The sequence below is a fragment of the Neoarius graeffei genome, chromosome 11 (assembly GCF_027579695.1).
Source record: "Neoarius graeffei isolate fNeoGra1 chromosome 11, fNeoGra1.pri, whole genome shotgun sequence".
Classification (NCBI taxonomy): Eukaryota; Metazoa; Chordata; class Actinopteri; order Siluriformes; family Ariidae; genus Neoarius; species Neoarius graeffei.
In genome coordinates this window covers 46532402-46676580 of record NC_083579.1, presented here as the reverse complement: position 1 = coordinate 46676580, position 144179 = coordinate 46532402, and the positions used below count along the sequence as shown (strand labels likewise).

At 41.8% G+C, this 144179-nt stretch overlaps 1 protein-coding gene across 1 annotated transcript; it reads left to right on the top strand.

The window, feature by feature from the left end:
* The first annotated feature begins 66357 nt into the window (after positions 1 to 66357).
* insyn2ab (inhibitory synaptic factor 2Ab) lies at positions 66358 to 135856 on the top strand. The gene is made up of 3 exons (XM_060933019.1): positions 66358 to 67469; positions 107715 to 107789; positions 135673 to 135856. The coding sequence occupies exons 1-3, from the start codon at positions 66358 to 66360 to the stop codon at positions 135854 to 135856; spliced, it is 1371 nt and encodes a 456-aa protein (XP_060789002.1).
* The last annotated feature ends 8323 nt before the right edge of the window (positions 135857 to 144179 follow it).

Here is a 144179-nt window from a genome sequence, read left to right as displayed (position 1 = left end):
CCCTTCTTTTTATATGTTTCTCCTACAGGCCAGATTATTCGTAACCATGGCATTAACTTTTATTGTTATGCTGATGACATTCAAATCTACATCACTATCACCCCTTCCATTGCCTCTGTCCAGCTTCTAAGGACTTGCATCACTGACCTTAAGCAATGGCTGCATAAGAACTGCCTTAAACTTAATGCTAGCAAAACGGAGGTTCTATTAGTAGGTACCAAAAGACAGGTTCTGAACTTCTCCAATTTCACTATTGATGTTGATGGTGTGTCTATTAGTCCTTCCCAAGTTATAAAAACCTTGGCGTTCTCTTTGACTCCACCCTTACGTTTGAACCCCATTTTAAACTCATTACTAAGAATTCTTTCTTTCACCTCCGCAATATTGCATGTCTCCGCCCTCTTCTCTTGGAAACTGATGCCAAAATGTTGGTCAATGCATTTATCTTTTCTCGTCTTGACTATTGAAATTCTCACTTTTATGGTCTCCCTGCCACATTGCTCAATCGGCTGCAGTACGTCCAAAACTGAGCAGCTAGAGTCCTCACACTCACCAAGCGCACTGCTCACATCACTCCTATTTTACAGCAACTGCACTGGTTGACAGTTATCGCTGGGATTAAATACAAAATCTTGCTTTTAACCTACAAAGCTCTTCATGGTTTTGCCCCTTCCTATCTCTGTGAGCTAATTTATTTGTACTGTCCCTCCCGCTCCCCCAGATCTTCTGTCTGTGGACTTTTGACTGTCCCACGTTTTAAACTGGCATCTATGGGTGGCAGATCATTCAGTGTTGCTGCTCCTAAATTTTGGAACTCGTTACCACAATCGCTTTGTGACTGTTCCACTCTCTCTTCCTTCCTAGCTAACTTGAAAACTTTCCTCTTTACCTCACACTACTCTTCCTAGTGTGGCCTTTTTTTTTTTTTGTAACTCCTGTCTAAAGCATCCTTGGGTTTGTGAAAGGCACTATATAAATTGAACTTATTATTATTATTAGGGCCTGAGCCCTATGGGCGAAGGCCCTATTGTTCTTGTAAGAGTTCACTATTATTATTCTTCCGTCTTCTTCTTCTTCTTCTTCCGTCTTCTTCTTCTTTATTTTTCTCCGCTGTTGGGCCATTTTCGGGGCGCTTGCCATGGGCGAAAACGCACGAAATTTGGCACCAGTTCCGAGAATTGCCACCGCTACTCAGAACCAGAAGCCCAAACTTGGCCGGGGCTCAGGGCCTCTATAGCGCCCCCTAAGTCGTTGTGATTTTGGCCTCCCGCATTACGGTGCCTGGGTGCCATGTAGTTTGTAGTAGTGGCATGCCATTTGGTACACATATGTATCTCACTAAGCCGGACAAAAATGTAATGCCAATGCATTAGCCACGCCCAACAGGAAGTGAGGTAATTTCACTTTTGTGCGAAATGCATGGCCACGAAGACGGCGCCACTCCTCCTAGACCGTTCATAGGAATGTCACCAAAATTGATACACATCATCTACAGACATGGCTGACAAAAGTTACTAAATAGGTTTCACGTAGCATAAACCGTTCAGAAGTTATACGTCAATCAATTTTCAATGCAACATTTTACATGCTTAAAAATTCATAACAAATCTTCTACTTGCTCAAAACTGCTCATACTTCACACGCAGATCACTCATTGGGCTTCTGACATGTTACCCACTTTCTGTGATATTTCGCCACTGGGGGCGCTATTTTTGGGCAAAAATTCCAATCTTTCCTCAAATTTGGTCACACTTCCCGGCCACCCTCTTACTACCTCCCATGTCATGTATACCGCCTTTTGGGAATTTTCGTCCATGGGGGGCGCTGTTTTTGGCCGACGCAATTGCTCCAAAACGGGCTTTTGGTAGATAATTCCATAATGCTTTTCCTTCACACCACTACCTTGTGCTAGTGCGTTGCTGTTGTAGACACTTATTTCTCCAACTCATACTCGCTCATGTATGGCATAGCGCCACCTACTGACATGGGAAAAACCAAAAATTTTATTCTTCAAAAATCTATATCTCATCTTCTATTTACTCAATTGTCATCAAACTTCATACGCAAACTCTTCATAGCTCACCTGACATGTACGCCAAATTTTGTGCACATTCGCCCCTGGGGGTGCTGGTTATGGCAGAAATGATATTGCAGCTTCTGATTTGTCAAACTTGGCAAGCAAACTCTTTACAAGACCCTTATTGGGGCGCTATTATTATTAGGGCCCGAGCACCGTTCAGTGCGAGACCCTATCGTTGCCATGTGTCCAATTCTGTGCTTTGTCGCCATTGCGGGAGTAATGTCTCTTGCCGAAGAAGCTGTGGAAGGTATTTCGCGGGGACGCATGCCCCCGCCCCCCTTGGCCGCTGGCGCGAGGGCCCGTCGAGGCCGCTTGCGGCTTTAATTATTATTATTATTATTTATTAATTTTATTATTATTATCCTATTTGTTTAGTTCAATTGTAATCACAATTTCTCGATTTTTTGAGGAAATAAGTTATTACATTTTGTTACAAGTAGATCATTGATTTGCCCCATCTGGACACCGCACTCAAATGTCAGTGCTTCTCTTGGGAAGAATTGGGGTCAGTGTTGCCATAAGTAGAACAGGAAACAATTAAAGTTTTGCTATTTGTGCAGCCACCATCTGTGTCTAATGATATCTAAACCCCTGTTATAACAGAGATCATTTTGTTTGTGTTTTGTGTACATCCAAGTATGAAAAGATGTGAGAAATTGTAGAATATGGGGACAGTAAAGCTTTGGTTGTCATGCTCCGCCCCGGACATCCACTCCGGAGATTATGGATCTCTCACGCCAGCGCCAATACAGATCCGGGACAGGAATTCCTTCTCTCCTGAACTCATTTCCTGGTTTTCACTGCTGCTTATTTAAAGGCCATTCTCAGACTCTATTTTTGCCAGAACATCTCGTTTGCTTCTCTAGCCATTTCTGTGCCTCTCTTGCTCCTCATGGTTTTTCTCTCTAGCAATTTTCTCTTGTCCATGGTTTTTGCACTAGCATTTTTCTGGTTCTTCGTTTTTTTGCACTAAAGGTTATTTCTGGTTCATGGTTTTTGCACTAAGGGTTATTCTGGTTCATGGTCTCTTGCACTAAGGGTCTTTTCTTGTTTATGGTTTTTTTGTGCTAGCGTTTTTGTCTTTGCCTGTCTTATGTTTTTGTCAAGTTGTTTGTTCTCATTTTGCCCGGACTATTTTTGCTATTTGTTTTTCGTCCTGTTTGTTTATCTTTTGCCACGCCCTTTCTTCCCTGTATTAAATCATCTTATTTATTGGATTACTGTCTGTGTTCTGTTTTTGGATCCTAACTTCACCATACTTCCACCAGCCCTAACATTGGTAGCATTAAATGTACAGATGTTACTTGCTTCTCCTTTGCTCTCTTAATGCACACACCAGGAGTACTGCTCACACTGTAAAGAGTGAGTTAAGGTTTAAACAATCAGCAGTGATGCAGCCTATTTACTTTACATAGCCTGTACACTGCACTTTAGTTCCTCAGGCCCCATAATGTTTGCCTAAACCAAATTAATAAAAGGCACAACTAGTAGCTACTCACCTAGTAGTAACCCCAGAATTACAGTAAAATACCTGGGGGCACCCAAAGAGCTGAGCAGCCTAAAAATATTCTGCCAGGAAATTAGCATTCTAAATTATTTTTTTGCAAACAATAAGCTGATGATGTTTAATTGAATTTTAAATTATAATTGCTGATCTGATATCTGGCATATCATTTTCCAAATTGGCTGGCAGTATATTGCTGTAATTTAAGTCACTTGTTTGGCCCATGGGCAGAATGGTAACACTTTATTATAAAGATACAAATCAGATACTTAAGTAATACTTAATTTATGCATGACTCAATGATTTAATACATTAATTAATGAAAGATTCTAGCACTCTAATAGCTCAGGGAATGAGGAACTGGGAGATGGCTCCTCGGCCTGAGTCAGGCAGTGGGGCTATGTCGCAGCGGGGGTATGATCGATTGTTGGCTGTGGGCAGCAAGGAGTCAGGTAAAACTGATGAGTTTCACCTGTGTCTCATTACTGCCAGTTTATTTACCAGACTCCTCACTGATTGATGGTAAATTTCGCTGGTACTTGTGACTAGTGATAATAAAGGGTTCATTCATTCATTCATTCATTCATTCACTGCCCACAGCCTTGTGGAGAATGGAGGGGCAGAGCTTGAAAGCTTTATACCCAGCCAATTGGTTCCCAAAGCAAGTGGATGGGTGAGGCAAGGACTAACTGCCACCTCCATACTATGCTTTTTTCCCCTAAATTGAATAGTGACGGGAACCAGTAGGTATTTGTGAACATCCCCATGCACATACCTCACCTTCACCAATTGTGCATTTCCCAATGCCCTGCATTGAATCAGGCTTTGTTGAACTGTGGTCTGATTACACCCCAAGTCCATCAAGGCCTGATGTGTACCCCTTTTGAATACTCACTGCCACTGTGTATGCTCCTGCTTGATCTGGGGAGGCCCAAGGTGCATCAGGAATGTGGACCAGAATCCCCGCCTCCTTAAGGGGATGCCAATCCTGGAAATGCCCAGCTTTCCCATTGTACCTGCAGACTTGCATGGGCTTTCCTAGTGAGTACAGATGTGTCCACCTGTGGAGAGAGGGAATCTGTGGCAGCATTGGCATGGAGGCACAAAGGGGTGAGGGAAAATGGGGAGGGACATGGGTTCAGGGAGTAGATTTTAGGGAAATTCATCCCCCATTTCTGCAGTCTGGGAATAGGGAAGGGGCAAGAAGAGGCAGGAGAAGGAAGACAGAGATGGGTTGGGGTTGCCTGCTCCCAGAAATACTGCCAGATGGTCCTCTGCCAGCTTCATTGCATCCTCCAGCGATGCTGTGTGGAGTTTCTTCCGGCAGCCAAACTGCTTCAGTACCACTTAGATGATGATGTCATCAGCATCACACTCTTCTGTCAGCAGCTACCATCAGTGACAAAAATGACAAGAAGTTTAATTTATATAGCCCCTTTCACCAAGCCAAGGACACTTTACAGAGTAATGGCACTACCACAAAAACTAAACAGAACCACAAACAAATCAAACCTCAGGCATGGGAGTTGGGCATGCTAGCAAGGAGGACAAAAACCTATGAGTGCTATCGTCTGTTGCTAGCATGTATCTAAGGTGTTGGGGAGTGAGGTTTATTCATTGTACACCACTGAACTCCCTGGCTACTGTTACATGGAATCCTCTTATTTGGTGGCATATCAATTAATGTATGACATAACTGTGAACTGTAGTTGCTAAAGAAGGCAACTGGACTTGCTTGAAATTCTTGAAGACATTTCACCTCTCATCCAAAAAGCTTCTTCAGTTCTATCTGACTAGTGGGGAGTTTCAGGTATTTATCCTCTAGTGGAGCAAAAGCAAACAAAAGGAGAGTCGTTGAGGTCACATGGGTCGTTGACAGTCTCAGTCATCTTGTAGGTGTTAAGGCCAATTTATGCTGACAACGCAGTCCTCACAGATAGCGTCTGCGTAGCCCCCCCCCACCTTCGCAGACGCTCTGTACGCACCTCCCAAAAATTGTGACCACCGCAGAAGCCTCGCAGACAGTGTCGCAGACAAGAGGGCTCTGATTGGTCCACTCTACATCCGCTGTACACGCACTTCTGCTTCCCTACTTTCCCGGTTTGGTTTGTTTTCACGACCGCCATTTTTAAAAACACGCGCGAAGATGGAGCAGCACGAAGAGCGGTTGATCGAGGAAGTGAGGAAGTACATACATCTATACGACTCCAGTTCTAGTCATTATAAGTAACCGGAGGATAAACACTCCACTAACCACACCCACCAACTACTCCTAGCAATTTCGTGACTTCGCACCCCCTTGCGTTGTGGCGGTGAATAACATTGCGCACGCCTATTAACTGCCTGCTCAACGATAAATTACAACTGTCTGCGAAAAGCTATCTGCGAAAGCCTTGTCGCAAGAGCATGCAGAGGCCCTTAGAGTCACTGAAGGCCAGGTGTGAATGGTATTAGCAGCCGAGAGGGTTGCTAGGGTGATCTGTGGGTCGTCGGCTCTCTCTGCCATCATGTGAGTCATTGAAGTCAGCTGAGTCTTGATGTAGATGTGTGTTCAGTTTTCTGGGAAGTGTGCCAAGTACTGCATTGTAGGTGGCTGATAAGCGTCTTATGCTTAGTTTACACGTACCTGGGTATGTATAGAAACGGATAACCCCGCCTCTCTGTTTTCAAAAATATCCACGATTACACCAGGCTGTTCTCCAGAATATCTGCATTTACACGGATCCGCATAGATACGCGGCTAAGCGCTATTATGAGCATGCCAAACATATAGGTGGCAGTATAAGGAGAAGTATAAAGCCATATTAGCCTATCAGAATCGTGAAAATACAAATAACATGACGGTGGCGGCGATGTTGGTAAGCAGCAAGCCTTTATCTTGGTGGGAGGAAAAGTGCCTGAAAAACTGCGACCCTCCTCGCAGTCCTTCTCCTCTGCTCCTCATAAAGCAATTGTAGTCCTATTTGCAAATGCAAACAAACCAAAAGTGTTTGCAAATATGTAAAAAGGACGACCACCCTTGTTGCATCCATGAGACCATCAAACCAAAATATTGAGCGCCTGACGCAAATATGTGACGAGTCATGGAATCCACAGACACATGTCGGCCGAAACGAATCCGAGAAAATCGCAAAAGACGCATAAATAAATAAATAAATAAATGCTTCTTTTGCGATTTTCTCGGATTCGTTTCGGCCGACATGTGTCTGTGGATTCCATGACTCGTCACATATTGTTCTGTGACACATATCGTGACGTCGGGAAAACCTAAAACTCCGTCTTCCTCTATTTACACGCAGGCATGAAAACGGAGTTTTCAGAAATCTCCACTTTGCCCGGAGTTTTCAAAGATATCCGTTTTCAGTGACTGAAACCTCCGTTTACATGTAAATGAGAGGTTAGACCACCTCCTCTGTTCAGTGATGGTCATTCCAGGTTGACAAAGATGGCTTCTTTTACTCCTCTTTCAAGCCACCAGTCTTCTCTGGGTAGAATGTGTACATTGCAGTCCTGAAATGAGTGTCCTTTGTTATTGAGATGAAGATAGACTGCAGAGTCTTGGCATGAGGAACTGGCTCTCCTGTGTTGAGCCATGCGCTTGTGAAGTGGTTGTTTTGTTTCCCCAATGTACAGGTCTGTGCATTCCTTGCTGCATTGAATTGCGTACACTACATTGTCCTGTTTGTGTCTGGGTATTCTGTCAGGGTGTTACTGGGTCTGAAGTGTACAGGGATGTTGTGTTTGTAGAAGATCCTCCTGAGTTTCTTAGATAATCCAGAAATGTAGGGAATGACAATGTTCTTGAGTTTGTTGCTGTTTTCTTCCCTGTCCATTATGTTTCTTTTTCTGGTCTTGACAAAAGCCTAGTTGGGATACCCACACTTCTGAAGTGCTTCCTTGATGTGTTTTTGCTCCTTCTCTTTTCCTTCTACTGTTGTAGGAATATTCTGAGCCCTGTGATGTAAGGTCCTAATGACCCCCAATTTGTGTTTCAGTGGGTGGCAAGAGTCAAACAGTAGGTACTGGTCTGTGTGTGTGGATTTCTGATAGACCTCAATGATGAGGCTTCTGTCTTGTTTGATGTAACCCAGTAACACCCTGAGGCAGAAATTGGTCCACCCTAAGGACAGAATACCCAGACACAAACAGGACAACATAGTGTATGCAATTAATTGCAGCGAGGAATGCACAGAATTGTACACTGGGGAAACAAAACAACCGCTTCACAAGCTCATGGCTCAACACAAGAGAGCCAGTTCCTCAGGCCAGGACTCTGCAGTCTATCTTCATCTCAATAACAAAAGACATTCATTTCAGGAATGCAATATATGCATCCTAACCAGAGAAGACCGGTGGTTTGAAAGAGGAGTAAAAGAAGCCATCTTCGTCAACTTGGAATGACCATCACTGAACAGAGGAGGTGGTCTAAGACACCACTTATCAGCCACCTACAATGCAGTACTTGGCACACTTCCCAGAAAACTGAACACACATCTACATCAAGACTCAGCTGACTTCAATGACTCACATGATGGCAGAGATTGCCAATGACCTACAGATTACCCTAACAACCCTCTAGGCTGCTAATACCATTCACACCTGGCCTCCAGTGACTCTAACACCTACAGGATGACTGAGAGTGTCAATGACCCATGTGACCTCAATGACTACGTTTACATGCACATCCAAATCAAGCTGCTGTCGGTAATCGAGCTGAAGGTCCCAGCAGGGTGCCAGAGAAATCCAATTGTACATGCACACAATGAAATCGAGCTATTGTGTGAGGTGCATTGTGCACCCGAGCCACAGGTGGCGCTACACGCCCCATCGTGTTGGTACACTTCCGGTTGTCGTCATGAAGAAGAGCTATTTAAGAGTGTAAACAAAGTTATCAGTGCCGTGTTCTCCATTGCGCGTTTTTCTCCCGTCCATGAATTTTAATATATTCAACTCCTTAAGCTGAATGAGCATGAACTCTGTCTCCTCATTGCTCCAGAAGTGCACGTTTCTGCTTGCCATTTTCTCTTCTTCGTTTGTTCCTCCTGACCTCTTCTGCTGCTCGCTACTACTGTTGTCATGCCGACTGAGGCTGTTGTGTTTCCCACTTGTGGTCTCGTCACTCGTCACTTCCGGAAGGGGCAGTAAGTAGCTCGACTACTAGCTCGATAGGGTATACATGCACTAAGTAGCTCAGCAGAAATCGCATAATCTAGGTTGTGTAGCTCGATTCTGAGAAATCAAGTTCGGTTCAATTTCAGCCGAATTAAGGTGTATACATGGCATTTTGAACTTCAATTTCAGTCGAGCAACGGCAGAAATTCGATTCTCTCTATGTGCATGTAAACGCACTGATAGACTATCCTTAGGTTTGCTTTTGGTTCACTAGAGGATAAATACCTGAAACTCCCCACTAGTCAGACAGAACTGAAGAAGCCTTTCGGATGAGAGGTGAAACATCTTCAAGAATTTCAAGCAAGCCCAGTCGCCTTCTTTAGCACCTATGGTTTACGATGACCTGGATGACTCAGAACCTTCACAGGCATAACTGTGAATTAACATTCCTTAATTGAGGATCTAGTAAGTGGACAGTAATCACATAAAGCCACAGTGACTTCATCATTAGTTCATGGTCAGCAAAATGAATTCATGATAATTTCATTAAGTCATACATTAAATCATCAGTCATGCAGTACTTACGCATTACTTAAAGTATATTTATACTTTTATTATAAAGCATTACTGTCAAAACAGTGGTGCAGTGGTTAGCATTGCTGCCTCATTGCTCCAGGGTTCCTGTCAGATTCTTGTCTGGTTTCTGGCAGGGTCAGGTTACTGTCTGTCCATGTTTTCTTCTGTTCTCATAGATTTCCTCTGAGTTTTTTGGTTTCCTCCCACTTCCCAAAAACATGCTGGTAGGTGGACTGGCTTCCCTAAATTGCCCCTAAGTGTAAATGTGGTTCCCTAGGTGTGGATTGGCTTCTCTAAATCGTAACTAGGTGTGAATTCACAAACACAGATTCAAACCTTGGGGCAATTTAGAGTGTCCAATCCAGTTGTCAGCATGTTTTAGAGATGGGAGGAAACCCAGATGAAACCCATGTGGCCACAGGGAGAACATCTAGCTCAGGGAACCCTGGAGCTGAGAAGCAACAATGCTATCAATGCTACCTCCCCTACCATTGTGCTTTACATATTGTATAGAGGGGTGGCATGTTGGTGTAGTGGTTAGCATTGTCGCCTCACAGCAAGAAGGTCCTAGGTTTGAGCCCAGTGGCTGACAGGGGCCTTTCTGTGTGGAGTGTGTATGTTCTCCGCATGTCTGCGTGGGTTTCCTCCAGGTGCTCCGGTTTCCCCCACAGTCCAAAGACATGAGGGTTAGGCTAATTGGTGACTCTAAATTGACTGTAGGTGTGAATGTGAGTATGAATTGTTGTTTGACTCTGTGTCAGCCCTGTGATGATCTGGCAGCTTGTCTAGGATGTACCCCGCCTCTCACCCATTGTCAGCTGTGATAGACTCCAGCTTGCTTGCGACCCTGCACAGGATAAGCAGTTACAGATAATGGATGGATGGACATTGTATAGAGAGAAAATAAACAAATTACATAGACCATAATGGAATTGTGATAAACCACACTCCTAAATAGCAAAAGAAAATATTATGACCTTCAAGAGCAGAGCTGAGGCATGAATCAAATATCCTGTTCATCTGTAGAGAGGGAAGAAAGCACGAGCATCTAAGTAGATACTTTAGAGTAAAAGAGAGCAGATGGAGTAAATAATTTTCATTCTCATTTTCACACTATTTTTAACATACAGTGGGGCAAAAAAGTATTTAGTCAGCCACCAATTGTGCAAGTTCTCCCACTTAAAAAGATGAGAGAGGCCTGTAATTTTCATTATAGGTACACTTCAACTATGAGAAACAGAATGGGGGGAAGAATCCAGAAAATCACATTGTAGGATTTTTAATGAATTAATTGGTAAATTCCTTGGTAAAATAAGTATTTGGTCACCTACAAACAAGCAAGATTTCTGGCTCTCACAGACCTGTAACTTCTTCTTTAAGAGGCTCCTCTGTCCTCCACTTGTTACCTGTATTAATGGCACCTGTTTGAACTCATTATCAGTATAAAAGACACCTGTCCACAACCTCAAACAGTCACACTCCAAACTCCACTATGGCCAAGACCAAAGAGCTGTCAAAGGATACCAGAAACAAAATTGTAGACCTGCACCAGGCTGGGAAGACTGAATCTGCAATAGGTAAGCAGCTTGGTGTGAAGAAATCAACTGTGGGAGCAATTATTAGAAAATGGAAGATATACAAGACCACTGATAATCTCCCTTGATCTGGGGCTCCACGCAAGATCTCACCCCGTGGGGTCAAAATAATCACAAGAACGGTGAGCAAAAATCCCAGAACCACACGGGGGGACCTAGTGAATGACCTGCAGAGAGCTGGGACCAAAGTAACAAAGGCTACCATCAGTAACACACTACACCGCCAGGGACTCAAATCTTGCAGTGCCAGACGTGTCCCCCTGCTTAAGCCAGTACATGTCCAGGCCCGTCTGAAGTTTGCTAGAGAGCATTTGGATGATCCAGAAGAGGATTGGGAGAATGTCATATGGTCAGATGAAACCAAAATAGAACTTTTTGGTAAAAACTCAACTTGTGTTTGGAGGAGAAAGAATGCTGAGTTGCATCCAAAGAACACCATACCTACTGTGAAGCATGGGGGTGGAAACATCATGCTTTGGGGCTGTTTTTCTGCAAAGGGACCAGGACGACTGATCCGTGTAAAGGAAAGAATGAATGGGGCCATGTATCCTGAGATTTTGAGTGAAAACCTCCTTCCATCAGCAAGGGACTGAAGATGAAACGTGGCTGGGTCTTTCAGCATGACAATGATCCCAAACACACCGCCCGGGCAACGAAGGAGTGGCTTCGTAAGAAGCATTTCAAGGTCCTGGAGTGGCCTAGCCAGTCTCCAGATCTCAACCCCATAGAAAAGCTTTGGAGGGAGTTGAAAGTCCATGTTGCCCAGCGACAGCCCCAAAACATCACTGCTCTAGAGGAGATTTGCATGGAGGAATGGGCCAAAATACCAGCAACAGTGTGTGAAAACCTTGTGAAGACTTACAGAAAACGTTTGACCTCGGTCATTGCCAACAAAGGGTATATAACAAAGTATTGAGATGAACTTTTGTTATTGACCAAATACTTATTTTCCACCATAATTTGCAAATAAATTCTTTAAAAATCAGACAATGTGATTTTCTGGATTTTTTTTCTCATTTTGTCTCTCATAGTTGAGGTATACCTATGATGAAAATTCCAGGCCTCTCTCATCTTTTTAAGTGGGACAACTTGCACAATTGGTGACTGACTAAATACTTTTTTGCCCCACTGTAGGAGTGGGGCTAAATACCAATGTAATGCACTGTAAATAACGCAGAAGGCTTTCTTTCTTTGATACTTACACAGATCAGCCACAATGTTCTTGGCATCTTCCAATCATTGTGAGCTATTTTTACTTATTTATTTAACTATTTTTGTTCATTTTGCATACTTTTGTTCTTGTAAATTTGGCCATCATATGTAGCTTTAAAAATCATAAATGTGATTTATTTACTGAACAGAACCCCTGCAAACAAGATACATTTTAAGAGATCATCTGAATATTGTGGTGTGGAGTGCCGCAGTGAAGCAGAACACAAAAATACTGATATACATGGAGTAGGTGAAAGAAAATGTTTTTCATGTTCTATTGAGGGTAAAGGGGTGGGTGTTAATGTGAGCAGGGGTGAGGCAATAAGGATGCTCTGTGGTCTTTGGCAAGGAACTGGAACTGGCCATTCCAGCAGACTCGTGGCAGAAGAATGGTGGCAATGTAGCATCTTGGGGAAGTGAAGAATCCCATGGATCAATGGCATGGCCTTGGGAATGGCTTGACCGGGCTCAAATCTGCAATGGTTAGCGAAAATCCATGTTAGTTTTCAAGCAGGTTCTCTTCCACTCTCTCTGAGAACACTGTTTTTTCTCTTCCCTGGCATACCCCAGTGAGAGAGGGAACAGCTGCACCAATCATCCAGCACAAGCTCTTGCTGTCTACTCCCCTGCCATGTGTGCTTTGGTGGTGTTGAGCTGGCACCATCCAGTCAGCACCACTGTGTCTGTCTGTGGAGGTGCAATCTGCTGCTTGTGATAGGGCTGGAATGGGCCATTGTCACAGTACTCCCCCCCTCCTTTTAACGTCGAGCCAAATGCTGAGTCTGATTGTGCCCAGAGTCTGTAGTATCAGGGCAGCGTGTCAGTGTTGCCATGCTGGACCCCTGCATTGTAGTGCACTTGAAACCAGAAGTCTTGTAGTGAGAGAAACCATACAGGAATTGATGTCTTTTGCTTTAACCATACATTGAAGTGGAGCAGTGATCAGAGTGAAGTGTCTGCCAGTGAGGTAATACTTAAAGTGCATATTCTGGACCAATTTCATGTTTTTTTTATATGAAAGTATGTCTCTTTACACACTCATCCAGAAGGGTAATTTTGCACAAGGCCATCTGTCTACAGCAGAAAAAAATAAAATAACAAAACGCGTCTGGAAAAATCCCAAGGGAGTCTGGAGCCAGATTCATGATGCTATCTGCGGAAGCGCGAGCAGGCTGCGCGAGCTTTGCATGGTTTCAGTGCACAGCCTGTGTAGACCAAGCGCTCCCATTTCTTTCTCATTGTCCGGTTTTTTGGAAAATGATGAGTACTAATCCCATCAAGATTGGTGTTGCTACACCCTCTTATCTGTTAACCATTTTAATAATTACGCGATAATGTTGAAGAAATTTGCAGAAAACCACCAGGTTGTTTTCTCATAAACAAACCAGCGCTGACGTAGAATTCAGAGGGAGGCGGCCCACAGATGACGTCACGAAAATCAATGTTTGTCGGGAAATTCAAATGCCAAGTTTTTTCAGAGGCGGACCAATTCGCCTCAAATGGCTTGATTTCAACTGAATTTTTCTGGTATTGCGCAAGGTAAAAAAAATTGCAGAGAATGCAAAATGTTACAGATATTCGACCAAAGTTTAATATAAAATAGGAGAATTACATTGATCTTGCTCCTGAATTTACCCGTGATATGCACTTTAAGTCCCTTTATGGACCATTTGATAGCACAAGCTTGCCGTTCCCCTGTCACATAATGCCTTTCAGTGGGGGTCACCTGTCTGCTTATGGACAACAGGTGTTCTTCCTCAAACTCCTTGGACAGACCAGCATCCAGGCCAGTTTTTGAGGTGTTGGTATGCACTGTGAAGGCAGGCTGAAGTTGGGATTTCCCAAAAGGAGAGATCTGGTGAAGGATGCTTTCAGGACCTGGAATGCACACTTAGCTTCGTCCATCCAGTGCACTTTGTCAGGCTGCTCCTTCTTTGTGAGGTCTGAAAGACAGGAAGCTAGAGAAAAGCTAGGTACAAACCTCCAGTAGTACCCCACTAGCCCCCAAAAGGCTTATACCTGGCATTTGGACATGGACCAGGGATACTCATTCACAGCTTGAATTTTCTTTTCTTGGCATTTTAGTAACCCTTGCTCAAGACAGAATCCCAGATACTGCCCTGATGGCACAGTGTTTCTGTGAGCAGAACAGAAGTAGTGAGGCAGCTCTGGAATTCTTGGGGTGAAAGTGGACCTCAGCATCACAGTGGCTTTGTGGCAGAAGTATGGCAGATGTGGCATCTCTGGTAATCCCATGGTTCAACATGGGAATGTTGATGGGAATGGTTCATACAGGCTCAAATCCACCATAGTTAGTAGAAAAGAAAATCACATTCATTTTTGAGCAGTTTCTACTCCCCTCTCTCTGAGAATGTTGTCTTTTATCTCCCCTGGCAGGATTCGGAGAGAGGTAGCAGCTGCAGCAATCATCTATAGCTAGCCGTGTTTTCTTACTGCTCTCCCCTCCCTGCCACATGTACCTTATCTTTCCATTACAGTGGTGCTGAGTGGCGCTGTCCATCCAGCACCACTGTGTCTGTATGGGGAGGTGCAATCTACCACTTGTGATTGGGGATCAGCCTGTCACCACAGTGTGTATTGTAACAAGGACTCTGGACAATTCCCCTCCCTAGCAGCAGAGGCTGCACTCACCAAAGTATTAGCGTGACCTCTAAAAGTCACTTCTAACAGGATCACTTCCTGTACCATTCATGCACATTTACTCATTGTGAAGTCTTTTTTTTCTGTGCAATTTCATAAATTATGAGCTTTGTTTGTTCTGATCGCTATATTGTGTTTGGCCACTTGCTTTGATTTGTATTTTGTCACTGGATTCCTTGAATAGTAATTAACAATTATTTACCGAAGGCAAAGTGAATATTGGTGAATAATAACCGAGACAAATTCGAGGTTATTATTCACCAATATTCACTGAGCCGGATAATTGTTTCAGTATAAATACACAGGTGATTTATTTAAAAAAAGACACAAACATTTATTTCAAACTTCAAAAACGGCATGCAAATGTAATAAAGCCATGCGCAGACTTGTGTCACTTATCTATGCCGACTCACATAACATACTTTGTTTTGAAATTGATAAAACAAACCACAATTCCACCTTACCTTTGAATAGTTTTAGACCAAACTTTGTAGCATCTTTAGTGCTTTTAGGTACAGCATTTTCTTTTATAATTTGTAATTCTTCCTCACTTACAGCGACGAAATGATTGTCCGCCATTTTGCTGAGTTGCTTTAGGTGATTATTGAGAAATAGTCCAAGAGAGCAAAGAAACAAAAAACAGACCACCCACTGGGTCCCAAGAGACAGATGAGGTAGCACAGGCCTAAGCAAAATCTTAATTTGTTAAGAAGGAATGAAAGTTTATTTAAAGTGATTTCATTTGCAGATAACTAAGCAGCCTTTTGTTAGCTATGCATTAATTACCAACAACCTATGCTCTTTTAGACTCTACCTTATTAGGTATTCCTTTATCACACACAAAATAGACAATGCAACATTCCTTCATACAAATATATTGTAAACATGCTACAAATAAAAACAGTGATTGAAATTATGAGGAATTATTCTCTAGATACTTCAGTTTGTGAAGAGATGACTGCACTAGATCTCTAGACAGTTCTACTCTAGGGGATTTTGCTGAAGAGCTGCTTCACAGCTATAATTTAATGTCCTGAGAGAAAACAATACAGTAAACATCTTGCTTCCTTTTCTTGGAATCACTTCTGGATGTCTTCACCATGGAGTTCTCCATTTCCCATAGCTGAGCAGATGAGACTGTGTTCACACCAGCAAACAGACAGTGAGAAGTAGCAGAACTTTGTCCTCTGCCTCTAGCACAAACTAATAGGGCTCTCAGAGACGTTTGACAGACAGCATTGCTAAAACTCTCCCACAAGTACCATTCAGATTTTTGTCTTTGTGAAGGAATAATAATAATAATAATAATAATAATAATAATAATTTTTGAATATCATGTACATACTATGATTTATTAGGTCTTTACATTAGCTATTATTAAGTGTACCAAATTAAATACAGTGGCATGCAAAAGTTTGGGCACCCTTACTGAAAATGTCTGTTACTGTGAATAGTTAAGTGAGCAGAAGATGAACTGATCACCAAAAGGCATAAAGGTAAAGATGACACATTTCTTTTCAGCGCTTTCTGCAAGATTTGTGTATTATTTTTGTTTTGTACAATTGGAGAGTGAAAAAAGAAAAGGAACACCATGTGAAAGTTTGGGCACCCCAATACATTTGAGTTCTCAGGTAACTTTTACCAAGGTTCCAGACCTTAATTAGCTTATTGAGTTGTGGCTTGTTCAAATACTTCATTAGGAAAGGTCAGATGATGCAGATTTAAAAGCTGTATAAATTCTCTGACTCCTCAAACTTGTCCCTAAAATCAACAGCCATGGGCTCCTCTAAGCAACTCCCTCGCATTCTGAATAATAAAATAATTAATGCTCACAAAGCAGGAGAAGGCTACAAGAACATAGCAAAGTGTTTTCAGGTAGCTGTTTCCTCAGATCATAATGTTATTAAGAAATGGCAGTTAACAGAAACAGTGGAGATCAAGGTGAGGTCTGCACAGCAAAATCCCCAGTGTTGAATTAACACCCAGAGTGTTGATTTAACACCCTACTGTGTTTATATAGGTCCAATTGGACACAAATTAACTCTGAAAGTGTTAATTCAACACTGAGGAATTTGCTGTGTGGAAGATGAAGAAAGCTTTCTGAAAGAACTGCTTGTTGGATTGCTAGAAAGGCAAATAAAAAACTCTGTTTGACTGCAAAATACCTTCAGAAAGATTTACCGTAGCAGACCCTGGAGTGGTGGTACACTGTTCTACTATACAGCGACACCTGAACAAATATGACCTTCATGGGAGAGTCATCAGAAGAAAACCTTTCCTGCATCCTAGCCACAAAATTCAGCATCTGAAGTTTGCAAATGAACATCTAAATAAGCCTGATGCATTTTGGAAACAAGTCCTGTGGACTGGTGAAATCAAAATAGAACTTTTTGGCCACAATGTGCAAAGGTATGTTTGAAAAAAAAAGGGTGCCAAATTCCAGGAAAAGAACACCTCTCCAACTCTGAAGCATGGGTGTGGATCGATCATGCTTTGGGGTTGTGTTGCAGCCAGTGGCACAGGGCACATTTCAATGGTTGAGGGAAACATGGATTCGAATAAATACCAGCAAATTCTGGAAGCAAACATCACACCATCTGCAAAAAAGTTGAAGTTAAAAAGAGGATGGGTCCTACAATAAGACGATGATCCAAAACACACCTCAAAATCTACAATGGAATACCTCAAGTGGCACAAGCTGAAGGTTTTGCCATGGCCCTCACAGTCCCCTGACCTAAACATCATTGAAAATCTGTGGATAGATCTCAAAAGAGCAGTGCATGCAAGACAGCCCAAGAAACTTGTAGAAGCCTTTTGCGAGGACAAATGTGTGAAAATCCCCCAGGTAAGAACTGAAAGATTATTAGCTGGCTACAAATAGTGTTTACAAGCTGTGATACTTGCCAAAGGGGGTGTTACAAGGTACTAACCATGCAGGGTGCCCAAACTTTTGCTTTGGGCCCTTTTCCTTTTTTGTCATTTTGAAAATGTTAAAGATGAAAATAAAAAATTGTTTTTGCTTAAAATATAAAGGGAATGAGTCATCTTTAACTTTATGCCTTTTGGAGATCATTTCATTTTCAACTTGCTTAACTGTTCACAGTAACAACAATTTTGACCAGGGGTGCCCAAACTTTTGCATACCACTGTGTTTCTGGGATAGCCCTTGTGTGAATATAGTACATTCTGAGAAAAACAAAACAAAACAGTTCCTCAGGGGTTCTTTCAAAAGTTATGTATTTTTTTTATACCTTCCTACAAGAAATCTACAGTGGTGCTTGAAAGTTTGTGAACCCTTTAGAATTTTCTATATTTCTGCATAAATATGACCTAAAACATCATAAGATTTTCACACAAGTCCTAAAAGTAGATAAAGAGAACTCAGTTAAACAAATGAGACAAAATTGGTCATTTTTGACCAATATGAGACACACTTGGTCATTTATTTATTAAGGAAAATGATCCAATATTACATATCTGTGAGTGGCAAAAGTATGTGAACCTTTGCTTTCAGTATCTGGTGTGACCCCCTTGTGCAGCAATAACTGCAACTAAACGTTTCCAGTAACTGTTGATCAGTCCTGCACACTGGCTTGGAGGAATTTTAGCCCATTCCTCCATACAGAACAGCTTCAACTCTGGGATGATGGTGGGTTTCCTCACATGAACTGCTAGCTCCAGGTCCTTCCACAACATTTCGATTGGACTAAGGTCAGGACTTTGATTTGGCCATTCCAAAACATTATCTTTATTCTTCTTTAACCATTCTTTGGTAGAACGACTTGTGTGCTTAGGGTCGTTGTCTTGCTGCATGACCCACCTTCTCTTGAGATTCAGTTCATGGACAGATGTCCTGACATTTTCCTTTAAAATTCGCTGGTATAATTCAGAATTCATTGTTCCGTCAATGATGGCACACCTTCCTGGCCCAGATGCAGCAAAACAGGCCCAAACCATGTTTCACAGATGGGATAAGGTTCTTATGCTGGAATGTAGTGTTTTCCTTTCTCCAACCATAACACTTTTCATTTAAACCAAAAAGTTCTACTTTGGTCTCATCCGTCCACAAAACATTTTTCCAATAGCCTTCTGGCTTGTCCACGTGATCTTTAGCAAACTGCAGATGAGCAGCAATGTTCTTTTTGGAGAGCAGTGGCTTTCTCCTTGCAACCCTGCCATGCACACCATTGTTGTTCAGTGTTCTCCTGATGGTGGACTCATGAATATTAACATTAGCCAATGTGAGAGAGGCCTTCAGTTGCTTAGAAGTTACCCTGGGGTCCTTTGTGACCTCGCCAACTATTACACGCCTTGCTCTTGGAGTGATCTTTGTTGGTTGACCATTCCTGGGGAGGGTAACAATGGTCTTGAATTTCCTCCATTTGTCCTCCAATCTGTCTGACTGTGGATTGGTGGAGTCCAAACTCTTTAGAGATGGTTTTGTAACCTTTTCCAGCCTGATGAGCATCAACAATGCTTTTTCTGAGGTCCTCAGAAATCTCCTTTGTTCATGCCATGATACATTTCCACAAACGTGTTGTGAAGATCAGACTTCGATAGATCCCTGTTCTTTAAATAAAACAGGGTGCACACTCACACCTGATTGTCATCCCATTGATTGAAAACACCTGACTCTAATTTCACCTTCAAATTAACTGCTAATCCTAGAGGTTCACATACTTTTGCCACTCACAGATATGTAATATTGGATCATTTTCCTCAATAAATAAATGACCAAGTATAATATTTTTGTCTCATTTGTTTAACTGGGTTCTCTTTATCTACTTTTAGGACTTGTGTGAAAATCTGATGATGTTTTAGATCATATTTATGCAGAAATATAGAAAACTCTAAAGGGTTCACAAACTTTCAAGCACCACTGTACTTGGAATCCTCTTAGATAAGGATGCAATCAGTTGTAGAACCTTTATGCCTTTAAAGTCTCAGCTTATTATAAAGTCATTTATCTGAAAGCACATTACTCAGTAACTACAATGAATTATCCAGCGACTACAGTGAAACAAATAGCAAAATATGTATTTACAAAACAGATGCTGATAGGTCCTGGGAATTGAAGGGCTTAAGGGTTTCCCTAGAAAACACAAAATGATTCTGTAGGGTTCTAGATTTCACTTTTTTCTCCCATAAGACTGCTTAGTCAGTTGTTTTAGCAGAAATTAGTAAAAACTAGCTGTAAGTAAACCTTCAACAAACAAATACAGAACCTCCCTTCAGTGTTATGCCATGTTCCATAGAAAGCCATGCATGAAAACACATGCATACCTCCTAAAAAAAGGTTCCATGCAGCACCCTCAAGAGTTACATTTTATCACATAGGTATTGTTGAATGTCTATACACATTAGCTTAAAGTGCAGGTGCCAGCCCCTGACTCTAGTTAGCTAGTAGTAGTTAGCTAGTTAACTTTTGGTGTTTGACAGCTACTGTAGGTAACTATTTAACATATAGCTTTGTGTAAGTTTAGTTTGTTTTCCCCCCCTTTAGTACTGTCCAACTGTGTTTTCTCTCTGAGTAAAGATTAGCTCCTCAAATATTGTCCTGCTTGCTTGTTCTGTTTTTCCACAATCAGAGTATTTTTTCAATGATTACATGTCTTAGCGTTGTATCAGGTGGACTACTGCAACTTGGTCCTCACATGTTTGCCCTGATGTGTAATCCAACCTCTGCAACTAATCCAGAATGGAGCTACACAACTTGCAGGTTTTCAACCTTCCCAAGTTCTCCCACACTACCCAGTTGCTACTAGTGTTGCCACCTGTCCCGGTTTTTCCTGATTGTCCCGGATTTTCATGGTCTGTCCCGGAAAAAAAAAAAAAAAATCCGGGACACTGAATGTCCCGGTTTTTTGTACATAATGGGCAAAATGTGTATTTCAACTTGCGAGCCAGCTGAGAACCAGTTTGCTTTTCCGAGCTCGCCGTGCTAGGCGGAGCCACGTCATTACGTCGCTGAATACGTCACTTACGTCGCTGTATACGTCAGTTACGGCGCTACGTTTGCATAAACCTTGGCGCGAATATCAAAGCAAAAACACGGAAGAAGCAGCAGCAACAACAACAGTAAATAATGATGATGATGGCTGACTTCGCGTTTGTACAGCTGCTGCTTCTCGTCGCTTAAAAATGGCGATCTTTCGCGGTCTTGTTATTGTTGTTGGTCTTAACAACTCCGCCCCCCGCTGACGTAAGTGGTTCTTTCCTCTGGCCCAGCAGAGAGTTGGTGCTAGCCTGGAACCGGTTTTTCTGGCCCCAGAGCCAGTTCTTTGTCAGTGGAAACAGAAAACCCGGTTCCAAACTAAGCACTGGCCCCGAACCAGCCCTGGAACTGATTTGGTGGAAAAGGGGCAATGGAGGATGCTTGGACTGATAAAAGAAACAGACTCTCTGTTGCAATGGTGAAGGCTGAGCTTCAAGTCAGGCTAAACTTTCAAGACTTTCAAGTTCAAGACATTCATTGAAAATCAGCCAGGACTCATAGCAGCAGCAAAGAAAAACACCAAATATAAATGGAAGATTAGGTAAGGTTTTGGTGAATTAAATGAAATCCAAATAGTCTTATCTGCCTACTCCTGTATGTACTGTATGTGCCCAGTTATATGTCCTCCTATGTATTTGTTTAGCCAAGAGCAGCAGAGGCACAGGCAAGCACAAGCAAAGCACATACCACACTCTAAGCAATCAGGTAAGCTGTTTGACACTACACCTTACATTCAGGTATTCTCAGATACAATGAAAAATTAGATTATTTTTATTCCACATAAGCAAACAAACAATTTAATTATGTATTCCCCTTTTACCTGTGCCCACTACTGCCCCCCAGGTGTCCACAACCAAAAAGTGTTGGAAATAAACCAAAATAATGAAGACCTGCTATATTATGTAAAGCAATTAACTAAACAAATAACTAGCAAAAGCGTCATTTTTACTAATTAGAGCAATACAATTTCAGCGTAGAAGGGCGATTTTTGTCTTGGGTTAGATGTGTGAAGGGCGCCGTTGCTTACAAGCAAAAAGGTCGATTGGATGGTCGAAATGTCCAGGATTTTTGTCAGACACAGGTGGCAACCCTAGTTGCTACACTCTGTCCACTAACATCCTGTAGTTGCTCGCACCAGATTTAAAATGCTGATGCTTGCTAACATAACCAAAAACAGACCAGTGTCGACCGACCTTAAAGCGCACCTCACTCTGTATCATGCTCCCTCAGAGCCTCTAGCACAGTTTGATTTGACCTACCATCTTTCAAACTACAAGGAAGACATTCAAGGCTTTTCTCTGTCTTGGCACACAGGTAGTGTAAAGAACTTACCCTGACTGTCTGATTGTCTTCAAATGAAGACTAAAATCCAACCTAAAAAAAACCTAATTAGCAGTTGTTGCGGAAAAAAGTCTTTTTTTTTTCTTTCTGTACAAACCTTCCCAAAAGGATTTTTAGACTGATGGTACAGTACTCCTATTTCAAAGCACTTCCCTATGTCTCCCTGGATAAGGCTGACTGCTGAAAACTATAAATATAAATGTATTTAAGCTATTATAAACTCTCAAGCCGTACTTCCAAACTCTTGCAAGTTTTTTTTTTTAATACCCACCAGCTTACCCACCATCCTTTCAACCTTTCAATCTAATTATTGTTCCTATTCTTTCTTCCACCCTGGTTGTAGCCCTTTAGTAGGAGACAAAGGCAGCAGAGGGTTTCCTTTTCATAGAGGGATCCAAGGAGTTAATTGACAGGCAAGTAGAGGAGGCTCCTTGTCTTGATTAGCTACATGTTGGTGGTCTATATAAATTTTTTTTGTGTGTGTTTACAGAGCCTGGGGTGCTGCAGAGATGGGAAATTTTCCATGGAGCAGATATCTTATTAACAGTTCCTGAAATATGATGGGAACACTGCAGAATATAAAAGAGGTTCTGACTTAGAAATTTAAAACAAGTATCCTATAGATAGGATGTAACCGAATGAGAATACAGGATGAACAAATATGTTCTACACACACACACACACACACACACACACATTTAGAAAGCTTGATGGAAAGGCAAGACTTGAGGCGTGCAATTGAACTCGGATGCCATAAGCCAGAACAAAAAATTACGTGAGAGGGAAGTTTTTACTTTCATGTGGATTTAAATAAATACAGATATGAATATTTGGAGCACTAAATATATACAAATATAGATATTGGCATTGCATTACACCCATAACGTATAGGATTTTTTTTCTTTCCTGTTGTTGTGATAATTAATTTTAGTCTCAAAGCTCTTAGGAGAGTCATGCTGCATAGAAGTCATTATGTCAATGATCTTATAAAAAAACTAGGCTTTTTTGAAGAAAAAATGAAATCCTACTGAGAGGTAATCTGCTATCAAAATGGTGTTGCAGATGGCGAACAGTGACATGCATGACGTGTGTGTGTGCCTGTCAGAAGCAATGGTTAAGAACCATGTTGATCCAGTCCCAGAGGAATGCTGTTAATTACTAGTCACATAGTATAAACACATTAATTAACAATCCAATTACTGCTATGTCCACCTTTCTCCTTTCTGTTGTCCTCTCTTTTTTCTCTCACTCTTCCTCTGTCATCTTCTAATAAGCTAAAATCAATCAGACAATACAGAAGACAAAGAAGCAGACACACGCGCACACATTTCTCTCCTCCCTGTTCAGTGATTATATAACCGCTCACTGATCAGCGCATGCTGACTAGTATGAGTCCGGACTTCCCCAGAGCGCTCTCTCTCTCTCCCTCTCTCTCCCTCTCTCTCTGTCTCTCACACACACACGCACACAATCTTCTCCTCCTCTTCTTTCTCACACTTCCCCCTCTCTATCTCTCCATCCCCTAACCCTTTCCAACTCAATCTCCTGTTCTGCCTCCCTGTCCACCCCCTTCCTTTTTTACCTCTCCTCCTTACATACACATTCACAAGACTGCAGCAGTAGGAGACAGAGAGCCTCCGTGAATCTGTGCGTGAGTGTGTGTGTGTGTGTGTCTGTGTGTGTGTGGCGTGTGCCAAGAGCGTGTGGATGTGTGAGACACCCTCAGTGATGTGAAAACCTCAGAAAGATATCCTGGACTTTTCTGGAATTTGAATCCTTCTCCCAAGCTTCTTCAAGCAGATCCTCACTCTAACACATTCATCTGCTGTGGATGTGCAACACCATCCGTGTCTTTGCCCTCACGCACACACAATTTCTGTGGCGTGTGTGTTTGTGTGTATAAGGCACAGTTTTGGCATCACCTCGGGCAACACTGTGAGTGTCTCGGCTCCTTGAGTCTCCCCAGAGTGATGTGCTAAGTGAACGGAGATGTCCCAGCGCAACGGGAGACTGCAGCTCTCATTCTGCTCTCATGCTCCTCTCAGGGTGAGTGTGCCTGCGTTTCTCTTTTCCACTTACAATCACATATGAGTACCGTGCAGCTGATGCGGACAAGCCGATGTCCGGGCAATCAGTGAGTAAGTGCTTGATGGAGATCTGCTCGACTGATGGTTATGTACCTTTTCTGGGGCTCAGTGAGTTAGTGATTCTGCTAAATCATGCTTATTCTGTTGATATAGTTTTGTTTTCCATATCTGAAATAACAGTTTTAATTCTATTACACATCAAAATATATACAGTATTAACAATGAGTGTTATTAGCAGAAACACTGATGTTTTACATGAGAGGTTTCACAAGCCATGGATTAGCTGTTCAATGATTTATTATTATCACAGACATTTAATTTAAAAGCATTTATTTATTTAGTCACTAATACAAAAACATGCTCAGGCCCATTTTGGTTATGTATTTTAGTCTGTAGTCCAGTAGACTGCATTCTAAAAGACCAAGTGTTGTAATGATTTTCGTTCCACAGTTTAAACCAAAAAAGAAGTGGTTGGATTTAGCAATATCATGAAGCACATAAAGGTTACTGTGGCCAACTCTTAGCGATGGCAGCTTTACTGGAACATTTACCAATACAGAATGGCTGTGTGTGTGCGCGCACGCATACAAGAGAGTGTGTGACTGAGCGAGAAAAATTTCCTTCTTGTCACTGCTTGAGCATGTGATGATATCTTTTTCTCCATGAGAGAATGATATAGTTCTTCAGTATGCGACAGCGGCTTTTGGTCTTTCCTCAGAAAATAACTTTCTCACTCGCATGCTTGCTCGCCGCTGGAAGAAATGACATATTACTTTTCAACCTCTTCTCCAGGAGGACATGAAACTCACCTCTGTTTCTCCTTAACTATTCTCTCTCTCCCTCTCTCTATCTCTCTCCGTCCCTTACACTGGTGGTTTCCCGCTCATTCTCCTGCCCTCAAAAAGACTGTGTCTGGAGGTGCTTTTTTTTCTTCTTCTTTCCTGTCACACCTTTCAAATGCCCATTCCTGGCAGGATAACAAGGTTTTGTTAAACTAGCTATGTTTCTCTGTCAAAACTCATCTGAGAAGGCAAATTAAATACCATAAATAATTACTGATATAATGATTTATTTATATATAAATAGGTACAGCCTTGTTCACGCTCACATTATGTTCTTTCATCCTCATTCATTCATTCCATTACTCTCTCTGTTATGTGTTCATATATGTCTATTCATCAGGAATTACTGGGATTCCATCCCTCTCCTCTGTTTCCATTCATTCGCTTTTTTAGCAGGATTAGCTGGAGTTTCTGATTCACAACCTTCCCCGCCGAGCAGTTGTAATAACAGCCATTCGATCCTACTGTGCTCCTCCTCACTTTGAAACCGCAGTCTGCCAATAAGGTGGCTAATCCAGTGTCATGAAGAGTATGTTCATGTTGGCAGCAAGAAGAAAATACAAAGTCAGCTGATTCCTATACAGCAGGAATAGTCAGAGAATACTCATTCATCTGTTAGGCACCAGTATCTGCACAAAAACGTCTGCTAAACTAGACAGTGGGCTATAAACCTGCCACTACTGAAAGCACAGCTAGGTCTGAGGAGCTACCAGCTGCCAAAACACAGGCATAACTGGTAGACCATCATTACCAGTTGGCAATTTGTATTTACATTTCTTTATTACTTGAAAAATTGATCAACAATGTTTGATATTTTCTAATTGCCTTACTGTTGCACTTTTTTCTTCCTTAAAATGACATATACAATGTAGCATTACTAGTAGTAAGTCGGAAACAGGTTCCTGTCTACCAGCACTACTGTTTTGACCAGCTCAGCCTGTGTTTTGGTAGCTGGTAGTTGGACAGACTAAGGATCGGGCAAGTCTCCTTTATCCTATCCTATCCTATCCTATCCTATCCTATCCTATCCTATCCTATCCTATCCTATCCTATCCTATCCTATCTCAACCCAGCAGTACTTGAAGTGTGCTGTAGTCATCAGTACACAGTACCCGCATGTCTATTTTTTGCTTTTCTGAATACATTTTTTTTGTATACCAACACTCATATACTGTAGCGCTAACATTAATAATAATAATAGCAACAGTATGTCTGGCTACTCATCCAAATTAAGCAGAGGTTCACAGCATATGGGAAGTGCGATTGTGTTATTTCAGTCGATTCATATTTAGTTCACTCTTCACTTATGTGCGAGTGAAAAAATAGAACCAGCAACAAATGCAGTGTGGCACAAGGACTTGCATTTTAACTGTCTCTAAGGCAGCTGATATGCAGTGAATCCTTTAAAATGGAATAGTAACTGCTGCTTGTGTCACTCATCAGAAATACATCCAGTTTGAATTGTCCTGAATGGAGCCAGAGAATGACATAACATCATCTCGGAATGAGAGTAACCCTGAATTCACATCAGCTGCATCACATAAGGGCTAGTTCTTATGCATACACAAAATGGCAGCTATGTGTATCTTGCATTCATTCTGTGCATCAATTGTGCTCATTCAAAAACAAGCCAAACAAAACAAAAATACCCTAACACGTGTGCTGTGCAGTACTAATATAAATAGTGGAGGCAGTATGGAGTGATAAAATGTGCCCACAAGAGACGAAACAAACTAGAGCTGTCCTTCAACTTGCATACTTATGCACTCTTCTAGACCATTTTTGTGGCTACTGCCTCATAGAGGCTGTAGCCATTATGTCATCGTGTTGTAAGAATGAGTGTAACAACTGTAGCATTCCTATTAAAATGACCGGTGAGTGTATACAATTCGGTTCACCATTTGAAATAAATGGACTAGACTAAAGAAATCACTTTCAGACATGTTTATGCTTATTACTGAGGGAAAGTGCGTTCCTATTTTAAAATATACTCCAGGTTGTCCCCCTTTCCTCGCCTTCTTCGGCCAGTGGTCCCATGTGTGATGTAGATGTGACGCACTTCCGAGTTGTTACAGGAAGTTGTCGAAAAGAGTATTGAGACCACTGAGCTCTAGCACCGGGCCCTTTCCGGTAAATAAGAGTTTGGGTCATGGCGACAGTGTGTGTATGTCAGCCTTGATTTGGAGGTTTCAGTTTTGAAAACTGTAAGAGGTAAGAGTAGAATAATATAAAGTACAGACACTTTGTATATTTTACTTCTGCAATTTTTAAATTGTTCATTTTTGGATTACGCTTCATTTTTGTGGCTCCTGCCTCATAGAGTAAATATATATGCTATATTTACAGTATGGACATGGTATCAGAAAACAATTTTATTTATAAGCAGTAGCCACATGTACCCATAGGGTACCTATTTTATTAAATACTCCCTATCATGATTAGTGTATATATGTAGCCTTCAAACTAACCAAAATTCTGCATAGATCTTCTATACTAGTAAATAATTTTGAGTGCATGGTTATGGTGTTGGGCGGCACGGTGGTGTAGTGGTTAGCGCTGTCGCCTCACAGCAAGAAGGTCCTGGGTTCGAGCCCCGGGGCCGGCGAGGGCCTTTCTGTGTGGAGTTTGCATGTTCTCCCCGTGTCCGCGTGGGTTTCCTCCGGGTGCTCCGGTTTCCCCCACAGTCCAAAGACATGCAGGTTAGGTTAACTGGTGACTCTAAATTGACCGTAGGTGTGAATGTGAGTGTGAATGGTTGTCTGTGTCTATGTGTCAGCCCTGTGATGACCTGGCGACTTGTCCAGGGTGTACCCCGCCTTTCGCCCGTAGTCAGCTGGGATAGGCTCCAGCTTGCCTGCGACCCTGTAGAAGGATAAAGCGGCTAGAGATAATGAGATGAGATGAGGTTATGGTGTTCATTTTGAGAAGCAGCTCATGACAACAACCATGACAATGGCCTAAAGGTTTAAAAGAGAAGCTACTATAGTTCATGTGTGTGTTTAAATATGGGTTGAAATCAATAAAGATCTTACATGCTTTGAAGGTTTGCAGCTGTTTGGTGAGTGCTGCATGTAATTTCTATCAGTCCAGTCCACATTTTTGCGTGTCTTGCTGGCACATGCTAGTTATCAAGAAAACTAATAGTGAAGTTGAAGTTGGTCCAGCTCTAAATCCAGCTCAATAAAAACATGGCATGAGCAGTGGTGTTGTGAGGGACTATAGCCCTTCACTTGGGGCTATAGCCCTAGGTATTTTGAGCCTCGCCCTGGGTATTTTTGCCCTCAAAAAAAGTAAGAGATTAATAGAAAGCAACTGAATGAAACAGATCGGAACTTGAATTGCAGGGTTTGAAGATGCTGCAAGTCAAGCGCTGCACAGTGCACATTCAAAATTTTGGTAACCTCCAACAAAAGAAGAACATTAAGAACTGCTTGGAATATGATTTCAAACAAAACAATCCACTATTGTTAGGTTTTTCAAGAAGAAAACAGATGGTAAGTCATTGACCGTGGGTGTATATATACAGAATGTATCAACAATGTAACCTATCGAATTATGTTGATGCACAAAAGCAGTTCCATGTAGCCTGGTTATGTTGAATTTACAGTGTAAGGTCTGTATGATTAGTGTGCCAGGCTCGCTCAAAAGTTTGAGTGGTTTAATGAAAAGCTACAGTGGTGGTCTATTTGCCCCAACTATACATCCATCCATCCATCCATCCATTATCCATAACCGCTTATCCTGTGCAGGGTCACAGGCAAGCTGGAGCCTATCCCAGCTGATTTTGGGTGAAAGGCAGGGTACACCCTAGACAAATCACCAGGTCATCACAGGGCTAACACAGACACAAACAATGATTTACACACACATTCACACCTACAGTCAATTTAGAGCCACCAATTAACCTAACCTGCATGTCTTTGGACTGTGGGGGAAACCGGAGCACCCAGAGGAAACCCACACAGACACGGGGAGAACATGCAAACTCCACACAGAAAGGCCCCCATCAGTCACTGAGCTCGAACCCAAAACCTTCTTGCTGTGAGGTAATAGTGCTAACCACTACACCATCGTGCCACCTTTATTTGCCCTGACTAAGTTTATTTAGCAGGTCAATAACAATCTGTGTTCATGTAAACACCAATAGTTGCCCTGACATAATTTGATTATCTGTTTTAATGCTACATGTAGCCTACACAGATCCAGCCAGCCGACCATCCCATAGTCGGCCTTTGACATATTAGTCACATATAGGGATAAAAGAGGGTTTTTTTTTGTTGTTGTTGTTTTGCCACACAATATTAATGTCAACATAAATTTGTGTTGTCCAGACCCCACAAATGAACTGCTGCAGCCAACTGAGCCTGGATGCATTGGAGAAAAGGGTATTTGTGTGCATGTGTGTGTGCGCCCACACGCGCGTGCGTGTGAGAGAAACTTGGAAGACATATTTATATGATCGTCTTGTGAGATGAGATGTCATCTGGGATTTTGAATGTTGTAATATAACAATGTAGCGTAGAATTTGTGTCTTTGTGGTCCTAAAGGAGAGGCATGTGAGTGAGAAATGATATATTTTTATTAAACTGATGATAAATTTTACTAGTGATATTTAATAGTCAATTAACACATGCCTCAGTTTCCTGCAACATTATGGATATTGATAATAACTTAATAATAAAGAGACAGAAACTGAAGTGAACTACATAAATTTAAAAAGAGCAGTGCAAAAATCAGTAATAAAGATGTCATAACCTTTGAATGTGTGTGGGGGATAATATTTCTTGTAAAGTTAGATATAACCTTGTCAACCTATCTCTACTAAAAAATACAAGCCCCAGGAAAACTTGACTCAGCCCCTGGTCTTTTCAATAGCTAGAAACACCCTTGGACATGAGATAATGAGGCATAAGGAGTCTATTCATCTAGTCCAGGGGTGTCAAACCTGATCCATAAAGGGCCGTGTGGCTGCAGGTTTTCATTCCAGCCATGCAGCAGCACACCTGACTTGGCTCATTCAATCAACTGAACTGTCTTCACACAGTCAAATACTTGCAGCCACACCCACCCTTGATTAAAGGGTGGGTGTGTCAGTTGATTGAATAAGCCAAATCAGGGTGCTGCTGCATGGCTGGAATGAAAACCTGCAGCCACACGGCCCTTTATGGATCAGGTTTGACACCCCTGAACTAGTCATTTTTCTGGTTATATAAGATTAGCATTAAAGTGCAAACACTTTTCAATGAAACTACAAGTTGCACAATCATGGAATCTTTGTAGATTGCTATTTTAACTAAAGTTATTTATTTATACTATTTTAAATAAAGCATATATGAAATTTGATTGTGTGATTTCAATGAATTTTGATTGAGTGTGCAAGTGAAAAAAATTAAAAAAGAGATAAAATGTACCTGGGATGTGCATGCTTGAGTTTGACCTACCTCTAAAATCTAGTTTATACTTGATTTGTCACATGGGTTGCATTGGCCATCAGAGTGAAAATTATGTTATGACAACAGACATGATCATGCACTGAGCCTCATGTGGCTGTCCATCACCATGGAAAGCACAACAAAAATGGAGAAATTTGGAGAGACTGGTAGCAGAAATACAAAACCTATGACTCACTCATGGGATCTTAACTTTTAGACTGAATTATTTAATGTAAGTATCCAGATCCAGGCAAAGGTTTCAGAGTTCTCACTGAGATAACTTTTCAGCTAATTTCACTTTGTACGTAATGACAGTGCACTTGAGATTTTAGATTGGTTGACCATGTGGAATAAGCTTAACGCTACACTAACTTCAGAAATCATTATACTTTTGGCTAGGCTAAGGTTTAGGGCTACTGCATCTTCAACACAGAATCCAGTGGAGGGGTAGAGATCAGCCCGAGCCACTCACACACCACCTGCAACCTAGGATTATGAAGAGAAAGATAAATCAGGAAGAGGATTAGATACATTATGTCTAATGGAGAGAGAGAGAGAGAGAGAGAATTGGAATTTTCAAAACTCCTTTAATATTAAACTTGGAAAAACATTAGAAAAACAAATCTGTCACAATCTACCAAATGTTTAAAAACACAATAAAATAAAAAAGGGCAAAACCATTTACTCAAAGGATCCAGCATTCTTTAAAACATGTGCAAACTGCAAATTATCATCTACAATGACATACAACACATTATTACCTACAACACCATATTCGTTCAAATGATTCAAGATTTTTCATTGCCTTATATAAACAAAAATCAATTAAAATATGAGACCTCACAAGAATTGAGAATACCATTACGACATTGTCACTAGCCAATTGTTCAATCTTATTTTTACAACTAACATAGATTGCCATTTTTGCTTGTCCAAGCAAAAAAATGTATTAACTGACACTTGAAACGATGTTTCTGCACATATTTAAAACCAAAAATGAAAGTCTCCAATGAGAATGTTGCATTAAAATTGAAAATAAACGCACCTGTAAGATACCAACTAAAGGCATCTCATGATACATAAAAGTGTGAAACACAGTTTCCCTTGAAGAACAAAAAGGGCACTTTTGGCCCACATTACGATTCAACACAAACAAAGGCATTAACTGCAATTGCATCACACCGAATATTCCATTGTAAATCACCAACTTTTTTGGATAAAGGTGACCACTGTTCTGTCCTTTTTCTTCAACTGTAACACTGTATGCCAGAGTGTATCTATCCTCTTTTCCAGAGCCTTTTTGTTTAAAAACTTTACACAGAGTTTATATAATGCTTTGCCAGTTGCTTGTTCTGGACCCAAGAAAATCAAATTAGCAGAATGCAAGTAAACTCCTGAACACCTTTCTAGATTTGAAGACAGGGTAAAGTTGTGGAAAGGATCTTTGCAGTCTGTCCTGCACAACCCCCAGGAGTAGTCTCCCAACATTATCAAATCTTCTGCTGTTAAAAAGGTGTGCCATTTCTCAAGTAGCTGGACTACTACATGAATTAATCTGATCCCCAAGTGACTAGCTACTGTCTCACTATGACCAGGGTCAGGACCTGCTAACATGAGTAAACTCTCTAGGGTTATAACCCCCGACCTGAGAAGAATACATGTAAATGCAGGGAAAGACTTTTCATGAGTTATGTCCAGAGCTGAACCATACATCAAGGGCTTCTTTAATAACCAGAACAAAGCACCAATGCTTCTTGTTTGTTGCACTGTTAAAAAAAAAAGGAAAAGATTATGATAAGAAACAGGAAATCTACTGAGGTTCATCATTTTTGGATCCATCCAAAATAGTGGTCTGTCCAGGCCCAATCCATCTAAAGTCTGTAAAATGGCACAAGCCATGGATTTCCAACTTGATTCCACTGGACCTGTGAGAAGACGTTCTACAAACTGTACACGAATTGCAGCAACTCTGCTTTGTAAATGTACAAGTCCATGCCCACCTTCCTCTTTAGGTAGATATAAAACAGTCTGTGGTACCCAGTGTAGTTTCTTCCACATTCCCAGAAGAAACTTACTCGGATTGACTGGATTTTTGACAGCAGGTGCGTCAGACAATCCATGCAGGTTAACCGATGCCAGAGGGAGGATGCCACCAAGTTGCTGATGAGGATGCGCTCCTTGTAGGACATTTTATTGAATAAAAATGTCCATTTATCAAGGTGACCTTTTATTTTCTCAACAATCCCTTTTGAATGAACACTTCATTCCCCAGAAAAAAACCCCTCCAAAATATCTAAAACCACTCCTAGTCCAATTTAATCCATTTGGAAGACTTGGCTGTCCCTCTGACCATCTCCCAATCAACATAACTAGGCTTTTTGCCCAGTTTACTTTTGCACACGACACAATTTAAAAATAATTAAGAAAAATTTAAAAGTATATTTATGTCCCTCTGACCACAAACCAGTACAGCAATATCAGTAGCATATGCTGACAACTTAAAAACATTCTCATACTTTGGAATTTTTACCTCAAGTAATTCTTTCCTTAACATTGCCAAAAGAGGCCCTATGGACAAAATGTACAACATGCCAGACAGAGCACATCCATGTCTGACCCCTCTATGGACTTTAAAAGGAGTGCACAGGTCACCGTTAACCTTGAGTATACTTTCTATGTCACAATACAGAACTCTAATCTTGTTAATAAAATCAGGACTGAACCCAAAAGCTGCCAGAGCATTCCATAAATAGTTTTGCTCAACTCTATTGAAAGCTTTTCCTTGATCAATAGACACAAGACCAAAATCCAGATTAAAAAGCTTACCTATATTAAGGACATCTCTGATAAAAAAAAAAGAGTTGTTCTGAATTAGCCTACCTGGCAGTAGGTTTGGTCAGGGTGGATCACCTGCTTCAAAACTTCACTCAATCTGGTAGCTAGTGTTTTAGAGAGCAATTTATATTCAGTGCACAGGATCGACACAGGTCTCCATGAGCTTATATCATTCAGGTCACCTTTCTTCGTTAGCAGAGTGAATGCTGCTCTCCTACAGCTCAGTGGCAGTCGCCCCTTGTGAGACTGTCCCAAGAACAGACAATACATCTGCACCTAATTCTGGCCAAAAAAGATTTATTATAAAAGTTCACAGGTGAGCCGTCTAACCCTGATGCCTTTCCACATTCCATACTCTGGAGGGCTCGCTGCAGCTCCTTTAAGGTCGAAGCCCTTCCAAGGTCTGCATTTGCCTCTTCAGAAACCTGGGGCAGGTTGTCAAGAAAGACCTTGTCATCATGTGTTAATTCATTCTTGTCCAGCTCCTTATAGAAGACTGCTCTCTTGTGAATTTCAGCATAGTCAGACAAGAATACTCCATCCTTTGAATGTAGGGCATGAATAAACCTTTTTTGCCCATTCTTTTTTTCTAAGTTTAAAAAAAAAAAAATTAGATGGTGCATCCATCAGCTCCACACTTTGAAAGCGGGACCTGACCAGAGCTCCCTCTGTTGTTATACCTAGCAGGTCAGCCAATGATTTATTTTTAGTTTTAAGATTTTCGGTGTAGGTGCCAGTTTGTTCTGCTAAAATTTGGAGTTCAGGAACTTCTTCCTCTAATTTTTTCATTAAATGAGTTATGTATCTTTGGACATTGACCATATACTCTTGACACAGTTGTTTTATTTGTGCTTTAGCACAATCCTACCACTGTTGCAGTGACTTGAAGTGACCTCTCTGAAATGAACATTAGCTAACAAGTTAGTATTAAAATGCTAATAAACACTTTTTGGCATGACAGAGCTCAGAAATAAAAACAAAAAAATTAAAATCAAACTGTGGTCTGAAAACTCAACTGGAATAATAGAACAGTTTCTAATCAGACTATCTGGTGTTTAAAATACATAAAATCTGTCAAGTCTTGCCAAGGATAAAATGTCATTATATGAAGTATATTGTATACTTCGAGTATACAAGTATATTGTTTTTTTTTCTCTATGAAAATTTCTCCAAATTTCAGCAAGGTCATCCATCCATCCATCCATCCATCCATCCATCCTGTAGCCGCTTTATCCTGTACAGGGTCACAGGCAAGCTGGAGCCTATCCCAGCTGACTACAGGTGAGAGGTGGGGTACACCCTGGACAAGTCACCAGGTCATCGCAGGGCTGACACACAGAAACAAACAACCATTCACACTCACATTCACACCTATGGTCAATTTAGAGCCACCAATTAACCTGCATGTCTTTGGACTGTGGGGGAAACCGAAGCACCCGGAGGAAACCCACGCAGACACAGGGAGAACATGCAAACCCCACACAGAAAGGCCCTCATCGGCCACTGGGCTTGAGCCCTGAACCTTCTTGCTGTGAGGTGACAGTGCTAACCACTACACCACCGTGCCGCCCTCAGCAAGGTCATCTGAATTCATAATCTCTATGAGCCATCTACATGAGGGCATGTGTGACTCTACATGATTCCTGTCATATATATGTTCAGTGCAATTAAAATCTCCTACCAGGAGTAAAAAAAAAAATCCTCTGAATCATAATTGCATAGAGCATTCTTTAAAATATTTTAAAAAATCATTCTGTCAGTTGCCAAAATTGGTGTATAAACACAAATAACCTACTTTCAAGTTGGGCTCTGACTTTTAAAAATCTGCCCCTTACTATTTCATCAACTGGCACCGTGGAGTACTCTGGAAAAGTTTGACCATCCTGACGACGCCCTTGATTTCTTCAATAAGATCATACTTGAGATTATTGACGCTCACTCCCCCCTCATGAACAAAAAGGTGAAGAGAGCGGCACAGCCCCCTTGGATGAGTGCTGAGGTTTACAGTGGCATTCACAATCAGGATACGCTGTTAAAGATTGCCAGATGCACGGGAAAACAAGATGACTGGGTTGCTTACTGCACTGCTTGAAACGCCACCTTCAGAGCAATCCGAGATGCCAAGAGCAGGCATTTTAGTAATGCGTTTGAAAATAGCAGCTCATCGAGAGAGTTCTGGAGGCACTTGAAGAATGCAATTGGACCACCCAAGAAATCATCGGTCTCTAAGATCCAGATAGGAAATAACGTCTTAAGAAATCCTATCGAAGTAGCTGGCGTATTCAATGAGTTCTTTGTTTCGGTAGCGTCTAAGTATAGGAAACAGTCTAATGGACATGCTCTTCCTTCTTTCACGGCACTTGAGCAATTTGTCAGATCCAGGATTACAACCTCCACTGTGTTCAACATACCAAAGATAATGCCAGAATTTGTCATCACCTATCTCAATGGCCTTCAAGTCTCCAAGGCCACAGGAATGGATGGGCTAAGTGCTAGGTTTCTAAAAATCGCTGCACCAGCTATTGCAAAACCGTTGACCTACATAATCAACTTGAGTTTTAACAAGTGCGTCTTTCCATCATCCTGGAAACTACCCAGAGTCACTCCTGTGTATAAAGCTGGCGATCAACTGGATGTCAACAATTACAGACCCATCAGTATCTTACCTGTTTTATCTAAGATCATTGAACGACACGTTCATACAGCGCTTTATAAGTATTTGAATAGTAACAACTTATTATATCGATACCAGTCTGGTTTTAGACCAGCTCATTCTTGTGAAACAGCCATGATAGAGCTTGTGGATATGCTACTGAACAACGTGGATAATGGTCTTCTCACTGACTACCGCAAAGTGTTTGACCTCGTTGACCATGGTGTTCTCATCAAAAAGCTTAGCTTACCAGCTCTCAGCTGAGTCAACTGAGTGGTTTACCTCGTATCTTTCAGGACACTCGCAGAAAGTCGCCATCAACGGCGTGTTATCAGAGCCACTTGACATTGTACGTATCACGGGTGCCGCAAGGATCCATTCTTGGCCTGTTACTGTTTATTGTCTTTATTAACAACCTGCCATTAAGTCTAAATGACAGCACTGTGAGTATTTACGCAGATGACACCACTATCTCTGCAACTGGCCGCAATGTCATGGAAGTTTCGACAGCTCTTGAACGAGACCTAGGCAGAGTTGATAAGTGGGCAACAGATAACAAGATGGTGCTGAATGCAGACAAAACCAAGTACATGTTAATATGCAGTAAGCCAAAGCAGCACATGCTTGCCAAGAATACCGAATGTCTCTCTGTTACGGTACAATCAACAACAAAGACATAGAGACTGTTGCTAGTGTAAAATTATTAGGAATCCATCTTGACAGCAACCTTTCCTGGAATGAGCACGTCGACAAAACTACCGAGAAGATCAGCAAGAGCTCTCCTTAAACGGATGAAGCGATTCCTCACACCGGAAGCTCGCTTAGTCGACTTCAAAACTATTGTGCAACCTGTAATAGACTATGGTGCTACTATCTGGGGCGATAGCTTTGCCACTCACTCCAACAATATGTTGAAATTGCAGAAGCGGGCAGCCAGGGTGGTGATGGATGTGCCGTGGGACCACCCTTTGAAAGAACTCTTTGACGAGCTTGGCATTGTGTTGTTTCCAGAGAGAGTTGCAGTCTCGAAGGTTAAAATAGTTTTCAAAGCATTGAATGGTCTATTACCGAGATATATGTCAGGTAAATTTACCAAATTCAGCTCGATTCACTCCAGGGGTACTAGAAACGCAACCAGTAATTTAGTTCTGCCCAGGATAAATAAACCATTCGGAGAAAGAACTTTCATGTTCAGTGCAGCCAAGTTATGGAACAACCTCCCTAAAGAGATAAAGAGCTGTTCAAGTCTGGGTTCATTTAACACTATGATTAAGAATCATAAATTTGTATTGTAATTTTCATTTAGGCTTTGCTTTTAATAATAATATTATTTTTTTTATTTGAGATTTTATTTTGAGGGCCACGTGTAAATTATCTACAGATATTTAGTGCTACCCTCAATAAAGAAAGATTTAAAAAAATTAGGAGTAAAAATCTGAGAAAACAAAATTACAACCCCATCACTATTTGATGTGTTATGACTCAAGATGGACAAGCCATCAATCTCTCTTGCCCAATCAGCTGCATTGAATGTATCAGTGTGTTTCTTGAGAAAACAAAACAAACAAGCAAACAAACAAAAAACCCGTAAAATTTATACTGTCTGATGGTTTGAAACACTGCAGCTCTCTTGCTTCCTTTTCTGGCTTCATTTAAATTCAAGGAAGCAATACAGATTTCACCCATAATTACAACCCTGATTCCAAAAAAGTTGGGACAAAGTACAAATTGTAAATAAAAACGGAATGCAATGATGTGGAAATTTCAAAATTCCATGTTTTATTCAGAATAGAACATAGATGACATATCAAATGTTTAAACTGAGAAAATTTATCATTTAAAGAGAAAAATTAGGTGATTTTAAATTTCATGAAAACAACACATCTCAAAAAAGTTGGGACAAGGCCATGTTTACCACTGTGAGACATCCCCTTTTCTCTTTATAACAGTCTGTAAACATCTGGGGACTGAGGAAACAAGTTGCTCAAGTTTAGGGATAGGAATGTTAACCCATTCTTGTCTAATATAGGGTTCTAGTTGCTCAACTGTCTTAGGTCTTTTTTGTCGTATCTTCCATTTTATGATGCGCCAAATGTTTTCTATGGGTGAAAGATCTGGACTGCAGGCTGGCCAGTTCAGTACCCGGACCCTTCTTCTACGCAGCCATGATGCTATAATTGATGCAGTATGTGGTTTGTCATTGTCATGTTGGAAAATGCAAGGTCTTCCCTGAAAGAGACGTCGTCTGGATGGGAGCATATGTTGCTCTAGAACCTGGATATACCTTTCAGCATTGATGGTGTCTTTCCAGATGTGTAAGCTGCCCATGCCACGTGCACTAATGCAACCCTATACAATCAGAGATGCAGGCTTCTGAACTGAGCGGTGATAACAACTTGGGTCATCCTTCTCCTCTTTAGTCCGAATGACATGGCGTCCCTGATTTCCATAAAGAACTTCAAATTTTGATTCGTCTGACCACAGAACAGTTTTCCACTTTGCCACAGTCCATTTGAAATGAGCCTTGGCCCAGAGAAGATGTCTGTGCTTCTGGATCATGTTTAGATACGGCTTCTTCTTTGAACTACAGAGTTTTAGCTGGCAATGGCGGATGGCACGGTGAATTGTGTTCACAGATAATGCTCTCTGGAAATATTCCTGAGCCCATTTTGTGATTTCCAATACAGAAGCATGCCTGTATGTGATGCAGTGCCGTCTAAGGGCCCGAAGATCATGGGCACCCAGTATGGTTTTCCGGCCTTGACCCTTACGCACAGAGATTCTTCCAGATTCTCTGAATCTTTTGATGATATTATGCACTGTAGATGATGATATGTTCAAACTCTTTGCAATTTTACACTGTCAAACTCCTTTCTGATATTGCTCCACTATTTGTCAGCGCAGAATTAGGGGGATTGGTGATCCTCTTTCCATCTTTATTTCTGAGAGCCGCTGCCACTCCAAGATGCTCTTTTTATACCCAGTCATGTTAATGACCTATTGCCAATTGACCTAATGAGTTGCAATTTGGTCTTCCAGCTGTTCCTTTTTTGTACCTTTAACTTTTCCAGCCTCTTATTGCCCCTGTCCCAACTTTTTTGAGATGTGTTGCTGTCATGAAATTTCAAATGAGCTAATATTTGGCATGAAATTTCAAAATGTCTCACTTTCAACATTTGATATGTTGTCTATGTTCTATTGTGAATACAATATCAGTTTTTGAGATTTGTAAATTATTGCATTCCATTTTTATTTACAATTTGTACTTTGTCCCAACTTTTTTGGAATCGGGGTTGTATAAAGAAAAGAAAGCAAAGTTGTATGCACACCATCATCATAAAACACAAGGAATTAGGCTTTAGCATTAAACATTGTTACTATTCAACAGAACATTAAGTTTGGTTAAAATTTTCTTAAGGTTGTAAACTTCTTGCTCAGTAATGCTGTGCTCATTCAAAAAGGATCTTGTTTTTGCAGTAAACTGCTCCATGTCAGGGAAATAGTCTTCAATCCGAACATTTCTAAGATTTTGTCTCTTTTAGAAATGACTTGATATTGTCTAGACTATAACTGCAACTGGCAAACCTGCTTTGGCATAAGCTGCAGGTCAGAGAAATCCCTTTCACTTTCATTGTCCATCGTACTAAAATTAGTAAGAATGCCACTCTTTGTAGCTTTTCTGTTCGCACAAGTCTGCTGGTTTCCTTTTCTCATTATAGGTACTTTAAAAACACTTTTATCCCTGTCCATAAATGACAACTCATTGTTATCTAAAGAAGCTAGAACCTGATCATCATTAGTCACAGAAACATTGCTGTTCTGTGGGCTATCTGTTATTTCAGGTTCAGCATTGTCCACTAAGCTAATATTTCCCTTGGAAGATGTGCCAGAACTACATTCTTTGATTGATTACAGACTTTTCCCCTGCCATCTCTTTCGGTAAATCTGACAAGGCAGGCCCTGCTGGTTCTTGCGCCACGTCCGCCTCAGTAGTCATACCTGTACTGGATGCACCAGGCACTGCTTCGCCAGCAATGGGTGCTCCAGTCTTGGCAGACTGCTATCTTCACTAATTACCATTAGGTCTGCTGGTGTTTTCATTATGTCTGTTCGCATGGTCGAATTTCATCCCTTTTTCGGGACAAGCACGGACAAGGTGTCCAGTTTGGCCACAACCAAAGTATTTAAATATGCTTGTTGTAGCATAGATCAAATAGTTAAAGTTGTCCACATTTATGTTTGGAGTCAAATCCAAATAATTTCTATTGTCTTTTAGTATCATGTACACCTACCATCTGAAAGACACAAGGTGATTCAGAAGAGGGGATTTACACACGATTGGAGTCTTTTTAATTCCTGACACCAGTTTACCATAACGCATGAAGGTTTGTTCTAAAACCTCATCTTTTATGAAGGGGGGAACAAGGTGACTTTCTTTGATGGGGTTGAGAGAGGAAGAACAGAGGTAAAAATACCATTAACCCTTTGATGCACAAACTAGGCCAAAAGTGGCCCGGCTGAGTTTTTATTTAAGCTGGGTTTGCTTAGCTTGTGCATCAAAGGGTTAACCACTACTCCACTTTCAATCAGGTCATTTGTCAAATCAACCATTCCCAACAACAAAACAATTGTGCTGTTCAGTCAAGCTGCTGACAGAATATTATCATGTCTCGCAAATCTCTTCTGCAGCCAAGCTACAATCCTCCACACTGGCAATTGATGCTACTTTGACAGTATTACGCTGTGTAAGTTGTTCAAAACTCCCAGCTCAAACATCGGAAGCAGAGGCCCTGGTACAAAAATGTACAAAAACTCTATGTGCTAGTGTTACACACCCAAGTAAAATACACCATAAACTGTAAAGTAAGAAAAAAAAATCTAAATGTTTTTATCCTGAGGGGTAGGCCAATTGGTCTGTCAGTTGCCAGCCTCTTACAAGGCTGTCTGTGTCTATTATGAGCACACCTCATCCACCACCGGCTTGCTAGGCCTGTCGCAGCTTCCCCCAGACAACCAATTCACACCTATGGGCAATTTAGATTAGCCAGTTAACCCAACTACATTTCTTTGGACTGTGGGGGAAACTGGCGCACCCATGCAGACACGGGAAGAACATGTAAACTCCACACAGAAAGGCCCCCATTGGCTGCTGGGCTTGAACCCAGAACCTTCTTGCTGTGAGGCAACAGAGCTAACCACAGGTGTGCATGCACACACACATACAGAGAGAGCGAGAGACCATGACATATAACTTTGTCAAAATGACGATTCTTTGTAGTGGGACTTTATGCACAGAATACTTTAAGAGGAAATGATCATCAATACCAGTAAGTGAAATGTGCCAACTGCCTCCTTGTAAACAGAGACCTTTCTTTAGTGCTACAACTATAGACACGTAGATGTAGAGATTAGAGCAGGGCTAAGAGATATCAGTAATAACTTCTGTATGAATAATGAGTGGTGGTTATGATAAAGAGAGAAAGGAAGAAAACAAACAAAAGAAAACAATCAATGAAAATCTATCCTGCTGTAAAGCAAAAGGGTGGAGCTATCTTGCTGTAAACTTAACTTTCATTGTTATGCTGATGACATTCAAATCTACATCACTATCACCCCTTCCATAGCCTCTGTTCAGCTGCTGAGGACTTGCATCACTGACCTTAAGCAATGGTTGCATAAGAACTGCCTTAAACTTAATGCTAGCAAAACGGAGATTCTATTAGTAGGTACCAAAAGACAGGTTCTGAACTTCTTCAATTTTACTATTGATGTTGATGGTGTGTCTATTAGTCCTTCCCAAGTTATAATAATAAACTTTATTTACAGACTCAAGGTCCAAAATTGTACATACAAGAAACAAACACATTATAATATATTCATTCTCATCTCATTATCTCTAGCCGCTTTATCCTGTTCTACAGGGTCGCAGGCAAGCTGGAGCCTATCCCAGCTGACTACGGGCGAAAGGCGGGGTACACCCTGGACAAGTCGCCAGGTCATCACAGGGGTGACACATAGACACAGACAACCATTCACACTCACATTCACACCTACGGTCAATTTAGAGTCACCAGTTAACCTAACCTGCATGTCTTTGGACTGTGGGGGAACCGGAGCACCCGGAGGAAACCCACGCGGACACGGGGAGAACATGCAAACTCCACACAGAAAGGCCCTCGCCGGCCCTGGGGCTCGAACCCAGGACCTTCTTGCTGTGAGGCGACAGCGCTAACCACTACACCACCGTGCCGCCCATTATAATATATTCATATATATATACACACACACACACACGCACGCACGTGCACCCCCCCACACATTAAAAAAGAAATTAGATTAAAGATACATACAATTGGCTCTTCCAATATTTCCAAATGTCAGAACAGTATTGGGTGTCACTTTCCTGAATAACACATTATGATGGTATTTCTTGATACTGTTAACCTACACATAAATTTATACATGAGGTTTCTCATTAGAGCCTGGAACGTGGGTACATTTGCAGTTACAAACAGAGCACTTGCACTTTCCCACCTAGGCGTCTTACAGTGGTGCTTGAAAGTTTGTGAACCCTTTAGAATGTTCTATATTTCTGCATAAATATGACCTAAAACGTCATCAGATTTTCACACAAGTCCTAAAAGTAGATAAAGAGCACCCAGTTAGACAAATGAGACAAAAATATTATACTTGGTCATTTATTTATTGAGGAAAATGATCCAATATTACATATCTGTGAGTCGCAAAAGTATGTGAACCTTTGCTTTCAGTATCTGGTGTGACCCCCTTGTGCAGCAATAACTGCAACTAAACATTTCCCGTAACTGTTGATCAGTCCTGCACACCGGCTTGGAGGAATTTTAGCGCATTCCTCCGTACAGAACAGCTTCAACTCTGGGATGTTGGTGGGTTTCCTCACATGAACTGCTCACTTCAGGTCCTTCCACAACATTTCCATTGGATTAAGGTGAGGACTTTGACTTGGCCATTCCAAAACATTAACTTTATTCTTCTTTAACCATTCTTTGGTAGAATGATTTGTGTGCTTAGGGTCGTTGTCTTGCTGCATGACCCACTTTATCTTGAGATCCAGTTCATGGACAGATGTCCTGACATTTTCCTTTAGAATTCGCTGGTATAATTCAGAATCCATTGTTCCATCAATGATGGCAAGCCATCCTGGCCCAGATGCAGCAAAACAGGCCCAAACCATGGTACTACCACCACCATGTTTCACAGATGGGATAAGGTTCTTATGCTGGAATGCAGTGTTTTCCTTTCTCCAAACATAATGCTTCTCATTTAAATCAAAAAATTCTATTTTGGTCTCATCCATACATAAAACATTTTTCCAATAGCCTTCTGCTTTGTCCACATGATCTTTAGCAAACTGCAGATGAACAGCAATGTTCTTTTTGGAGAGCAGTGGCTTTCTCCTTGCAACCCTGCCATGCGCACCATTGTTGTTCAGTGTTCTCCTGATGGTGGACTCATGAACATTAACATTAGCCAATGTGAGAGAGGCCTTCAGTTGCTTAAAAGTTACCCTGGGGTCCTTTGTGACCTCGCCGACTATTACACGCCTTGCTCTTGGAGTGATCTTTGTTGGTCGACCACTCCTGGGGAGGGTAACAATGGTCTTGAATTTCCTCCATTTGTATGCAGTCTGTCTGACTGTGGATTGGTGGAGTCCAAACTCTTTAGAGATGGTTTTGTAACCTTTTCCAGCCTGATGAGCATCAACAACACTATTTCTGAGGTCCTCAGAAATCTCCTTTGTTCGTGCCATGATACACTTCTACAAACGTGTTGTGAAGACCAGACTTTGATAGATCCCTGTTCTTTAAATAAAACAGGGTGCCCACTCACACCTGATTGTTATCCCATTGATTGAAAACACCTGACTCTAATCTCACCTTCAAATTAACTGCTAATCCTAGAGGTTCACATACTTTTGCCACTCACAGATATGTAATATTGGATAATTTTCCTCAATAAATAAATGATTAAGTATAATATTTTTGTCTCATTTGTTTAACTGGGTTCTCTTTATCTACTTTTAGGGCTTGTGTGAAAATCTGATGATGTTTTAGGTCATATTTATGCAGAAATATAGAAAATTCTAAAGGGTTCATAAACTTTCAAGCACCACTGTAAGCAAGATTCTAAGTGCATCATTATATGCCACCCTGATCTTATTCATCTTTGCTTTACTATAGCTACACCAAAGGTGAGCTGTATACAATGGAGTACAGTATGCTCTAAAGAGAGATGTTTTGACATCATTGGTACACATATAAAATTTACGTGCCAGCATATCAGTGGTGGCTGGTAGTCTTTCAAACAGGGGAGGCTGGTCGGTTACGATATTTCCAGATTTTAAAAGAAAAAACACATCAATTTTGCCCATACTCTTGCCTCTGATCTGGCTGATTGTTGGCAGGGTCACAAACTGTGAAATAACAGGTTCTTTTGGCCCATTAGCCTACTGTCCAATATACATGATGGTGGTGTTGGGGGGGGTATATTTTAACATTTTATATTTTAAAATTGTGGCATGTTGTTTAAAAATTGACCTCGGCTGTGTTTTTGTTTAAAAATGTTTTCCAAATTGTAGCTGTGTTTAATTCATATCCAGAAAAATATATATTCCAATATAATATACTCAGCATAAACATTTTAAATAGATTCTATATTTTTGGTCCATCCATGACATATTACTAAAGTAGCCTATTTACTGTTGTTGATGTGGGTCACTTGCTGTTAGCCAATTCACTTTCTTGTACCAGGAGAGCTGAAATGAACGAGTATTATTCCCTACCTTTTTCACCAAGTCAGTTTGAGGCGTTGGTCTACCCTGCTCTTTAATTTTAATTTTTTCCTCGAAAGGAAGACTGGCAAATGGCTTCGCCAAAATTAAATCAGCAATGCTTGGCATCCGTGCGCAGCTTTCTTGCTAGCTGACTAGCCCCCTCAAGTTCAAGTTCAGTCACTCAAATAAATGACATTTCTGGAACTAAGATAGCAAACTTGACAACACTATATTTACACTTTATTTACAATGAAAATATATACAAACTAAAAAAGCTGGTAGAAACCGTATGTAATGAATGAAATCGAAATGTAAGCTGATCTCTTACAATACACCACAGCACTTGCGAATCCGCATGGGACTGAACTGATGTTGCCAGATACTGCTGACGTTATCCAGCCCAAAATATGTTCAAAACCCGCCAAAATGCACTTAAAACCGCCCAATCTGGCAACACTGTCCGCTGCCTGTCTATAGTTGAAACGAGCTGTCAATCAAAGAAAATATCCGGCAGCTTTCACCAATCACCAGTCTCCTCGCGGAAACTGCCATGTCCCTCCCATGTGAGGCTCGGAGTCCGTGGGCGGGCATTTTCGCAGTATTTGTCCAATAACCATCTTGCATTTTGAGATTGAAAAGCGCATAGCTCCCAAATGCCATTGAAGTCCATTGAGGCTGGGAGTCCGTGAGACTCCGTGGGCAGGCATTTTCGCAGTATTTGTCCAATAATCGTCTTGCATTTTGAGATTGACAAGCACATAGCTCCCAATCCACTGACGCTGGGCTGCATCGCACTGTCACGAGGGGGAAAAACTCATGCACACATTAGGCGAACTGGGGAAAGTTATAAGGGAATGATTTCGCACTGTAGTTGGGTTGAGCACATATATTTCTATGATTCTGGATCTGAAATAGCAATGTTATAAGGTCGGCTATAACATAAGCCTAGCGCAATTCATCCTACACGATGTTCGTCATTTTTAGAGGAGGCTGAGCCTCCCTCGTTGTCTTAGAGCAATCGCTCGTGCAGCATATTCGCTTGAGCATACAGTTTGCAACATTGACGCTGAATGTCATCATCATCACATGAATCATTTCTAAGAATATGACCCAAGTATTTTACTTTAGTTACAATTGTCAGCTCAGTGTCATGTAAATAAAAAGAAGGAAAGTATAATTTTTGATCCTCCTTAGTCCTGGCAATCATGACAACACTCTTTTTTGAGTTATATTTGATGTCATACTCCATCCCATACTCTGAACAGGCTCTGAGTAATTCCTGGAAACCAGCACTATAGGGTGATAAGACAACTAAGTCATCAGCATACAATAGATGATTAACAAGCTTATCCCCAACCATACATCCAGTCTTACAATCTTTTAGTTTCCTGGACAGGTCATGCATATATAGATTAAAAAGAACAGGAGAAAGAATTCCACCTTGCCTAACACCATTGGTAACAAGGAAAGGACTAGAACATGCATCGCCCCATCTAACCTGCATGGTTTGATGGGAATACCAGTAATGCAGGACACGTATCAAGTATAAAAGAACCCCTCGTTCAAATAATTTTAAAAACAACTTTCCTGGGGGTGTCGTGGATAAGGCGCCACACCATAAATCTGGGGACCCGGGTTCGATTCCGACCCGAGGTCATTTCCCGATCCCTCCCCGTCTCTCTCTCCTGCTCATTTCCTGTCTCTACACTGTCCTATCCAATAAAGGTGAAAAAAGCCCAAAAAAATATCTTAAAAAAAAACAACTTTCCATGGTTGACACGGTCAAACGCCTTAGACGCATCTAAAAAACACAAATATTATAGAGTTCTTATACTTTGATATTAGCTCTTTTAATGCATAGATACACAAATCTGTTCCATGTTTATGTTTAAAACCAAACTGATTGTCAGTTGTTACCACGTATACTTGGAGCCTCTCCAAAAGGATCCGCTCTAACACCTTGGATATTATACTAGCTAATGCAATGGGTCTATAGTTGTCTATACTAGATGCTTTACAAGTTTTATCTTTAATAACTGGTACCAATAGTACAGATAACAAGGACTCAGGTAGTATGCCATGTGCTAACAGGCCAGAGAAACACAAAACAAGTAGTACTGAGAGTCTATAACTGGCATACTTCCGATGCTCAGCAGTGATTAGGTCAGGACCACTGGCTTTATTCACTGCCAGCTTCCCAATTGCATCACACACCTCATCTGGTCTAACAACCATACCATCATCATAAGCAACATCATCTACTTTAAAAGCAACACTCTCAACACAATTAAAAATTTCCCCAAAATGCTTCGCCCACAGCTCAGCAATATTCTCATCCCCAGATACACCATTAACAGTAGATGGAAGAGGCATCTTGCTGTTGTTAATAACTTTAACTTCTTTCCAGAATTCCTGGACATCATTCTGCTGAAGTTTTCTAGCCATGGAGTTTGCCCTTAACATCTGCTCATTTCTTTTCACATAACGTACAGCATATTTAAACCTGGCATTAGTGGCCTTCTTGTGCTGAAACTCTGGGCCTTGTCTGACTTTCCCAGCAGCTACCCAGTTTCGTAGAGCTTTTTTAGCCTCAGAATGGAGATCCAATACATATTCATTCCAACCAGGCCTGATCTTTTGTATTTTCTTTTCTTGAATAAAACACTTACCATCATTAATCAAACAATTTACTATATTTTCATACATATTAAATAAGTTACTCTGGTGTTCCTGATTTTTACAATTAATATCACAAAAGAATACCACATGGGGTATACAAACACTGCTAAGGCTTTTGTCAGTTAATGCATTATATTTCCAAAGGTCATGTTCAGAGAGCTTAGCCCAATCTATTTTCCTACATGTATGTTGGCGCCTATTATGGCTAGAGAGTTCCGGTAGACAACTGAGGTTTAATAACATAGAAAAAGGTATATGGTCTGACATAACCGTACCATACAAAATCTTAGCCTCAGATATACACTCATGGGCATCAGCTGTGCATATACAGTGGTCCAGCTAGAATGTTGTATGCCATGCTTCACTAACATACAGTGGGGCAGATGGAGTAAATAATTTTCATTCTCATTTTCACACTATTTTTAACATACAGTGGGGCAAAAAAGTATTTAGTCAGCCACCAATTGTGCAAGTTCTCCCACTTAAAAAGATGAGAGAGGCCTGTAATTTTCATCATAGGTACACTTCAACTATGAGAGACAGAATGGGGGGAAAGAATCCAGGAAATCACATTGTAGGATTTTTAATGAATTAATTGGTAAATTCCTCAGTAAAATAAGTATTTGGTCACCTACAAACAAGCAAGATTTCTGGCTCTCACAGATCTGTAACAACTTCTTTAAGAAACTCCTCTGTCCTCCACTCGTTACCTGTATTAATGGCACCTGTTTGAACTCGTTATCAATATAAAAGACACCTGTCCACAACCTCAAACAGTCACACTCCAAACTCCACTATGGCCAAGATCAAAGAGCTGTCAAAGGACACCAGAAACAAAATTGTAGACCTGCACCAGGCTGGGAAGACTGAATCTGCAATAGGTAAGCAGCTTGGTGTGAAGAAATCAACTGTGGGAGCAATTATTAGAAAATGGAAGACATACAAGACCACTGATAATCTCCCTCGATCTGGGGCTCCACTCAAGATCTCACCCCGTGGGGTCAAAATGATCACAAGAACGGTGAGCAAAAATCCCAGTACCACACAGGGGGACCTAGTGACTGACCTGCAGAGAGCTGGGACCAAAGTAACAAAGGCTACCATCAGTAACACACTACGACGCCAGGGACTCAAATCCTGTAGAGCCAGACGTGTCCCCCTGCTTAAGCCAGTACATGTCCAGGCCCATCTGAAGTTTGCTAGCGAGCATTTGGATGATCCAGAAGAGGACTGAGAGAATGTCATATGGTCAGATGAAACCAAAATAGAACTTTTTGGTAAAAACTCAACTTGTCATGTTTGGAGGAGAAAGAATGCTGAGTTGCATCCAAAGAACACCATACCTACTGTGAAACATGGGGGTGGAAACATCATGCTTTGGGGCTGTTTTTCTGCAGAAGGACCAGGACGACTGATCCGTGTAAAGGAAAGAATGAATGGGGCCATGTATCGTGAGATTTTGAGTGAAAACCTCCTTCCATCAGCAAGGGCATTGAAGATGAAACGTGGCTGGGTCTTTCAGCATGACAATGATCCCAAACACACCACCCAGGCACGAAGGAGTGGCTTCGTAAGAAGCATTTCAAGGTCCTGGAGTGGCCTAGCCAGTCTCCAGATCTCAACCCCATAGAAAATCTTTGGAGGGAGTTGAAAGTCCGTGTTGCCCAGTGACAGCCCCAAAACATCACTGCTCTAAAGGAGATCTGCATGGAGGAATGGGCCAAAATACCAGCAACAGTGTGTGAAAACCTTGTGAAGACTTACAGAAAACGTTTGACCTCGGTCATTGCCAACAAAGGGTATATAACAAAGTATTGAGATGAACTTTTGTTATTGACCAAATACTTATTTTCCACCATAATTTGCAAATAAATTCTTTAAAAATCAGACAGACAATGTGATTTTCTGGATTTTTTTTCTCATTTTGTTTCTCATAGTTGAGGTACACCTATGATGAAAATTACAGGCCTCTCTCATCTTTTTAAGTGGGAGAACTTGCACAATTGGTGACTGACTAAATACTTTTTTGCCCCACTGTATGTATAGCTATTCTCAGGCAGCAGCACTTTACTTGAAAGTACTAATTTACTACTTTGACAAAAGAGCTGTAGATGTTGTCCAAATAGGGACTTATCATCCAAGATGTCAGCATTCAGATCACCCATAACAAATATGCATGTACATTCACTTTCTTTAATAAAAGAGCTAATGAATGCTAGTCTGTTGAGAAATTCACCCTCATTCTGGTTGCATTCATAGGGAGTGTAAACATTTAAAATAATAAACTCATTTGTATCACAGGCAACCTTGATCACTATAGCCCAGTCAACATCTAAACGCATCACACTTATAAGTGAGTCATATTTCTTTTGCCAGAATATGGCCACACCGCCAGGTATTCTGCCCTGTATTATCCCCAAACTTAAATCAGTCGTAGACTCCCCTGCCCCATAGAAGTAATTATGCACAGAATTAAGTTTGTCGAGGTCTTGTTTGGGCAGTAGAGTCTCTTGTATGCATAGAATGTCCACGCTGTCAAAGAGTTGGTCAATCACAATGCGTCGCCCTTTGTCACTATCACGCTGTCCTAAGCGCAGGACACGCGCATTATATGACACAACTTTCATGATTACAGTCCAGCCTTGACCGCTGCAGATGCCCCGGCCTCAGACATGCTATTGCTCCTTGCCACCCCAAGAGTTTTTAAATCAACTATCTTTTGTGCTTCATAGAAGCGACGCACAAAGATTCCCTCAGGCCAGAGCTCCGGCTCATACAATTCGTCAACCTTTTCGCATTCCGCAGTAATTTTGAAAGAGCTATATCGCTTTTGAACACTGTCAATCTTTTGGCAAGTCACATCACGATGTAGTTTGTCTTTCAAATAACAAGTCAATGTTTCCGAATCTACATCAGGAGAAAACCTTGAAGCGAAGACACTCACCAACTTGGTTTTTACGACCTGTATAGATCCACCTGCATTCGTTCCAACAATACCACTGTTCTTCTCCCTCCTAGTCTGAGCCAAGTTCAGATGTGGTTTGGGTTGAAGCTGGGTAGTCGGCCTAGCAGTCAGGGGTTGTCGTCTTCGGTCCATCTTGACTACACTGCTCCATGACGGGGAGGCAGATAGTCTTGGAAGTTGGTCAGAGATTCCCTCCGCTGTGTCGGCAATAGGGTCCATGGTTTCAGACGTCTGCCTCGCGCTGTCCACACCTGGGCTTGCAGCCTCCTCACTGCCCGTTGACACAGGCACACTTTTTGCGAAGGCTTCACATCTCTCAACAGCACACAACCGCTGATTGAGCCCTAATGATATCGAGCGGAGATCAACGCAAAGTCCTGTTTGCACAGCCATAACCTGCCTCAGGGATGATATATCCGTGCTCACACGTTCCAGTGTCCGCAGCATACATGAAACGTCAATACTATTGTAGGTTACAGGAGGGAGTTCATCTAGGTGATGAGACACAAAGCGCGGAATGTTCTCACCGGCCTCATTAAGCACTTTTAAGCAACTTTTGACATTGTTTGCGTCTTTTTGTGGCCCCTTATGCATAACAAAATGCTGAGATGTATTAGGGCAGAGTTCAAACAGCACCTTCTTCGAGTTCTCAATCCACTCGGATCCAAAATGGTTCACAGTCAACAATATGATATCATCCTGACTGAGTGTCTTCATTTTTACCACAAGAAAGTTCAGTAGCTCATTTTCCACCAGAGTTTTACCGTTTGCTGTAGTATAAATCTCTGGTTTTAGTCGTACTTTACTTAGAACGGCAGCACCTTTACCTGCAGCGTCCGCCATCTTGAAAAAACAAACCTTATAAAAAACCCTTGGCGTTCTCTTTGACTCCACCCTTACGTTTGAACCCCATTTTAAACTCATTACTAAGAATACTTTCTTTCACCTCCGCAAGGCAAGGCAAGTTTATTTATATAGCACATTTCATACACAGTGGCAGTTCAATGTGCTTTACAGAAGTAAAAGCAGAACAGTGAACAATAGAAAATAAAATTACATAAAATAATTGGGGAAGAAAAATAATAAGAATTAAACAATAGTAGAAATAAAATAATAAAATGAAATAAAAGTTCAAAAAAGGAATCAGCCTCGAGATTAATTATTATGATGGGTTTAACTCATAAAGTTAAATCTTGCAATCTTGCACGTCTCCGCCCTTTTCTCTTGGAAACTGATGCCAAAATGTTGGTCAATGCGTTTATTTTTTCTTGTCTTGACTATTGCAATTCTCTCTTTTATGGTCTCCCTGCCACATTGCTCAATCGGCTGCAGTACATCCAAAACTCAGCAGCTAGAGTCCTCACACACACCAAGCTCACTGCTCACATCACTCCTGTTTTACAGCAACTGCATTGGTTGACAGTTATTTCTCGGATCAAATACAAAATCTTGCCTTTAACCTGTAAAGCTCTTCATGGTTTCACCCCTTCCTATCTCTGTGAGCTAATTCATTTGTACTGTCCCTCCCGCTCCCTCAGATCTTCTGTCTGTGGACTTCTGACTGTTCCACGTTTTAAACTGGCATCTATGGGTGGCAGATCATTCAGTGTTGCTGCTCCTAAACTTTGGAACTCGTTACCACAATCGCTTCATGACTGTTCCACTCTCTCTTCCTTCAAAGCTAACTTGCAAACTTTTCTCTTTACCTCACACTACTCTTCCTAGTGTGGCTTTTTTTTGGTAACTCCTGTGTAAAGCGTCCTTGGGTTTGTGAAAGGCGCTATATAAATTGAAATTATTATTATTATTATTATTATTATTATTATTATTATTAAACTGAATGGGTAAGGATAACCAACATTGCATTACATTAATGGTATTTAGCAGACACTCATTTTTTCAAACATTTTTTTTATTGAGATTTGCATCTTAACTATAAACATGAGCATTTTAATAAAGGAAATGAATACGTTATCCCCCAATCTAGAAAAAAAGGAATAAAATCACAGCAGTGCATAAATGACAGAAAGTTTCAGATTAATCACAATTCAAAATCACGAGTTTTCAAAAAGTCTATGTCTCCACAGTTGAGCAAAGTTATTGTCCTTGTTTTTAACAATATACATTAGTCTCTGGGGCAGCACGATGGTGTAGTGGTTATCACTGTCGCCTCACAGCAAGAAGGTCTTGTGTTCAAGCCCATTGGCCAACGAGGGCCTTTCTGTGTGGAGTTTGCATGCTCTCCCCGTGTCTGCGTGGGTTTCCTCCGGGTGCTCTGGTTTCCCCCACAGTCCAAAGGCATGCAGGTTAGGCTAATTGGTGGCTCTAAATTGACCATAGGTTTGAATGTGAGTGTGAATGGTTGTCTGTGTCTGTGTCAGCCCTGTGATGACCTGGCGACTTGTCCAGGGTGTACCCCACCTCTCGCCCATAGTCAGCTGGGATAGGCTCCAGCTTGCCTGCAACCCTGTAGGACAGGATAAGCAGCTACAGATAATGGATGGATGGCATTAGTCTCTGCAAAGCTAGACATGCCATCAGTTCCTTTGCTCACATTCCAATAGAATGTGCATCCATACTCTTCCACAACAGTGCGATTATCCTTCTGGCTTGTAAAAGTCCAAAGTCCAGGGTTTGACTCACAAAGGAACTTCCTTCCCAATTATGAGACCTATACATTCTATTACACTCCTCCAGAATCACTGTAGCTTTGTACACTCTCAAAAGCAATGAATTAATGTACCTTTTTCCTCTTTGCACTTCACACAGATATCAGGGACAGTAGTGAATGTGATTTAACCTGCTAGGTATAAGACAGGTACGCATCAACCATTTATATTGTACTAACTAAAAATTTTGTTAATTGACCGGGTTTGAGCCTTAAAACAAGCCATTTCTCAATCAGCTTCATGAATGTCCTCCTTTATGTCAGTTATTGAACAGACGCTCTTATCCAGAGCAACATACCCAGAACAGCCTGGGGAGCAGTTAGAGGTTAGGTGCCTTGCTCAAGGCCACTTCAGTTATTCTTACTGGTCCAGGGAACTGAACCACCTCCCTTTTGGTCTCAAAACTGCTTCTCTAACATTAGACCATGGCTTCCCCATTAAAGTGACATTAAAGTGAATGGGTTGGGATAACCAACAGTAAAGTGAATAGGTGCAGCTATTCTGCTATAAGGCTTTTTTTTTTGTCTTTCTTAATTTCAGGAAACTGAGGAAAATTCTGGTTTCCAAGATAGGGGCCCTGTAGCATGTCAAAATGTTCACTGTGTCTAGAAATAGATGATCTACCTATGATTTGTGTTACAAATGACACAAAATAAAAATAAAAAAAATCTTTTATCTTATGTAAGGTACCACAAAATGTAAAATATAAGTATTCTGCTGCCATCTAAATAATTATTCAGGAGTCTTTACGATTAAGTTAAATGATTCATGATCCATGCTCATAACAACTAATAGCTTGCCAGAAAAATTGCTAATAGTAGTGCACCAGATGTTGCACAAATGAAAATACTAATACATGATGCATAATGAGTACATAATGTCTTATATAAAGATGTCAGTACAGAAAATAATGACATAAGGGAGATTAATTTTCCTTTAATCCTAATTCAAATATAGCGCCACCTCACAGGTATGCCACAAGCATGGTGTTAATTGAATTATCAAATCAGTGAATCAATCAGCCATTGCCATCTGTTTAACAACAGATAACAGATGGTGCTAGTAAATGAGAGATAGGTGAGACTGCACAGGCTGGAGATAGGAGTTTTGGGCAGACCTTGTACAAAAGTTAGCATCTACACGCAATTCTGTTCTATTTCATACATCTGACTTTCATCACTGGATGTATGCTGTATGAGCATATTATTAGATTGGGTCAATAAATCCATAATTTGCCATATCATATTTTGCAGCATACATTGTGGGTAGTACATTAAATCTCTCATTTCATGTTTGACAGAGCTGTCTGCTTATTGACAGAGCTGTCTGCTTATTATTTTGAAAGGCAGAATAAAATTGATGGTATCTAAAGGACAGCTTGATGATATAGTTCGGATAAGTGTATTGCTCTCTATTCAGATGAGTTTACACAGTGAAAATCAGGCCCCTAAAGACACTGAGACTGCTGGGAAGCTGAAATCACGGACATTAATACTTTTAAGTGATTAAGTTGTCCAGAGATGGCTTAAACTGATATTCTTTGATGAATTAAGAATACAATGTCAAAAACACTGAAAAGTCAACTGGCAGTTTTAAATGTGGTATCAGACATGGGCTATCAGTCAGTGTCAGTAGGATTAAATCCGTTTCTGCATCCACTGCCATAAGTAACATTCAGTACATTTACATGCACATCCAAATCGAGCTACTGTCGGTAATCGAGCTAAGGGTCCCAGCAGGGGTGCCAGAGAAATCCAATCCTACATGCACACAAAGAAATCGAGCTGTGTGAGGTACATTGTGCACCCGAGCCACAGGTGGCGCTACACGCCCCATCGTGTTGGTACACTTCCGGTTGTCGTCATGAAGAAGAGCTATTCAAGAGTATAAACAAAGTTATCAGCAGTGTTGCCAGATACTGCTGATGTTTTCCAGCCCGAAACATGTTCAAATCCGCCAAAATGCACTTAAAACCCCCCAATCTGGCAACACTGGCAGTTCCATGTTCACAAGTTCCGTGCTCAAGCTGTTAGGCTTGCTCTAACAGACTGTATGGCTACAAACTGTCCTGCGCAGACCACTGTTTTGTAAGACAACTTATTTTGCACAATTGTATATTTTTCTAAAGTCCATTTTTTGCTTACAATTTAACTTATGTCTTAATAAACACAAAAAAGTTCAATTGTTTTGTTTTTATTGACATTCTTCAGATGTTGGACATATATATATATATATATATATATATATATATATACACACACACACACACACATACAATGACTTGTTTATGTACACAATTCACAGCTATGCAACAGCTGTACAGGGCCCTGTACTACGAAGCGGGTTTTCTGGCTTACCAGGATAACTTCGAGAGTAACTTGATCACGTGCAGCGTAACTTCCCGATTAACCCATACTACGGAAGTTGGCTATGTTCAAACCGAGGTATGCTGCCATGGCAATTTACGCTGCATCTCAAACCTGCTCGTCTCAGGTTATGTTCTTGGTTAACCCGAGGTTTCCGATTAACCACACCCTTTTTAAACACCACCTCTCCACCGACATTTCCTCTAGAGACAATGCCAGCGTACCTGGATGACCCGTGCGATATCGGAGCGCAGATTAGAGATGGGATTTATGGCTCTTTGATGGGATCCGCATCTTTGTGATCCGTTCTTTGAAAAGAGCCATTCAAAAGACTGGCTCATTTGGCTCTTTTTAAATATTTATTCAGTTTTAAGAAGACAGCGTCTAAAGAAGCCAGATCCCTCTGCTTAGACAGTCACATCAATATTTCTGGACATACCTTTTATATAAAGCAACCTAGACTTACATTATTGTAACCCCTAAACGCTCATAAATAACCATTAAAAAACAATGAGGGCTTCAATGAATGTCCATGCAGAACGGCTTTTCTGTAAAAAAAAAAAAAAAAAGAACCCACTCAAGAACATAGTTATCAAGAACGCAAGAATATTTTATAGAAAAACACTTGTTTTACAAAAATATTTAAGTCTGAGATACAAAATAGATAAAACTACAATAAATATAACACAAGAACTAGTTATCACACAAGAACATTTTAATAGAAAAAAACAAACTTTCTATATTAAAAATATTGAAATTGTAACAAAAATAGATACAACTATAAACAGTCAGATAAATAGATAAAGTTATAACAAGAACACAAGATTATTTTAATAGGAAAAAAAACAAACTATTAATGCAAAAAATATATTATTAGAAAAATAGATACAACTAGACAAACAGATAAATAAATGAAATACACAAAAATAGAACAAACAAAATGACGATAGAATAAATTAAATGAACGTCCGTGCAAAGTAGTTTTCCCACAATATTATCATTAATATCACACAACAACATTATAAACTATATACAAAACAATTTGAACTATTAGGCAAACAGATAAAACTTGAATAAATAAATAAAAGGCAAATGAATGCTTGCCTGCACGCGCGCGCACACACACACACACACCATTATGAATGATGTTTTTATATTTCATTTTCACCTGTTGCCAGGTGCGTTTGGCACTGCTGTTGCCTCTGAAATGTTCAAAGGACATACACCAACTTAGTCAAAGGACTGAACAGTCAGTCATCCTAATTCATGTGACTCTGTGCACATATCAGCTTAAGTAGGCTACTCCATGAATTTACCATACCAAATTTTATTCAGGATTTTTCGGACATTAAACAAGCTATATATGACTGGGGCCACGTCGAAGGACCATTTTCTGTGACTTGTGATTGATCATGAAGCTTTCTCTCATCCTATACTTCTGTTCTGGAACATGTAGAAGGGAGAATGTACTTACGCATTTACCCGATCGGCAATTCGTTGCCAACATGCTTGCCGCTCCTTATTGGCAGCCGCTCTGTTAGATTTTGCTCTTAATGTTGTTTTGAACTCCTCGTAGCTTTGCATTATGACAGCGCATTCTTCCTCCATGAAGTATGGCGACCGTGCCATTGTGAACAGTGGGGATTTGCGCTGATAACTTCCCCTTTAACGTGAACGCGCATTAACCCTGATTAGGTTAACACAGGTTCAACAAATCAACTTCATAACTGGCGTCGTAGTACCGTTTAACCCCAAACAAGATAACCAGGTTTTGTCGACCCCGGTTTAGCGGGGGAACCCTGGGTTACTTCTGGGTAGGTTGACCTCCGTTCGTAGTACAGGGCCCAGATGTATTTGGTGATACACTAAGTGAGCTAAATTTTAACAGTGCAAACAATGTCACAAAAAGAAAAGATTCATGCCGTTGTCATGCCGACCGAGGCTGTTGTGTTTCCCGCTTGTGGTCTCGTCACTCGTCACTTCCGGAAGGGGCAGTGCTGAAGTAAGTAGCTCGAATACGTAGCTCAATAGGGTTTACATGCACTAAGTAGCTCGGCAGAAATCGCATAATCTAGGTCGTGTAGCTCGATTCCGAGAAATCAAGTTCAGTTCAATTTCAGCCGAATTAAGGTGTATACATGGCATTTTGAACTTCGATTTCAGTCGAGCAACGGCAGAAATTCGATTCTCTCTATGTGCATGTAAACGCACTGACTGTTCATAGCATAACAAATCTTATTCTATCCACATTCACTGGATACGAACAATTGCATGCTCTGTTTAGCAACGCTACTACTAGGATATCAACTCATATACCATGAGTAGAGAAAAACAAAATGGCAGAATGTGTTGCTGAACCAACCAAGGATGAAATAAAAACTTGCCTCGAAAACAAAACCCCCAAAATACACAAAAAAGCAACAAAATATGGAATAAAAGTGTTTGATGGTAATAATGTATCGTTTGTATTTTTCAAGAATTATTATAGCAGGTTTCACAAATTGCTACTGTCATTTTGCCAGTTTGTTTACATTCTAAGCAGAAATTATTTTGTCAGATGTTTTGTATAAAGTTTTTATTTATTGAATTTGCAAAAAGTAAAAATGTTCTGTTTCTCAAAATCCAGTGAATGTGGATAGAATAAAACAGCTATTCCACTCAATCCCGACATACATGGCTTATAGCCAACACAGCATTATGCGCCTCGTCTGCTATCAGCTCATGTACTACTCAATTTGGTGGAATAACTGTTAAATATAATTCGGATGGTGAATTAGCTCTTCGACTATGAGCAGGTACATTCTATCCTAATGGTTCTTTCATTTATTTTATTTCAACCAGTTCATGAATAGTCAATTGTGTGCTATTTCATATATTGCATGCATAATTAATTCCATAACAAACAGAAGAGTATATGAAGTGTGCTTTATTAAAACATTCCCTGAAACATGGCATTTTATATATATATATATATATATATATATATATATATATATATATATATATATATATATATATATATACTATTATGCTGTAATGGTGTCATGTGGGAATAGGAGCAAAACAGCAATGTCAAAATGTGAATTTATCCCCTGGCAACCTAGAAATTGTAACCTAAATCAGCTGTGAGGTGTGATGGCTACTCCGCGGTGGTTGTCATCAATTTGTGTTTAGAGGGTAATGGTTACAATGCCAGGAAAACACAATTATTAATGACGTAGGTCACATGGCTGACATTTTCCTTATGAAATAATTTTTCTATTCTGACTTCTGGAAGTCCTTAAAGATATTCAGTGAAGATTTGTGCTGTCAAAGTCATCCTTTTTTACCCAGAAGTACGTATTTATTTTCTTAAATCCCACATCTAATGTTTCTGGTGGTATTTTCCGACAAATATAGTTCATTTGAGCAAAATCCGAGAATTTGCACATGATGTTTGAGCAGACGTAAAATCTTGTGCCAGGGTGTTTATGCACTTGTAATTCATCAATACTGCATCGATTGAATATTCTTTTAATTAGAAACCACTGGACATGGATTGCGTCCACATTCACATCCCTTTTTCATGGTTGAATTGCTCAAGAAGTGTTCATCACAGCCAGGTGGAGCGCATATCACATTAAATTGCACAACTTAGAATAGAATAGAATAGAATAGGTCTTTATTGTCATTGTCACAAGTACAACGAAATTTAAGTGCTCTCCAGTCAGTGCCTCATTCATTGAGTCTCTAAAATATAATTTAAGTTAACCTTTCCAGTGATGCTGGCCAATGTGACAAAGTGTTGGTGAGAAACATTATTTTGAATTTACATAATATTTAATCATAGTTACAATCTGCATACAGCTCTGCATCCATCTCCACACCTAGAAAGAGCAGAACTGGAGCTTTGTAATGATAACAGTCACATTTGTACAATATTTATACATACTGAAGTAATCATGTTATGACCACAGATTAAAAAATGTGCAAGTAATATCTTTATTAATTTATTCACCCATTTTCACACTCCTGGTTCTCAGTTGAATAAGTCACGAAGTCTCTATCACTTCATAACATTCCATATATCAAAATGAAAAGCAAAACACACTCTTTCTGAATATACTAGTTGTTTCTCTGTGCAACAAAGCATTTTTGAGTAATCTGATTCTGAATGAAAGTTATCATAAAAAATGTGGAAAGATTCTTAATTTTGGTCAAAATTTTTGTCTTATTAAATGGAAAAACAATATATAAACAGAACGCTAAATTGTATGTTCAAAATTCCATAAGTTCCTTATTAATCAACATAATTGCATAGTTTAGATGCAATTTTTAAGGGTTTGATTTGCTCTTTTTGACTTTGATTTGTTTTTGAATTGATAAACTGAAAATTTTATTCCACATACCTATAAATAGCATTTACTTAAACAAAACAATGTTCAGCAACAGGAAGAGAACTCTCTCACAAGAGACTTGATGCAGCATGACCTGTGCCATGTTGCTAACTAGCTAATGTCTCAGCTTGAGCTTTTCACAACAATGGACTTGCCACCTCATGAATTTTATGTAATATCTGGTCTCTCATGGTTAGCACTGTATACTGCATACTACAGTGTTGTAGTTGAGTCACTAAACCTCAAGTCCGAGTCCAATCTCGAGTCCCCAGTGTTCAAGTCCGAGTCAAGTCCAAGTCATTAAAGAAAATTTCAAGTCGAGTCCGATTTGAGTCCACTATAGATAGTTTTCACATGACGTCACAGAGTCGGGGATTCCCTAGTGGCGGCCATCTTGCGGGTCAAGCTTACCGTACGGGTGACTGAGCACACATTGTAACGCGCGAGTACAAAGTCTTCAAAAGAACCCAAGCAGGCTATTTAAAGCTAGCAATGGTGCACACCTGTTGTATTCACGGCTGTCGTAATAGGTCAGATGATGAAGTCAAGAGGAGCTTTTATGGAATTCCCACTGTACGGGAGCAAGAAAGCGAGCAAACAAAGAAACTCAGCATACAAAGGAGAAATCTATGGCTTGCGAGAATCAACCGCAAGGATTATCAGCCTTCCAAACACAGCAAAGTCTGCTCCGATCATTTTATAAGTGGTAAGTTGTTTGAATAAACAATCAATTGTGTTTAAGTTTGTTTTTGGAAACCAAAACATCATGTGAACAATCTCTGGAGAATGCCTAACTGGAACCGCTGAGTGTATGTTTACATTGTAATGTACACTTAATATCGCTCGTTTGTCATGTTTCTATTTGAAACTTGTCACTTCACTCACGCAAGGGTCATTTTTGAAAAACATTTTAGGTCTATTCTGTATGATTTGATTTGTGTTTGGGATGCAAACAGCACGCCTTTTGGCGGATGCCGCCTGAATCGCGCAGATCCGATTTTTTTTTTTTTAGGGGGGCGTTGGAGTGTCTGATTATAATTTCAAAGTAAATTCTGTATTAAAATTACTAAATAAGCAAATCCGTTACAGTCCATGAAACAGGAAGTATAAGGATGAGAAAAAAACAGTTTAAATCGGAAAGCTGCGCACATTTGTGCAGCCCGAGCGGTGTGCAGGACTGCGCAAATGTGCGCAGCTTTCCGATTTAAACTGTTTTTTTCTCATCCTTATACTTCCTGTTTCATGGACTGTAACGGATTTGCTTATTTAGTAATTTTAATACAGAATTTACTTTGAAATTATAATCAGACACTCCAGCGCCCCCCCAAACAAAAAAATCAGATCTGCGCGATTCAGCTGTGATAAAGGCGGCATCCGACAAAAGGTGCGCTGTGAATATATAAAGTTGTATATATCAGACAGCCTTTAAAATTTGATGAAGTCAGTTTCAGGCTTTGGAGCAGGCTTTGGCAGTTTCAGGCTTTGGCAGCCCTGCATAGTCACTTGAAAATGCATCTTTGTCCACTTCGTAGGGGTCAATTCCCCCAATCAAGGCCAGTTTGGCTGCATACCATTGTCGTGAGATGTCATCTAATGTATCTATATACTTCTGTTTGCTTGATTTTGCAGACATTGATCTTTATTTTAGAAAACTGACTATATAACTTCATAAATTCGTCCGAGATAACATAGCCGGTAATGGCGATGGTCCGTTTTGTTTGCCCCACAAGATGGCGGCTGGAGGGCGTTCCCCGGAATGCCGTGACGTCAGTGAAAACTATCTATTGAGTTGAGTCCAAGTCAAGTCTGAGAACAAGACTCCAACCGTACCATTTGACGGTGGCTGTTACTGCCTTTATGTGAAACCGTCTCTGCTACTATGTTGGACTAATGTTACTGCTTGACTGCCCCATTTTATTTAATAGACTGCAGATAAAAAGCTTGTTCATTGCTCAGCAAGCCCTACTATCAACAGGGCAAATAACATGAGAGAGGGTTAACACTAGCTAGTTCATTGGTCAGCAAGCCCCGCTATCAACAGAGCAATGAACATAGCCTGTCACTTACTTCTCTGGGTGTAGAGAAAGCCAAATGATGATTGAAGTTCGAGGTTGTCCCCGTCGTCTCCTCAATAGTTCTTCTACATATGGAACACGTAGCAGTGCATTTTTTCCACTGCATGAGAAGTCTGTATAAGCAAAGTGTACAATCCTAGGGGCTTCTCTCCAGGCATTTTAGCGCCATTAATGTTAGTTTGCTCCTGAACATGACGTATGAAAAGGTGAATGTGCATTCCCTTGCACAAAATTAGTATAAAATTTAATATAGATATAAATATCTTGTGTCAAAATATTATGGCATGTTACAAAAAATAAAGAAAAAATTTGAGTCCTCATCTCCAATTTACAAGTCTGAATGCAGTTAATGCACGAGTCTGAGTCCAAGTCCGAGTCATCAGTGCTCAAGTCCAAGTCAAGTCACAAGTCCTTAAAATTAGGAAATTAGGGCACGAGTTGGACTTGAGTCCGAGTCCTGGACTTGAGTACTACAAGCCTGGCATACTATAGTTTCTGTTCAAGTGTCCAAAGTAGAGACAAACATGGCACTGCCTTCTATTTTCCACACACAAATTTGCTACTAGAGTTGAGTCAACTATAATCTTTTAAGGGTAGTATGAAAAAAATGGGCTCAGTACTGTGAATCAACTGCCATGTCTTCTTCCCTCTGCTTCTCTACAGCAGGGGTCATCAAACTACGGCCCGCGGGGTGACTCCGGCCCGCAACCCCCCTTTGACTGGCCCCCCCAGCCCCTCTGCCCCCCACCACTTGAACCAGCCCTATGAGGCAATCCCCAAAAGTGGTCATAGCCTATTTTTTTAAATTGCTTTTTGGCAAATAATAACATGTCTGCATCTTGTATTTTGTTGATTTTATCAATTAAAATTGATATTTAGTTATAAAATGAACTATTCATATTTTCTGAATTTTCATCATATGCTCGTGATCAAGCAGTGACAGGCAGTGCACGCGCAGAGAACTGTCAGTGTTCAGGACAGCAAAATGGCGAGCGGTAAGCGAAAAGCTGACAGAGAGTGCAGAGTTTTTAAAGAACAGTGGACCACCGATTATTTTTTCGTTCAGTGTAAGGACCGTGCAGTTTGTCTTGTATGTAAAGAAAGTGTGTCAGTTTTCAAAGAATATAATCTGCGTCGTCACTATGAAACCCGCCACAAAGAGTATGCTAGTTTGAGAGGGCAAACAAGAGAAGACAGGATTCGGAGGATGAAACGCGGACTGGCTGCACAACAAAATCTATTCCTTCACCAAACCCAGATCAACCAGGCTGCTGTCCGAGCTAGCTATAAGGTAGCTCACCTACTAGCTACCCATGGAAAGCCATTTACTGATGGGGACTTTGTTAAAGTATGCATGCTTGCTGTGGCCGAGGAGGTGTGTCCCGACAAGAAGGATGCGCTCAATGCGGTGAGTCTCTCCGCACCTACTATGACCAGGCGAACCGAAGATTTGGGGGACAACGTGTATGACCAGCTGAATGAGAAAGCGTCAGAATTCGAGTTTTTTGCTTTGGCCATGGATGAGAGCAATGACGTGCAGGACACAGCACAACTGCTGTGATCTATTGATCTATTGCTCATATTATTAGAATTTCACTGTTTTTTTAATGTATTTATTTTATAGGCCTATATATTTGACCTTTATTAAGTGCTGCACACAATTATTATTAATATTATTAATAATATCAACAGGCCTACCTACAATTTATAATTTTCCACTCACATTTGCCAGTGTCAATCACCTCAACTAGGCAGATGTTTCTTACCTTGACAGCTTTGATGTTATTTTTATTAGAAAATAAATAAATGGAATATCTGTGGTATTTCAAATTAAAACAAAGTGTGAAGACTCGATTACTACTTTTGCAAACCACTAGTAAAGATAAACAAATATGTGCCAGGAATCAAGTCTTGATATAGTAGTGTGGATATAGTAGTGGGGATGGCTGTGCCAGGCTAGTAATCTCTACTACACAATGAGGCCTGCTGGTGGTCATATTTGTCTGGGTCATACAATTCTATGTTATATAGCTGACCCGACCCCGGCCCCCCATCACAGTCAGAAAAGACAATGTGGCCCCCAGAGAAAAAAGTTTGGTGACCCCTGCTCTACAGTCTATTATTCACTATTATTACTCACCAGGTTATGCGATTTCAAGCAGTTGCTTTTTATTTTCATAATTGCAGCCCTGTCATAAATTGCAAAACTGACACATTTTGCCTGTGACAATTTGTGCAGTAAACAAAGTCTATTTTTTGCAACAACCCTCCCTAACTTCTTGGCTGTGTTTGTAAGTGAGTTTTCAACCAACTGTTCATGTTTGATGAAGCAAAAGACTGGTGTTATGTTATCTCCCTTAGCAGATTAAATCAATCAGAAATTTCAGAGACATGATTACTTTAATGGTAGCTGTTACTTGTGAGACAATTACAGTTGTGACAAGGGAAGTTTAATTTTCAACATATGAAATCCTATACTATTCAGGAAGATTTTTAAACCACAGCAAGCATATAAGCATAGCCTTCATTTCTAATGTTGCCTGATTGTCCTATATTTAATCTTTTCTCTTTCTATATTTGTTGTCAAAAATAGGACTACATACAACCCTGATTCCAAAAAAGTTGGGAAAAAGTACAAATTGTAAATAAAAACAGAATGCAATAATTTACAAATCTCAAAAACTGATATTGTATTCACAATAGAACATAGACAACATATCAAATGTCGAAAGTGAGACATTTTGAAATTTCATGCCAAATATTGGCTCATTTGAAATTTCATGACAGCAACACATCTCAAGAAAGTTGGGACAGGGGCAATAAGAGGCTGGAAAAGTTAAAGGTACAAAAAAGGAACAGCTGGAGGACCAAATTGCAACTCATTAGGTCAATTGGCAGTAGGTCATTAACATGACTGGGTATAAAAAGAGCATCTTGGAGTGGCAGCGGCTCTCAGAAGTAAAGATGGGAAGAGGATCACCAATCCCCCTAATTCTGCGCTGACAAATAGTGGAGCAATATCAGAAAGGAGTTTGACAGTGTAAAATTGCAAAGAGTTTGAACATATCATCATCTACAGTGCATAATATCATCAAAAGATTCAGAGAATCTGGAAGAATCTCTGTGCATAAGGGTCAAAGCCGGAAAACCATACTGGGTGCCCGTGATCTTCGGGCCCTTAGACGGCACTGCATCACATACAGGCATGCTTCTGTATTGGAAATCACAAAATGGGCTCAGGAATATTTCCAGAGAACATTATCTGTGAACACAATTCACCGTGCCATCCGCCGTTGCCAGCTAAAACTCTATAGTTCAAAGAAGAAGCCGTATCTAAACATGATCCAGAAGCGCAGATGTCTTCTCTGGGCCAAGGCTCATTTAAAATGGACTGTGGCAAAGTGGAAAACTGTTCTGTGGTCAGACGAATCAAAATTTGAAGTTCTTTATGGAAATCAGGGATGCCGTGTCATTCGGACTAAAGAGGAGAAGGACGACCCGAGTTGTTATCAGCACTCAGTTCAGAAGCCTGCATCTCTGATGGTATGGGGTTGCATTAGTGTGTGTGGCATGGGCAGCTTACACATCTGGAAAGACACCTTCAATGCTGAAAGTTATATCCAGGTTCTAGAGCAACATATGCTCCCATCCAAACGACGTCTCTTTCAGGGAAGACCTTGCATTTTCCAACATGACAATGCCAAACCACATACTGCATCAATTACAGCATCATGGCTGCATAGAAGAAGGGTCCGGGTACTGAACTGGCCAGCCTGCAGTCCAGATCTTTCACCCATAGAAAACATTTGGCGCATCATAAAACGGAAGATACGACAAAAAAGACCTAAGACAGTTGAGCAACTAGAATCCTACATTAGACAAGAATGGGTTAACATTCCTATCCCTAAACTTGAGCAACTTGTCTCCTCAGTCCCCAGACGTTTACAGACTGTTGTAAAGAGAAAAGGGGATGTCTCACAATGGTAAACATGGCCTTGTCCCAACTTTTTTGAGATGTATTGTTGTCATGAAATTTAAAAATCACCTAATTTTTCTTTTTAAATGATACATTTTCTCAGTTTAAACATTTGATCTGTCATCTATGTTCTATTCTGAATAAAATATGGAATTTTGAAACTTCCACATCATTGCATTCCGTTTTTATTTACAATTTGTACTTTGTCCCAACTTTTTTGGAATCGGGGTTGTACACCCCAAAAGCCCTATCAAGGTGCATATTGTATTTACCTCATTCAGAGCTTTTCTACACACCAAGCATCACTATAGAGATGAGTTTGAATTCAGCAAGCTCAGTGTCAGCTGTGACTTCCACCTCTAAATAAAAGAAGGAGAAAAATGAGCTTTGACTGCCAGGATTTTGTGAGTTAAGCAATAAATAAAACTAGGCCATCTGTGTTGAAGCTGCAATCACTGTAATTTTATGTACTGTATTTCACCATCTCCTTCTCTCTCTCTCTCACTTAGGAGTGATGGTTAGTAAGGAGACAGGCCCCTGTGTCCTGTCAAATTCAGAGTCAGACTCAGAGGCCGGAGGTCCAACCCTTGGAAGTGAAAGCAGTAGAAGTGGGGACCTTGTGCACAAACGGAACAAAGCCCTACAGGTCCGCTTCAAGGACATCTGTGAAGCCCAGAATGAGGCAGCACGTCTAGCCCAGGGTGCCAAGGCACGCTCTGTTTCCTGCAAGGTTGTACACAAGAGGTACATGACCATGCCGGCACGCCGTTCCATACCCAATGTGACCAAGAGCACAGCGGTGCAAACCTCACCCGAATTAAAGAAGCATTATCAGACTTTCCCCTTTGAGCGCAAAAAGGGGCACACTATCAAACACACAGCTGTGGTGGAGAACTACGAGAACCAAAACAATGGGTTCTTAAGTGAAGTGCAAGCTACTGTGGAAGAAAGGCCACGAGGAGCAAGGGTACAGAAGACTCGAGTGCTTCTTCACAGTATGCCACCATGTGCTGATGTGCAGGATTTGTGCCCAGATAGCAGCCTTGATTCCTCAGGTCAAGGCAAGGAGACAGATGCAAACCTGCACCAACAAGACTCAAAGGAAGATTGTGTTCAAGGAAGTAGCTTCAAGCACAAAGAATTACCCAGTCAGAGTGAAGTGGGACCAGAACAAGAGCCCAACTGCACCAAAAGCTCCTCCTCATCTACATCAACACAACCTCTGCAGGACAGAGGTGCCATTTCAAAGGTCACAGGCCCCATTGCATGGACATCTTTGACGCAAGTGGAATGTCTAGACAGTCCCTCAGTGCAGTGCAAGCGTAAGAAAGAGCCTGTGCCATTGAATGGCCTGCAGTCTCAGACCTTACCACGTGCAGCCAGCTGCCCCTCCCAGGATACCAATCAGGCTCACTTCCATGGTAACTATGGCTTTGGTAGTATGGATACCCGAGAAGTTACCAGGAGTCATGTGTGCGGGCAGATGATTCAGCTGCCTGGGGCAGATGGAGACGTGAAAGCCCGACTACAGGCCATGGAGACTCTCATCAGCTCAAGCCAGGAGACCATTAAAGTTCTGCTGGGGGTCATTCAGGAACTAGAGAAAGGAGAGGCACAGCGGGAGGGGTGAGTCACACTCTATATATAAACACATGTGCCACTCAAATACCACACTTGCACTATCAGCATATTATAGCAGTTATCTGTGCCTTCTCAATGCAATGTTCAGTGTTCATGGAGAGATGAATGAGTGTATGTGAATCTCAATCAGTTGACAAGGAAATACATGACATATTGCTGTAATAACCCTTCATAAAACATTGGCACTAGAGGGTGACACAGGAGTGGATTTTTAATCCTGTCCCATCCCAGTCCAACAGAAATACTCCTGTACCATCCCAATCCCATGACAGAAAAAAAAAAAAGAAATCATGTCCCATCTCAATCCTGGTACGGTAGAAAGACTCCTGTCCCATCCCTCTGTTCATAATAAAGATTTATCCGTATTAGAACTACATATTTATATATAAAAAGTTAAAAACTGACCTATTTGTTATGATTCCTGTCCTACCTGCACCTGTTGAATTTTTTCCTGTCCCATCCCGGTCACGTGATGAACAAAGATTGATTTTAATATCCATTTGAGTAACACAGGAATGTCACTCATCCTTTCAGCACAAGATGCTATAGCATTTCCCAAAACCCTAGTGTAAGGCAGAGTGATGCCATGTCTATAGCATAGCATATGCTTTTATCCCTGGTACCATGGTGTGACAGGAATGAAGACATTTGAATCTAGCTGCCAGAATAGAACCACAACTCAGCCTTGATGAGACACTTTTAGCACAAAACCCTCAGACACACAATGGTTGTATTCAAGCCATTTTTGCCTAGTTTCCAAATGCAATTAAACACCCCCCCCCCCCCCCCCCCCCAAAAAAAAAAAAAAAAAAAAAACAACTTTAAATGTGACTGGCCACAATATGCTTGTCATTGCCATAACTGACCCTGTGCCTAAACTAAATGCAATATGAATGAAACTAAAATTCTTAGTTAACTAAAGCCATGATTCTCAAAGTGGGGTGCAGGGACCAGTAGCAGTCCATGAAGCATAGCCACAAGGTCTGTGATTTTTAAACTATTTTTTTATGGTGGTGGAAATTACAAACCACTGTTATCATATAAGTTATTATTAACAATTATTCACTGAAGGAGAGGTGAATAACGGTGAAAAATAACCGAGATGAAGTCTCATCTCATCTCATTATCTCTAGCCGCTTTATCCTGTTCTACAGGGTCACAGGCAAGCTGGAGCCTATCCCAGCTGACTATGGGCGAAAGGCAGGGTACACCCTGCACAAGTCACCGGGTCATCACAGGGCTGACACATAGACACAGACAATCATTCACACTCACACGTACGGTCAATTTAGAGTCACCAGTTAACCTAACCTGCATGTCTTTGGACTGTGGGGAAAACCGGAGCACCCGGAGGAAACCCACGCGGACATGGGGAGAACATGCAAACTCCACACAGAAAGGCCCTCGCCAGCCACGGGGCTCAAACCCGGACCTTCTTGCTGTGAAGCGGCAGTGCTAACCACTACACCACCGTGCCGCCCTGAGATGAAGTCAGTTATACCAATATTCACTGAGCCTGGGACGGATAATTGTTTTAGTATAAATACACAGGTGATTATTTAAAAAAAATCATATTAACAAAAACAATTTATTTCAAACTTCAAAAGCGGCATGCACATGTAATAAAGGCATGGTACAGACTTGTCATTTATCGATGCCGACTCACATAAAATACTCTGTTTTGAAATAGATAAAATAAATCACAATTCCACCTTACCTTTGGATAGTTTTAGACCAAACTTTGTAGCATCTTTAGTGTTTTTAGGAACAGCATTTTCTTTCATAATTTCTAATTCTTCCTCACTTACAGTGACAAAGTGATTGGCTGCCATTCTGCCGAGTCGCTTGAGGTGATTATTGAGAAATAGTTCGAATTTCACGACCAATCAGCACGCACGATCTTCTATAATCACCTGCGTATTTATACTAATTATTATCTAGTTCTTATTGTTATTAGCTTGTTCGGTTGGCCACTTCAAACAAGAGCCCCTATAAATTAAATGTTATCTTCATGACAATTTTAAAATTTTTTCAAAATGTGTTCTGGAAGTATAATTGCACACATCTGAATAATGAGCCTGATATTTGAACCATTTGATTATGTTCATAAAATAAATCTGTACAGAGGGGGTCCAAATCATCTGAGCACAGGAACACAAAAAATGTGTCTAGGAACACACACACACACACCAACATCCACAATCACTTTATATGTCCGAATATACTATGTCCTATAGAAACGTGCAGACATATTTTGAAACCACTTTGAAACCTGAGTGCTTGATGATAACTGTTTTCTGTATTACATTTAAGCAACTAGCCTACATGTCTATCCCAGAGGATTACTGGGACCTGTGCAGTGTTGGGCAAGCTACTTGGAAAGTGTAGTGAGCTATGTCACCAGTTACTCTACATTTAATGAAGCTTCACTACACTGAAGCTACCCCCAGAGATATGTAGCTGTTCCTTTATGCCAAAAGTAGTACTACATCTGAAACTACTTTTTTTTAACTGAACCAATTTTATGCCAAGTGAATACTACCTCAGCAATCAATATAACTGTCAGTCAAACAGATATGCAGGTAAAAAAAAAAATGTTCAGTTCAATTGTTTATTAAGCAATGGCCCTTGATCATTATTATCACTGATCCAAAACCAATTTGGCAACAAAAAAAACAACAACCACCAAACACAGTGCTCCACATAATAATCAAAATGAAGGTGTCGAGAGTGTGTGAATGTTCATCTCTGTGTGTGTCCGCACTTGTGTTTGCATAGGTATGCTCAATTCAGATTTGGGCACATTTGCAGGATAAACTCAAAGCCCAAAAACCCAACACAAACTTCCTTCTTCTTTAGTGTTCTGCCTGACGGCAGGTCGGGTTCTGATGTCCATCAAAGCTTCTAGGGAACATTACAGTAGTGGTTTCCCGTTGCCTTCTACTGGATTATTATAGAGGTTTTCTCCTCTCAACCATTCACACTTATGGACCATTTAGAGTAGCCGGTTAACCTAACTGCATGTCTTTGGGGGAAACCAGAGCACCCGGAGGAAACCCATGCAGACACGGGGAGAACATGCAAACTCCACACAGAAAGGCCCCCATCGACCACTGGACTCAAACCCAGAACCTTCTTGCTGTGAGGCAACAGTGGTAACCACTACACCATTGTGCCACCCCAACACAAACTACAATAGCAAAAGAATAAAGACCTGCTGTAAACAGTAACAACATGACAAACAAAAACTTCTAAATAACATTCAATGTGTCTGTGTGTGTGTGTGTGTGTGTGTGTGTGTGTGTGTGTGTGTGTGTGTGTGTGTAAGATATCTATCTCTCTTCATGGAATCAAGTTTCAGCCACTGCATAAGGTGATGTCACAGTCATAAGGAAGGTGCTCCTGTGGCTGCCCATATACTGTACGTCTGTGTATGGTAGTGAAGTCACATACTGATCCATAGGTTTTATTCCAGACTGTAGCAGAAAGATCTGCTGTGCAGGAAAGTGTAGTTTGTGTGGACACTACTGCACTGCTTGATCAATACAAGAGTTTTGCAATTGAACAGCTATTTGATTCAGTGGTTACCACCACACTACTGAGAAATGTAGTTAAACTAGTAACACTGCTACTTGTAGCAATGATGCTGCCCAAAACTGCAGCAATGTATGTGGATATAACGTATTCATATTAGTCCATTGACTATGTTTTGTCACTAGTGAAATTTACTGACATCTAATGGATTCTAAGATGCATTCTACTGTATTGTTGAGTTTCTGACAAGGCTGAATGCCATATTTCTCAGTGTTCATGAAATTGAAATCAATTTCATGGATCCACCAGGGACTCAGATCTGCTCCAAAATGTGCGTGCTTCCTTGGTCCCTTCCACCAAGTTTCATGTAAATCAGGCCAGTAGGTTTTGTGCAGTCCTGCTTACAGACAAACAGACAGCACCAAAAACATAACCTCCTTGGTGGAGGTAATGAGCAAATTTAAATTCATCCCTTCAAATGCTTTTGGGAAGGTATGACAAAAATTGTGTTCATTACCATTTTGCTGTCTGTCTTGTTTCCCACATCTTTAATGGACAACACCACAGTATTTATTTTTTGTTAAAAATATCAAGGAATGACTGCTTTCTCTTCATTTTAATATTTTACTTTGGGGTTCTATACATCAGCGCAACATACCTATATGTTTCCACAGTGACGCCACAGGGCCCCTGACTGTCCCTGTCATGGATTTCATATCAGTCTAATCGAGCATTCACTAAGCTCTCATTAGTTATGTCTGACAAGCTTTTGAGCCTGAATGTTCAGTGACAAGGCTAAATGAGTCACCATTTAATTTTTTTTAGAAATAGAACGATAATGCAAAAAGTAAAGTTCAAACACTGGAAGTCTGACCACATAAATTTTAACCCTTTTAAAGGCCCAGCTTATTAGGATATTTCTGAAGGTATGAGAGTATGCAATGTAAATTTGGACTTGATAAGGGTTCTGAGTGTTTAAGGAGTTAATGTATTTTTGGCTCAGGCTTGCACATAAATGTTATGTGAGCCAGTGCAAATGTTAATATACAAACAACACCTATAGACCCCTTTCACATGACGTCACCGCGCTGCGAGATTTTGTTAGGCGCCATATTGGAAGACCAAGTACATGCACTCACAATATAAAACAAAGTACAAGCGAGAGTAAAGTGACACGATGGATGATAATTCTGGTTATGTGAGTACATTACCAGCTGCAGAAAGGGCACGGTATGTGGAGAAACTCGCTGTGATTGATGGGTTTGACCCATATGATAAGACTCACGGCAAGGGAGAATGGAAACATAAGGAGGACCTGACACCAATTCTGCCATCTGTTTGCTACCCAGACATTGTAAACTATTTGTTGTTTACACCCAGTGCCTACTGAGGTATTTCACCTGACGTCACAGGGTCACGTGACGCCCCGGTGTCCGCCATTTTGGATGGCAAGCTAGCTAATGTCAACAACAGTAGCTGGTATGTTACTGTAGCAATGTTTACGTTCAGTCATTTGGATGACTGTTAAAACCTTTCAGTCTCAAGTTTTTCCTTTACTGGATTTACTAGTTTATTGAGCTAGTGCGTGCTGGCCGGCCGGCAGGCTGGCTAGCGCGCGCTAGCTCCCGGCCGGCAGGCTGGCTAGCGCGCGCTAGCTCCCGGCTTGCCCGAGCGCGCTAGCTCAGTAAACTAGTAAATCCAGTAAAGGAAAAACTTGAGACTGAAAGGTTTTAACAGTCATCCAAATGACTGAACGTAAACATTGCTACAGTAACATACCAGCTATGATGTTGTTGACATTAGCTAGTGCTAACAGCTAGTTGCTAATACACTGCTACAACTACACTGACCCTAATAATACAGTTCTTAGTCATTGCCTGGTAACAGCAAATTTATAACGGGCCACGTCTCAACAGACTAAGAAGTTCTTTCAATGACATTTAATAACATTTTGTTTATCCTGAGGACCGAAAGTAAATGAAAATGTGAACAAACCTTAGCTGTAATAAGATGGCGACCACCGGCTCCAGGGACGACCCGCTGATGTAGGCATGTTACCCAGCCTGACACAAAATATTTGTAGGTATCCAAACTCGTATACGCTTTCAGATCAATACCTGTGTATGGCGATGGGTTTTTAACGACATAGGTATACAGATCATGTGGGCTGAAGTCAGGTAAAGACGAGGGCTTCGTGTACTTCCGTACGTCAGTGAACAATCCTGGTGGAAGCAGGTAAACGTCGTTCTCTAAGCCTGCTAACCTCAATTTTTGCAAATACCTCTCCCTCTGCTCGCCCTGTAAATGCCCTACGTCGCTGGATAGTGAAGGTGTTTTCTGCATCTCGCTCCTTTTTCTTTTATGTTTTTCGTTTGTTGCCTTCCTCGCATTCAAACTGATTCGAGCCGTGCCGTCCAAAATGGCAGCATCACATGACTTGGTCACGTGAGTGAAATACCTCAACACAGTTCGAACTATGCCGATATTTTCGGGGGGTCCCTTTTTTTCCCTTGGGGCGTTTGCACTTGTCTCGGAGCGCGGATCTCCAAACACATGAGAAGCCTTGCGCTTGTCTCAGAGCGCGGATCTCCAAACACATGAGAAGCCTATCTTACGCACATATCACGCGGACTCCACACCTCCACACACGCATCGTGTCTGAAGTCATAACTCATCAGGGGAAATCGTGTCCACATTGGCATGTTCAAAAAACAACCTTGCGTCAACAATGATACCACACGCAAGAAAAAAAAAAAAAACAGTCAGGCTACTCAACAACCAACCTGGCAGCAGCGAGCAAGCCCCAAACCATCCTAAATTATTATTATTATTAAATTGTAGAAGTCTGGGAGGCTTGCTCCTCATACAGTTATCAACTTGGGGCCAATTTAGCATGTTTTAAATCTGAATTTCTTGCGTTTGCTTACCTCAAAGTGTCCACAGATCATGCACAGACTTATCCACTATATCCACAGTTTTTTGCCAAGTCTCACACAGGTTTCTTTCAAGTCTACTGTTGGGCCAATAAATCATAAATAAAACAGCTCAGATTTGTTTGTTTAAGTCGTTTGCCACTCCACTTTATTCTCGTGGGTTCACATACCGCTGCCGTTATTTCCCCCTAATCACGAGTTTGTTGGTCTTCCAATATGGCGCAGGGTCTGTTTACTTCCGGTTTCGGTTGACGTCAGTGAAAGGGGTCTATTGAGGTATTTCACCTGACGTCACAGGGTCACGTGACGCCCCGGTGTCCACCATTTTGGACGGCAAGCTAGTTAATGTCAACAACAGTAGCTGGTATGTTACTGTAGCAATATTTACGTTCAGTCATTTGGATGACTGTTAAAACCTTTCAGTCTCAAGTTTTTCCTTTACTGGATTTACTAGTTTACTGAGCGAGCGCGCGATGGCTCCCGGCTCGGCCGGAGAGCGCGCGATGGCTCCCGGCTCGGCCGGAGAGGGCGCGATGGCTCCCGGCTCGGCCGGAGAGGGCGCGATGGCTCCCGGCTCGGCCGGAGAGGGCGCGATGGCTCCCGGCTCGGCCGGAGAGCGCGCGATGGCTCCCGGCTCGGCCGCCGAGCGCGCTAGCTTAGTAAACTAGTAAATCCAGTAAAGGAAAAACTTGAGACTGAAAGGTTTTAACAGTCATCCAAATGACTGAACATAAACATTGCTACAGTAACATACTAGCTATGATGTTGTTGACATTAGCTAGTGCTAACAGCTAGCTGCTAGTACACTGCTACAACACAGACACCGACCCTAATAATACAGTTCTTAGTCATTGCCTGGTCACAGCAAATTTATAACGGGCCATGTCTCAACAGACTAAGAAGTTATTTCAATGCCATTTAATAACATTTTGTTTATCCTGAGGACCGAAAGTAAATGAAAATGTGAACAAACCTTAGCTGTAATCAGATGGCGACCACCGGCTCCAGGGACGACCCGCTGATGTAGGCATGTTACCCAGCCTGACACAAAATATTTGTAGGCATCCAAACTCTTATACGCTTTCAGATCAATACCTGTGTATGGCGATGGGTTTTTAACGACATAGGTATACAGATCATGTGGGCCGAAGTCAGGTAAAGACGAGGGCTTCGTGTACTTCCGTACGTCAGTGAGCAATCCTGGTGGAAGCAGGTAAACGTCGTTCTCTAAGCCTGCTAACCTCAATTTTTGCAAATACCTCTCCCTCTGCTCGCCCTGTAAATGCCCTACGTCGCTGGATAGTGAAGGTGTTTTCTGCATCTCGCTCCTTTTTCTTTTATGTTTTTCGTTTGTCGCCTTCCTCGCATTCAAACTGATTCGAGCCGTGCCGTCCAAAATGGCAGTATCACGTGACTTGGTCACGTGAGTGAAATACCTCAATAGCTGAAAGCAAAAGTCAGTGAGTCTCAATTCTGTGGATTCTCAATTTGCCAGTGCTGCTAGAGTTATCCATGTGTGGCAAGTTTGCATGTGGTGTCTGTGTATTATATAGTATTACACATATATTACAAGTGTCATGTACTGTCATTACTGTGACACATTGTGAAACAATCAATGCAATCATTAAAAGTTAAGAAAAAAATTGTTTAGCTCAGGGGTGTCAAAGTCATTTCAGCTAACAGGCCACATTCTACTGACTCCAAAGTCATGTGGGTTGGACCAAAAAAAAAATAAACCCACAGCAACATCCATCCATTATCCATAACCGCTTATCCTGTGCAGGGTTGCAGGCAAGCTGGAGCCTATCCCAGCTGACAATGGGCGAGAGGTGGGGTACACCCCGAACAAGTCGCCAGGTCATCACAGGGCTGACATATAGAGACAAACAACCACTCACACCTACGGTCAATTTAGAACTGTGGGGGAAACCAGAGCACCTGGAGGAAACCCATGCAGACATGGGGAGAACATGCAAACTCCACATACAAAAGCCCCCGCTGGCCACTGGGATCGAGCCCAGGACCTTCTTGCTGTGAGGTGACCATGCTAACCACTACACCACCATGTCATGCCTAACACATCAAGAACTTCTTTCAAATGTGTTTATTTCTGGTATTTACCTGAAAGTATGGCCCATAATACTGAAGAGCAAAATCAATATAACAGTGTGGGAAATAAAGAATTTTAAGCAGACTGTCACAGGACAGACAAGTTTGAAATGTTGTTTGTCCATCCAAAATTCAGCCTGTCTGAATGATGGGCCAAAGGCCCTGAACAACGTGGCCGGGGGCCCACCTTCAGGCCGTGGAAGCTGAAGGGCTTTAGATGCCTGGAGATGGCTTCTCAGCTATTTCCAGGCACATTTTTGTGATCTTCAAAGTCCAAATTATACTAGATATTAGTTGCTAATTACACAATAAATTGAATCTAATTTACAAGAAAATGTCAGAAGATTCAAGAAAAACATGCTGAAAGTTCTACCCAAGAAAACAGTAGCAGACACACGTCAGTTCCATGTCTAGAAAAAAGTATGGGGGGGGGGGGGGGGGTAAGGATGTTCCAGTTACAACTTACTGGTACTCATATACAGGTACTATAATAACACTCATGAAACATTATGTCAATAATGACTATTTTTATACAATATTTATAATAAGTCTATCAGAAATTTAGTAATTAACAATACAACTATTCTAACAGAGTTAAAATTTTGAGTACCGGATTCCAAGTAACTTTGTAACAAAATTACTTTTAAAATGGCTCAAAACTAGACACAGACCCGTTGCAACAAGGTAGGCAGACTTGGCAATTGCCTAGGGCCCCAGCCCTCGAAGGGCCCCCGCTGCCGAACGACTGGTTATGTATTCAATAGCAATGACAACTTTTTGAGCGCGGCAGCGCAGCGCCCAATGACACTTGTTGAAATACCCTAGTTCCAAGGGGGGCCCCCTAATGCACAACAGCGCCTTCCTACATGCTTTGGCCGAAAAGTGCAATGACAGTCTGTTGTCAACCCCTCAATGCCCATCTCCGTCCAGTCAAGTGGTTGCAGAGCTCTGCGGCAAAAAAAAAAACAAAATCAAATATGAAGCGAAATTACCCCTCAGGGAGCCAGAAGAGAAAGAAGAAAAGGGAAGAGGAAGACAGAAAAAAACAAGACACTGGTAAGTGAGAATGTACACACTCATTAATACCAAGCGGGTCGACAAACAAATTTGGTAGCTAGCTTACGTTAATGGTAGTTATCTTGTAGACAGTGTTTATAACAGTGATGTAAACGTTGTCATGCACAACAGGCTTACAAACTTGCAAGGACTGGCTAAAAATTCTAATATGTGCCACACAAATAGGTGAAAGACTGTCAACTTCTCCCAGATTAACTTATTGTGTTTATCAAAATGTCATAGTCAGAGTTAGTTTCAGTGAGCTGCATGGCTTTCATCAGAAGTAGCTAGTGTGTCGTGAGCATGAATGGAGTAGGACAGGGGATGGCTCACAAGAAAGCTCTTTTTTACATAAATAGGCTAAGTTTGTGACCTTGGTCGGATATTAATGCAGTAATTCAGCTAAGAAACCCGAACTTTCTGCAAGGAAGCCCTGCTGCGATCAGCACGGCTAATGGCTACGACATGGCAAGTTTGCTTCGCTTGTGTCTCTGTATTGTTTTTGCTTCCATGGGAAGGAAGGACAGCCCTTGCCATTTTCTCTGATTCTAGTAACCTCTGCAAGAATTCCATGCATCATGACTGAACTGGAACGTGAACATACATACATTTTATATATATATATATATATATATATATATATATATATATATATATATATATATATATATAGAGAGAGAGAGAGAGAGAGAGAGAGAGAGAGAGAGAGAGTGATTCCACGCTTATGGGTACTGAAATGGGGACATGAACTTATTCACCTAAAACCATTTCTTTTTTTACCATCAGGTCATAAAACATGTAATCTTTAATGAATGATATGTTAAAAGATAACTTTAATTTTCTGAGATGTAATAAATCATTTATATGCCAAAGTCAAGCCTTTGAGTTCCAAAATGATGTCTGTTACATTACTTCTGTTAGGATTGTCCATCTCGCGTCTGTTACAAATTAATTACAATCTAGCTATATACCATGTTAATCTTATTGAAAGAATGTGTATGTTTATTCTACTACACATGTTTATTAATTATATTTGCTAAAACATCACCTTCCTATGTTTCAAAAAGTAATTCTACATTGTTAAAATTGAGAATATATATGTCCACAACACTTCTGTTACGTTCTGACTTTGGCATATAAATATGTTTTTATTACATCTCAGAAAATTAAAGTTATCTTTTAACATATCATTCATTAAAGATTACATGTTTTGTGACCTGATGGTAAAAAAAAGAAATGGTTTTAGGTGAATTTTTAAAAATAAGTTCATGTCCCCATTTCAGTACCCATAAGCGTGGAATCACTCATATATAAAATGTTAAATTGACCGTAGGTGTGAATGGTTGTCTGTGTCAGCCCTGTGATGACCTGGCGACTTGTCCAGGGTGTACCCTGCCTTTCGCCCGTAGTCAGCTGGGATAGGCTCCAGCTTGCCTGTGACCCTGTAGAACAGGATAAAGCGGCTACAGATAATGAGATGAGATGTGTGTGTGTATATTTTGTCTATTCTTGTGTTTAATTGGGTCTGATAATTATTTATAATAATGTAAAGAGTTCATTTATTAAGTAAAAATCGTAAGAATGATTACAATATGTGTGATGTTTATTTATTAATTCTTCAGTGGGTAGGCGGCCATAAGGCCTTTCGTCGAGGGGGGGATAATTATGGGCCCCAGATCCCCCTTTGCCTAGGGCCCCCAAATAGCTTGAAACGGGCCTGACTAGACATGGTCATATCATTTGGCATTCAGACTAAAATCTGCTGGACTAGAACTTAGAAAATAGAAGAAAATACAAAGTCTATTAAAATATAAATCTACATCCTCCAAAGCATATGACTATGACTGTCATTCTTATGAATAATAAAAAAAATGCACATAATAATAACATAACCATTGATTGGCAGTTTGGCACTTAACATAATACTGTACTGCAAAGTTTCATGTAAACTGAACTCTTAATCAACCAGCTGGATCAATCAGATACTGTCAACCCTAAAACACTAGTTCAACTGCATTGTGCAATAAAAACAACAGTGAATACTCAGTGTATTATTCATGTATCAGTTGGGGAATGGGAGATGTCTGTAAATTTTGGCATGGCTAGGAGCTTCGATGGCTGAGTTATGAATATTTAAATCCCCGCGCGCATGAGCGGCTGGAGCAAGGGCTCATGCTAAAGCTTTCTGCAAGCTGTGTTCGCTCCTGACATCGAATCGGGCTGTACCTGTGCTGTTTCGAAAGGGCTCAGGGAGAGGGAGGTGCCTGTAAATTTTGGCGAGGCTAAAAACATCGGTGGCCAAGTTATTCATTTTCAAAGTCGCGCCCACGGAGGCCCCCATTTCACAGGCTGTGTTATGACAATGTATCCGCCCAGTGTAACATTTGGAAGAAAATTAGAAGTAGATTAGACCCATATCTTTACAATTTTTCATGGGCCATCCAGTTTGATGCTTTTGAAATACAGACGGACACATTCAAATTATCCCCTTCAGACATAATGTGTACAATTGTACACATGAAGTTCCATAGCATTTTTCCTTGTGTCATTTTTCCTTGTGTCAAAAGGGGTTATTTTTTAATTGACCATCCGGTCAGGTGCTTTTGAAATACAGATTGACAAATCCGAAAATTACCGGTCAATATCCGCTGGTCTGGCCTTATTTCCCACACTGATATAACATAGTGGGAGAAAATTGTAAGGTTAAGAAGTTAAGCTAATTCATATTTGACAGTTGTAAGGCTCAGAAGTTAATATAATTTATATTTGAGTTAATTTATTAAAAAGGCATTTGCAATGTTATAATTTACATTAGTTAACTATTTACATATTTATGTTACATATTTATTATTTACATATTTACATGTTTAAATATTTACAACTGCATCTTTAAGTCTGTTGAATCTGCCTTTCTGATTCCCTCACGTTTACCTCAGGTTAAGTTCTAGCTTCCGACTGGTTAGTTCAGTCACGTGAGAAGTGTGAACAAGGAAGTAAAGTTGTTATGAAGTGTGGAACAAGTAAAGTGCTGCTTGAGAAAGTTATCCGTCTCCATCCTGCTGTTTTCTCTCCTAAAGAGTGATCCAACCACCACATATCAAACCCTCACATTACATTTGGTGGCAGCGTGGTGTTATTTTGGTGGTTTTTGCGCATTTGGTGAGTTTTATTCCCCTAAACTGTGGATGTAGTCACTTTTGTGCCATCTGGATTTTTTTTTCACACTCTTGGAGAGCAGTGGATTAACTGAAAACTAGTTTGGAGATACTAAGGACTTTTTGCAGTATTTTTTTCTCTACTTTCCGTGCTTTTTGTGATTTTTGAACTGGAAATTTTGTCACCATGTCGGATAATGAAAGCGGAGCTGGGCTGCAGTCTTCTCCCTCTCAATGCCGACAGGATGCTACAAGGACAAGTGCTGCCTCCCTAGCCACACATTCTGTCTCCAGTTCCCTGAAAATTGATCTTCCACCTGCTTTTAAAGGAGATGGGACTGAATCTTTCACAAGTTGGTCTCGATGCTTTGAAGTGGCAGTGCAGGCTATGAGTTCAACTGATACAGATTTGTCTACAATGATGGCCTCCATCCCCCCTACTCGCCTAGCAGATGCTGCATTTCTGTATTGGGACAGCCTTCCTGCTTCAACCCAGAGGGATTATGATTCAGTGAAAGAGAAGCTCAGAGATATTTTTGGACCAAAGTACTCCCTACCATTCTTCCAGACTCATGTGAATGCTCGACCTCGTAAACCAGGTGAGAGTTTGGATGTGTACAGTGCAGACATCACACATCTTGTACTTGAAGCTTTTCCCAACTATGACTACAATGCACTAGAGGGTGAAAAATTTCTCCGCTTTGTTGCTGGCTTGGACCCGAACTTACAGTCAAAAATCCATGAGATGGGTGCTGAGGATCTTGAAGACGCCGTGCGTATCGCCAGCCACTGTGAGAGAGCACGTGCAGCGCTCCAACTGACAACAATAATGTCTCCACACACTCAACCTTCAGAACAGGTAGCTATGGTTCATCCTAGACCTCCTGATGACAAGCTTCTACATGCAGTTGAGCAGCTGACTCTTACCATCAACAGCTTAAAAAGTGAAGTACAGCAATTACGAGAGAAGCACAGTTACCTGGCCCAGCGTGTTGACTCCAGGCCTGACAGATTTTCCTCCAACGATGTTCAATACAGTGCATGCAGTGTCTCTCCACAGCCCTACCATAACAGACACCGCAGAGACTATTACTCACCTGAGCAGTATTATGGTCGTGATCCAGAGTCCCGCTATGAACGTTGTCCTCCTTCCCCTGTTCATCAGAGAAACCGTGAGTGGCATGACAGTGACAAATGTGACCGGCACTACTCTCCATCACACCAATCCTATCAGTACTCCAGGTATGGTCGCTATGATGATGATGACACAAACAGATACAGATGCAGTCCTAGTCTTGCTCTACAGAGAAACAGAGATGGAAGTCCACACATTAGAGGCAGTGTTTGCTTCCAGTCTCCTGAAAGACATCCACACTCCAACCGACAGGGAAACTTCCATTAGCTGCTATTGAGGGGCAAACATCAGCTACTGTCTCACAGCCCCAGAATGATTCCCCAGAGTTAATGCCTGACAATAATGACTCACAACCCGATGACTCTGTTTCTTCTACCATCTTAGCTATTGTTGAAGGCATTGAAGTGTGCACTTTAATTGACTCTGGTTCTTTTGTCTCCATTGTGAGTGAAGATTTTCGAAACTCTCACCCAGCATTAAAGAAATGTCCCATGACACCCTCCTCTCTGCCAGCTCGCTCAGTCAATGGACAGCGCCTGGACATCTTAGGCAAGTTAACGATTGGGATCAGACTTGGAAAGCAGGTATGGCAACAGGACTTTGAAGTTCTCAGAGGTGCTTACCAGCCAGTCATTCTTGGTTTTGATTTTCTGTGGAAACACCATGCTCTCCTTGACATCAAAAACAAAGTACTGCAACTTTGGGACATGAAAATTCCTCTCCTGCCCAAAGGACATGAAGTAGCCGCTTGCTGTAATGTGTCTGTGCTAGCGCCCACTAAGATTCCAGCTATGAGTGAAACCCTCATCACAGCCTGTGTGTCAGCAGCTACACCTACTTCCCCCATGCCAACTGACTACTGTGGTGTTCTCATGCCCAACCCATCCTGTGACATTATCATGGAACACTCTCTCAGTGAGGTTCAAAATGGCACAACTATTGTTCGAGTCTTAAATCCCTCCAGAGATGACATTGATCTGCATTCTGGACAACACCTTGGTGAGTTTCATTCTGCTTCATCTGTTGACATCATATCAGCTGAAGAGACATGTTGTGCAACCTCACCTGTACATGATGTAGCTCCACCTGTACAGATAAATGAAAGCAACCTGTCACTTTCCCAAGTTCAGTCTCTGAAATCACTGCTTCAGAAATACTCAGCAGTATTCAGTAAACACTCAGAAGACAGAGGTCGCACAAGCATCATCAAGCATCGAATCCACACTGGTGATGCCACTCCAATTAAACAGAGACCCTACAGAGGGACACCAGAACAGAGAGCTGAAATACAGACTCAAGTTGAAAAACTGTTAAAGGCAAATGTCATTGAAGAAAGCTACAGTCCCTGGGCTGCGCCAGTTGTTTTGGTGCGCAACAAAAATGGCACATGGCATTTCTGTCTGGATTACAGAAAACTCAATGTGGTGAAAATCAAAGATTCCCACCCTCTTCCAAGAGTCGACGATGCACTGGATGCTTTGTCAGGCCCTGCTTGGTTCTCCACAATGGACCTGCAATATGGTTATTGGCAAGTTGAGCTGGATGAGAAAGATCATGAAAAAACAGCATTCACAACAGGCAGTGGACTTTATCACTTTAAAGTTATGCCAATGGATCTTACCAACACTCCAGTCACATGCCAACGCTTGATGGAAATAGTACTTCGTGGCCTCCCATGGAAAACCTGCCTAGTGTATTTGAATGATGTCCTCATCTACAGCCGCTCATTCAGCAAACATCTCCAACACCTGGAAGAAATCCTCTCCAGATTCCAGTCAAGTGGCCTGAAGCTGAATCCATCAAAATGCTGTTTTGCCAGAGATCAGGTACAGTTTTTGGGCCATGTTGTATCCAAAGACGGCATTCAGCCAGACCCACAAAAAGTGAAAAGTGTTCAAGACTGGCCCATTCCACGGTCAGCTACAGAAGTAAGAGCATTTCTTGGACTTTGTTCTTATTACCACAAGTTCATCAGAAACTTTGCACATCACTGTGTTCCCCTGCATGCACTCACAGAGAAGAATGCACCTTTCCAATGGACTGTTCAATGTCAGGATGCATTCACTTACCTGAAACATGCACTCACAAAGCCTCCAGTGGTTGCATTCCCTGACTTTGCCATGCTTCCTCTACACGGATGCTTCATGTTCTGCTATTGGAGCTGTGCTTGCTCAGAGACAGGGACATCAGGAAAAAGTGATTGCTTATGCTAGCCATGTTCTCACAAAAGCAGAAAGGAAATGGTCAACCTACGACCGAGAACTCTGGGCCATTGTCTGGGCCATACAACATTTCCACCACTACCTCTACAAACAGCCCTTTGTTATTGTCACCAACCACAAACCTCTCTTGGGTCTCAGAAAAATACCCATTGACAATGACAGAACTGGTCATTGTGCTCGCTGGGCTCTTGAGCTTGATCCTTTTGAATGGACTGTAATTCACAAAGATGGCCATCGCCACCTCAATGCAGATGCAATGTCACGTCGCCCTGCTAGCATCAGACCAACAGAGCAGAGCACCTCCTCCCGTGATATGGCTAATCCACATTCTGATGAGAGACATTCTAGTCCAAGTCCTGTAAGTCTGTCTTGTCCTGTCAGTTCTGTACATCACAGCCCCTGCAATACTGATCCAAAGCCAGTGTTCTGTAACCTGACTGGACCACGGCCTCCTCACAGGGTGTTACACAGTCTGTCTCCTCCACATTTGTGCTTCAGTTCCCTGATGATGATTTCAAAAAGGAACAACAACAAGATGCCATACTGTCAGAGGTCAATAGCTGGAAAGCTAAAGGTCAGAAGCCACCATATTGGCGCATGAAAAAAACACAGACCTGCTGAGAAAGCACTATGGCACGAGTATCACAGACTTACCTTTTATAATGGAGTACTCTGCCATAAAGTTTTCAACCCATCCACAAAATCAGTGCTCCATCAAGTGATTGTTCCTCACGTGCTAAAAGACACTGTTCTGCAGATGTTGCATGGAAATCCAGTAACTGGTCATCTATCTGCTGATAAAGTCCTGAAACTTGCTCAGCAACTGTGTTACTGGCCCTTTATGTCACATGATATCAAGATGTGGTGTAAGCAATGTACTCCATGTGATGCAAGACGAAGTCCCACACCTCATCAAAGAGCTCCAATGAAAACAATTGATGCTACTGAGCCATTCCAAAAGGTTACAGCTGACATACTTGAGCGCCCCATCACAAGTCGTGGAAACAGGTATGTGCTTGTTGTCCAAGATTATTTTTCCAAGTATGTCAACCTCTATGCCATTCCAGACCAGTGCTCCACAGTAGTTGCAAAATGTCTGTTTGAAAATTTCATCTGTGAACATGGCATTCCAGAAATGTTTCGCACTGATCAAGGACGGCAGTTTGAGTCTGACCTGCTGAAACATCTGTGTGAGCTGCTGGGCATTTGGAAAACACGAACCAGCCCATATCATCCTCAGTATGACGGCATGATTGAGAGATTCAACAGAACGCTTATTGATCAGTTAGCCAAGACACTTCTTCAACAGCCTGGTGAATGGGATGACTGCCTCAACCAAGTTGTTTTGGCTTACAATACCAGCCCTCACTCTACAACAGGTTTCACACCATTCTTCCTCACACATGGTCATGAAGCCAGGATGCCTGCCAATGTGCTGTTACCTAACAACACACCATCTTCATCTATTCCGGGTTCTCCTGCTGACTATGTTGCACAGTTGACTCAGAAACTTCAGTCAGCCTTCAGTTCTGCTGCATGGAACAGAGATTATGCCCACAATCAGCAGAAACAGCAGTATGACAAATGTGTTAAGCACACTCCCTATGTTCCTGGAGACCTTGTATGGTTAAATGACCCCACCACAGTAAGACAAAAACTTGCTCCTCACTGGAAAGGCCCCTTTGAAATATTAGAGTGCCTTGGATCTGATGCAGATTGTCCTGGAGTGACGTACAAAATTCACTACCTCCTGGATCAATCTGACAAGTCCCAAATTGTCCACTACAACCGTCTCAGACCTTACCATGCTCCTGTGCCAGATCCTGGACATAGGACACCTGTGTGTGACTCTTTGCAGCCTCAACTCCCTCGTCTGACTGCATTGTCAGGTGCCTTGCCCTTTAAACCTTCAAAGTCGACAGCTACAAAGAACTACGACTTATCTGGCCCCAGCAGTGCTCCCTCATCGGCGCCTCCTACTGGCCATCCACAACCCCAAATCCAATCCCACACTCCCCTGACTGAGTCTTGGACTGCTCACCCCACTGGCCAAGTACGTCAGTCTGACACTGTCCCCTCTTCCACTCTTCAAGATTCTGGTTCCTTGCTACACCCCGGAAGACATCCAGTTAGACCTCCCAGATACCTTAGTGACTATGTTCTGAAGTGAAACTGTTGCTTTATTGTTATTGTTTACAGTTACTTGCTTATTTACTTGTTTACTTATTTGTTTTATGAGAAATGGGGACGTTTCTTTTGTGGGAGGGGAAGGAAATGTAAGGTTAAGAAGTTAAGTTAATTCATATTTGACAGTTGTAAGGCTCAGAAGTTAATATAATTTATATTTGAGTTCATTTATTAAAAAGGCATTTACAATGTTATAATTTACATTAGTTAACTATTTATATATTTATGTTACATATTTATTATTTACATATTTACATGTTTAAATATTTACAACTGCATCTTTAAGTCAGTTAAGATAGTCTGTTGAATCTGCCTTTCTGATTCCCTCACATTTACCTCAGGTTAAGTTCTAGCTTCTGATTGGTTAGTTCAGTCACATGAGAAGTGCGAACAAAGAAATAAAGTTGTTATGAAGTGTGGAACAAGTAAAGTGCTGCTTGAGAAAGTTATCCGTCTCCATCCTGCTGTTTTCTCTCCTAAAGAGTGATCCAACCACCACATATCGAACCCTCACATTACAAAATCAATATAGTTTGCAAAATAATTTACAAATAAAATTTGAAATTACTGTGTAGATATTCACCCCTGTTGCTTTGAAACCTCTAATTTAATTATTTTGGAAAGATATATGGTTACAGCATGACATTTCAGCTTGTTAACAGAGAATTACAAATACTATATGGCCAAAACTTTGTAGACACCTGATAAATCACACCAATATGTGCTTTTTGAACATGCCATTCCCCTTTGTCTGCCTTTGCTGTTATAATATCTTCCACAATTCTGGGAAGGCATTAAGTCACTAAGTTTTGGAGCATCACTATGGAATTCAGCCACAAGAGCATTAGTGAAGTCAGACACTGAATTCAGGCAAGGAGGCCTGGGGAGCTATTGGCATTCCCAATCATCCCAGTGGTGTTCACTGGGGTTGAGGTTTGTACTTTGTGAAGTTCTTCCACACCAACCTTGAGAAACCATGAGTTTAGGGTCCTAAATTTGTGCACAGGAGCACTGTCATGCTGGAACATGTTTGAAGAGAAAAATGAAAGCTACACCAAACAAAGGCATTCTAAACAATTGTATGCTTCCAACTTGTGGCAACAGTTTGGGGAAGACCCACATATGTGTGGGATGGTCAAATGTCTAAAAACTTCTGGCCATATAGTGTATCTTAAGCATATTTTGGGCCGGATTTACTAAGGGTTTACAGCAGCAAAAACTGTCATTTGGTGTTAAATCTACTGTCATGATTTACTAAAGATGTGCACTGAAAAGCTAGTGATGGAAATGCATGGACAAGCTATTTATGCGGCTGGCCTTAGTGCATATGTACAGTATTTGTAGGCATTTCCTTTCAAAGTGGAAAAATTGGGGGATGAGAGCAGTTAAATGAATCATACAATATGATTTACTGAGGTTTACAGTTGTCAATTTACTACATTTTTTGGCCATTATTTAATGGAAAAAAAGCATGTAATTTTGGGAGATATCGAGAGAGTGAGAGAGACACTGTGAGTAAGTGTGCAAGCAGAATTGAGCAAGTGTGCAGGCAGAATTGAGCAGGAATAGAATAGATTTTTTGTTTGCTCAGATTAATGTTTTCTCTTCAAAATATAATGTATGTGCTTGCGAACGTCCCACGGTGCTCTCAGGAATGTCCCAATGCTCAGGAATGAGGCACAAAAAAGAGAGCATGTGCAATAAGAAAATTTTGTCCTCTCATGTTACTTTATTTGGCAGATGTTATTAAAATATATTGAATGCCAAGGTGTGTTATTCTGTACCTTTTTGTGATTTTACATTCATTTGCACTGCTTTTGGTAGATTGCATTGGCCATTATTAAAATGAACTGACTGCACCCATGTCCATTAATTTGTGCACTGTAAGTAGATCACTCGCAGAATTGACCACTCCCATCTTTTTTTTTTTTTACTGCAGCCTAATGCTAAATTTCCCTGCTTAGCAAATCTGGCCCTTTGTCAGTAGCTAAGTTTATGACCCAGCGTTTATTGCTCTATTTTGCCCCCTAGTGGAATTGAGATTAGCCCTTTTTCTTAAATATTTCATCAATTTAGAGCCACCTTTTAGTCTAACCTGCATATCTTTGGACTGTGGAGGAAACCGGAGCACCCAGAGGAAATCCACACAGACACAGGGAGAACATGCAAACTCCACACAGAAAGGCCCTCGTCGGCTGCTGGGCTCAAACCCAGGACCTTCTTGCTGTGAGGTGACAGTGCTAACTACTACACCACCGTGCCGCCCCTCAAATATTTCAATAGATTTATATTCCACAAGACAAATTAAATTTACAATATAAATTCTATATTCATTAGAACATTTATTGGGCTAGTCTCTGCCTGTGGGCCATGTGTTTGACACCCTCGGTTTAGCATAGGACCCTAGTGCATCTTTTGTCCAAAAATATATTTTCCTGAAGTATTTTAAATTGGCTACTCACCCTTGGCAGTGAACCTGGACTAAATTCCCTGAGTATCAGCATTAAAGGGCTATCAGGGCTGTGTGTAGGGCAGCTAATGGCTTCAAAACCTGCTCAACATAGACACTAAAACAGTGGAGTACTGGCTAAATCCCCAGCAGAAGAGAAGCAAAAGCTCTGTCTGGTCTTGGAAGCACAAAACCAGCACTCAAACAGCCTCAATTAGCACTGCCTCATCAGGCAGGCCTTTCATCTTCCAAAGGAGTATGGCCCTGTGTGTGTGTGTGTGTGTGTGTGTGTGTGTGTGTGTGTGTGTGTGTGTGTGTTAGAGAGCCTTCCTACCATTCTGCAGTTATTATTAGAGTGACACCCTCTGATCCCCTACTCAGGCTTGTGCTGTCTTTAAAGCAGCTGTGTTCATGAGGGGAAGGAGAGCAGTAGGGGCACATAAAAGCTCCTGTTTGTCTCAGTTGGCCAAAAGAGCTACCACTGAGGGATATTCTGTGTGGGAGCATTGAATTTAGACTTAAAACACATGGCAGCATAGCCGTGACAGGCAAAGTGGACAGAGCTGAAAAAGCAGAGTGCCCAGCAGTTCTGCCATGATAATGCCAATATATAATACTTACCAAGTTGGACTTCTCTTTCCATAGAATCTTTAAGAGTCTACATTAGGAGTGTAACTCAATGCCTCTATGTGTATCTGTCTCTGTTCACTGCTCCAACTATTAATATCTGTATTCTTTTTTTTTTTTTAATTAAACATGAATCCTCCCACTATGCCCCCAGAAACAATGTAAAACACTGGAAAAAACTCAGCGGTAGAAATGCCAGCACCGTCAGTATGATCTGTGACTTCTGACTCTGACAGAACCTTAATGTCCCTCAAGTGTTTTTAATCCCACTTGGAAAGTTATCATTTTGTTTGTACCAACCTGCAATATGTGTTACTCTGCAATACCAGAGTAACACATTTAGTTTAGTTTCTCCAAAATATAAACAGTAGCCTAATGTAAGCCACAGCCACCTGACAAGGACTGCCACATGTTCATTTTAATAAACGTAGTCTTTATTTGAACTTCAAATCTAACCATTTGCTTGCACCCATGTGAAAGTACACACCTCCTTTTCTGTTTTAGTCATCTGTGGGCTCCTAGTCCTGATAAACACCTCCATTCTCAACCAAATGCCATATGACACTTTCTAGCAAGTTAAGAATTAGCATACCTATTCATAGTGTATCCATAGTCTCAAACATCTCTAGTCTAAATTGTTTTATTTAGAAAGTATGAAATGATTTGTACAGTAGAAATTTGGCACTTGTGCTGTGTGCCACACTCCTGAGACTAATTCTTTAAAGACCCAGACATGATCTTAATTTTATTTTGACTGTCTCATAGATGGAAGCATTATTTAACTGTCTCTGGGAGTAATCATTTTGCTTGATGATGTTCATTTTGAGGGTACATTAGCTAATGGAAGTCTTTTTTGCAACAGTACTTTCCAAGGACTATTATTCCACAATGTATCCAAAAAGAAATTCAGCAGCCAAAACCAATTTCTGATTATTATGATGGCTGGCTTGTTAGCATGTCAATTACTCAACAGTCTATCCAGACTGGCAAAAGATACAACCTATTGTAACGTGAATTAAAGGGATGCAACATCACTCCCTGTTACAGATGGGAGTCCAGGAATTAAATAAATGCAATAAAACCAAACTGTTTTTAATTGTAGGTATTGTATTTAAAACTGTATAGATGTGCCAGAAGCCAAGCCATGCATGCAGGGCATTCTCAGCCAAAAGGGATTAATGATCCGAAAGTGGAGTCTGGTCAATTAACACAAGAACTTATTGCCATGTTTATGTCCAGCAACCAAGTAAGCAAGTTATTAAAATCAAGAAGTACACTCAAAAGAAGTGGCTATAGAAACCACTCAATGGGATAGATCCTTACACACTAACAAAGAAGGATTTTTCCTACGAAAGAAAAATTTACTAGCTAAATTTGACATTAGTAGAATAAATTTTGATCCTACTGTAGCTGTAACTAAATACAAAGACAATAGTTATGCATACTATTAATTAACTTATTGTAAAGATAATCAACAGATTTAAGTTTTTTTAAAGATTGTATATATGCTTTTGTATTTGTAGTTATTTGTATCTGTACACAACCCCACCAGCTCTGCTGATCAGCTTATCGTGTTTAAATAAAGCTATTCATTCATTCATTATGAGTTGGAAAATTATCCATCCATTGAGTTCCATGACATCTCAAACTACCTGGTGCTGCAGACATCATTCTACACGGACAGACAGATGAAAACCTGGAAGAGCATGGAGGCAAACAACTTTTTATATGTGGCTGGGTTAAAGATTTGGGGATTAGGACACTACAAGATAAATCCTGTATCGTTTTTGCCCGGGTAAATAGGAGTTTCTGGGCTTTTTGTATGCATCTTTGAGAAGGTTGCTAGGATGCTACAAGTTTTAGTATCAGGTGTAAACACACCACAGCCACTCGATTCTCAATCCTCCCTGCTCTTCTCTTCCAGTAGGCATTACAGATCCATATAATTTACCCACAAATGTATTTATTTATTCAGCCCTCTGCGCTGTGTGTGTGTGTGTGTGTGTGTGTGTGTGTGTGTGTGCACGCACATGCAGGTTAAATATGAAAAAAATAAAGGCTTGTTCTTCTTTACCCACAAATGTATTTATTCCACTTGAAAAGTATACGGTGAACCAGCTACCAGATTTGGGCCACTACGACATCCGAAACTATTTAGTATTTGGCTTCAAACTTGAAAAAATGTTACGGCCCACTAGATGGCACAGCCCATGGTTGAGAAACACTACTGTAGCCCACTGACAATAATGCCCACAGAGTAACCCCCTGCAGGGATACTATATTTGAGAAAGCCTGTATTTTTTTTTCAGTGTCTTCTCATGTATTCATAGAGAATACTCCAAGGATGTACAGTACCAGTCAAAAGTTTGGACACACTCATTCATAATAATGAATAAGTAAAGCCAAACTTTTGACTGGTACTGTATATTTGAAAGGAGGGTGTGCTTCTGCTGGGATATGATTTGAGTATAAATATACAGGTCTCGTCTCGTCTCGTCTTCTTCCGCTTATCCGGGACCGGGTCGCGGAGGCAGCAGTCTAAGCATGGAAGCCCAAACTTCCCTTTCCCCAGACACCTCGGCCAGCTCCTCGGGAAGAACACCAAGGCGTTCCCAGGCCAGCCGAGAGACATAGTCCCTCCAGCGTGTCCTGGGTCTTCCCCGGGGCCTCCTCCTGGGGGGACATGCCTGGAACACCTCCCCAGGGAGGCGTCCAGGAGGCATCCGAAAAAGATGCCCGAGCCACCTCAGCTGATTCCTCTCGATGTGGAGGAGCAGCGGCTCTACTCCGAGCTCCTCCCGAGTGACTGCGCTTCTCACCCTATCTCTAAGGGAGCGCCCAGCCACCCTGCGAAGGAAACTCATTTCTGCCGCTTGTATCCGCGATCTTGTTCTTTCGGTCATTACCCAAAGCTCATGACCATAGGTGAGAGTCGGAACGTAGATCGACCGGTAAATTGAGAGCTTCGCCTTTTGGCTCAGCTCCTTCTTCACCACGACGGACCGGTAAAGCGACCGCATCACTGCGGAGGCTGCACCGATCCACCTGTCGATCTCACACTCCATCCTTCCCTCACTCGTGAACAAGATCCCAAGATACTTAAACTCCTCCACTTGAGGCAGGACTTCTCCACCAACCTGGAGAGGGCAAGCCACCCTTTTCCGGTCAAGAACCATGGCCTCGGACTTGGAGGTGCTGATTCTCATCCCAGCCGCTTCACACTCGACTGCAAACCGCCCCAGTGCATGCTGAAGGTCCTGGTTTGAAGAAGCCAACAGGACAACATCATCCGCAAAAAGCAGAGATGAAATCCTGTGGTTCCCAAACAGGATTCCTTCTGGCCCCTGGCTGCGCCTAGAAATTCTGTCCATAAAAATTATGAACAGAACCGGTGACAAAGGGCAGCCCTGCCGGAGTCCAACATGCACTGGGAACAGGTCTGACTTACTGCCGGCAATGCGAACCAGACTCCTGCTCCGTTCGTACAGGGACCGGACAGCCCTTAGCAAAGAGCCCCGAACCCCATACTCCCGAAGCACCCCCCACAGAATACCACAGGGGACACGGTCGAATGCCTTCTCCAGATCCACAAAGCACATGTGGACTGGTTGGGCAAACTCCCATGAACCCTCGAGCACCCTATGAAGGGTATAGAGCTGGTCCAGTGTTCCGTGACCAGGACGAAAACCGCATTGTTCCTCCTGGATCCAAGGTTCGACTATTGGTCGAATTCTCCTCTCCAGTACCCTGGAGTAAACCTTCCCTGGGAGGCTGAGAAGTGTGATTCCCCTATAATTGGAGCACACTCTCCGGTCCCCTTTCTTAAAAAGAGGGACCACCACCCCAGTCTGCCACTCCAGAGGCACTGTCCCCGACCGCCACATGATGTTGCAGAGGTGTGTCAACCAAGACAGCCCCACAACATCCAGAGACTTGAGATACTCAGGGCGGATCTCATCCACCCCCGGTGCCTTGCCACCGAGGAGCTTGCAAACCACCTCAGTGACTTCGGCTTGGGTAATGGACGAGTCCACCTCTGAGTCATCAGCCTCAGTCTCCTCAGTGGAAGACATGATGGTGGGATTGAGGAGATCCTCAAAGTATTCCTTCCACTGCCCGACAATGTCCCCAGTCGAGGTCAACAGCTCCCCACCCACACTGTAAACAGTGTTGGCAGAGTACTGCTTCCCCCTCCTGAGGCGCCGGACGGTTTGCCAGAATTTCTTCAAGGCCGACCGATAGTCCTTCTCCATGGCCTCCCCGAACTCCTCCCAGTTCCGAGTTTTTGCCTCCGCAACTGCCCGAGCTGCAGCACGCCTGGCCTGCCGATACCCGTCAGCTGCCTCAGGAGTCCTGGAGGTCAACATGGCCCGATAAGACTCCTTCTTCAGCTTGACGGCATCCCTTACTTCCGGTGTCCACCACCGGGTTCGGGGATTGCCGCCACGACAGGCACCGGAGACCTTGCGGCCACAGCTCCGAACAGCTGCGTCCACAATGGAGGTAGAGAACATGATCCACTCAGACTCAATGTCCCCCGCCTCCCTCGGAAGCTGGGAAAAGCTCTCCCGGAGGTGGGAGTTAAAGACCTCCCCAACAGAGTGCTCGGCCAGATGTTCCCAGCAGACCCTCGCCATACGTTTGGGCCTGCCAGGTCTGTCCAGCTTCCTCCTCCGCCAGCGGATCCAACTCACCACCAGGTGGTGATCAGTTGACAGCTCAGCCCCTCTCTTCACCCGAGTGTCCAAGACATAGGGCCGGAGATCAGATGAAACGACTACAAAGTCGATCATCGACCTCCGACCTAAGGTGTCCTGGTGCCACGTGCACTTATGGACACCCCTATGCTCAAACATGGTGTTCGTTATGGACAAACCGTGACTAGCACAGAAGTCCAATAACAAAACACCACTCGGGTTGAGATCGGGGAGGCCGTTCCTCCCAACTACGCCCCTCCAGTTGTCACTGTCGTCGCCCACGTGAGCATTGAAGTCCCCCAGTAGCACAATGGAGTCCCCAGTCTGAGCACCCCTCTGTACCTCTCCCAGGGACTCCAAGAAGGCCGGATACTCTATACTGCTATTTGGCCCGTAGGCACAAACAACAGCAAGAGCCCTCTCCCCAATCCGAAGGCGCAGAGAGGCGACCCTCTCGTTCACTGGGGTAAACTCCAACACATGGCGGCTGAGCTGGGGAGCTATAAGCAAGCCCACACCAGCCCGCCGTCGCTCACCACGGGCGACTCCAGAGAAGTGGAAAGTCCAGCCCCTCTCGAGGAGCTGGGTTCCAGAGCCCAAGCTGTGCGTGGAGGTGAGCCCGACTATCTCTAGCCGGTACCTCTCAACCTCCCGCACAAGCTCAGGCTCTTTCCCCCCCAGCGAAGTGACATTCCATGTCCCAACAGCCAGGTTGTTGGGACATGGAATGTCCCAACAATACACAGGTGATAATAGAAAATTGCATGCACTGATTATTGTGAAAGAGTCTAAATTTCTCGACCAATCACCTTGAGTGAGTTGGCAAAATGACAGCAAATCGGTTTGTCACCGTAAATGAAGAAGAATTACAAATTATGAAATAAAATGCGGTTCCTAAAAGCACTAAAGATGCAACAAAGTTTGGTCTAAAACTATTCAAAGGTAAGGCTGAATTGTGATATAATTTATTTATTTCAAAATAAAGTATTTTATGTGAGTCCGTGTAGATAAGTCAGACAAGCCTGTGCGCAATTATATTGGCATGCCACCTTTGAAGTTTGAGATAAATGACTTAAAAAATAATAAAAAAAAAACTTAAAAAAAAAATCACCTGTGTATTGATGCTAAAACAATTATCCGCCTCAGACTCAGTGAATATCAGTGAATAATAACCTTTTGACTTCATCTCGGTTATTATTCACCGATATTCACTTCAACTTTGGCAAATAATTGTTAAATACCACCTATATATTATATAGACATGAGTATTTTACTGGGAAATATACCACTCATATTTTTTTTTATCTGAGATACATCCGGGACAGAGAACCAAAACGGTGACATAAATCTCTATATGTCACCCGTGAGGAAATCGATTAATTGTTTTGATAAATTTGGTACTTTTTGCTTGCGAATGTGTCCATATAATAGAAAGAACATCATACATTGTCTTGAAGATGTGAAGTTTAACTTCTCGTGTTGTAAAACTTGCATTTTTCATATGAAATACATCACGGACCTGAATGACATTTCCCGATATGAATACAGTCACTACAACACGATACAGTCACTCCCAGTGTTTTCCTGCTGACTTGACACATGTCAAATGTGGAAAATGAGGAACTGGAGACAGGCGCTACAATTCAAGGTGTGCTTTATTTTTAATGCTCATTTTTCAGCGTCCACTTAAGACACATAACGCAGATGCCACACACGTTGGGGGAACTCGGCTCGCTCTCTCTTGTTACTGGCAAGCTAAAAGACACAGAGAGACACACATTAGTAGACAGCCAGTAATTAGACACAGGTGTAACTAGTCACATGTTACCTGCTGGTTCAACCTGACTCCTAGCCTTTCACAGCCAACGCTTGACCACACCCTCACTGCCACACTTGCATATTTTATATATATTATGTGGATGTGTCCATATAATATAAAAGAACATTACATAGCGGTGCAAAGATATGAAGTTTATCTTCTCGTGTTGAAAATATTTTCACTCGTTCGCTTTGCTCACCCATGAATGTGTACTTGAAGATAAACTTCATATATTTGTGCAACCGTGTAATATACTCTTTGAAATAGGGGTGGAATATTACCAGTGTTGGGCAAAGTCAATAAGCCAGGGTTATTTTTTTGTTAACTGTTTTTGTTCATCTCTAAAAACATTTTAGCGTCGAGCTTCTTGGAAAGTGAGGGTCATAGCCACCAGATTTATCAGTTAAATATGAATGTTTTGAAACATACAGAAAAAGAAGCTGGACAGTTAGTATTAGGGTGAGTAATGGCAAAATAGTAAACAGATTGCTAACTGAGTTTTTTTTTTTAAAGTTTAACACCAAACAAGAACAAACAAAAATACTATACGCATCTTCCCTTTCTTCCTATCTGAGCAGGACACACACAAGAGAAATGGCATGATTTTCAAAAGTAAAGGCACACACTACTACAATTTCCTGGCAGCAATAAAGTGCACAGTTATCACAATTAATAATCTGCTATTAACAGAGTGCAACTATAATATCAGTTCACTATATTATATGGCCAAAAGTATGCAGATACCTGAATATGAACCTCATATATGGGTCTTTCCCAAGACATGCCACAAATTTGGAGGTGCATGATTGTCTAGGATGTCTTTGTATATTATGATTTTCCATCATTGAAACAAAGGGGCCTAGTCCAAACCTGTTTCAGCATAACAATGCCCTGTGCATAAAGTGAGGTCCATCAAGCCATGGTTTGCCAAGGTTGTTGTGGAAGAATTCAAGTGGGCTGCACAGAGCCCTGACCTCAACCTCAATTACCACCTTTGGGTTGAATTGGAACACTGAATACATGCCAAACCTCCTCACTTGACATCGGTGCCTGAACTCATTAATGCTCGTCTGGCTAAATGAACACAAATCCCCATAGCAACATTCCACGATGTAGTGGAAAGCCTTCTCAGAAGACTGGTAGCTGTTCCAGCAGGAAAGGCAGGATCAACTCTATATTAATGCCCGTGGTTTCAGAATGAGATGTTCACCAGACGCATATAGGTGTGATGGCCAGGTGTCCACATACTTTTGGCCATATAGTGAATTTCAAGTACATAGTATTTATGTAAACAATTCAAAGAGCTAGCATAAAGCTTGAGTATACATAGTTCAAAAGCTACCATACAGCTTGGGATCAACAAAGTATGAAGCTAGCATAAAGCTGGGATATATGAAAGCAGTGGTTAAAGCTGTTGCCTCACAGCAAGAAGCTTCTGGGTTTGAGCCCGGCAGTTGATGGGGGCCTTTCTGTGTGGAATTTGCATGTTCTCCGTGTGTGTGTGTGGGTTTCCTCTGGGTGTTCTGGTTTACCCCTGTTGTATCTGACCAGGTGGGTAGAGCACAGAAGCACGGCAGGCCAGAACTGCGTTCACAAAACTCCTTTTATTTTTAGCTTTTCAGCTTTTTCCAATCTCCCAGCCACACACGCACAGGTGTTCTGGTTGGGGAGAGAGATCCCTTTCTCTGCTCTCTCTCTCTCCTTTTAAAGGGCACGGTCACTGGGGAAGACACACAAACAAGTTAATTCCCATCAGGTGCAATGATTCCACCACTTACCTTCCCTGACTCTGCCCTCCATTCACAGACTGATGCTTGGCCACGCCCCCACTGCCACATACCCCCACTACCCGACTCAGGCCGGGGAGCTGTCCAGCCTGTAGCCGACCCCCCCCCTTTGACGTGACAGGAAATCCGCTACGACCATCTGCGCCCCTGGCCTGTGGACCACCTTGAACTTAAACGGCTGGAGTGCCAGATACCAACGAGTGATCCGCGCTTTGGTATCCTTCATGCGGTGGAGTCACTGCAGGGGCGCGTGGTCCGAACAGAGGGTGAAAGGGCGCCCCAGCAGGTAGTAGTGGAGGGCGAGGACCATCCACTTGATGGCGAGGCACTCCTTTTTGATTGTGCTGTAGCTGCCCTCACGCACCGACAGCTTCCGGCTGATGTACAGCACTGGACGGTCAACTCCCTCCACCTCCTGGGACAGAACAGCCCCCAGCCCTCTGTCCGACATGTCCGTCTGCAAAATAAAGGGGAGAGAAAAGTCAGGGGAGTGTAACAGTGTCCCCCACACAGTGCAGCCTTTACCTCAGAGAAAGCCCGCTGGCATTGCTCTGTCCACTGGACCGGATCTGGTGCTCCCTTTTTAATGAGATCAGTCAGCAGGCTAGTGACATCCGAATAATTAGGTATAAACCTACGATAGTAGCCAGCCAGCCCCAGGAACTGTCTCACCCCCTTTTTGGTCTTGGGCCTCGGGCAGGCCACAATCGCTGCTGTCTTATTAATTTGGGGACGCACCTGCCCCTTGCCCAAGTGGTAAACCAGATACCGTACTTCCACCTGCCCAATCGCACACTTCTTCGGGTTGGCTGTGAGACCCGCTCACTTCAGCGACCTAAGGACGGCCCTTAGGTGTTCCAAGTGCCGCGGCCAGTCATTACTGTAAATAATAATGTCGTCCAAGTAGGCGGCCGCGTAGGTGGCGTGGGGGCAGAGGACCCTATCCATAAGCCGCTGGAACGTAGTGGGCGCCCCAAACAGCCCAAAAGGAAGTGTGACGAACTGGTGTAAGCCAAACGGTGTGGAAAAGGCCATTTTCTCTCGGGATAGCGGAGTCAAGGGGATCTGCCAATATCCCTTTGTCAAACCCAGTGTCGAATAAAAATGAGCCGTGCCTAGTCGATCGAGCAACTTGTCAATACGAGGCATTGAGTACGCGTCAAATTTAGACACCATGTTGACTTTTCTATAGTCCACACAGAACCGGACCGACCCGTTGGCCTTGGGAACCAAGACCACCGGGCTGCTCCAGTCACTGTGGGACTCCTCGAAGATGCCCATTTCAAGCATGGCCTCGAGTTCTTCCCGAACCACCTTTTTTTTGTGTTCGGGCAGTCTGTAAGGGTGGCTGCGCACTACTACCCCGGGGGCGTCTCAATGTGGTGTTCTATGAAGTGGGTGCGGCCGGGCAGTGGTGAGAACATGTCAGAAAATTCTGTTTGCAACTGGGCGACCTCCGTGAGCTGGGTCGGGGAGAAGTGGTCTCCACAGGGGACCGGAGCAGTGGGTGATGTGAATTTTCTTTTTTGAACCTTCGGCCCCAGCTCCGCCTTCTCTGGAACCACCAACACCAACGCCATGAGGACCTCCTTGTTCCAAAGTTTTAGTAGACTGAGGTGGTAAATCTGTAACACCCCACCCCTGTCCGTTCACCTCACCTCATAGTCGATGTCCCCGACTCGCTGTGTGACCTCAAAGGGTCCTTGCCACCTGGCGATCAGTGTGGAGCTTGACGTGGGCAACAACACGAGTACTTTATCTCCCGGTGTGAATTCCCTAAGGCACGAGCCCCTGTCGTACAGACAGACTTGACGTTCTTGGGCCTGCCGCAAATTTTCCAGGGTTAGGTGCGTGAGTGTGTGGAGTTTGGTGCGCAGGTCAATAATGTATTGAATTTCATTTTTACTGGTTGAAGGTCCCTCCTCCCAATTTTCCTGTAGCACATCCAGAATGCCACACAGCTTATGCCCATATAATAATTCGAATGGGGAGAACCCCGTGGAGGCTTGTGGGACCTCTCGCACCACAAATAACAGGGGCTCGAGCCATTTATCCCAGTTGCGTGCGTCTTGGTTTAAAAATTTTCTAATTATGTTTTTGAGGGTGCGATTAAACCGTTCGACTAAGCCATCCATTTGTGGGTGATAAACACTGGTGTGGATAGGCTTAATTCCCAGTAACCCATACAGTTTGCACAGTGTGCGTGACATAAACATAGTGCCTTGATCAGTCAGAATCTCTTTGGGGATTCCGACCCGGGAGATGACGCTGAAAAGTGCTTCTGCAATACTACGTGCTGAGATATTGTGAAGAGGCACTGCTTCTGGATATCGCATTGCCTAGTCCACCAGAACTAAAATAAAGCAATATCCTTGTGTTGACCAATCAGAGGACGGGAAGGAGCAGTAGCCTAGCTTAGCCTAACAATAAGCAATACCGGACAATGTGCAATATAAAATGCAATATCTTTCTGGCTCCCCCACCACACACACACACCCTAACTCCACTTCTCCCCCTTTCCCCCTTCCTCTCTTCCCCATATCTTATTCTTTTATATTTGTATATGTAAATACTTAATTTATTTTAATTTATCTAGAAGTTTTTCTCCATTTCTTTTCTCTGTTTATCTGTAATGATGCTGCTGGAATCTTAATTTCCCTGAGGGAACCTTCCCAAAGGGATCAATAAAGTTTTATCTAATCTAATGGCCTGACGAGATCCATCCCAATTCTTTCGAACAGGGTCTCGATTAACGGCAGAGGGCGCAAAGGCGCTTTTGGAATGGCCGCGGGATTTACTAACTGGCATTTGCGGCATGCCATACACCACCTACAGACATCGGCGTGAATCCCTGGCCAATAGAACCGGGCCATTATTTGGGCTAGTTTCTTATCCTGCCCCAAGTGTCCAGCCATGGGATTAAAGTGAGCTGCCTGGAATATAAATTCCCGGCAGCTCTTTGGGATTAAAAGCTGTGTTATTTGTTCCTTAGTCTGAGTGTCCTGCGTCACTTGGTATAATCTATCCTTAATAATGGAAAAATAGGGGAAGGATGGGGTGGCGTTTGGCTGGAGAGTTTGACCATTGATTACTCTCACTTGGTCAAACGCATGCCGCAGAGTCTCGTCTCATGACTGCTCTAACAGGATATCCGTGAGGGAATCCCTGAGAGAGGGAGGAGGAGCCTGCTGCTCCTCATTCTGATGTGGTAATGACGTAGACGGCTCTGTGACAGCTGCTCCTGCCAATGCCACTCTGGGACCTCCCCCTGCTGAACTATGGCAGGCCCCACTCTTCACTAAATGCGTCATTAATTCCCGAAATCCCGGCCAATTGCTCCCCAAAATTATCAAGTGGGTAAGGTGAGGATTAACCGCTGCCTTTACTCTAAATCTTTCCCCTTGAAATAGAATGTGGACCGACACTAAAGGGTAGTTGTGAACATCCCCGTGCATACACAACACCTTCACCAACTGTGTTCTTCCCAATGTCTCATCTTGCACCAGGCTTTGGTGGATTGAGGTCTGATTACAGCCGGAGTCCACCAAAGCCTGATACGTATCCCCTTGGATATTCACCGGTATGCGATACGCTCTGGCCCGATCAAGGGCGGTCCCTGGCTTGTTGGGGATCCGGACCACCGCGCCCACCTCCATCGCCGAGCACTGATGCTGGAGGTGCCCCGGTTCTCTGCAGCACCAGCATACCGTCTCAGGCTCTCTCCCTGCACCGGTGTTCCGGAGATCACTCACCTGAGGGTGGGGGAAGACACAGACAAGGAAGTAGGAAATGGTAGGACACCGCGGGTGCGGCGGGCTGGCTGGGGTGGAGCCGGCCCCCGCCTCCGCGGTGGGGGAATGGGGCAAGGACAAGGAACAGAAGAAGCGCTGCCATTGCTGTTCCAGGGTGCGACCAACGCGTTGGAGTACGGCCCTGCAGAGGTCCGCGTAGACCAGCTGGCTGTCGGTGGGGAGCTGTAGCGTGGCCAGCTGCGCCTCGCCCATTAGCAGGGGGAGGAGGCGCGCTGCGCGCTGTTCCACTGGCCAACCCCATGCCTCTGCTGCGTGCTCAAAAAGAGCGAGGAAGGCTTCGGGGTCATCATGCGGACCCATCTTCATTAGGGTGAGGTGGGGAGGGTCCGCGGCGGTGGTGATCAGGGCCCCCGCTGACACGAGCAGGTGCCGGAATGCCTGGCGATCTTCCTGTTGCGCCAGCACCAGGGCTTCGAACCGTTGTTCCTGCTCCTTCCGGAGGGCAATCAGCGCCTGGTGCTGGCTCTGTTGGGCCATGGACCAGGTCCTTGAAGGGGGAGGACTCCATGTGGCCGTTCCCTTCTGCACTCCTTCCCGGGTTTTGGCACTACTGTTGTATCTGACCAGGTGGGTGGAGCACAGAAGCATGGCAGGCCAGAACTGAGTTCACAAAGCTCCTTTTATTTTTAGCTTTTCAGCTTTTCCCAATCTCCCAGCCACACACCACGTGTTCTGGTTGGGGAGAGAGCTCCCTTTCTCTGCTCTCTCTCTTTCTTTTTAAAGGGCGCGGTCACTGGGGAAGACACACAAACACAGGTTAATTCCCATCAGGTGCAATGATTCCACCACTTACCTTCCCTGACTCCGCCCTCCATTCACAGACCGACGCTTGGCCACGCCCCCGCTGCCACACCCCCACAGTCCAAAGACATGCAGTTAGGTTAACTGTCTACTCTAAATTGCCCATGGGTGTAAATGTGTGTTTGAATGGTTGTTTGTCTGGGAAGCTGCGACAGGCCTAGCAAGCTGTCAGTAGATGACGTGTGCTCTCAATAGATGCAGCCAGCCTCATAAGAGGTTGGCAACTGACAGGCCAATATGCCTACAGGGTGTCAAGATAAAATAAATAATAAATATGAAGGCAGGGTGGTTCTAATGCCCTATGATATATACTATTTTTTTCACAATAAGACAACACGTTTCTTTCATTTGATATCAGTACATTTTGCATGTGCAACCTAACCCCAATCAGCAGTCATTACTTCATTCTCACTGGCATTGAATTTTGATATCAGGCAATGATCATGACTGTCAAAATGCATTTCTATTTTCCAGCTCATTCTGTCTCAAAACACTAAAGAAAGATGACAACAAATTTTACCTGATTTATAAGTTGTGTCAGTGTTATCTAGAATGTGTGTCAGGTTTATAAGAAAAAACTCTGAAGACAAAAAAAAATGGGGGGGGGGGGGGGAATGGTACAGTGAGCCACATGCATCTTGCACCAAAATGTTTACTCAGTTACCATCATTGATTGGATTTCTGAAGTGATAGGTGGAGTAAATTTCAGGCCCTGATTATAGGTAGTTTAATAAATACTGAGTGAATGTTGATTTTCAGGTAATTTTGTACAGCGAAACAGGTGCCACATATTTGTATTAGCATTATGGGTTTTTTTCAAGCCATTGTTGTTTTTCATGTTAACACAAGCAAATCGTGAAAATAATGCCACCATGCTCCATATCTCAGCAGCATACTGAAACACTGCATGGTTCCACTGTAAAGCAACATGAACATATTTTAATGCAGTGTGTAATGTAAGGCAGGCTGTAGCTGCCAGGGTGTTTTTCACAGGTTAATGTAGAAGCATGGTGTCATGCTCCCCTACCATAAACCCGGGGCTCCACTCCAAAAAGCCTCTCCCAGTGTGAACTAAGCTAAAGCCTACAGTTAGCACAAGATGTTGTGCCAGCTCCCTGCAGCAAAGTGTAGTGAAAAGACAAGAGCCACTCTGTAAACACAGATAGTACATCCAAAAATGTCACAACCCCAAGAGTGCTAAATTAATTTAGCAGGATGTTTTTCTCGTACTTTAACAGATTGAGCACTTAGCAGTTCCTATTCAAAAAGGTACTAAAGAAAGTTGTTTTGCATATTGGGTTCTAAAGAGAAGCCCAAAAGTTTGTTTTTTTTTACACATATGGTCATATATGCATGCATGTGTTTTGGCCTCAACTTGTTAGTGTCCTTGTGAAAAATTCTACTGCATACAGCCATGGTGCAGAAATAAGGATTTTGATCAAATAGTGGCTGCATTATGGTAATATGATGTCTTCTTTCTGGTATAGGTTTGCACAGTTCTTATTAGATGTCTTATTAATTGTTGAAGAATATGAATGGTTTGGTGCCCTTAAGACTGAAATCTGGAAGTCAGCAAATACTATAAATAAATTGAGCATACACTCTAGATTGGGGGGGGGGGGGACCCTTCATACTTTACATTAGGGGTGCAATGCAACATAAATATCTGCATCTGTATCTACATCTGTTTAGATCTGTTTTGTGCTAAAAATATTAATATTTGAAAATACTAGCTCTGACAGTTCCTCAACCTCAGCTACATCACTCAAGACGTGCACAGGACCGTTCTTTAATAATCTCAATCTGATATTATTTTTGTTTATACTATAAAACCAGTTAGTAACCTAATTTAAATCACTGTGACTCTGACCATGCAGTTACTGTGCAGAAAATCACAGATACGTTTATGAACATGGTCTTTCTTTATCTTCAAGTCTCATGTGTGACTGGTCACTTGTGCACACAAGCTGCATATCTAACCGCTCATCCTTTTGAAACTAAAACCGTCCTGCTTCCTTCTTGCATGATCATATTCACAATGCAGACCCCTGATGCCATAGGTGGGCAAAAAAAAAAAAGGCACAGGTGCACATCCTATTTGTATACAGTGGGGTCTAAAAGTCTGACACCACTAGTCAAAATACTTCTATTTTACATTATTTTCTAATTTAACAACATGAGTGAAAAGTAGAATCTCTGAAGTGCTTACATGAATTTCAGAGTTTCTTAGTATTTGGTGCATCCCCTTTTTGCTTTAAAGACAGTGTGCACTTGAGCTGGCATGGACCCCACAAGTTTGTGCAAAACCTTATTCATTTTAGATCAACTCCATCAGCATGGCATCTGAACACATGCTTCAACAGAAGAGATTAGGCACGAGGAAAATCTCGCCTTTTGTTCAAAGCAGTATACATGGTCAGTGTCGCAAATTTGCTTACATTTAAATATGGACCATTTACATTTAAATTCTTCATATATCAGAGAATCTGCATCTATGCTAAGCAAATGTGGAGTACCATATGTGATGTGGCACATACAAGACCACCAGCTATTTTACATGGTACTATGTACAGAATATCAATGACCACCATGATGCTCTGGTGCACTGACAAATAAAGTGATGCAATTAAGTTTTCATTAAGCTTTAATGAAAAGGCATAACTGCATAGCTTCTGGGTGCTGAGCATTATTTTCTCAAAAGAAATGAGAATCTCCTGTCATGGCAGCACACAAATAATACATCAAACTGCAATAACTTGGTCAGGGTGATATGTAGCTAAATTCCTTGTTGTGCATATTCGCATCAGCAGAGCCATAGCCAAGGAGCTGTCATGAAAACACTGGATACGTGATACCTATCCATAATCCTGAGAAGATCTTGGATGCTGCGCTCCTGCAGATTCTTAGTACAGTATTAAGCAATCAGGGGCATCATAGAACATTTCTAGCTCTATTTACCTAGTGGATATGAACAGTGCACTTGTACACGTTCCTGCATGTAGAATACTAGAGTCGTGCTTTATAACGTTGTCACGGTGCAGGCACTTACGGATATAATCGCAGAAGAGCAACAAGGAGTAGACAGCGTCAGAGCCAAAACATGAGACAAGAATCAGAGTTGTAGAACTAGCGAGGGTCAGGTGATCGGCAAACAACTATTAAAGGGAATAGACAAAGAGCATAAATGGAAACCAGGGAAGCAAGAGTCAGAAAATAACAAGGCTTGTTATGAACTGTAGAAGGCAGAACAATACTTCACATTGAAGTGGAGTGAGTTTATATAGGCAGGGGGACTAATTGGAATAATGAGTGACAGCTGATCTCAATAGTTGGGAGACAAAGGGCGCTGTAAGTTGTGGGAAGTGTAATCCATGTTTGTAGTTTGGACAGGTTCAGCAGATTTACTGACAAACGTCAGCTAGTTGATTTTAAATGTAGTGCATTCACTAGCTACGTTAGTTACCTTGGAGTAGGGTTGCAATGGAGAGCAGGTATTGTTTCAACTGGGAAAAGTGTTTCTGTATTGTAGATAAAGTATGTTTCATTGTCTTCACTGCATCAAGACCCCTTGTTGTAACTCACTGATGGCTAATCATCATCAACAATATACTGTAAAAGAGCTGTTACTTCCACTATCCTACACTCTCCTACGTTTGTTGTCTGTTGTCTGTTTATTTACCGTATATGGCAGTGTGGACTTGCGTCACATGCCACAAATGTCCACGGTTGAGGATGTTGCTATTGGGGCATTTTCACAAATATGACTGCGATTAAATAAGCATGATACTGGACTCATACATGATCAAACATTTTGTGCCTATATTTCATTATGTGAGTGTTGACCTTCAGTGCAATAAGTGTGGTTGCAGCCATCAGCATTGCTAACTCACAGTGTTATTTTCTATTCACCGTTTTTCATGTGTCTACATCACTTTCCTCTGAGTTCTCCAGTTTCCTCAGACCTCCCAGTAACATGCTGAGTGGTGGACTGGCTAGTCTAAATTACCTCTGGGTGTAAATGAGTAAACATGCATGTGTGTGTCATGGCATAGACTGGTCTTCTGTCCAGGGTGTATTCCTGCTGTGTGCCCAGTGTTCCTGCAATAGGATTTGTATGCACTGCCTGAGCAGGATAAAACAGTTACTCAAGTTGAACCAAATGTCCTCTTTAAGAACAATGATTAAATCACATGCTATAATTTTTTACACCACTCATATTTTTCATCTGAACTACATCCTGGACATCGAGTGACATATTTTTTTTCAATGTCACTTGTGAAGATATCGATGAATTGTTCTGATTAACTTGCGTACTTTTTATTTGTGAGTGTGTCAATATAATAAAAAGAAAATCACATATTGGCTTGAAGATATGAAGTTTATCTTCTTGTATTGAAAAACTCGCATTTTTTCATACAAAATACATTGCGGATCTGAGTGATATATTTAAATAATACTGGCTGGTGTTGAGTGGTATATCAGATATATTCCATTCAGCAAGCATGATATTGAATGAGTTGAAGATGACTTTCAGGTGTTCAACCTGTCTTTCTCTTTCCTGGTGAACAAGAAATGCTTCTGCGCATGCATAGCAGAAAACTTTCTCATTGGATATTTGCATCAGCTCTGTGTGGCGTCATTGCCATGTGACATCATGTTGTCTTGACAACCATGCAATATCATAAGCCATATTGCATGCTCATTCTCCATTGGGTAGAGTGACGTAATACATGTAGGATAAGCGATGTGCTAAAAATATTGCATGCTATCAAACCAAATGAATGAAACCCACTAGAAGGGACTAGAATACATATGTTATTTACCAGCTGGGAGGTCCGTATTGTGAAACACCGTGACCAAGGTCTTGAAAGTACTGAGTGAGGCCCTCTGGGCCGAGGTCAGTATTCAAGGCCGAGGTCACAGTATTTCACAATACGGACCGACCAAGCTGGTAAATAATATATTAATTTTTTTCTTTACCAAATTCTAACAGAAAACGAGAGCGCCCGAAAAGGAAAACCGAGCCGAGACGCCATTTTGAACCCTCATTCACGGCTGTAATTAAAATGGCTTCCTCCTCAGTATACAAGCGAACTTCCATGGCAGGAAAAAAACTACATTTTGCCGCCCATGTAGTCCCCTATTTATACAAAATTGAGTCATTCAGGATTCAGCCATGTTTTTGCTCGGCGTTAGCAAGTTACAGGTTTTTAGCTTTCTCCTGAAATGTTTTCTTTTATTTTGTCTTCCTCAGGGTAGTAAAACTCGCTTTCACTGTGAAGACTGTCGTTATCGCTATCCATGCTGTAAAATTAATGCTATTCTCCTGAGAAATGTGAAAATAAATGTTGACAAAAATTGCTACTATGTTTGTTGTTGTTGTGAACGAGTGAGTCGCCAGAGGTCCGTAACCAGGGTCCGTATAATAGGATATGGACCTGCTCGCCAGCCAATCAGAGCGCAGGATTTGATGGAAACTGTACCGTGAAAAAAATAAATGTTTTTATTCCATGAAAAAAGTGTCCTGTATGTATAATAATTCCTGATATTTCACTCCGATGACGTCACTCTCAGTGTTTTCCCACTGACTTGATGCACATTGTCAAAATAGTGAATCTGTTCAAAATTAAAATTATTTTGATTAACTTGCATATTTATTCTTGTGGATGTGTCTATATAATAAGAACATTACACGGTGGTGCGAAGATATGAAGTTTATTTTCTTGTGTTGAAAAATATTTCACTTGTTCACTTCACTCACTCATGAAATATGTTCACCACTCAAACATAAACTTAATATCTTCGCACCACTATATAATATCCTCTCTTTATGTCAATAGGCATACTGTTAGAATGAAAGGGCAGATCTTTCACATTTTATTTATTTATTTTATTTTTTTTTTGCAGCCGAATATCATACCGAACAGGGCAGGATACAGCCAACTGTGACACGTGCCGCAATAGTGCCTGCATCATCTACAGGTGAGACACTATGAGCTGTGGTTACCAGAAAAAAGGATACAATTAACTCAATTTTATGAATGCTGTATTTCGTAATAGTAATGTTGTTTATGCTTCTGCCATGCATTTTCACACACACACTGACTAAAATGGATTAAATGGCTTCTTTTTTGAGCTTTGTTGTTTATATGGGCTCATATGTTACAGAAATGCATGCACATTTTAGTTGGAAACAGCATCAAAATCCACTATGGACAGAAAGTCAGGAGCAGTAGAGGGATTAGTTCAGGGAATGTTTTAAGGCAAAATGATAGGGAGATGTTAAAAATCAAGCTATACAGTAATAAAGGTTACACAAATTCAAATTGTGCATGGGAATAGCAAGACTTATAAAGTATACAGTGGGATACAGGGAGTATAAATACACAGGCTAATGAGTCGTTAAATGGGGTGATAATTATAAGCCTGGAGATGTAGAATGCTGATAGGTTCAATGGGAGGTGGGAGTGTCTTAGGGCTTGACAGCTGCTCACTCCATCAGACTAATGCTCAACAGTGGATTTCATATTGTGTTAGTGTTTTTGTCAAAGTCAACAGTCCAAGTCAACTTTATGATTATGCATATTACAAACCATTCAATACTACATGACACACTTTTATTACAATGTGAGACATTTTAAGAAATGTCCCAATGGCTAGACTCCATAGACTCTTGATCGTATACTGCATATGAGTATAGTATATCATCTACAGATAATATATAGTCCCATGCACTGCAAACATCCAGACAGGTAAAAATAGCACAGATTCTGCCTTGACAGGTCTCATCATCAAAACATCAAGTGAAGGAATATCTTTTGGAAGGATGGTGGAGTGATCTAACATGTTGATTCAAAATCTCCCATAGGTGTCCAATTAGGTTGAGATCTGGAGACAGTAAAGACCATAGCATATAATTTACTTTATTCTTATACTCATCAGGATAGAAAAGTTTCATCATAGGATAATGTTGAGCGAGAATAACTTTGTATTGATTTGCAGGGACTCTTCCTTGTAAGAGGATAAGATCCAAACCATGCCAGCAAAATCTATTCCACAGCACAACAGAGTTACTGTTTTTTTTTCCCTTTAATTTGTCACCTGTCTGGACATCAATTTCAAAAATGCCTGCAATGAATTACTAGTAGGCTGTAACATTTAAAACTAAAATAAAGTTTACCAGTGCAATTTGAAGCTTAGAGTCTATATTTGCTCTCAGGTTTTAACTAAGCATGTTGATTTATGCAAACTTATGAGGTTCTCACTTTTTGTGACTCAATACGTACACTAAAATGTTTAACTTTTGTGTTTTCTTAAACGCCATCATTTGTTAAAATTAATTCCAAAAACATTAATTAAAATATGGATGCTATGACACTCTACTATAAAGGACTTGCTGTGCAAGTCTCAGAAATAAAGGTAACATTGCTGGGGTTGTACTATTAAGGGTACATCTTAAAAGATATGCACAGAACCTTGATTTTTAAATAAATGTCTGAGTGGATAGTATCTCCATCCTTGACTCTTGTATGCTGCATAAATGGGAATTAAAAAATATATTTTTGAGAGTTAAAATCGACCGCAAAGTTGGCATTCAAGCTGCCCTGCTGAGCCAGCCAGCCCTGAGTGCATGACATCAAAACGGTAACCGGTTTTAAGGCCGAGGGCTTTGACAGCTATAGACCAAAGTCATATCAATAAAAATTTATGGTGAAAGTAAGAAATACCGTTACCAACTTGCTCAACTAAGACTGATTTGACTTCATTGATTGTGGGTTGACGCTCATTAAAACAGGATAGGTGTTATAACTTATGCAACATACATGTACATGCATGCATTTTCACTGATAAAACGTAAAAGGCTAATTAAATAATCAGATGAACTGAGACAATCACATTCTGAAGCAAATTAAATAATCTTATACCGGCAACTTAAACACACAATACAAGTTACATGTATTAATCTAAATGAAGGTAAACAACGAGTGTTGTTTTTGTTGTTTTGTATCCAAATGAGAGTCGGCGCTTTGTTCTCACTTTTTGAAGGCGATCTTGTGGCCGATTGTTTTGAAACAATCTGACTTTCAGTTGTTTGTTCAGTTCTCTGTTCATTCGCTTCTTCCACGTAAGGGCAAGATATTGCTGCTGAGGCAAGCATATCCAGTGGAGAAATCAGACGGCTGGTTCACTCATTCTCCAGTTTCTCCATACGGAGTACTCCGCCATTACTGCTCGGCTCAGGCAATTACTAAAACCCGGGATGGGACATCACTGGTTTTAGCGACAACTGCAGGGAGGTCACTACCCGAGCGATAATACGTCACGTCCCGTTCCGTCCCAGGTTTTAGCAACAACCCTCGGCTCACACTCCGTAAGAACTGGTGTAACTGAACTTACTTTCCTTTTCTTGTAGTTTTATTTAATTGTTGGTATTGCATCCTGTTTCAATATGGGCTTATAGCCAACACTCCTCAACAGATCAGAGGTCTCGTACGAGTCTTCAGTAAAATGTGCAGAGCAGAGGAGAGACCACTTCGTAGGTGCCCAATGTGCCTGTGAACTTCTCTCAAAACGCGTCCAAATCTTTGCAGTTTGAACATTCTTGGGCCATGAGTGCAACGTAAATACACCTTTTGTCATGTTGCTGTACCCACCAGCAGCACATCTATGTGGCATGGTGATAAATTAGCTCAAAATGGAGGATTGGAGTTGCAGTTAACTCTGTGTTTTAGTATAGTGGAAATGGCGAGGAGACCGATAGACTTCCTACTGTGATGTCACGGACGTTAAGGTCATTCACTCAGACTACTACGTATATGAATCACTTTAATCGTAAAAATTACAATATTAGACTTATTGTTAATGCTTAAAACTATTCCTATGCCATTCTTGAGGTCTCAAGGCATTTATAAACAAAAAGTGAGGCCATGGTTCTGTATATATGCTTTAAGTATGCAGTAATGGCGTATCCAGTGGGGCAGAGCCTAACCATATACAGTGCCTTGCAAAAGTATTCATACCCCTTGAACTTTTTCACATTTTTCCACCTTACAACCACGAACTTAAAAGTTTTTTTTTATTGAGATTTTATGTGACAGACCAACACAGAGTAGCACATAATTGTGAAGTGAAACGAAAATGATAAATGTTTTCAAAATTTTAAACAAATAAAAATCTGAAAATTGTGATGTGCATTAGTATTCAGCCCCCCTGCGTCAATACTTTGTAGAGCCACCTTTTGTTGCAATTACAGCTGCAAGTCTTTTGTGGTATGTCTCTACCAGCTTTGCACATCTAGATACTGAAATTTTTGCCCATTCTTCTTTGCAAAATAGCTCAAGCTCAGCCAGATTGGATGGAGAGCGTCTGTGAACAGCAATTTTCAAGTCTTGCCACAGATGCTCAATGGGATTTCGGTCTGGATTTTGACTGGGCCATTCTAACACATGAATATTCTTTGATCTAAACCATTCCATTGTAGCTCTGGCTGTATGTTTAGGGTCATCGTCTTGCTGGAAGGTGAATCTCCTTCCCAGTCTCAAGTCTTTTGCAGCCTCCAACAGGTTTTCTTCCAGGATTGCCCTGTATTTAGCTCTATCCATCTTCCCATCAACTCTGACCAGCTTCCCTGTCCCTGCTGAAGAAAAACATCCCCATAGCATGATGCTGCCACCACCATATTTCACAGTGAGGATGGTGTGTGCAGGGTGATGAGCAGTGTTAGTTTTCCGCCACACATAGCGCTTTGCATTTAGGCCAAAAAGTTCAACTTTGTTCTCATCTGACCAAAGCACATTCTTCCACATGTTTGCTGTGTCTCCTACATGGCTTCTTATGCCTGTCTTTCAACAATGGCTTTCTTCTTGCCACTCTTCCAAAAAGGCCAGATTTGTGGAGTGTACGACTTATAGTTGTCCTGTGCACAGATTCTCCCACCTGAGCTGTGGATTTCTGCAGCTCCTCCAGTGTGATCATGGGCCTCTTGGCTACTTCTCTGACCAGTGCTCTCCTTGCTCGCTCTGTCATTTTAGGTGGACAGCCATGTCTTGGTAGGTTTGCAGTTGTGCCATACTTTTTCCATTTTTGAATGATGGATTGAACAGTGCTTCTTGAGATGTTCAGAGCTTGGTATATTTTTTTATAACCTAACCCTGCTTTAAACTTCTCCAGAACTTTATCCCTGACCTGTCTGCTGAGTTCTTTGGTCTTCATGATGCTGTTTGTTCCTCAGTGTTCTCTAACAAACCACTGAGGCCTTCACAGAACAAGTGCATTTATGCTGAGAGTAAATTACACACAGTAGGACTCTATTAACTAATTAGATGACTTCTGAAGGCAATTGATTGCACTGGATTGTATTTAGAGGTATCAGAGGACAGGGGGCTGAATACTAATGCACACCACATTTTTCAGATTTTTGTTTAAAATTTTGAAGACCATTTATCATTTTCATTTCACTTCACAATTATGTGCTACTCTGTGTTGGTCTATCACATAAAATCTCAATAAAAAACTTTTAAGTTTGTGGTTGTAAGGTGGAAAAATGTGAAAAAGTTCAAGGGGTATGAATACTTTTGCAAGGCACTGTATATACCAGCCATTCAACAAATTTTGTAATATTGTAAAGTCCTCATTTACAACCCCATAAAGAGGTAATTAGTATTCTAACAGAATTAGTATTCTAACAATTCTGTTCGAATACGAATTACCTCTTTCGAGTGACCACTGGTTTTAAAAAAATGTTGCCAATTGTCAAATGTAAGCCAATATCCCACTGATTTGGTTGCCTTTCAGGATGTTGAGCAATGAAGCTCTGTATTATTATTGCACCTAGGTAAAAAATAGGAACTATAACCAGTCCTAATAGAGGCTCATTGGGGCAGGAATACTCACTCTATGAATGTACTGTTTATGAATGGGGGAGTTGCAGTGGACAGGGCAGTTAATGATATTGCTTCTTCTGTGGACATCTTACACAATAGTTAAGGGGAACGCACATGCAATATACAGATATATCAAATTTCTTTCAAAAATCCATTTGAATGTAAATGAACTCTGCTTTCTTTTTAATCCATAATTTTTTAGCTCTGATTTGAAACTATGTGATTAGCAAGTCATTGTTTAAGTTTTGACAACTCTCAACTGCCTATTAAAAGGTTATTTTAAAAATTCACCTCATACGAGATGATAGCATAAGTCAAGTGTGATAACCTCTCTGCTTAATTGTGTTTAAGGCTGTATCTTATGTTTTGCTGCCCCACCAAAATCTATGCTCATGGGCCGCTCCTGTTAGTATGTGTCTTTTACCGAGGAAGTCTACATGGTGTACCTTGAATTAAATACATCAGTGGTCCTTAAGGTCCAATTATGTACATAAAGTATTCTAAAAGGTATACTATATTCATGTGTCGAGGCAAGAGATAGTTATCAAAGGTGCAAAACACACCCTCAATTGTACCTTTATTTTTGGGAATGTGCACAGATGAGTCTTGAGCTCGTTTCAATTCAGTAGTTGGAAGAGGACAGTTTCTTGCTGTCAGTTATACCATGATATTCATTGTATATAATGCGATATTTCGACTCAGACCTTTTAGGACATATTTTTTACTTGGGTTCATGCCTATACACAGAATAGCTATCCAACATAATCAGTAACCAAAACTGCAGCTATAGGGAAGTAAAGAAACCTAAAAAAAGAGAAAACAACAATAACAACAACAACAAACCCTATGTAAGAGTACTGTTGAACAGCTATAGTTGAATATCTTCCACTGGAACATACATTTTTCATAAAAATTAATGACAGAACAGAGCAGCCTTTTCCTTCTGTGATCATTCATCCTCTAAGTGTTTATATATGTAATACAAAGCCAGAGAGCATTCTATCAGCAACAGAGAGCATTGGATCACATCATTATATAATCACAGAATGACCTATAAGATGTGCGTGAATATGTGTGTCAATGACAGAATGAGATAGAGTGTAAGGAAGAAATTATAGTGGAAAAATACTGAGGTTCCTGTTGAAGAATTTTATATTCATAATGCATAGTGCTGTTTGTCACTCAAGACCAACAAAGCTATTATGGTTCAGTGCTGTCACACTCATCCCAACAAGCACACTGATATGTCACATTTTTACGTTAACATTTTGATCTTTTTATTTATGAATATGTCATATAACCATCTGAATGCAATCTGTATATGCTTTTTTCCCATTCATTTAAATTTATATGAATTCCCAAACCAAAGGAGATGCTGTATATATGAGCTTCCCATTTATCATTAAAAAAAAAGTGACAGTCCAGCAGACTGCAGATGACAGTGGGAATGCATTTCTTGAGATAGATTAGAAATTAATTGAAATACATTTGTTGTAGCCCTGTGATGATCTGGCGACTTGTCCAGGGTGTACCCCGCCTTTCGCCCGTAGTCAGCTGGGATAGGCTCCAGCTTGCCTGCGACCCTGTAGAACAGGATAAAGCAGCTAGAGATAATGAGATGAGAGATGAGACATTTGTTGTAGCCAGAGGAGTCAGTTAACAGAGGTTGATATGAAAGGTATAATTATTTTTCATATTTATATAAACACAGATTTGAAACCAAGTGGAATGACATTTCATCTTCTTTGTTACCTCCGCCAAGGAGGTTATGTTTTCGGTAGCGTTGGTTTGTTTGTTTGTCTCTTAGCAACATTACAGAAAAAGTTATGAACGGATTGCTCTGAAATTTTTTCCAGAGGTGTGACTGGGCACAAATAACAATCCATTAAATTTTGGCGGTGATCCGGATCACCTTCTGGATCCCGGATTTTTTTTAAGGATTCTTGGCGGAGGTCTGCGCTCTCGGAGTGCTTTTCTAGTTTTGGATTGATTTTCATCAGTTCCATTTGATAATTTTTCAGCACATTCACAAGTATCTGGCAATGTGGTAGGATTTAAATAACTAAAGAAAACAAGCAATTTACAGGGCAATAATTACCCTGGTTGTAAAACTGAATTATAGGCTATACAAAAGTAGATCTTTGAAGAGGAAGAACATAGGTTTAAGAATCTGATCTACAAATGTAGTTTTGCTTGTTTGTTATTTTATCTTGGACTTGAAGAAATTGCATTTTACACCTGCCTGTTATGCTACCATGGGGTGTTTCTAGGGGTATAGTAGTAAATAATCCTAATGTATCACCATATAGTTTTCCTGGACCCAGTTTGGTCATTTGCCAATTCCTACCCACTAACTTGCTCTCTGCTATCACACAACAGCTAACAACCAAGGAGAGTGAAGCCTAACATATGAAGCCAGCAACTGCATCTGCCCTCTTCCATATGTATCGGCTCACAGACACCCATGACTGGCTAGTGTTGCTCAAGTCATCCCTCCCCAGACCCCAGCCAATTACACTCTCAAGCTAGTTACATTTAGGCCATTTTTAAGCTATATTTCAGAAACTGCTGATCTCCTGAGATTCTTTCTCTCTCTCTCTCTCTCTCTCTCTCTCTCTCTCACACACACACACACACACACACACACACACACACACACACACACACACACACACACACACACACCAGTCTCTAGAGTTTACACAGAATGGTGGGAAAAACAAAAAAAACACCCTGTGAGCCCAGAGTCCACAAGCTGAAAGACCTTACTGATGAAAGAGTTCACAGGAGAATGACCAGACTGGTCTGAGCTGACAGGAAATCTATAGCAACTCATATAATCACTCTTTACAACCATGGAGTGCAATGTCAGAACACACAAAACGTCAAAACTTGAGGTGAATGGGCTAAAACAGCTGAAGTTGTATGTGAAAATCCCAGGAGATCAGCAGTTTCTGAAATACTCAAAGCAGTCCATCTGGCATGAACATCCATGCCACAGTTAAAGTCAAAGGGATCACATTTTTTCTCCCATTATGTTGTTTGATCTGCATCTTCATGATTTTACGCATTGTGCTGATGTGATACACACTGTTTGTGCTGAAGAGATACACACCGATCAGCCATAACATTAAAACCACTGACAGGTGAAGCAAATAACATTGATTATCTCATTACAATAGCACTTGTCAAGGGGTGGGATATATCAGGCAGCAAGAGAACAGTCAGTTCTTGAAGTTGATGTGTTGGATGCAGGAAAAATGGGCAAGTGTAAGGATCTGAGCAACTTTGACAAGGGCCAAATTGTGATGGCTAGATGGTCTGAGCATCTCCAGAATGGCACATTTTGTGGGGTGTTCCCAGTATGCAGTGGTTAGTACTTACCAAAAGTGATCCAAGGACGGACAACTGGTGAACCGGTGACAGGGTAATGGGTGTCGAAGACTCACTGATTCACATGGGGCATGAAGGCTAGGCCATATGGTCCAATCCAATAGAAAAGCTACTGTAGCACAAACTGCTGAAAACTTAATGCTGACACCTTTCTATTTAGCCAGCATTAATTTTTGTGCTAGAGTATATATATATATATATATATATATATATATATATATATATATATATACACACACAGTGGTATGCAAAAGTTTGGGCACCCCTGGTCAAAATTGCTGTTGCTGTGAACAGTTAAGCAAGTTGAAGATGAAATGATCTCCAAAAGGCATAAAGTTAAAGATGACTCATTCCCTTTATATTTTAAGCAAAAACCATTTTTTATTTTCATCTTTTACATTTTCAAAATGACAAAAAAGGAAAAGGGCCCGAAGCAAAAGTTTGGGCACCCTGCATGGTTAGTACCATGTAACACCTCCTTTGGCAAGTATCACAGCTTGTAAACACTTTGTAGCCAGCTAATAATCTTTCAGTTCTTACCTGGGGGATTTTCCACACATTCGTCCTTGCAAAAGGCTTCCAGTTCTACAAGTTTCTTGGGCTGTCTTGCATGCACTGCTCTTTTGAGATCTATCCACAGATTTTCAATGATGTTTAGGTCAGGGGACTGTGAGGGCCATGGCAAAACATTCAGCTTGTGCTTCTTGAGGTATTCCATTGTAGATTTTGAGGTGTGTTTTGGATCATTGTCTTATTGTAGGACCTATCCCCTTTTTAACTTCAACTTTTTTACAGATGGTGTGATGTTTGCTTCCAGAATTTGCTGGTATTTATTCAAATCCATGCTTCCCTTGACCAATTAAATGTGCCCTGTGCCACTGCCTGCAACACAACCCCAAAGCATGATCGATCCACACCCATGCTTCAGAGTTGGAGAGGTGTTCTTTTCCTGGAATTTGGCACCCTTTTTTTTTCCAAGCATACCTTTGCACAATGTGGCCAAAAAGTTCTATTTTGATTTCATCAGTCCACAAGACTTGTTTCCAAAATGCATCAGGCTTATTTAGATGTTCATTTGCAAACTTCAGATGCTGAATTTTGTGGCTAGGATGCAGGAAAGGTTTTCTTCTGATGACTCTCCCATGAAGGTCATATTTGTTCAGGTGTCGCTGCATAGTAGAACAGTGCACCACCACTCCAGGGTCTGCTAAATCTTTCTGAAGGTCTTTTGCAGTCAAACAGAGTTTTTTATTTGCCTTTCTAGCAATCCAACAAGCAGTTCTTTCAGAAAGTTTTCTTCATCTTCCAGACCTCACCTTGATCTCCATTGTTTCTGTTAACTGCCATTTCTTAATAACATTACAATCTGAGGAAACAGCTACCTGAAAACACTTTGCTATGTTCTTGTAGCCTTCTTCTGCTTTGTGAGCATCAATTATTTTATTATTCAGAATGCGAGGGAGTTGCTTAGAGGAGCCCATGGCTGTTGATTTTAGGGACAAGTTTGAGGAGTCAGAGAATTTATACAGCTTTGAAATCTGCATCATCTGACCTTTCCTAACGAAGAATTTGAACAAGCCACAGCTCAATAAGCTAATTAAGGTCTGGAACCTTGGTAAAAGTTACCTGAGAACTCAAATGTATTGGGGTGCCCAAACTTTCGCATGGTGTTCCTTTTCTTTTTTCACTCTCCAATTGTACAAAACAAAAATAATACACAAATCTTGCAGAAAATGCTGAAATGTGTTGTCTTTACCTTTATGCCTTTTGGTGATCAGTTCATCTTCTGCTCACTTAACTATTCACAGTAACAGACATTTTCAGTAAGGGTGCCCAAACTTTTGCATGCCACTGTATATATATATATATATATATATATATATATATAAAATTCCCCACTCACCCCTTCCTTCGGGTGGTATTTTTTTCCCTCAAGCTTGGGTCGTCTACCAGAAGCCTTGGAGTTTGAGGGTCCTGTGCAGTATCTTAGCTGTTCCGAGGACTGTGTTTTTCTCGACAGAGATCTCTGATGTTGTTCCTGGGATCTGTTGGAGCCACTCTCCCAGTTCGGGGGTCACTACACTGAAGGCTCCTCCTATCACCACGGGGACCACTGTTGTCTTCATCTTCCACATCTTTTCTAGCTCTTCTTTCAGCCCTTAATACTTCTCAAGCTTCCTAAGTTCCTTTTTCCTGATAGATTGTTGCCACATCTATCACCACAGCCTTGTTCTCACATTTGTCCACCACTACTATGTCTGGTAGGTTAACCATTACCAGTTTGTCCATCTGCATTTGGAAGTCCCACAGGATCTTAGCTTGGGCATTCTCAACCACCTTTGAAGGTGTGTCCCACTTTGACCTTGGGACTTCCAGTCCATACTTGGCACAGATGTTTCTGTACACTATGCCAGCCACTTGGTTATGGCATTCCATATATGCTCTTCCTGCTAGCATCTTACACCCTTCTGTTATGTGCTGGATTGTCTCAGGGGCACCTGGGGTCCTGCCTCATGTTGTAGACCCCGGTCTCTAATGATCTTGTGCTGTGGGCCTGTTCCTGTGCTGCTATGATTAGTGCCTCTGTGCCATCTTTCAGTCCAGCTTTATTGAGCCACTGGTAGGATTTTTCAATATCAGCCACTTCTTCTATCTGCCAGTGGTACATCGCATGCAGTGGTTTGCCTTTCCATGATGGTTCCTTTTGCACTTCCTTCTCGGGTTTCTGCTGTCTGAGGTATTCACTATGCACTTCATCATTCAGGGCCATCTCCCTGATGTACTCATGGATCTTTGTTGTTTCATTCTGGATAGTGGCTCTGATGCTCACTAGTCCTTGGCCTCCTTCATTCCTCTTAGTGTACAGCATCAGGATGCTGGACTTGGGGTGAAACCCTCCATGCATTGTCAGGAATTTTCTTGTCCTGATGTCGGTGGCCTCTATCTCCTCCTTTGGCTAGCTTATTATGCCAGCAGGGTATCTAATGACTGGCAGAACATAGGTGTTGATGGCCCGGACCTTATTCTTCCCATTCAGCTGACTTCTCAGGAGTTGCCTTACCCTCCGTAGGTATTTGGCTGTTGCTGCTTTCCTGGTGGCCTCTTCATGGTTGCCATTTGCCTGAAGGATTCCAAGGTACTTGTAGCTGTCTTCCATGTCTCTTATTATGCCATCTGGTAGCACCATGCCCTCAGTTCTGACTGCTTTCCCTCTCCTTATTACCCTCTGGGCACGCTTATCTAGTCCAAAAGACATTCCAATGTCATTGCTGTCGATCCTGGTGGTGTGGATCAGTGAGTTGATGTCTCGCTCAAACATGGCATACAGCTTGATGTCATCCATGTAGAGGATGTGCCTGATGGTTGCTTCATTTTGCAGTCTGTATCCATAGCTGCTCTTGTATATCGAGTCCGAGTTGAGTCTGAGAACAAGACTCCAACTGCACCATTTGTGTTAGGACTAGGACTGTTTTGGCCTCTAGAGGCCGCCACTGTTCCTGTGTTTTGTGTTTTTGTTAATTGCCTGTTTAGTCCTAATTATCTTCACCTGTGTCCTTAATTAGTTTGTGTATTTATACCCCTGAGTTCAGTCCTCTTGTCACGGAGTCTTTGTGCTGTTATGTTTATCTCCAGTTTCCTTTGTACTGTGTTTTGTGGATCTTCTGAGCTTTTGCATTTTTGCCTTTTTCTTTTTGAATTATACTCTTTGTTTTTGTTTTGCTCTGGATTGTATATAGTGTACATAGTATAAATAAACCTTTTGTTACTTTTTCTACTTCCGCCTCACGCCTCTGCATTTGAGTCATTCCCCTGGTGGCCTAGTGGGGGTTTGCTGGATCATCACACCAACGAACCAGGTTCGAATCCCAGCAAAACCCTAACAGAAAGACTCCGTCATGACCGACTCAGCAGAGGCTGCTTCAACTGTCTACCCGGCCAACCTTCAGGGAATTATGGCAGCTTTGACACGCTTCGGAGCGACCATGGACGCTCATGGACGTACGCTCACCAGCCAACGTGAGGCCCTTGCTCGCCACGAGGAACTGCTTCAGCAAATTGGGAAAACCCTGGCACAGCTGACATCTCTGCCTGCATCTCCTGCTCCTGATCCAGTTCCTGCTCCTGATCCAGCTCCCACTCCTGCTCCAGTGCCTCCTGCCATGCTGCCTTCTTCACCTCGCGAACCCAGCCTTCCTGCACCACAGAGGTATGACGGCAAGCACAGTGAGTGCCGAGAGTTCCTTACCCAGTGTCAACTCACCTTTGAGCTTCAGCCTACCACCTACACTACGGATCGCCGCAAGATTGCCTTTGTGATCACCTTATTAGCTGGTAAGGCGCGAGCCTGGGCTACTGCTATCTGGCAAAGACAGGGACCTGAGTGCTTTGATTTCCAGCTGTTTTCTGAAGAGATGCTTCGGGTCTTCGATCAGGCAGACATCAGTACCGACGCAGCCCGAAAGCTCATGTCCATCCGGCAAGGAGGAAGCGTCGCAGATTACGCCATCTCGTTCCGAACACTCGCAGCAGTAAGTGGATGGAACGAGACTGCCCTGGTGTCAGCCTTCCACCATGGTCTGTCTGACCCCATCAAGGACGGTCTGGCCTCTATTGGATGCCCAAGTGACCTCGAAACCCTCATCTCACATGCTATTCGTCTGGACAACAGGATGAGAGAACGCCACCAAGCCTTGAGCCCCCCCAGCCTCCCTACCTCTACCTGGAGACCATCTACCTCCTTCAGTGACTGTCCAGAACCCATGCAAGTGGGTCGTACTCGCCTCTCCGCATCTGAGAGGGAGCGCAGAAGGAGGGACAAGTGCTGCATCTACTGTGGCAAGCCTGGTCACTTCCGAGCATCATGTCCCGAACTCTTGGGAAAAGGACCGCCCCGTCCAGCCGAGGGAGGGTTGTGACGGGGCCTACCCTCTCTCCCGGACTCCCTGGCCAAGGAATCTACATCCCGGTCTCCATCTCCTGGGGTGAGTCTGTCCACTCTTGTCAAGCTTTGATAGACTCAGGGGCGGCTGGGAACTTTATGGATATTCACTTCGCCCAAAGCATCAATATACCTACTGCACCTCTTGAAGTCCCTCTGTCTGTGTCTGCCCTCGATGGCCAAGCGTTAGGTGATGGAAGAGTCACTCAAGTTACTTCTCCAGTCTTCCTCCAGTCTCAAGGTCACAAGGAAGAAATATCCCTGCACCTGATTCCTTCACCTGAGTTCCCAGTTATTCTAGGCCTTCCTTGGCTTACTCGCCACAACCCTCGCATAGACTGGGTAACAAGCCAGGTTGTGGAATGGGGCCCTGCATGCCATGCCTCTTGTCTGCTCTCTAGCTCTCCTGTGTCTCCTGCCGAGCCCCCTGATCTCACCGAGTTATCTCAAGTTCCCACAGAGTACTGGGATCTCAAGGAGGTATTCAGCAAGAGCAGGGCCGCCGTTCTTCCTCCGCACCGGGCCTACGACTGTGCCATCGACTTGCTCCCTGGGACTACCCCTCCTCGTGGCAGACTGTTTTCCCTCTCTCAGCCAGAACGCAAGGCTATGGAGGAATACCTCAAAGACGCCCTGGTCTCTGGGTTCATTCGACCCTCCACCTCACCTGCTGGTGCTGGCTTCTTCTTTGTCGGCAAGAAGGATGGGGGGCTTTGACCATGTATTGACTACAGGGGCCTGAACAAGATCACTGTGCGCAACCGATATCCCCTTCCGCTGATGTCCACTGCTTTCGACCTGCTCCAAGGCGCCACCGTCTTCACCAAGTTGGACCTACGGAACGCATACCACCTCATCCGTATCCGACAGAGAGACGAGTGGAAGACTGCCTTTAACACCCCGTCTGGGCACTACGAATACCAGGTGATGCCCTTCGGACTCACCAACGCACCAGCTGTTTTTCAGGCCCTAATCAACGACGTCTTAAGGGACATGATTAACCTGTACGTCTTTGTCTACCTCGATGACATCCTTATCTTTTCCAAGACCGTGCAGGAGCACCGTCACCATGTCCGCCAGGTTCTCCAGAGGCTGCTACAGAACAATCTGTTCGCCAAGGCCCAGAAATGCAAATTTCATGTTCCTGAGGTCTCCTTTCTGGGATTTATTGTACGGACAGGCCAACTCCAAATGGACCCTGCCAAGACCCTGGCCGTCTGGGACTGGCCTACTCCCAAGTCCGTTAAGGAGGTTCAGCGGTTCTTAGGATTCGCTAACTTCTACCGCAAGTTCATCAGGAACTTCAGTTCTGTGGCAGCACCCATGTCAGACCTCACGAAAGGGACAGGTGGATCTTATGGCTGGTCTCCTCAGGCAGAAAAGGCGTTCAAAGACCTCAAGGCCCGCTTCTGCATGGCACCCATTCTGGTCCTCCCGGACACCTCCCAACCATTCATCGTGGAGGTGGACGCCTCGGACAGTGGTGTCAGCGCGGTACTCTCTCAACGTTCGGAAGGAAAGCTGCACCCCTGCGCTTACTTCTCCCACCGCCTGAGTCCTGCGGAGTCCCGGTACGATGTGGGGGATTGAGAACTGCTAGCGGTCAAACTGGCCCTTGAGGAGTGGAGGCACTGGCTGGAGGGAGCGCAACATCCATTCCTGGTTTGGACTGACCACAAGAACCTGGAGTACCTCCAGCAAGCCAAGAGACTGAACCCTCGACAGGCTAGGTGGGCCCTGTTTTTCAGTCGGTTTGACTTCACCCTCTCGTACCGTCCCGGCTCCAAGAACACCAAACCTGACGCACTGTCCAGGCTGTTCTCTGCCACTAACAGGGAGAATGAAGTCGGGCCTATTATCCCGGTGTCCCGGATTGTGGCCCCTGTCCGCTGGGGTATTGAGGAGGCTGTTCGACGAGCCCAACGCCAGGACCCCGGTCCTGGGACGGGGCCACCGGGCCTCTTGTACGTCCCACATCAAGCCCGGGCCAAGGTTCTCCAGTGGGGTCACTCTTCCCCTCTCACCGCCCACCCGGGAGCTCGGAGGACCCTGGACTTCCTGAAAAGACGCTTCTGGTGGCCTAACATGGAGCAGGAAGTAAGGTCATTTGTCCTGTCCTGTGAGGTTTGCACCAGAACCAAGAACCCACGACAGCATCCCCAGGGTCTCCTGCATCCTCTGACCATTCCCCGGCGTCCCTGGTCCCACGTGGCAGTCGACTTCATCACAGGTCTCCCTGAGTCACAAGGTAACATGGTCATTTTGGTCATTGTTGACAGATTCTCCAAGGCCTGCCGCTTCATACCTCTGTGCAAACTCCCCTCTGCTCTTGAAACAGCGAAACTTATATTTAATCATGTCTTCCGAGTCTTTGGTCTTCCACAGGACATCGTCTCAGACCGAGGGCCCCAGTTCTCCTCCCGAGTGTGGCACGGGTTCTGCAAGGTCATCGGAGCCACTGCCAGCCTCTCCTCTGGGTTTCACCCACAGTCCAATGGTCAGACGGAGAGGCTCAACCAGGACCTGGAAACCACCCTGCGAGGCCTGGCTATGGATAACCCGACATCGTGGAGCACCTGGCTGCCATGGGCAGAGTACGCCCACAACACCCTGCAGTCATCGGCCACCAAGCTGTCGCCATTCCAGTGCCAATTCGGGTTCCAGCCACCTCTGTTCCCGGACCAGGAGGAGGACGCGGGGGTGCCCTCGGTCAACCAATATGTGAGACGGTGTCGCAAGACCTGGATCAAGGTCAGGAAGACCCTCATACAGACCTCCAGAACCAACCAGACTCAGGCCAACCGCCACAGAAGACCTGCACACACTTTCTGCCCTGGGCAGCGGGTTTGGCTGTCCACTAAGGATCTTCCGCTGCGGGTGGAGAACCGCAAGCTTGCTCCTCGCTACATTGGCCCCTTCAAGGTGGTGCGCAGGGTGAACCCTGTCTCCTACCGGCTCCAGTTGCCCCGGACTCTGAGGATCAACCCCACTTTCCATGTTTCCCTGTTGCGGCCCGTACTGACGTCTACGTATGCCCCTGCCCCTAGGAACCCCCCACCCCCCCGCATCTTCCAGGGGCAGACTGTGTTCACTGTGCATCGCCTGCTTGACTCCCACCGGGTCCGCGGCAGCTTGCAATATCTGGTGGACTGGGAGGGCTATGGTCCTGAGGAGCGCTGCTGGGTTCCTGCTCGGGATGTCCTAGATAAAGAACTGTGTCGGGACTTCCATTCGGCCCATCCGGATCGCCCTGGGAACGTCAGGAGACGCTCCTAGAGGAGGGGGTCCTGTTAGGACTAGGACTGTTTTGGCCTCTAGAGGCCGCTGTTATTTCCTTTTCATGTCATGTTTATTTTGGCCTCTAGAGGCCGCCACTGTTCCTGTGTTTTGTGTTTTTGTTAATTGCCTGTTTAGTCCTAATTATCTTCACCTGTGTCCTTAATTAGTTTGTGTATTTATACCCCTGAGTTCAGTCCTCTTGTCACGGAGTCTTTGTGCTGTTATGTTTATCTCCAGTTTCCTTTGTACTGTGTTTTGTGGATCTTCTGAGCTTTTGCATTTTTGCCTTTTTCTTTTTGAATTATACTCTGTTTTTGTTTTTTTTTGTTTTGCCCTGGATTGTATATAGTGTACATAGTATAAATAAACCTTTTGTTACTTTTTCTACTTCCGCCTCACGCCTCTGCATTTGAGTCATTCCCCTGGTGGCCTAGTGGGGGTTTGCTGGATCATCACACCAATGAACCAGGTTCGAATCCCAGCAAAACCCTAACAATTTGGCTGTTGCTGCCTTTATTGCTGTGTTCACACTTATATCGGTACGAAAGTGGTATAACTGTATCGATACAAAGTATACCAGTACAGTTTAGTGCATCTGTCCACACTAGCGAGAAATGTTTGCGGTTTTCTTTCACAGTAGTTGAAATGTGCGTGCGCGAAATGTTTCCGTGGTTACCGAGTAACTTCCTTCTAAGAATATATGGCATCCGTTATTTCGAGATCTCGAGAAAACAAAACAATTATTCCGTGATCTCGAGAAAACAAAACAATTATTTCATGATCTCAGCTGGATCACTGTATCTCCGTCGGTAGAGACAAAGTCGGGCCAGTCTTCTGCGGAGGTGCCGCAGACTAATTTTGAAATTATCCCTTATTAAAAGACTTAATGCAATCTCTCCCTGTGTCAACCCCTGATCAAAATATTGCCTTTTTAGGTGATCGATTATTCCAGACATTCTAATGACCAAAGTTGCGTCTATACAGAATGAGAAATAGCCCCAAAGTCAGCATATCACAAGTCTCTTGGTGTACCTGAATGAACCATTTCTCAGCTGTTTACTCGAGATCATGAAATAATTTTGTTTTCTCGAGATCACGGAATAAGTGTTTTGTTTTCTCGAGATCTCAAAATAACGGTTTTGTTTTCTCGAGATCTCAAATTAGTTGTGTTGTTTTCTCGAGATCCTGAATTAATTATGTCGTTATATCGGGATAACAAGGTGAATAAAAAAAAAAAGGATAATATGAAGGGCCTCTCTCGGCTTCCATACGGATGAAACAATGTGTGTGTACTTTTTGTTGTCAATGTACAGTCTGTATTTCTGGTGGTCATTTATTCAGTCGAATCATATAAAACGCGCGAGGCAGTTGAGAAAGAAACAAACGAATCTCCGTTCTTTACTATTTTATTCAGTGAAGACATCGATTAAGGTGTGTGACTTTGCGTATGCGCATTATATTTGTATCGATACAGAGCCGCTTCATCTGTCCACACTACAGCGAAGCGCTACAGTACCGATACGAAACCCATACATTTGTGGGTTTTGTACCGATACAGTTATACTGCTACAGTTCAGTTGGTCGGGTTCAATGCCCGAACTGATGATCACATCATCAGTTTTTCTTTGGCTAATCAGACACAAGGTACACCACCACTCTTGCCGGAGTGGTTGGGGGTTAGGTTAAGGTGTGTGATTAAGGTGTGTGACTTTGCGTATGCGCATTATATTTGTATCGATATAGGTGCCTTGCTCAAGGGCACTTAAGTCAATCCTGTTAGTCTGGGGAATCGAACCAGCAACCTTTTGGTCCCAAAGCTGTTTCTCTAACCATTAGGCCATGACTTCCCCCTGACAAGTGGCTACACCCTAGACAAGTCGCCAGGTCATCACAGGGCTCTGATTTATATATATATATATATATATATATATATATATATATATATAATGTGTGTGTGTGTGTGTGTGTGTGGTAGTCTCGAGCTGATTTCTAAAAAATAGTCAAAAAATAACAACAAAAACTCGGTTTTAACTAAAATTTACACTAGATGGCCAAATGTTTGTGGACACCTGATCATCACAAACATATGTGGGCCTTTCCCAAACTGCTGACACAAAGTTTGAAGAACTCAATTGTCTTGAATGTCTTTGTGTTGTTTTTAATGTAAGATTCGTCCTTCACTGGAACTTAAGGGACCAAACCTGTTCCAATGACAATACCCCTGTGTACAAACAGAGGCCCATGAAGACATGGTTTAACAGGGTTGGAGTGGAAGAACGTTTGTCCTGCACAGATCTCTGAACTCAACCCCACGGAATACCTTTAGGATGAACTGGAATGCAGACTGTGCCCCAGGCCTCCTCGCCCAACATCACTGCCTGACCTCACTAATGCTCTTTTAACTGAATGAATAAATCCACTCAGCCATGCTCCAAAATCAAGTGGAAAACCTTCCCAGAACAGTGGAGGTATTTATAATAGCAAAGCAGGATCTGATGTTCTATATATCTACGTAGGGAGATCACTTATGTACAGTGGTGCTTGAAAGTTTGTGAACCCTTTAGAATTTTCTATATTTCTGCATAAATATGATCTAAAACATCATCAGATTTTCACACAAGTCCAAAAAGTAGATAAAGAGAACCCAGTTAAACAAATGAGAAAAAAAATTCTACTTGGTCATTTATTTATTGAGGAAAATGATCCAATATTACATGTCTGTGAGTGGCAAAAGTATGTGAACCTTTGCTTTCAGTATCTGGTGTGACCCCCTTGTGCAGCAATAACTGCAACTAAACGTTTCCCATAACTGTTGATCAGTCCTGCACACCGGCTTGGAGGAATTTTAACCCATTCCTCCTTACAGAACAGCTTCAACTCTGGGATGTTGGTGGGTTTCCTCACATGAACTGCTCGCTTCAGGTCCTTCCACAACATTTCAATTGGATTAAGGTCAGGACTTTGACTTGGCCATTCCAAAACAATAACTTTATTCTTCTTTAACCATTCTTTAGTAGAATGACTTGTGTGCTTAGGGTCATTGTCTTGCTGCATGACCCACCTTCTCTTGTGAGTCAGTTCATGGACAGATGTCCTGACATTTTCCTTTAGAATTCGCTGGTATAATTCAGAATTCATTATCCCATCAATGATGGCAAGCCATCCTGGCCCAGATGCAGAAAAACAGGCCCAAACCATGACACTACCACCACCATGTTTCACAGATGGGATAAGGTTCTTTTGCTGGAATGCAGTGTTTTCCTTTCTCCAAACATAACGCTTCTTATTTAAACCAAAAAGTTCTATTTTGGTCTCATCCGTCCACAAAACATTTTTCCAATAGCCTTCTGGCTTGTCCATATGATCTTTAGCAAACTGCAGACAAGCATACAATGTTGTTGTTTTAGGTCATATTTATGCAGAAATATAGAAAATTCTAAAGGGTTCACAAACTTTCAAGCACCACTCTATGCGTAAATAAGACTGCAAACATGCAATTTATGTCATATTGAGAAACAGTCTGAGATTTAATATGGAAATTGAACCTCTATTGTCTAGATACCTAGAGGGTTGTTTTGTTTTCCTCTTTGTCCACTTTATCATTTTAATCTGAATGCATTGCTGAAAGGATATTGAAAGATGCATAAAGTCAGGCAGTAATGTATAGAGAATGGATACATACATCCATTAAAAATTAAGTTATGTTTTTTCTCCCTCAGTTTTTTGCATACCTGAAGGCCTGTTCTTTGTTTCATAGCATCCAATATGAATCCGATATGACTGTCGACAACAGAGTATGAATTATTGTTCAGGTTTAATGCCCACTGTCTTCACATCATGAGCTTTTTAAGTGGGTATCCACTTACATTACACAGGGGAAATCACAACTGCATGCATTTTTAATGCCAGGCAAATTCAGCATTCCAACACTTCAACATTGTTTACATAAAATGTATTTAAACCAGGTTGTTGTAAGTATTATGCAGCATTTTGCTTGCCTTTGCTTCTCTCCAGGACAATTATTGCTACTGTCCTGTTAGCATTAATTATTCACTGAGTGGTTGATTTCTTTCCTTGTCGCTTTTATGAGCTCTGTTTTTCATTATAAGTCATGAGTTTGTTTCCAATAAAGAATTTATGGCAGTGGAATAAACTGAGACAATCCAATGCTTTACGGTGGGTCCAGATGAATCTGTTCAGCTGTATGAGCTCTCTTCACTCTGTGTGATTAGCTTTAGTCTGTTAAGCTGTTAGAAAAAGAGATAAAGAGAGAAGATACGGTGTGCAGCTGGGAGCCAGCAATGGGTTGAACGTTGGGCTGTAGTCAGCACTAATGAGCCCTGCTGACTCATTGAAACAGTCTGAAGCAGGAAAAGGGGAAAAGAGTATGTGTGATTGCGCCAATCTGTTCCTGAGCTGTCTAGAGAGCATAACCTGACAGTTATGATGGTTAGCTCTGCTTTTTAGCCTGAAGTGCCAATCAGATGATCGGCTCAGTCAGCCATCCTGTTCCTCTTTCTCGCTTGATTCTGAGAGTAAATCCTCTTCCGTTTCCTTAACTTACCTTTCATTGTATCCTCTATCCATCTCAAGCATCCAAGAGAATGGACATTGATGGCTCATTAAACAGACGGGGGGAAACAGGCAAGGGATGGCGAAACAGCAGAGATAGCCATGTTTTACAACATTGCTAGAAAGCAGAATCATAAACTCCTGAAAATGGCAAACTAATTGCATTTTTTTGGGGACTTGTTTGTGAATAACAATAATGAATCAGCTGACAAGATTGATAACTATAATTATACCAAAGCACTCTTGAATGCTCAATTCTGATTGGTCAGGATTCAGTTTCTATTACATCATGGCTCTGATCTAGACACTTGTTGCAAGGATTATATTAATGCACTTATTGTAATGTGGACACTTCACATACACAGATTAAAAACAAGTGTGTGTTTGCTGATATGGTAAAATCATCTTCAATTTTTTAAAGGAATTTCCAGTTTCAACATTTTGTAACAAGTAGAGCTAAAACTGTAAATTTAAGCTTTCTGACTCAGGAGGATATCTCAGTCATGTGACACGCTGAATTTTTTGGTTTTGTTCTTTTCAAAAGCGAGGAAAAGAGAAGCTGGTGAGGGAATGACTGTTTATAGCTGCTGTAACATACTGTACCAGTCAAAAGTTTGGACATACCTTCTAAATCAATTATTTTTCTTTATTTTATTAATTAAAAGTCATTTCATGTCTTAAAGTAATGATGGATGTCATTTCTTTTTACTTAGTTGAGTGTTTTTTTTTTTACATAATATGGATTACTACATTTGTGGAATAGGACGATTTACTGTATTTTTTTTATTATTTACCATTTACTGTTTGATCTCAAATGCATTAAGAAGGCATGGAATTGCACTAATTAACTTTTGAAGAGGCACAGTTGTTAATTGAAAAGCATTCCAGGTGACTACCTCATGAAGCTTGATAACATAATGCTAATAGTGTGCAAAGCGTCATCAAGGTAAACGCTGGCTACTTTGACGAATCTAAATATGAAATATATTTAGTTTTTATTTTTAACACTTTTGTTTACTACATAATTCCACATACATTCCATATGTTATTTCATAGTTTTGATGTCTTCAGTGTTGTTCTACAATGTAGAAAATAGTTGAAATGCAGAAAAACCTATGAACGCGTAGGTGTGTCCAAACTTTTGACTGATATTGTAAGTGTTAACAGGAACCAACTTGATTGACGGATATTCTATGACATGAATAAAAAGTATGGCACATTGTCCTTTAATTAATAAAACATTGCAATAGTTAAGTAATCAATTGTTAAAAAACATTCAGGAAATGTTATTGGATATTAATAATAATAATCAATAGCATACCTCATCATGTTTATTACTTGCTTAGCACACTCCTGGGATGGCCATATTGTGGCTGTAACAAAACTGTTCTTGCATTGAGAACTGATAAAAGTCTTAAAGTACAGAGATGAGGCAAAATGCTCATGCACAACCAAGGCTCCAGAATAATCTGGTCATCAAAGTAGCCTACTGAAATACAGACAGTTGGTTGTCCAACTTGCCCTCACTTACTGCTAAAGATCCAGCGACTTACACAGTAAACACCACACAATCAATCTTGACCTAACAGTTTTGTGTCAACACAGAATCAGTGGCTTAATAGAAAAACCTATTGCTCAAATATTTATGGCAATACACAGTGCTTGGCAAGACTTTATTTTGCCGATAAAATACTCAAGGGGATACTCTCTCAATCCTACTTTGTGAGTGTATTAGTGTATGTGTGTGTGTCAGCTAAAGCATTAGAGCATATAATTGAGAGAGACCTGAGGTTACCTTTATCTGGTGTTAACAAAAGAGTTTATGAATCCATAACTATCCTGCCAGTCAAAGAAATGTAACGTATGCTGGAATAGTACAAACTTCATGTGCAAGGATGGGAATGTGAACCTTGAACAGAATATTATCAATATAAAGCTTTTCATTTTGCCAATCTTTTCGTTACCAAAGTTCTTTTGTTACTGATCATCTACATGAACATAATGAAATATATGACAGAGAGCAATTGTCCAGACCTACAGTACCCTTTGATTAATTGCTCAGTAAAGTCTTATACACATGCTGGAGCAATGCACAGCTAGCCCATTCTCTTCATTCTATAAGAGCCAAGAATTGCTGAGCTTTCACAAACAGTGCAAGAAGAATAAAACACAAACTTGACTGTTGGTTCTAAATTTAACCCACTGGAGATAAATTTATTTCAATTATTTGCACAGGTCTGTCATTCAGTAGAACTGTGTTGGTTGTCAAAGCACACCATCACAGTAAAACAGAAAAAAAAAATCAGAGGATACATTTTTTTTTCCATGCAGGAGAGATTGGTGTAGATCAGCACAGGCTGCAGTCTGACACACACACACACACACACACACACACACACACACACACACACACACACACACACACACAGAGTATCTTCCAGTGCCAAGTGATCTCATAACAAGCAAAATAAACCATGGGCTTTGTGCATGGGTGAATACAATTGCCTGCCAACATGGTTGCAATTTATTTAGAGCACCCACTAATCTTAAATAAATAGGTGTAATTGACAATCATGACTGTACTCATATCTGTCCTGTTATGCATATTTGGAATGAATAAATTATGCAGTAGGGGTGGGGTGGTGGTGTCTGCAGAGCTTCTTCATCTCAGCACTGTTTATCAGCGAGTCACAAGATGCAGAACATGGCTGCATGCAGAATGATTTTATTTAGATCAGATTAAAGCTGGAGCAGGCTGCTAATCTGAGGTTTTAACTGCTCTTGTCCACATAGATCATCTTATCAGCTGGGGAGTAGACTGAAGGGAGAAGAGCGGGTCAGATGTCTCACACTGATGCACCCTCATAGCACAACTAGTATCCTGAATACATGTGCAACTGTGTGTTTATATTGAACCAATGATCCTTTTCTAATGACAGTTTAAAATAAGCACAAAAGGAGTGAATCAGTGAAAGAAAAAATATCAGCATTGCATATATACTCACCAACCACTTTAATAGGAACTTGTTCTTGATTCTAGGATTCCTGTTCTTAGCTGGCAGGAGTGGAACCCAATGTGATCTTCTGCTGTTGCATGCTGAGATGCTTTTCTGCTCACCATGGTTGTAAAGAGTGATTATATGAGTTACTATATCATTCCTGGCAGCTCGAACCAATTTGGCCATTTTCCTCTGACCTCTCATCAACAAGGTGTTTGTTTCCACCCACAGAACTGTCGCTCACTCAGTGTTTTTTGCACCACTCTGTATAAACTTTAGAGACTGTTGTGTGTGAAAACCTCAGGAAATCAGCAGTTTCTGAAATACTCAAACCAGTCCATCTTTCACCAACACCCATGCCACAGTGAAAGTCACACTTTGAGATCACAATTTTTCCCATTCTGATGTTTGAAGTGAACATTAACTGAAGCTCCTGATTTGTATCTGCATGAGTTTGTGCATTGTGCTGCTGCCAAGGGATTGGCTGATTAGATAACTGCATAAAACAGCAAGTGTATGGGTGTACCTAATAAAGTGGCTGGTGCGTATAGAACATATCAGATCAAACAAACTAAGATCAGACTGACAATAATAAAAAAAAATTCCTACCATGTTGCTATTTCAAAATCTTTGTGTTCAGCCAGCTTTACCATTTAACATCTTGATCGTGTGTTTATTATCTTGTCTGTTCTAATTAGGGATGTATTGATGCAATTAAAAAAAAATATATGAGTCTGTTCTTCATATTCATTGATGCTGATACAGATACAGTAATTTACTTATAATTTACTTATTATTAAGCAATGTGTTGGTTGCTGTTGAGCCCTGATAGCAATGAACTCCTTGTGCTGAGTTTATGTTTGAAAACATGCTGCCACTTAAAGGCCCGGTCCCACTGCACTTACGGATGCAAAGAGGATGTAAAACGTAAAAAAATCTTTGCCATCCGTTGGAAAACGCTATGCATCCGTTGTGTACTCATTGCATACGTGCTTCATACACTCTATCCATCGAGCATCCGTCCACTGTGATTTCATCCGCGCAAAAAGTTTTGAGCTGCACAAAACTTTTAGAACGGATGAACTTTCTGCCGTGTACGATGTAAATCCGCGACATATACGAGCAACAAACGTTCTATGTCCGTTATCATCCGTTAAACGTCTGCTGTATCCTCTCTGCATCCTCTGGGCATCCTCGCAACTCACATCCGCTGCAGCTGAAAACGGAAAGAGGGAGGAAAGATAAGGTACATGAAACGTCTATTCATCGTTAGTAGCACGGAAATAGAAAGGATGTAAGCGTATGCATCTCGTATATAAAGTATTCAAAACGGACAAAGCGTTTATATCTGGGATGTATCTCGTATATTGAGGATGTCTGGAGTATGTCTAGAGTATGTAGAAGGACACCTAGCGGACAATCGGTCTGCATCCGATATACATCCGCGCAACATCCCCTTTGTTTCCGTTAGGTGTACGTGATGCATCCCCTTCATCCGCTATGCATCCGCTCTTTCTGCTATGCGTCCGCTTCTCAGTTATCACCGGTAACCTCTTCGGAGCTGTCATCCACTTCCATCCGCTTTCATCCGCTAGGCTTCCTATGAACATGCATTTAACATCCCCGCTATATACTACCCATGTCCATTCTTTTCCATTCTGTTTTCGCAAATTTTCGCCAATTTTGTCCATTTCTGGAGCGGATGAAAACGGATAGAGCCACCCCCGAAATTTTGCTCGTCCGCTGTGTCCTTTTTGCATACGTTTTGTGTCCATCGGCCAGTGGGACCGGGCCTTAAACAGTCATCTTAATATAGAGCGAGAGGGTTGCAGCCCTGAAAACACAGAGCAGTATTAGCGAGCATGGACATTAAAAATGTGTGCAAGGTGCCATGTTTTGCACCTTGACTCCTGAGCAAAGTGTAGACCCTGGCGAGTGAGGAGAAAGGAAACAGTACTCTCCGAACTGAAATGCTCATGTGTAACAGTTGCTCTCTTAAAGATGTTCACTCAGTTCATTCGTATTGTAGGAAGATGTTGTAATATTTTCTTCTGAAAATATAGTAGGGTCCAAAAGTCTTAGATCAATAGTGAAAATGCTTCTGTTTGTTATTCTTTCTCAGTTTAACACAGGTTTTCGTTACAACTTGAAGTTTCAATTCAATGATTTGACTGAAAGTAGATTCTTTCTTATATATTTCTGAGTATTTTGTATATCCCTTTTTTTTGCTTTAAATGACAGTGTGCACTCGAGCCAACACAGACTCCACGTTTCTATAAAACCTGATGATCCATGATAGATCAAATCCATTGGTGCGTCATCTGAACACATGCGTCAATGGAAGGGATACAATTCATGTTAAGGGTGTCACAGTTTGGCACAAGACTGCAACAAAAATGGGAGACAACACGAGAGGTAGAATACAGAAAAAGATGATTTATTTACAAAAAAATATGTAGATCTACAAAAATAAAGGTAAATCAATCTAAAATCAAAAACGCCTCTGCTGTCGTCTGGTCTGCTGGCAACGCAGATCTCCCCCAGACAAATCGTGCAGGCGGGTGAGCAGAGTGAGAGACCAACTACAGCAGACCGAGATTTAAAGACAGGCTACACCGGGCCCAGGTGTTGCTCGGTCAGCTGATGGCTGGCCACTCTGCAACACACACACTCCAGACAAAGACAAGGACACCTAGTGCCCCGGTGGAACACTGTAGCCCATAAGGGAACACTGCAGCCCACAGGGGAACAGTAGCACAGGCACCACACTAGAGGGTCCATGACAAGGGATAAGCCATTTTGTACAAAAGAGTTCAATATCACACATTTGTTGACATTTGAATAGTGATCAAGAAATTGTGCAACATCTTGAATATTGAATTGTAAATCAGTATTCAAGATGTAGAATTGAAGATGTTACACATTTCCTTTCGCTGTTAGAATTTTCAAAATTCTATTTTTTTTGCTTATTTCCAGGTTTAAATACATAAAAAAAAAATTCCCAGATTTACAATATGGTCTCAGAGTTTTGGACCCCATTGTATATGCAGAGCACTTTTTATACCCCCACTCCAAAGGAGGGGGAGATGCACTTTTTTTTTTTACCTCTGTCTGTCAGTCTGTCCGTATCTCCATATTTCCGTCTGTCTGAAACACCCTTTTTCTCAGCAACCACAAATCATAGCCACTTGGTACTTGGTACTAAACTCCAGCTTGGGGTTCTATACCATGTATACCGTTTTCAGGTCTGTCGAACATCGAATTCCTGTTTACCAACTGAATGTATTTACGAAACATATAGGGTGGATTTTGATGCTATTTCAAGAAGCAAAATGCTATTTCAAAATGACAGTTTACCAGGATGCTATTTAAAATCCCTGGGGAGAACACTGCTCTTTAAACACTTGTCTCATCTCATCTCATTATCTCTAGCCGCTTTATCCTGTTCTACAGGTTTAAACACTTGTTTCAGGGTTAATTATTTATTGACGTCAACATTCATAATAAGTGTCCTATTCCTTTGATTGTTTGCATTCTGATATAACTGAGAGCAGGGGGATACGTAAGTGAGCAGTAGCTCACAGTCGATCTTGTTTTTCCATCAGTAAACATGAAAAATCATGAAATACACCCAGATTGCTATCTTTTCATGTTGTATCACATCATCTCACATCGCATAGTATTACATGGTATTGAATGTTGGAGCACTTTTATGAGAATTGGTACTGGTATTAGTATTATAACCACTATAAACCCTGAAGACTCATACCTAAAGTAAATGTGTATATCTCTTTCTTTAGTGTGGAGCTGGACTTTAAGTTGCAAGAGGATAAATTCCAGCCATTGATGAAAAGACTGTGTCCGGCAGTAGACCCACCCTATCCTTCTCTGCCTTATACGCATGAAGTGTACACTTCCACCCCCAAGCGCAAGTCCAAGACTGAAGCCAAGAAGCATGCACGCTGGAGACTCTGGTTTCTCTGAATCGAGCTCTTATTTCCAGCATTCATGCGCCATAACGTCATGAGAACATCCAGAGCCCAAACTGTCAAATTCTGCACTGACAAACAAATAGTGAAAACACCACAATCCAGTGTTTTGAGAATGTAGCATCGGGGCTGCATTTAGACATTGGATTTTAATGAGGAATTGCATCTTTACTAGCACCCTGGAAACTGGAATCATGATTTTTTTTTTTTTTAATATGGTAAGAATAGCATAGGACAGATCCCAAAAATCTTTCCTTCCTTTTCTGTCCTAACTCTTGTCTCCTTCTGCAGGGGCTCTATGGAGTGGAACAAATAATCACCACAAGTAGTTCACCATAATTCTACTTTGGATTTAATCAGCAAAGCACAAACTTTGGGTCAAATATAGTGAATGTTTAACATAAAACATTTTCTTTCTTTCTTTCTTTCTTTCTTTCTTTCTTTCTTTCTTTCTTTCTTTCTTTCTTTCTTTCACTGAGATATGGAAGTTGTTCATATTTTGAGTTGTTCTGAAATGTGTGTAAATGCAGAATTAACTGACTGCATGCACAACACATGACTTTATACATGACTACTTTAGTTCGTAGCTAAATTTATATATTTTCCATTACAAATGTTGAAACTTATGTTGATAATTAGATGTTGAAGATTTGGCTGTTGAGAAATAATTAAGTCAGTAGTTTGTAATATTCTGTGAGAGGAACTGACTTTCTCTTCAAGCGTTCTCAAAACCAAATGTTTTCTATAAATTGTACTGACTTTTGATTTCAACAATAGTCTGTCTTTCATACTGAAAAATGTGTATGGTAGTATGGCTGAAACGATTGTCCAAACATTATAATAATGAAGTTTTATTGTATCTTTTCAAGCTAATTTACATGGTGTTTTCTACAATCAATGTCACCTTAATAACACACACTGGAACTGTACTTGCTTATTTGTGTACAAACTCAAAAACCTGAAATCCTTCAAGATCTGAGAAGTGACATGATACAGACAAAACGAGGGCTATGTAAATGTTATTTATATAAAACTTAAGCAGTTATTACTTGTCAGCTTTGTATTAGCTACTCAAGAAATATCGACTTCCCTCAAGCCATTACTTAATCTACATCTACTTCAATGCTAAATGCAGTATATTGTTAGGAACCACTTGATGCCCAGACATCAGTTAAACCATATATTTTTTATAATTCATACACACATTAGATTTATAGTCGAATTGCACAGTGTGGACTAGCTGTAAGTGTAGCATAATGAGACACAGATCGCTTTACCTTTGAGAAAGTGCAATTGATTTATATTGTGCAATATTCTACATTTTATACTCTTTCTACCCACAAACAATGCATTTACAATAAAGAAATTGCAGCAAAACTAAGCCTCAGTTGTCATTTTCAAATGGAATCACTTATTTCCAAAGCAGACTAAAGGAGCACTGTCTTGTTTGGGGATACCTATAAAGTTGATCATGGCACTCGGCTCATAGAACAGACTGAATAGTGCTCTGAAAAGGACTCAGCTGCAGAATTAGAAGGTAGAAACTTTTTCTTGCTGAAATTGATTGGCCCCAGCTCTGGCATGTTCCACAGACATGCCCTGTGATTGGACTCCCTCCAGTGAAACACCTGGTGCCCAGATATTGCCAGTGAGTGCAAGGGGATAAGATGTTCCTCCAATCCCTCCCTCTCTCTCTCCCTCTCTCTCTCTCTCTCTCTCTCTCTGTAACATAATACCCTATGACTTTTTCGTATGTAAATACAGGTTACGTAGGGTTAGTAATCATTTTACAATGATCCACCTGTTAGTCATTAACCAATTTCTGTATCAAAGCATCTGATGGCTCTGAATCACAGGTCAATGCTGTGGTAGATTCTATTAGCAGAAAAGCAGAAAGCTGTTTTAGCACAGAACTGATAACAGACTTCCATTTTAAAGCTGAAGCCTGTCAAATCTAGATAAATCCTGTAGCCTGGAATGACCTGTTATCTTTGACAGCTGCTCTTATAACTCAAGGACTTCCAGGATCCATGATAGTCTTCATTTGCTGGTTTACTTTAAAAAGACACAGACTGCATGCAATGGAATATTTAATAATTATTCGCCGAAGGCAAAGTGAATAACAGACGAATCTGAGCTTAATATTCACCGATATTCACTGAGCCAGAGGTGGATAATTGTTTTAGTATAAATACACAGGTGTTTATTTAAAAATAAAAATCATATTTAAAAAACAAATTTATTTTAAACTTCAAAAGTGGCATGCAAATGTAATAAAGATGTGATGCAGACTTGTATCACTTATCTATGCTGACTCACAAAATACTTTGTTTTGAAATAGATAAAATAAATCACAATTCCACCTTACCTTTGAATAGTTTTAGATCAAACTTTGTAGCATCTTTAGTGCTTTTAGGAACAGTATTTTCTTTCATAATTTGGAATTCTTCCTCACTTATGGTGACAAAGCGATTGGCAGCCATTTTACCAAGTTGCTTGAGGTGATTATCGGGAAATAGTCCAAATTTCTTGACCAATCAGTGTGCACAATTTTCTACAATCACCTGTGTATTTATAATAAAAAGCCATATCGGATATTGTTAGTTTCCTATGAAAACTACTGACTGAATTTTTGATATTTCAGATTACTGAGATACCTCAGAGATCAGCTAGTACTGACTGGTGTCATTTCTCTTTATTTGATTTTTTTTAGGTCTTGAATGTGCTGTATAAAATCTTTTTCACCCAGAATGACCTCCTAGATCCTAACCAATCAGGCTTTAAAGTGGCACATTCCACAGAAAGTGCCTTAGTGGCCATTACTAAGAAGCCTGATGCCATTAGATCAGCCAGACTGTCATCCAGTGCTCAACCTCCATGATTTTTCAGCAACCTTCACACAGTCAGCCAATCAAAAGACTCTCCTGTTTATTCTCATGAGTTGTGGAATTCACAGTACAGCATGTCAATGGTTTTTCTCCTACCTGTTAGGATACTTGGAGGAAATCCACATCTGTTCCATGGTGTCCCACAAGGCTCATTGCTCGGTCCTTTTCTGTTCTTCCTGTATTCCCATTCTGTTGGTGAGGTCATATCCTCACATGGGTTTTCATAACACTGATGACCATGCTGACGACCACGGGTGTCGCTGGCCTATTTTGGGGTGGGCACCCCCCAACAAATATGCCTCACTTTCTACATTATTATCTCTAGCCGCTTTATCCTTCTACAGGGTCGCAGGCAAGCTGGAGCCTATCCCAGCTGACTACGGGCGAAAGGCGGAGTACACCCTGGACAAGTCGCCAGGTCATCACAGGGCTGACACATAGACACAGACAACCATTCACACTCACATTCACACCTACGCTCAATTTAGAGTCACCAGTTAACCTAACCTGCATGTCTTTGGACTGTGGGGGAAACCGGAGCACCCGGAGGAAACCCACGCGGACACGGGGAGAACATGCAAACTCCACACAGAAAGGCCCTCGCCGGCCCCGGGGCTCGAACCCAGGACCTTCTTGCTGTGAGGCGACAGCGCTAACCACTACACCACCGTGCCGCCCTCTCACTTTCTACACTGCAAAAAATTGAAAATGGAATTTGAGGAGAAAATTACTTAATACTAGTGAAATTATCTTGCTGCATGGACAGATATTTTTACTTGATAAGACATCTTAGAATAAGTTGGTTGCAATCTTGAACTAGGTTTAATAATTTCAGAATTGGTGTCTTGTATTCTTCTAACAGGAAATGTTAGATCATTTCACCCATTTTCAAGATATTTTCACTTGCTAAGATATAATTTTTTGCAGTGTAAACTTTCAATTACTTAGTATAATTTATTTTTAAAAAATCTAATTGGGATTGTTCCAGTGAGCCCCAAAAAGGTTGATTTTCTGTCTCAGTGTTGATTGTACCATTAAAGAAATTGATCTATCACCACAAACACAGAATTACCAGATACACCTTCACAAATGAGTGTCTTTCAGACTGGATGTGAATGCATGCATAAACTTGGCATTCAGAGCACTGAGAGAATTGGAAAGCTACCTTTTTCATTTCTGTGCCACATGCTCTATAAAGTAAACTGCAATAGTGAGTACTTAAGTTAAAATGCCTCCATAACATATTGATTTGTGGCAAACTATTGCCTAATAAATATTGAAAATCAACTCTCATTTGGGCGGCACGGTGGTGTAGTGGTTAGCGCTGTCGCCTCACAGCAAGAAGGTCCTGGGTTCGAGCCCCGGGGCCGGCGAGGGCCTTTCTGTGTGGAGTTTGCATGTTCTCCCCGTGTCCGCGTGGGTTTCCTCCGGGTGCTCCGGTTTCCCCCACAGTCCAAAGACATGCAGGTTAGGTTAACTGGTGACTCTAAATTGACCGTAGGTGTGAATGTGAGTGTGAATGGTTGTCTGTGTCTATGTGTCAGCCCTGTGATGACCTGGCGACTTGTCCAGGGTGTACCCCGCCTTTCGCCCGTAGTCAGCTGGGATAGGCTCCAGCTTGCCTGCGACCCTGTAGAACAGGATAAAGCGGCTACAGATAATGAGATGAGATGAACTCTCATTTGTGCTTGCTTCTTAGCCTACTGCTAAAGAAAGGTAACAGTGTGGCAATGGTTGTGTTCACAAGTAACCTTTTTTTTTAAGCCGGAAATCTTTAATTTCCTTGATTATTAGATGGATATATGAAAATTTGTAATATTTTGCTGGTCTGGTGAGAAAATGTTGTTGGTTCAACTGAATATACAGAATTGAATGATGTATTGTTCGTGTGTGGAGTTTTGGATTATCTGAGTTAAACTCTAATCCCAGCAAGGGATTAGAGTGAGAGAAGGGAAAGGACAGCAGGCCAAAAGGAGCAGGTCTGATAGAGGTTAAAAAAGGTAAATGTAAGGTTTCTAGCTTTCAACTGAGGCTTTTTCTGTCATTCTGAATACTTTATGAACAATTAGAGGATGTTGCAGATTTGTACTGACAAGTATTACCTTGAAAATTTCGTTTTGTTACACTTTATAAATTATGCTCATTCTGATTGAACCAACTAAGATTGAATCTTTTGGCTGTGTAAATGAATAAAATTCTTAGGAGCAGTAACTTGCATAAGAAAGGAGATATTCTTGGTTACAAAGCCTTTGCTCTGTGACTGTTGTAAGCTGATGGATAGCATTTATATCAGTAGATCTGTGCTCAATAGAAATTATCATGAGCTCTACTGTAGGGCCTTATGCTCTTTACTCTAAAAGTAATGACAAACATGAATGAACTCCCCAGTTGTATGAACTGTTTCTCTTTGTTGAGATTATATGCTTTATGTAAATGGATCAGTTTGAAAACAGGTCATTTTTCATAGTTTGCAAAAATAATGACAATAAAAGTGTAAAGCCTTTTCTCTGGAGTTTGGCATGACATTTCTTTTTTTCCCCTTATTTGTTTTAAGGTTTTCCATCACCTATCTCCATATTTCCCTTCCATTGGCAGGTATGTAGACTCATGGTGGACAAGAAACACTCAGTCATGCCCTCTGATATGTTTTCACATACCCACAGGTCACACCATGGCAGGCAATGTGGAAAAAAAAAAAAGAGTTTTGAGAAAAGATGCACCTGGTGAAGGACTGCAAGCTGAATGCTCTATTGAGTAACAATACAGTTCGTAGCTCATGGACAGTGTTGGAGTGATAGATAAACCTAGCAAGCTAACAAGGGAACTCAAATTAGTAGCCATGGAGCTACTATCCGCTAGCTATGTGAAACAAGTATTGTGGCTGTGAAAAGATGAAAGGAGATAAGAGCCTATGTCCACCTTATTTGTCACAGACATACACTAGAAATATAGTAATATTAGATGAAAGATTTCAGACTGTAGGCTACACTTATAAACACCTCGGTTCATAAGCAAAAAAAAAAAAGCAACTAAGTGTATAATTACTGGGAGTGAAACAATACAAGACTCTTGATTTGATACATCTGCAGATTGTCTAATTCATTCAATGAGCTGCATAATAAAGTAGGCTATTCCTCAGACTCTCAGCAAGGAGTCCTTTGGCATTTTTCTGATATGTTGCTTAATTTTATAGCTAAGCTAGCTCATTGTATTGATATCATAATTAACAAGCCAAGATAAACAAAGTGATGGTATAAACCAAGACAGTAAACATTAGCAAAATTTCACAATAATTTACTATTAATTGTATGACCTTAAATATCCAAAAGTAGTAGAAGAAGCAGCCTTTGTCACATGTACATGCAAGTAGAGTGAAATTCCTCCTCTGCATTTAACCCAGCTGAAGCAGTGAACACACGTATACTATAGACCCTTTTCACGTGACGTCACGACAAACGCGGCCACCATTTTGGACATGTACTACCAGTAGTTTACCACAGCCAGCATTGAGGAACGGCAGCAAAGAAAGTTTATTTTCAGCAAGGCTTCCATCATGCCACTATATTGTTGTACACCTGGATGTAGTAACCATCAAACAAGGCAAGGGTTATCATTTTATCGGATCCCGGTAGATGCTGACCGACGGAGAAGATGGATAGCGGCCATAAACAGGAAAGATTGGCAGCCCTCGGCATACCAACGCTTGTGTAGTGACCACTTTGTTGGAGGTAAGACGAATAAAATTAGCCAGAAAAGGCATTACATTGCTGTTAACATTCTGTGGCGGCGAGTGTGTAACCAAATAGGCTAAAATAACCCATTGTAACCTCTTTGTTCTTCTGTAGTAGCTATTAGCTAACGACATTAGCTAGCGTTGTGTTCCTTTGCTGTTGGTAGACTGTAGGACAGATCAGAGGCAGTGTCCTACAAACAGCGCTTAATTTGAGGGGGAGCAAGCCGGAGCGCGCTCCGGAACCTCGGGCGTTGGCTCCGGCAACTATTTACACTGGATCCGGTGATCCGACACCTCTTTTGACTATGTAACAAAAAACAAACAAACAAAAAAAAAATTAAATAAAAAAATGCAAGTTTATTTAGTGTTAATGTCTGATTTTGATATCTGTCTTGTTGGTGATTTCTCTCATGAAACGACATCCACAAAATATCTGCAGATGAACTTAATTTGCAGTGTTATTACAAAACATGCCCAGAAGTGCAGCGCCGTGCCCCCCCCCTCCCCTTTTTTTCCCGCACTGGAGCTGCTCATCCTCTGCGCTCCGGGACCTCCCACTTTACAAATTAAGCACTGCCTACAAATAAGTGTTCAAAACAAGAGGAACATATATTTGTCTCTTAAATCCAGGCCGTTCCCTGTAATCTGTAACAACGGTTGGAGAAAGTAATGGCAAATAGTGAGTGCACAAACCATAGAAGGTAAACTGTACACAGCGCCAGGGCAGTGTGATGGTAAACGTCGCTCTCTAAGCCGGTTAACCTCAATTTTTGAAAATACCTCTCCCTCTGCTCGCCCTGTAAATGCCCTATGTCGCTGGATAGCGAAGGTGTTTTCTACATCTCGCTCCTTTTTCTTGTATGTTCTCCGTTTGTTGCCTTCCTCGCATTCAAACCAATTCGAGCCGAAGTCCGCTACATGTCCAAAATGGTGGTCGCGTTTACGAAGGTCACGTGACTGAAAAGGGTCTATAGTACCCAGGGAACAGTTGGGGGTTATGTGCCTTGCTCAAGGGCACTTCAGCCATGATACAGATGGAGGGGACATTGCTCTTCATTCACTCAACTCCCTCCACAGCTTTCCTGCTGGTCCTAAGAATCAAACCTGCAACCCTTCGGGCCATGGTTGCCTGTAGCTTGTTAAAGCTAACCAGTCACTCCTTTCTAAACAAACTCCACCAACAGAACGAGTGAAAAGTATGCACTTCATTCAGATGGGTGACTTACTGCAGGTGTTAGAGCGAGATGATAATCATGGAGAGCAGAGGGTAAATGAGGGCACCATGGTGGTGTAGTAGTTAGCACTGTTGTCTCACAGCTAGAAGATTCTGGGTTTGAATCTTGCGACCAGCTCGGGCCTTTTTCTGTGGAGTTTGCATGTTCTTGTGTCAGGGCTGGTGGAGGTATGGTGAAGTTAGGATCCAAAAACAGAACACAGACAGTAATCCAATAAATAAGATAATTTAAGACAGGGGAAAAGGGTGTGGCAAAAGATAAACAAACAAGACAAAAAACAAATAGCAAAAATAGTCTGGGCAAAATGAGAACAAACAACTTGACAAAAACATGAGACAGGCAAAGACAAAAACGCTAGCGCAAAAAAACAAAGAAAAGACCCTTAGTGTAAGAAACCATGAACCAGAAATAACCCTAAGTGCAAGAACCATGGACAAGAAGAAGAAGAAATCACTAGAAAGG

Excerpts from the sequence above, each read along its gene's own strand:
- insyn2ab (XM_060933019.1), top strand. The coding sequence starts at position 66,358 with ATGGTTAGTAAGGAGACAGGCCCCTGTGTCCTGTCAAATTCAGAGTCA. Across the intron at positions 67,470-107,714 it reads GGAGAGGCACAGCGGGAGGG|CCGAATATCATACCGAACAG; the intron begins GTGAGTCACACT and ends TTTTTTTTGCAG. Across the intron at positions 107,790-135,672 it reads AGTGCCTGCATCATCTACAG|TGTGGAGCTGGACTTTAAGT; the intron begins GTGAGACACTAT and ends CTCTTTCTTTAG.